Genomic DNA, 115,950 nt, shown 5'->3' on the forward strand with positions numbered 1-115,950 from the left:
CTGGAGATGTGGGTTAACTTCGAAAGTGGTGGGTTCTCTTTAGCCTTAATCCTCCCTAAATCTGTGTGAATTTCTAAAGATCAGAAATGTCTCTTGGGCAGTGATCATGGGCAAGTTGTAATATTGGTGGTAGTTAGCTGAGTGGCATTCAGTGCTTTGCATAACAGCACAGGACCAGATTCTGATCTGCTGTAAATCCAGAATAAAGCCAACAGCTTTACTGAAGTTACTCTGGTGTAACTCTGCTCCGAATCTGGCACTTCAGTCATGGCCAAGAAGAATTTACAACAGAAGTCAAATTATCAAAATTCCAGGTGTAAATGTTGCTGGCCTCGCATGGTTCTGTGGCTAGGATTTTTACTTTGGAGCAAGGGGTCTCAAACATTTTCATAGTGTGGGCCACCTCTTAAGGTAGTATAACCTAGTAGATAGGGCTCTGATCTGGGGACTCAGGAGATGTGGGTCCAATTTCTGGTTCAGTCGCTGGCCTGCTGGGTGATCTTGGGCAAATGATTACACTGCTGTGCCTCAGTTTCCCCATCAATTAAAAAAGGGGATAATGATATTGACCTCCTTGGAAAAGGACTTTGAGAACTAAAGATAAAAATGCTAAATTAGCAGTGTGTGTATTTATTTATTTATTATTAATGGAGTGTTCCATAAACCAATTTTCCTTCTCACATACTGTTGGATAACAGCCCTGTAGCAACCACAGCAATTGCATTAGTATTAGAGCTGATCAAAAACCCAAAAGTTTTCCCATGAGAAATTACAGCTGAAAAATCTACATGTCTGAAATTTTTCAATTGCAAAATTTGGGTTTCCTGTGGGAAACTTTGAACTTATTTGAAACCATCAGTTGTTTAATTTGGCTTAAAATATCATTTTGTTTGGTTCTTCAGTTAATCCCCCCCGCCCACCACCTCACCCTATCCCACCCCACCCCACCCCAGATTTTTGTTTTAAACCAACATTTTGACTTAAAATGTTTCAATTTTATTTTATTTTAAAACCAAAACATCCAAACAACACGACATTTTAAGTGTAAAGGAAATAACATTTTGGTTTGGAAATTTCCTGTGAGAGAACCAATGTTTTTGTCTGAATTGATACTGTCCAGGGGAAAACTTTGTTTTCCACACAATTGTTTTTTGCAGTGGGTAAACTTTCCACATGAAATACTAGAGAGATAAGGTGGGTGAGGTAATGTGTTTTATATCAGACCAGCTTCTGTTAGTGAGAGAGACAACTGTCGAGTTTACACAGAGACCTAAGGAAGAGCTGTGTGTGGATTGAAAGTTGGTCTCTCTCACCAACAGAAGTTGGTCCAATAAAAGATATGACATCACCCACCTCGTCTCTCTAGTATCCTGGGACTGACACGGCTGCATCAGGATGAAGAACGTCAACCGGTTTTATTTAATATTAGGAAAGATTAAGTGTGTGGGTAGCTGTCTTTAATACAGTGTGACAGCTGGAAAGGAAGAGAAGCTAGCACCACTCGGCCAGGCAGCTCTGCAGGCGCTCTGCGGCTCACTGGTGGTCCATATGCCACAGTTAGAGAGTCTCTGGTTTGGAGCCAGGGACAAGATAGTTTAAGGGGAGAGTGCTGGCCTGGTGGATTTCCCTGGCTCCTCCCCCTTCTTTCCCTCAAATCTCCCCTTCCTACAGCTTATAAATTGACTAAAAAATGTCCTTGATTTGGTTGCAATATTTTATTTCCCAGGTAGCTCCCCTGCTTCTTCCCCATGGGTAAGTCATACAAACACCCTCCCACCTTTCCTGTTCTCTCCCTGCAGGTATCTGCAGCTGCTGTCCCAGACTCGGATTTATACTTCTCTGGGATGATCTCTGGACCAGGCTTCTAGCTAGCAGCTGCTGGCTAGGGCAGGGGAGGAGCAAGTGGAGAGGAGGTAGGCGTGTGGTGCAGCAGGCTGAAGTGTGACTGGCAAGTCCAGGCGGGGGTAGTGAGGTTCTTGCTGGCTCAGAGCACTGCACCGAGAGCTGCTCTCTAGAGGTCATGCTGCTGTGAAAGAACATCCTCCTGCTGCAGCATGAGTGCCCGGGCTCCAGGGCAGATACTGCAGGGTAGGTGGGGGCTGCTGCTCTTGTGTCTGGGGAGGCTGTGGGGTGTAAGCTGGTTACTAATGGGTTTGTTGTTTGGTATCTAGGTGGCAGAGATCAGACAATCCTTTCTCTTGGACACTCACTCCTGCTGCTGGCGCAGCTTTACATAACATAAGAATGGCCATCTAGCCCAGTATTCTGCCTTCTGACAGTGGCTGGTGCCAAGTACTTCAGAGGGACTGTACAGAACACGGCAATTATCTAGTGATCCATCCCCTGTGGTCCAGTGTCAGCTTCTGGCAGGCAGAGGTTTGGAAGTGGGCAGAGATGAGTGTTGTGTACACAGTATTGTAGAACAAGGATTTCATGCCAGTGTGAGTTTAACTCTCTCTGTACTTAAATTTCTTTCTTTGCAGAGGGGTGGGTCTAGTGGGTGCTCAGTAGAACTAGCGAAGGGGGAATGGATGCAGGACTGGCTGTGGAGTGGAGTCCCTGAGTAATGGAGCTGTCTTCCTAAAGCTTCCCCAGCCTCTTTTATCTCTTTGCTACTAGACTGACAGACCTGGGAGCGGGTGTGGGGAATGGAGGCTCTGAGTCGGACAGTAAATTCTTCAGGACCGGACTCTTGCCTTGTTCTGTAAAGTGCCACGTTCACTTCTGGTGCTTTGTTAACAATGGTTATCAGGGGTTGGATCACTAAAACAGTTCTATTACTAAAACTGACAAGTATCTGGTGGCTGAAGCTGGCTCTGAACTGGTCACAAAATATTCACAGACCATGTCCTAGCCCAGCCCATGTATCTTGTGCGGTGGGGACTTGGAAAGCAAAGAATTTAAAATGTCAGACCCAATGCAGCAGGCATGCTATTGTATTCCTCCCAGGAAGGGGGCATTCAAATGGCTAGGTAGATTTGCTATGGGGATCGTGTTTCCTCTTCGTCACTCAAGAAGTTTATTTTAGTGTGTGTCTGTCTCCCACCCCAACCCCATTGGAACTACCTGGGTGTGATCCCACTGTTGAGAGCCATCTGAGCACACATAGGATCTTTCCCAGCTTCTTCAAGTTTTACTTTTTAATCAATGAGAAATAATTGTCTTTATTTAAAAACACCTACTGTATCTGTTTCACCCCCTTCTCTAATACTTCAGAATGCAAGGACATTTTTGGTGTTGGGGAAAACTTTGTTCATGTGGGATCAACTAACTGGCTAAGAACATAAGAGGTTACCACGGTAACAAGCTTATTCATTTCCTTTCTGGGGTATTTGAGAAATGTGCCCTTTTGACTTGTGTTTAACTTCCCCTACTCTAGTGCTTCTCTTCTCTCAGCCCTGCCCTGCAATCTGAGGGTTAATGTAAAAACAAGTGATAGGGCTCTTCACTGATTGTTTTGGCATTGCTCTTGATTGTGAGAATGAGATACATGTTGGAAGCCAGTGAAACCAATTAGTTCACCCGTTGCTGCTCTTGTTGATGTCAAATGCTTAGTGTGGTTTTGATGAATCCAATAGAAAAACGGTCTATGCTGCTTGAAAGAGAAGTGAGCTTTATGGTTAAACAACAAAACCAGCATGTGGGGAGAGGACTTTATTAACCATGTGTTAAATTAACAAATTATAAAGCACAGTTTGCAACGTAAGCATGTAGCTGACGCTGTATGTACAAAATATCATTGCAAAACTAGTGTGATACTTAATTGCATGCAGTTGTAGAATGGGCTATTTATGGGGCTAAACCCTGTCATGATCTATAGAATCACAGACCTTCTTATACAGGAGGCGTTTATTAAAGAAAGCAGCTAAAACTAAAGACCCAAACAGGCTTCCACAAAGCTTGAGTTCCCACTTTGTTGACCAACCACCACACTTTGGAACTCTGTCCAGCACACAGAGACATCTAGTGGCTGAATAATATACTGCAAATAGACATTGCATTTCAAGCCCTCTCCTCCATAAGTACAGGAAGCCCTGTCTGCAGTAGAATCCCTGTTGAGGAAGAGGGAGAGGAAGGATTTCAGGAGCTTGTGCAGGGACTGCAGAACCCAGCTCCCAAGGGGCTATCACCGAGGCTGACCATAGCTCCTCAGGGACGAGGCCAGTGTATCCAGTCCTCAGGCTGGAGTAGTGGCTACAGAGACGTTCCCATTCTGTTCGTGCTCTGAGGACTGTTGAGAAGATCTCTAGGCCAGGTGTTTGGGCTGGTGTCTGGAAACAAGATTTGCCCCTAAAATTAATTAACTAAAAAAAAAAAAAAGAATGCCATCCCCCACTCCTACACCCACCTGTGCACATGGACGTAGTGTTGCTCAGAGCCATATGGACTCAATTGTGAGTCTCAGCCGCTTACAGAGTAGGACCCTAACCGTCCTAAGGGTGGTGCCCAGAATATGTGCTGAGGGAGCCAAGGACACATTTGTTTAACTGATTCCAGAGGAAGCAAGTAATTACTTCAGAGCTACATGTTAACTCTGCAATAATGGGCTCTTCCTCTGAGGAAGGCATGTGCCTATGAAGGATGTATACTTTTGTGGGGTTATTTCTCAGTGACGGGAAATGTTTCCCAATGGGCTTTTATTAAAATGCTCGTATTTCGGCTCATTTCCCCCTCACATAGACCCTGTGCCCTAAGACAAGGATGTCAAGACAAGGTGAACAGGATGACCACACAGACGGCTCTCTTCAGTGGGAAAATGTTGCTAGTGCTGGGGACCTTGTCTATGTTATGCTGGCTTGTTTCCGTCCCTTAAAGAAAAGGTATATCTTCCTGTTGGGAGCAGATGACCAGCCTTTGTTTCCTCCTATCCGTGCAAGTTTAACATGTTTTTCTTCTTGCTAAAACCCATTGTAATGTCCAGTCGTATCCACTGTAAATACCTCGGACACCTTTTGAGGGGCTCAACGTACTTCACCTAAGTTATGATGACGATGACAATTTTTCATTATTTGTATTACAGTGCCTAAAGGGCCCAATCAGGGACCAAGGCCCCACTGTGCTAGGCACAGTCCACACATGTAATAACAAGAGGATCCTGGCCCCATAGAGCTTATAATCTTAGCATATGATAAGACACAGAGAGGCTACAACTAAATGGGGGTAAGGACAAGCTAACAGTGAAATGTTCATGCTTAATATAACTAGCAGCACTTGGAGCACACCACCAGCAGGCTCAGATTCCCCTGCTCTGATTTACGGGACAAGTGTGCTGGCCTCCGAGCTACTCTACATGTGCTTACCGATAGAATTCTAGAGTGAAACTGAGTTGCTCACATGAATCAGTTGTTTTTTCATTAGTTCATGTTATTTTTTCTTGAGCCTGTCAATCAGGACAGTGAGTAATCAGACACGTGCTCTTCAGTAATAATTATTTTAACAGAATCGGCAAGCCGCCAAGCTGCATTCTCTGTGTTTATATCAGGCTTATTAATCACATCAGCTGAAGCATTTGGTTCTGCCTACTGACGTTCCATGACTTTTCGCAATGCTTCCAGAGTTTGTGCTGTCCTGTAATTTGTTGCGAGGCGCCGAGGCCAGTTCTGCCTTCAGATACATGAGCACATCTCTCATTAACTCCAGCGGAAGCAGTGCCCAGGTAGCTTAAGTATGTGAGTCTGAGATGTTAGAATGGGCTTCTCCAAAGAAATTGCCCGCCTGCCTGCCTGAAAATTCTCTTGTGTGAAGAGAAACATGTTTCAGAGGATCAGTCTGATGACTAGATTAGGGCTAGGCCTCCCCGTAATGTGTTAGAACTTGTAAGAAGGTAGAAAAGGTACAGAAGGGGTTTCTTTGTTGGGGGACTGGGCATGCGCCAAGCTCTGCAAATACATCCCTATCCCTCAGTTCAAAGGAGGCCACCACAATCACATCTGAGCATTGTTCTTCCCTGCCAACTGTGGGGCCACTGCTGTCTACAGTGCCCTGGCAACATGACTCCAATGGAGTCGTGCTTTCAGGGTTTCTTTCGTTTACAGCAGCCCATGGTCCCATCCATTTGGGGACATTCCAATGGGAGGGGACGGTGGTTGCCGAAAGTTAACACAGCTTGCGGATGAAGGATGGTCTTGTGTTTAAGGCATTCAACTGAGTCTGGGAATCCATTCCCGTCTCTGCCACAGATTTCCTATGTGACTTTATGCAAGTCACTTAATTTATTTCAGCTTGCTATCTGTAAACAGGGTTAGTTGTACTTCCATAGCTCCCAGGGGTGTTGGGAGATTAATGTTTGTGAGGTGCTCAGCTCACTGCAGGGGCAGTATAAGTACTTTGATGGAATATTTTGCAGTGGAGTTCCTCCTGGGTGCCATGCTGTGGTCAAGGGAGGGAGGTGCCACTGAGATATCTGTCTGCCTCTCTCCTTATTCTTAAATCCATACATGGAGGAATGGTTCTAGGAGAATGATCTCCCAGTAACAGTTCTCTGGAAGTGCTTTGGGTCTAAGCCAGTCTAAGGTAGTGTCCTTTCTCTGCTTTCAATCATAAGGTGGGTGGGTGTGTGTGTGTGTGTGAGAGAGAGAGAGAGAGAGAGCCTCATGAATGTTGGTGAGGAGAAACGTAGGTGGATATTTTGTATATCACCACAAAAACTGTAAAATGTGCATTCCCAAATGCCATCCCCTGGGAATCTGTTTTACTGATCCCACTTGTTTAATATTAAAGATTTTAATATTGGGAAATGAGTAGTATGAAGGGTCAAGTTACTTAAACTTAAAATGTCAGAGCAAGTTGGTGGTAGATTGGAAATAGAACCCAGGAGTCCTAAAACTCAGTCCCTTGCTCTCACTACAGGACATGCTACCCTGATTAATTATTATGATATTGTATTCATTCGCTGACCTTATTTCTTACCCTTCCATAGCTAGTAATGGGTGAGAAATTTTGAAACTCCATTAAAAGTGTTCACATTAATTGATTTAATTGGTAAAGATTTTTTTGCACCTGCTGTGACCTTCTTCCCTTGATGAAATTGCAGGGGCTTGGTAACCTTTCTGAGACAAAGTACATAGCTGTATTGACAGAAAATGCTATTTCCAAGGTACATAATGAACTTGGACCAGGATTAGGGAATTGAAAGCAAGAGGTGAGAACAGACATTGAAAATGGAGTCAGACCAAAAACAAAGTGTTTCGAGCTCAGTGCGTTCCAACAGTTCATTTGCAGCTGTGTGACGTGACTGCAGTTGGGAAGCTTCCCACTGTAGAAGGCTTCAGAAGGGAGCATTTGACACTGAGCGCAGATTTTACTTTCCAAAACTGCATGAAAAATTGAAAGCAAGCAAAAACAGTGGTATCTCAAGAGTGTATAATGTAAGTGTTCAATTTTAATAGTGAAGATAGCAATTGACTCACGCAGCTATAATTCATAGTTTGTAGAAGCTTTTAATTGCAAACACAGTTTTGGTCAAAATAGCATTGACCCTGAATTTTGTTTTCACAGATCTCACTGCAGTGGAGTGTGATCAACCAGCAGTAAGTAACTTTCCCCCTCTAGATAACGCACTTGTTTATTACATAAATTTAAAAACAGTGGGGGGCAGGCAAGGAGGATAGTGCTAATTCAGTTCTTCCAAGATTAACTTTCTAAGAACCTTGCTGTACTTACTTGGGCTTTTTCCCTGCTCAGGACTGCACCTTAGCAAAAGTAATACCATTAAAGTCTTCTGATGTGCTTCAATTTATGGGTCCAATCCTCAACTGCGTGAAACACCTATTGGAAACAATGGGAATTCAGCACAAGTCAGAACGGCAGGATTCACCTGTGGATTCTTTGCAGAGAGATGTGTGTTAATAATTCCTAAGCTGGAATGTGTTATGAGGGGCGCTGGTAATTACAGTAGTCAGAAAACTAGCAAAACTTTACTAAAAAGTGAATAGAAAAAACACCCCTAAACCAAGGCCATCTTGATCCAAATTAGGGCATGTCTACACCGGCGGAGTTACAGCCCCACTCAGAGAGCGTTGAAGGGAAACCGCTGTTGTGTGTTCACACTGTCAGCTGCCCGCTCAATAGCATGTTCACAGTTGTGGCACTTGCAGCAGTATTTGGAGCGGTGCACTCTGGGCAGTTATCCCACAGAGCACCTCTTTCTCTTCTGCCGCTAAGAGTTGTGGGAAGGTGGAGGGGGTCGCGGGGCACACTGGCTCCTGTCCCAATGCCCCATGATGCATTGCTTCACATCCCCGCAATCCCTGTGCTTCTGTCTGCATTTGGAGCCCTCTTTCAAGGGTTTGTGTACTGCGTGGTCTGCCTCTTTGGGCTGCAGGAATGGATCCCGAATTGTTGACCAGTATGCTGTTCGCTCTGACCAACACGTCACGAGTGGCAGTGTAGTTATTCCTTTAACTACAAAGGCAAGAGGAGTGCGACATTGATCTCGCCACACGTACTAGCTAAGACACGAGATTGCTTGTGGCATTCAGGGAGGTGCTGACCACAGTGGAACGTCGCTTTTGGGCTCGGGAAACAAGCACTGAGTGGTGGGATCACATCGTGATGCACGTCTGGGATGACGAGCAGTGGCTGCAGAACTTTTGGATGAGAAAAGCAACATTTATGGGACTGTGTGATGAGCTCACCCCAGCCCTGCGGCACAAGGACACGAGCATGAGAGGTGCCCTGCTGTTGGAGAAGCATGTGACAATTGCACTGTGGAAGCTGGCTACTCCAGACTGCTACCAATCAGTCGCTAATCAGTTTGTAGTGGGAAAGTTGACCATTGGAGTTGTGTCGACGGAAGTCTGCAGGGCCATTAATCGCATCCTGCTCCGAAAGACAGTGACTCTGGGCCATTGTGGATGGCTTTTCACAAATGGGCTTTCCTAACTGTGTAGGGGTGATAGATAGCACGCATATTCCAATTCTGGCACCAGACCACCTAGCCACCAAGTACATTAATCGCCAGAGGTATTTCTCAATGGTTCTCCAGGCGCTTATGGGTCACCATGGGCATTTCACAGAAATTAACGCAGGCTGGTCCGGAAAGATGCAGGACGCACGCATCTTTTGGAACACTGGCCTGTTCTGGAAGCTGCAAGCAGGGACTTTTGTCCCAGACCAGAAGATCACCGTAGGGGAAGTCGAAATGCCTATTGTGATCCTGGGAGACCCCGCATACCCCTTAATGCCATGGCTTATGAAGCCGTACATGGGGCAACTTGATAGCAGCAAGGAGCTGTTCAACAACAGGCTGAGCAAGTGCAGAATGACTGTTGAGAGTGCTTTTTGCTGTTTAAAAGCCTGCTGGTGCTGCCTCAATGGGAAGCTGAACCTGGCTGATTACAATATTCCTATGCTTATAGTCGCGTGCTGTACGCTCCATAATATTTGTGAAGGGAAGGGTGAAAGCTTCACTCAGGGCTGGATCACAGAGGCTCAGCACCTGGAGGCTGAGTTTGAACAGCCAGAGACCAGGGCTATTAGAGGGGTGCAGCGCGGGGCCATAAGGATCAGGGATGCCTTGAGGCAGCAATTTGAAGCTGAAAGCCACTAATATTCTTTATGATGTTTGGGAGTGCAGTGCTTGTAATGCTAGGAAGTGATTGGTGCAGACGATGCAATATGTGGATTTAACATAATTGTATGTTGCTTTGCAGGGCTCTTTTTGCTTTCAATTAATAGAAAAAAGATTGCTTTTAAACCAACACAATTCTTTCATTAAAAGGCAACAACCAGAGGAGAGAGTCAAACCAAAAAACCCATTTGCACTGAGGGGGAAGGGAAGGTCCCAGGAGGAGGAGGGGTCGTGGGATGGCTAAAGATTTGTGTATGTCCGGGGATCATATCCAGCCTCCTTTGGAGTACAATGCAGCGGGTACTGTACTTCAGCAGGGCCAAACTGCACAGCGATGGGTGTTGAGTGCAGTGGGTACTGGGAGTCCGCAGTGCTGGACTGTGAGGGGGGAGGAGTGGAATGCCATGGGTATAGACTGGAACCAGGAGGTTGATAAGAGTGTGTTGGCAGTCTCTGCGGGGCACATGGGAAAGTGTTTTGCGACAGCGGCTGCAGGGGAAGGCGGGTGCAGAGCTGCTTGGTTTGAAGAGCTAGTAGTGCCTGGAGCATGTCTGCTTGGTGCTCCATAACCTTTAAGAGCCGCTCCGTGGCTTCGTTCTGGAGTGCCGCGTGCTCCTTTTGATCCCTCTTGTCACTGTCCCACCACTCCTTCAATTCCTGTTTCTGCATCATAACATCACACAGAAAGTCCTCCTTAGTTCTTCTTGGCTGTTTTCTAATTCTGCGCAGCCGTTCAGTCACCAACAACAAAGAATGAGCCTGGGCTCCCAGTGTCATCTCTGTGAAGTTTAAATGCAACATTTTACAGAAGCAGTATTGTTTGCAACACAGAGAACACTGATTCAGTGATTTAAATCAGAGCCAGTACTCTCACACCTCTCACTAACTGGCTGACCCCAGGCAAGGACACATGAGCCGCAAGACCCGCAAAATGGTGAGTAGCCGCAGGGTCAGGGTAGATCACTCTTCCCGGACTCTGCTGTACACTGGGAACATGGCTCTTGGGGAGTGCCAGCACTGTAGTCGGGGGCTGATAATCATTCCTGTCCCCACACTTTCCACAGGATGTGATCATTATGGAAGATATCTCGCTGCTGAGGGTGAGCAGGGAATCAAGGGAGGATCTTCTCCCAGCCTGCAGCTTCCACCCCGGCCCCTATGCAGCTCGCCTGTGTGCAGCAATGGTTCCCCCGCCCCCCGTGACATCACAGTGGCATGGGAAAGTTACTGTTAATGGGGCAAGAAACAAAGCAGCTCTGCCAAAGAACCTGCAGCAGTGGATTGCCCAGTGTCTCCAGGAGAGTTTCCTGGAGATCTGAGGGAGATTCCCGTGAAGTGAGAGAGTCAATCAACAGCCTGTTTTGCTGCTGAGACTAGGCATACGGTGGGAGACAAGCCTGCTTTCTGCAACCCTCCTGCCCCCAACAACTCACTTCAGCGATTCCCAAAATCAGATTCACTTACCAGGGGCCTCCTCTCCTGTTTGCACTTCACCACTCTGCGACAGCTGTGACTGGCTACCCTCCTCTGGGGTAGAAAAGAGCTCCTGGCTGCATGCATCTCTGGCCTCCAAGTCATCCTCTGCCTCTGGGTCCCCCTCCCGCTCCACATTCTCATCCAAGATTTCCTCCTCCTGGCTCAGTCCACTTTCGACTGGCACTTGAGCCACCGTGGAGGTGGGGTCACAACTGAGTATCGCGTCCAACTCTTTGTAGAACCGGCAGCTCGTGGGCACAGCACCAGAGTGGCGGTTTGCCTTCTCCGCCTTGTGGTAGGCGTTCCGCAGCGCCTTCACTTTGACCCTGAACTGCAATGTGTCCCAGTCATGGCCCCTTTCTGTCACGCATTGTGAAATCTGTCTGTAGGTATCATAATTCCTAGAGCTGGAGCGCAGCTGGGACTGCACAGCTTCCTCTCCCCAAATGCTGATGAGGTCCAGCAGCTCAGCATTGCACCTGGCAAGATGCGCTGAGACCACTGCACACAGCACCAAGCAAACAGGAAGGGGATTTTCAAAATGCCCAAGGAATTTACGGGGTGGGGATGACGGTTGGTCACCTGAGCGCAGGGCAGTAGAATTCAAACCGATGAGCAGAGAGGTGAGAACAGGCATTGTGGGACCTCCTGGAGTCCAGTCGCAGCGCTGTAATCCACCAGGGTGTCTACACCGGCATCGCAGTGGTGTAGCCCTGGCGCAGACAGCTCAACGCCTCTCGTTGGGGTGGGGTTTTTTTACAGCGCTGCAACTGCAGAGTTTCTGTGCACTAAGTGGCTTTGCAGTGTGTACACCTCAGCTCAGAAAAACGTAGACTGGACCTTAGAGTGCTGCTGTGCTTTGAGCATTCAGCTCATGAGCTGTAACAGGAATTGTGCAGAACTCAGCCTATACCCCTGGAATGGTAATGCCTTCTCTTTGCCATTATCTTCACTATAGTAGTTTCTTCCTCTTTTTAATCATAATGATATAATATTCACATTACAGGAGCAGCCAAAGGCCCCATCCATGACCCCATGGTGTTAGGTGCTGTATAAAGAGAGAGGTGTAGCCATGATTCCTGCTCGGAGCAGTTTTCTGCCTGCTATTGTGCCGGCCATACAATGTGAATTTCTTTGGTTTTATGGCATTTGACATTAGGCCAACTCTTAAAGGGTCAGCAAACTACTAAAGCATCAGGAAATAGAGAGACAGAGGGAATAACACAGTGCCAGCTGTGTTGTAAATTATCTGTTGGACAGGCTGCCAGACCCTCCTTTCCACTTGGAAAAAAAGTGGATTTAGTTATGCACAGTCACAAGTACAGCATAAAGAAAGATCTGGGTGCTTTTCGCATACGTTTTCTAATGCGTGGAGTGCCTAAAGCTTGCACAGGGCTCCCAGGATTAGGCCAATCATCCTGTGTCATGAGCCCAATTGCTAAAAATGGCTATTTCTCACATGGTCTGTTGGCAGAGGTGGTGAACTACAGGCTTCTGAGTTTGGAACTTCTACCTAGTGTGGAACAAGTCACCCCAAACATTCTACACAGTAGTATAATATATTGTACCAGTTCCACCATCTAAAGCTGGAAGATCCCTGTCCCTGTTTTTATGTAATTCTGTCCTCTGCCCAAACCTTTCTGTAATGTCATACACTAAAAAATCCCAGGGGTTTTGCTGTGTCTGCTGCAGAAGCCATTGTAGGACCCTGCAAGTCACTCCCCCAGATGCTAATTTTCAGTGTTTTTCTTGTGTTTTCTGGTTAGAAGCTGCCCCTTTTAAAATTCCCCTCGAAGGGGTTAATAATCTCTACAGCTTCTCTATCATGATGTTGGCTTCAAGTTAATCAGTGACAAGATCTTAAACTTCCACATAATGTAGGATCCATGCCTGTTTTTTTAAATTAGAATTATAGTCTGGAGGAGTTGCCCTGAGGAAGGGAAGTAATCTGGAGTCTCACATAGCATGGATCTCAATTGTTTCTTAAAGTGAAGGCTAGATTGACTGGCGAGCATGCCGTCTCCTGGTGACTTGCTCTTATTAACACTTTTTAGGGTGCTGCAAATTTCAGCATCAGTTTATTGGCCTCTTTCAGACCTGAGGGAAAACTGTGTGGCTCGAAAGCTGGTCCCTTCCACCCACAGAAGTTGGGCCAAGAAAAGATATTACCTCATCCACCTTTTCTCTCTCGCTGGCTTTTTAAGCATTTCTCTGTAAATCGCCTTCAATGTAATTAAATTTAGAGGTTGTTTTTTCCCCTCCTGATTCTGATTTACTTTGTTTACATTTAGCTATTGAATATAAGAGAATTTTCACTTTAGTTTGGAGTCTTTTCTCCCTGCCAGGTCCCTGTGGATTAGTCCGGTCTGCAGATACCTCAAAGGAACATTGATTTGTTTGTAAAAAAAAAAACAAAACAAAAAAAAAACACCACTGTTTCCACTAGAATTTGGAGAAGTTCCTGGAGCCGTTTCTGTTGGCCTCAGGGTCTGGAGAAGCTCGTTTTAGGGTAGACCTGGCCTTTTACATTTGTCTTCTAGGTGGCCATTCATTCAATGCTGCTTGTCAGTACTCTCCTAACATCCCCCACTGTCCAGCCCCTCCTGCTTTCATAAAATCCCAAATGGCAGGCCAGAGCATGGCCTGCCCCTGCATGGGTGCTCCGGGGAACAGGGCACAGGAAGCACGTGCCATGGTGTCAGCTGCTGTCACGCTCCTGGCAAGTTCTTGCCCCCATCTCTGCACCAGCCAGCAAAGTTAGCAAACCCTGGTGCAATCCTGTTAGGGTATAGCAGCGGCTGCACTGTCCCTGCACATCAGGAAGATACAGGGATATTTTCAATTTTTTCCTTCTACCCTGACATCTTAGTTTTTCACTGATGTAAAGATATTTTTCTAATGGTACCATTTTATTTTTTTAAATTTATTTTTCTTTTCTTAGGAACAAAAATCTTTAGTCCCCAAGTCAACGAGCAGGAGCTGGACACAAAGTCCTACTCCATCCTATTACCCCCCGCAATAGTAGATCTGGAACTGATATGGTAGTTCCCTTACAGATGTCCTCCATTTGTACTAAAGATACATTATAATTATAACGTATAATACCCAGCTATGACATAGCACTTTTCATGTGTAGATCTCAAAGCACATTACAAAGAAGGTTACTACCATTTTACAGATGGGAAATTGAGGCATAGAGAATGGACACGATAGGCCCACGGTCACTCAGCAGGTCAGTGGCAGAACTGGGAATAGAAATCCTGGTTTCTCAAATCACCATCATCTATTTGCTACACCACTTTGCCTCTTATATTATTTCACAAGTAGAGGTAGAAATGGTTTAAATTTTTTGAACAAGAATTTTCACTGAAGAATGTGGGGTCTTATTTAAACAAAATGTTGTGAAAAACTGTTGACTTTTTTGAGGTGTTTCTTTTTTGTGATTTTAGTGAAAAATATTGATTAAAAGTTGTGAATATTTTAATAAAAAGGAAAAAAAGACCTCATTGGAACCTTGTAAAATAGGAAAAATCTGAAATTTCAAATTTTTGGGAGATTTTTTTTTTTAATTCAACCAGCTCTAGATAGAAGGTGTTTTTCCCCCAGAGTTTTACTGAGCCTCCACGAGGCTGATTTGTACATTATAGGTTTTAGGTACTTAACCTTTCATAAAAAAACAGTTAAGAAGAAATCTTGGAGCTGGTTTAAGACTATCTTTTGGAAATGCCACCCATCTTGCTGAGGTAATATAAACCAGAATTCTTTGGAGTTGGTATGTGAAAAGGGAAGGAAAACTGCCTTGATCAGTCTTCTAATCATTTGCCTATTTTCAGCTATAATCAGGTTAGCACATACTTTAGTTACCCCTGTTTTATGTTACTCATCAGAGGTTAAAATGGGCAAGCTATATTTCACAGCTTTAAAAAGGCATAGAGTGTGACTACTCAGAGCTGAGAGTTGGGATTTTGCGCTGCCGGAAGCTGGGGCACACAACCGTTAGCATTTAGTCAGGAAATCCTAACTTGCTGGGGCTTGAGAGTGCAGGATTTTCTGCAGAGTGCTCTGTGCATCTTTGGTTACAGCAGTTCCCTTGATGGCTCTCCACCATTCTTGTCTCTGGATTGTTTGGAAAGCGCACATCAGGAAAGTAGTTCATTTGAAAGACTGCAGAGATTTCCTTCTTCACTTGATCCTTTCATGAAATTTTCACTTGGATATAGTTGTGGTTGACTTCCTCTGTGTAATCGAGAGGGGCAAGTTTATGGCTGTGGCATCTGTAAAACCACACACCACGTCCCTGCCAAGGCTGTCTGAAAATGTCTAATAGTGGGGAGACTGATTTATTCACTGAGTTCTTTGTTCCTTTACCCCTCTTCGCTCTAGCTACTGCGTCTCATGCATTTAATAATAATAGGAGCTGGCAGGGGTGGGAGAGCATAGCAGCCTGGTTTATCAAAGTTGCGGAAGCTCACAAATCCAGTCCTCCAGAGTGTAGGTTTGAGGCCAACATCCTTCATGTCTCTCTTCAATGACCCACTCCTTTATTTATATAGAATTAGGGTTTGTTCTTGATGGGCCTGATACAATGATGTCAACAGAGACTCCCACTGACTAGAGTGGGCTTTGGCTCAGGCCCCAAAAGGTCATTGTGAAATCTGAACCTACCAAGCCCTGAGTCTGGAAAGTGGGTTCTTCTTTTCTTGTACTGATCACCCATGCAGAACCCATCCATCCAGGCCATACAGGTGGAAATATTGGTCCCCCTGAGGTCAATGGAAATTTTGTCTATAGATTTTTATGTCAATGCATAGTCTCATTCCATTCTCTTTTCTGCCTTTTCAGTTGCCTTTGCTGCTGGTGGTCTTTGTCCATTTTGGTGTTATACAGTGTGATTGGATGGGAGAGGAAATACTCTGACTATTCTGCAGGTTTTATAGTCTGAGAGTCCAGAATCTGTATGTGCAGCTCCCATTGACTTCCAGGGATATGCCCGCACTTTGTGGAGAACTGGGAAACTCTTTTATGACTCAATTTCTCCTCTCCTTGCATGGTTACCTGCCGGGTGTGAAGGTTTTTTTTTTTTTCTTGAAATAAGACAGGGCATGCAGTCTCTGGGGGGGAAATCACTCTCTGTAAATGAACCATCAAGAATTAAAATCACTGGGTGATGGTAAGTAATGCAAATCCTTAGACATGGAAACGTGTCCCCAGAAGTACCACCCCTGGGGGAAGTTCCATATCTTGGGTTTGCCCAGGTTCAAGAGGCCCAGCAAACAAAGAACTGGGAATTGTATAAAGTGATAAACCCAGCAAGGGGTCATTCACTTGATGAAAGAACTGAAATGACAGAGTGGCCAAGAGGTTCGAGATCCTGCCGAAGGGGTTTGAAGGACTTTGAAACTCACCAGGAACTCCATGTAGAAGGTGGGTGATGCCTGGTAAAACAGGATGCACATAAGCTGTTCCTTGTTTTCAAGATGTGTTTTTTCTGTAATGCTGGTGTTCTGAATAAATGTTTTTGCTTTATGAAGGCTGGCTGCTCACTGGCTAACCCTGTCGTCGTCCCTGGGAGCGAACAGAATGGCAGGTACTAAACTGAAGTCAGACTTGCTAAGGTGATCACAGTGAGTTGCAGGAGGAAATAGCAGCCTTAAATCCCTGATCTGGAGGAAGAGGAATGCAGGGGGTGCACATTCCCCAAGCTGTCTTTTAGAGTTAGCAAGAAGCTGCCTATCATCTTAGCCAGCAAGGGAACAAAGATCTTGTGAGCCGTGAAACTCTATCTTGTCTGTCGACCTCTTAGAATACTGTTTCTTAAGGAAAGCATCTCAAGTCACTGGGACTGTTTGTGAGAGCTTGACCGAAGCTTGTTTTCAAAGGCAGCCTTTTGCTAATATTTGAATCTTCATTCCTGATGAAAGCTTGCAGAGGTGACTGGGAGCCAGCAGCCTAAGGTGCAGCCTCCTCATTAGCTCCCTCAGGTAAGATAATCAGGGGGATGCTGAGGTTCCACTTCATTCTCTTGTTGTTGTCTGGTATGATCTCATTGTCTTATGAAATCAGACCCTTTTGCATCCTAGCATAAGTCTACATTTTCTGTACCTCTTCGATCATAGACCTTTGTTAGTTTCCTTTTCTGCATTGGTTAGTTGTGGATAAGAAACTGGAAACGCCAAAAGAGAAGCCAATCTTATGTGTTAATGCATTTAATGTTCTAGGGATGAGGGGTTTTTTGGTTTTTTTCCCCTTTCTTCCAGTCGTGGTTTTACTTTCCTGGAAAGAAGACATGTTCCTGAGCTGCAAAATTTGGATCCATCAGACTCCTTTAATTTCAGGCATGTTTAAATGTGAGTCTGACCACAATGAATAAATGGTTTGCTCAGTGTCTGTTATGAAAATGCTTTGATCAGATGGACCTTTTCCAATTGGTGGGTCCAAAAATCAATTTAACCAGGATCTACAAGGGTGGGGATGAGTCAAAAATCAGAATTCCAGGTCGACAATCAGCATGTAGATTTGTGCTCTACGTGTTTCTTCTTTCTCTACTGGAAAGTGCTAAAAAACCTGGTGTGTTGGAATGAATTTTACAGTAAAAAGGATGCAAGAAGTGTTGGTAAAATCACCTATGCTTTACAGTCGTCGTTGTAGCCTGTTGATTACATGAGGCCCTGCCCAGAAACGCTTAGGCAATTCTTACTCAAGCTAAACTCTTTTATTGACTTCAGTGGTAGCTCTGTCTGTGCCCATGGGGGTTCTGAAAGGTATTGTGTTTAAGTTCGGAGCCATAGTTCCGTTAGAGCTGAGAATTCATTGACCATGCTATAGCTAAGAGGGACTTTAAGGGAACATCAGTGCTGCAGCTGGGTATGAGCCTCCCAGCCCAAGTAGACATACATGCACTAGCTAGTGCGCTAACAGTAACAATGTGGATGTTAGGCCGGGGGGCCAGCTGCCTGAGTACAAGCCTGCCCAGCCCACCGGCTCCATGTTCAGGTGGCAAGCCCGTGCATCTGGCCGCATTGCTATTTTTAGCGTGCTAGTTCGAGTAGAGCTAGTGCATGGTCTGTCTAGCTGGGCGGGGAGGCTGGGTCCCGGCTGCAGTGTGTTCATACTCAAAGAACCCACTTTTTTACCTGATTAAAACCACTTGCCGATTTTCACACTAGCACCTTATTTTGGATTTGTATAACCCGGCATGTACTGCTGCATCCTTTGAGACATCAGTAGCTGATTTTCTTCTCCACCGTATGCTGGGAGAATATGACAGGAGCCATGAACACCAGATCAGAAGTGGAGCTGGACTTTTTGCAAACTTGATCGATCACATATGTTTTTTTCCTTCATTTGCTCTCTGATGTATTAAGTACATTGTATAGACCTGTTGGTATGAATATACAAGGGCACTAAACACTGTAGGCTACTTTACCATGGCATTATCCTCGTGCTGATGCTGACCCCTCTGAAATCAATGGAAAGACTCTCACTGACTTCATTGGAAGTTTGATGAAGACTTAATGCCTATATTTTTTTAATTTTAATAACTCCCCTGCCCCCCCGCACCATGCTAGCTTGTAAAATTTCAGTTTAAAATACTCTATTTTTTGTGTTGCATTCAAGAATGTGTCTCCTTCCTGAATATATTTTTACATCCATGAGGTTTTTACTCAGCCAGGCTGTCATAGTGATCTGAACAGAGGTGGAAAAGCTGTTTGTTTCCAGAGGTATTGCAGTGAGGTTGATGTGACTCACAACAAGGAAACTAGGGCAAACCATGCTCTCTGTTCACACCTATGAAAACTAAGGGCTTGCCAACAAGCTAGTATATCAGCTCCTTCACTCCTGAGTGTACATGCTGTACTGGAGAAAGGGAAGGAGATGACAATTACTTGTAATTGGATTATTACTGCACTGATCTCTTCTCGTGTGTTTCTTCCCCCCCCCCCACCCCCGCCCCCACCAATATAGGGGCTTGCTGGGACATAGGAAGGGAATAGGTTTTTTCCAGCTGTAAGCAGGAGGGATGCTCCGATGCTCCTTTTTCAGTGCTACTGGTATGCTCAGTATGTTGAAACTGAACGTGACCATGCCACTTTCTCTTTGGTGCTCTTGCTAGCACCCTGGGGAAAACGGCGTGTTTAGAAGTAGCAGCACAATGGTGATCCTGGGGAGAGCAAGTGTGGACTAAGGAGGGAGAAAGATGCACACACAAAGACACACAATGGGAGTGAAGAGAGAGAGACACCCGATGGGACTGGAGGGGGAGGGGGACACGGGGACACACAGCGTGGGGAGGAAACCCACAAACGGGATGGCGGAATGGAATGACTGCTTAGTCAGGAAGGTATCCAAAGTAGTGGCTGATGATTCAGGTGTTGGTAGAACGGTTGTATCAATAAACACGTGGTCCTGTATATATTTTACGCTCTGATCAGCTACAGTGGGGTTTGTTTTTTGTTTCCTGGCTTATATCATCATCTTCATCCTTCATCATCCTCTATATAGTAGGTTTGATCAGAAAACAACCACAATAATGGGTTGTTTTTTTTTACAGATGAGCACAGTAGTGACCCGATAGCCTAGGATGCCCCTTCCAAGCTGCTTGGCTCAGCTGCAGCCTGCCTAAGAGCATGGGTACCATTTGCAGTAGTATTACTTACTGAAGGCCAAACCCTGAAGTTTCTCCTTAGTTCTAATCAGTCCTCCTCACTCAGGCAAACACCCCATTCATCTCAAACACAGAGGAAGCCAGCTGACTTTGCTTTCCCATTCACTGGTATATGAGGTTCAGCACACAGTTAATCAAATATTCCCTTCCCTTTGGGCTGACAAAGGTGCCTTAGAAAAAATGTTGTTCAGAATTCATTTACAGTGTTTCATCTGAAGCCTTAAACACTTACATTGCTTGAAGTGCTATAATTGGATTCTATTCTCTTCATCGAATTCCTGTAATTGTCGCCTGGGTAGTTCTGCCCCCACCATTCCCAGCATTTCACTGCAGTTACTGTCATGTAGCCAGGGCTGTAAAAACAGATTTTTGTATAAAACTTCCCCAGATCTTATCTATATCTAAACTATAATTCAGTAATTTAAATTGGGATTATCACCATGGTAAAAACCTAGATTAATTAAAATAAGAGTGATTCTCTCTCTCTATGTATGTATATAAAATATATATTTTAAAGTCAATTAAAAGTGGTCTTTTATAATGAGACACATAAGGCCACAACATTCAGACATGGAACTTTCCAAACTTCAAGGTTGTTCAAACCTGGTGTTTCAGTTCAGTCCATTCTGGTTCAGTCCATAACATTTGGATTAAAATACAAACTTTAATGAACGAGGCTGCTGACTGTACTGCAGTTTCAAAGTTATTCACTGCTGGATCAAAGTTGGAATAACACAATCCCTTCAAAAACAGAGTTTTATTAATGCCCGGGTTTGGAAACACCGTTGTTGAACAACAATAGCTGTCATTTTGTGCACTCTGCTTGTTTGGAAAGAGGAAAAGCAAAGAGAGCTGTGGTTCCTAAACATATGTAGTCAGATACATCACCAGAAATTATAACCCTTGACCTAAATACATGCAGAAGTAAAGAAAGTTCTGTCTGAAGAATTGAGGTTAACTTGCTCTGTGTAAATTGCTTCTGAATTGGCAACATGATGGAGAACCCAGGGCCAGTATTGTTTAGTTGTCCAGGGTCCCTAGAGAAAAGCTGGAAGGAGTAATGTTTTCAGCATTCTTTTTGTAGCTGGGTAGAAACTATATTCATCTGTAAAGGCAAATAATAATGGTCATGATCTATTTACATGCACAAATAACATAAATGTAGGAGCCTATCCAAATACAGCGTAGCAATAGAAATGCACCAAAAAAAGGGGGAGGGAGGGGAAACCCGGCACTGGGATTACTTTGGAATAAATGTAATAAACAGGGCACTGAAATATTTCGATTAGAACCGAAGGGCAGCATGCTCTCTCTGCTGTGTAAAATGACACAATGGGAAAACTAGGATTTAAGGCATCTCCCTAAACTCTTGTCTTTCCTTAGATTGATTCACATCTGCACTAATTGTTATCTGCGCAGTTCACATTTGTTTTTCTTTTGTTAGCCTGTTTCCCTTTCTCATTTTAAAGAATAGTTTATCCGCACACCCTGGAAGGGTGTTACTCATAAAGATCACAAGCTTTAGATCTAGCAAAAACATTGGCACGTTGACTAAAAAAACAATGCATGCTGAGGCTTTAAAACACAAGTGCCGCATTGCATTTGCACTGAGGCAGTAACTGCGTCTCTTGTTGTCCGTTGCCAGGGTTCTGCTAGATCTCAAAGTTTGCATTTCCATGGTCAACTGGCAAGTATATTTTAAAAGAATCTACGCATTTGAGAATAACTGCACTAGTATTTCAGTGTTCTTAATCCCCACTGTATTTCACTATGAAGGACAAAAATGTTAGGGCTTGGGTTTTTTGTTTTTGAGGGGGAATGTCAGATGGTTTCTATTTGTATTAGTTGTTGGTTAAAGATCAGGACTGGGAGAGACTTATTCACAGTGAGAGATTTATTCACAGCTCTGTCACTGTTCCTCTGTATGACCTTGGGCAAATCTCTTAACCTCTTTGTGCTTCGTCTTTTATCCGTAAAATAGATACAGCTACAAGTCTTTACTTCACAGGGATGTTGTGAGGCATGTAAAGCATGCTGAGATCTTCAGATGGGAAGCAAAAGAGAAATCCAAAGTATAATTGTTTATGATTATTCAGTGTATACAGAAGCACTCATCTGTCTTTATTTTTATTCTCAAGGTGATTTTACAATGGATGGAAGAGCAGACTCGTTGGTGATGACTGTGCATCTTCTTGCCACCTCTGGACATTCATTACTTTTGCAGCAAACTCTTGATCGGCTTCTGGGGTGGATCTGCCTGGATGTTCGACTCTTCCTTGTATCTGAACGTGTTACTCCAGTGAAGTATTATGAGAAATATCGCCGGAAAAGCTCTGGATTTCCTGGGATGTCCATTCTCCTTTTCCTGCATGAGGACTTTGGGGAAGAACGGATTTTTCGGGTCCATGATTTTTTCCAGCACCCTCCATGGCAGGATCACCACATGCAACATGCTAATGGGAAACTGTACCCTTATGCACCTGCTAGTCAGGAATTTTATGGTCTGGATGAGCATATGCCTGTATGGGGTTTGCGGCAAGTTCATTATGGCACTGAAATTCTGCGTGTGACCCTCTACTGTAGCTTTGATAACTATGATGATGCAGTCAGACTTTACGAGATGATTCTGCAGAAAGAAGCATCTATGCAGAAGAGTAACTTCTGTGTCTTTGTGCTGTATGCAACAGAAACCATTGCTGTTCAGCTCTGCTTGAAGCAGCTTCCTCCTGGGGTCTCTGTTGAACTGAAAGAATCTTCCGTGTTGCAATTCAAGGTGCACGAAATTGGGAAGCTGGTACCTCTTTTGCCTAATCCATGTATTCCTATCAGTAGCACCCGATGGCAAACTCAGGATTACGAAGGAAACAAAATCTTGCTTCAGGTATTGGGTTTTTTATGTGTTTTCTCTTTAATTCAATAGGTGACTTGCTAGCAAGGAAGAACACAGGGTCTGATTGGAAGATAGTTGTTTTACTATTATTTATTTCTTCTTTCAAATTTATAAAATATTTATAGCTGTCCATCCCATACTCTGGGTGCTTTCCCCATTAATAAAACCACACAAAGTAACATAAAAAGATTGCCAGATATTTTTGTAATATCTCCCCCTGGGCTGATACGACATTGCACAGTTAGACTGGATAAATGATCACCTGAAATGCAAGGCCTTTGCAGGCTGGTCTGTAGACAAAGTTTCACCCTCCGATCAAATTATTGTAAGTGCCTGAATTATTTCTTTATGATAAGGGTTTAGAGTGGAAAAGCTTTCAGAAGCTGATTTTTAGCTCTGCTATTGGGTGCCACCCGAGGAAGGGTATATTTGGGTGTATGGTATCCTTCAATTTTTGTGAATGTTTAGTTCAACTGAGCTGTGAAACTGTACTGCCTAGGCTGGAGTGAATAAATCATAGTGAATAAAGGCTTGTTTCCATGGGTAGGTTTTTTCATGTTAACTTTTGGTTTTTCGGCTTAAACTGACTTGAGTTCACATGGCACAATTCTTTTTAGAATAATCTTGTGTCCTTTTGCAAATTAGATAATCCATTTTGAAAGTGGATTTAGTTCATTTCAGGATGAATTAGTCTGGAAAATGGTTCAAGTGGACCTGTCTGTATTTTGGATGAACTTTTCCACCTCTGGCAGTCGTCCTACTGCTATCCCACACTGCATTGCTTTACATCTGATTTGATCTGTCTGCCTACTTATGTGCACTTTACTGGTCTGGAAGTTGGGAATTTGCATTCGCCTCCCCCTTGATATTTGCCAGGAAATCCACTTCAAACATATTGTCCCAAAAGTCCATTCTTGTTTGGCACGTTGTTCAGTATAGTTCTGTGATCCTTCAGGCCTTACATTACATCTCCTGCCTAGAGGTTACATATGATCCCAGCCCACAATGACACACAAACCTTTCATTTAGTACAATGGACCCCAAGGACACTTAATTCAGTAAGGTTTCTTCAAGGCTATGGCAGGCTAACATGCCTATCAGATATTGTGCATATCTGTCACAGGTAGCATCCCCATTGTACGGATGGGGAAATGGAGGCAGAAAGATTAAAAGCTTGATATGTCTGAGGGCATTGTGAGAAGCTGGAGATAAGCATTACACACCTAACAGGAAGCACCCCGCACTTGGTGTTATTGGGCAGTAAATGAGTCACCCAGAGCTAGAAATGAAAAAAATGAATTCAGTGGCTCTGATTCTCCACGCACTTTAAATCAGTTTAACTCCCTTGACTTTAATGAACTAAGTCCTGATTAGCACCAGTGTTAGGGAAAGAATCAGGCCCAATAGCTTTTATAGCTATTTGATGCAGGAACTTTCATTTAGTATATGGATGTATAGCACCTAACACAACGGGGCCTTGATCTGGTTGTAGGTTCTTGGCAATTATTACTATATTACAGCAATGCCAAGAGTTAACTTTAAAATGGCTTCATCTTCAAATGGTGGACAGGAGTAAGAGCTATGGGAACAGGCCCAGTATTTGTAACATGCTTTTGAATCAATCTACCTGAATATTTTAGAAATGTCAATTTTGGGGTTGAAAATTTTCCACAAAAAAGTTTGTTTTCCAACTAGTTTATAGATTTAATAGATTTTTTTGAAAATTCAAATTTTCAATGAAAACATATCAACTAAGTGTATTGCTGAACTATTATTCCTTTGGATCTAAATTACTCAGCATTTTCCATTTAAACATTTTTATGTCCACGTATTTTCATCCATTTTCTCATACTTCTGTGTACAGTATAATTTGGATTATTTCAATAATTTGTAGCAATCCTGTGTAGTTTTAATTTTCTCTGATTCTTTGGCAGAGGGATTTTGCCTTCATTTTTATTTTTTCTCTTTCTATTCCTTCTAGAGGTTATTTGGTACAATTCCTGCTAATCCATCTGCATGGCTAATTTCTACACTGATCTCTCACTGTTAATTCTCAATGCAGCTTTTGCTTTTAAGTGTTTGCACTTTTCATCCTGTCTCTCTGCAAATTAGGTGGCTACCCATTTGATGTAGGCAAGGGCTTCACTTTGACAGATGCATTTGAATTCCCTGGCAGGAGAGCGTTAGGATTTGTTTTTTAGCTGTGACTCATCCGCCTCCCGTCAAGGGAACTGGGAGCCAGTCTGAACTTGGGGTTTATGTTTTGTTTTGTTGCTTCAAGAAGCACATTGATATGCTGATAGTTTGGCATGAAGATCCTGATCCTGTGATCCGGGGACTCTCAGATCCCACGAGAGGTAATGGCAGTCGAGGGCTCTCAGCACCTCCCAGGATTGCATCCTTCATGCTGAAGAAAAGACAGTATCCCTGGTTTGTCAATTAAGAAAAGGAGCTAATCCTACTTACGTCACAAAGGTTCCATGTGATCCCTTGCTAATGACCAGTTAGCATTAGTTAGGGCATCTCCATGTTGAATGACTTTTTGGAAACCAATTTAATATTATTTAATAGTTTGTCTCTGTTAAGGGATCACCTTCCTGCTTTTCAGTCTGTCCTCCCTGTTGCAGAACTTATCTTGGATGGCGGTTGATCAATTACAAGTATAAAATGTCCTTGGCTTACTTGTCCACACTTACTAGTCCAGGGGTGGGCAAACTTTTTGGCCTTAGGTCCCCCACGGCCTTCTTTTCTCAACACTAAACGTGCCCAGTATTTTTAACCTTTCCACATAGATCAGCTTTTCTAAACCTTTTCTCTTTTTTGTTCCTCTCCTCGGAGTTCTCTCCAGTTTGTCCACATCTTTCCTGAAGTGTGGTGCCCAGAACTGGACACAATACTCCAGCTGAGGCCTGACTAGTACCATGCAGAATGGGACAATTACCTCCCGTATCTTCCATATGACCCTTCTATTATAATACACCCCAAAATGATAGTGGCCTTTTCTGCACCTACATCACACTGTTGGTTTGTATTCAATTTGTGATCCATTATAACTCCCAGTAGTACTGCAGTACAACTGTCTAGCCAGTCATTCTCTGTTATGTAGTTGTGCATTTGACTTTTTTCCTTCCTAAGTGTAGTACTTTGCACCTGCCTTTATTGAATTTCATCTTAAGAACATAAGAAATGCCATACTGGATCACACCAATGATCTATCTAGCCCAATATCCTGTCTCCAACAATGGCTAGTACCAGAGCTTCAAGGGGAGTGTACAGCACAGGGCAATTGGAGAAATCTACCCCTGTTTTCTCCTCCTGTCTTCTGGCAATCAAAGGTTTAGGACTGCCCCAAGAGTGGGGTTGCACCCCTGACCATCTTGGCTAGAAGCCATTGATGGTCCTTTCATCCATGAACTTATCTAGTTATTTTTTGAACCCAGTTATAGGTATGGCCAGCACAACATCCAATGGCAATGGGTTCCACAGGTTAATTGTGTGTTGTGTGAAAAAGTTACTTCCTCTTCTTCGTATTAAATCTGCTGCCTATAAATATTTTTTGTATTGTGGGAAAAGGTAAATAACACTTCTTTATTCACTTTTTCCACATCATTCATGACTTTTAGACCTGTATCCTATCCCCCCGACTTGTCAATTTTTTTTTGAAGCCAAGCACCCCTAATCTTTTTAGTCTCTCCTCTTATGGAAGCCATTCCATATGGAAGCCATTCCTTTATCATCTCTGCTGCCCTTCTCTGAACTTTTTCCAGTTCCGCTATGTCCTTTTTGAGATGGGGGGACCAGAACTGTGGGCACATCATGGATTTACAGAGAGATTATAATATTTACTGTCTTGCAGTCCATGGTTTGGGCATCTTCTTCACATTTGCATATCATGCTGTCCATTTGTGTAGTAGGAAATTGCATTGTGAGGTTCTGAGGCATTTCACTGTGATCCTTATCTTACATAGCCTGGCAAAGCCAGGTAGCCGATCTGTAGGATCCATAATGAGATCTTGATTCTTGACCTGGCTGTTTATCCACAGCCTCTGCCATTTGTCTTTTGGTGATGGTCCCAAGGTTTTGAGAGCTTTGGTCGTTAAGGGATTTCAGGATTTAAGGGCATCATCTTGGGGGCATATGGAGGTCTTCACAAAAAAGTTAGTCTGGATTTGTTATCACACAGTTGTATTCTCATATTATTGCAAACCACTGATAACTACTCAGAGTATGGTTTTTTAATTAGTTGTGCACCAACCTTATAGTAATTTAATCTAGATCACATTTCCTTAGTTTGCTTATGAGAATATCATGTGGGATTATGTCAAAAGCCTTATTATATCACATCTACAGCTTTTCCTTGATCCAATAGTCCAGTAACCCTGTCAAAGAAGGAAATTAGGTTGGTTTGGCATGATTTGTTCTTGAAAAATCCATGTTGGCTATTACTTATCACTCTATTATTCTGTTGGTGCTTACAAATTGATTGTTTAAAAATTTGTTCCAGCATCTTTCCATGTATCGACGGTAGGCTGAATGGTTTATAATTCTCTAGGTTCTCTTTGTTTCCTCTTTTAAAGATAGGTACTATGTTTGCCCTTCTCCAGTCCTCTGGGACCTCGCCCATCATCCATGAGCTCTTGAAGGTAATCGCTATTGATTCCAAGATTTCTTCAGCTAATTCCTTAAGTAGCATAGAATGAATTTAATCAGGGCCTGTCGACTAGAATACATCTAACCTATCTAAATATTCTTTAGCTTGTTCTTCCCATGTTCTGGCTTGTGTTCCTTCTCCCTTGTTAATATTAATTGTGTTAAGCATCTGGTTGCAAGTTACGTTTTTAGAGAAGACTGAAGCAAAAAAGGCATCAAACACCTCTGCCTTCATGATGTCATCCATTAGTAGCTCCCCTTCCCCGCTAAGTAGTTGACCTAGCCTTCCTTTCTTCTTTCTCTGATTCCTAATGTATTTATAGAACCCTTCTTATTTCCTTTCATGTCCCTTGCTAGGTGTAACTGTTTTTGTGCCTTAGCTTTCTGATTTTTGTCCCTACACGCTTGTGCTAGTCTTTTGAACTCATCCTTAGCAATTTGTCCATGTTTTCACTTTTTGTAGGATTCCCTTTTGATTTTCAGGTCATTAATGAGCTCCTCGTGGAGCCAAATTGGCCTCTTCCTATTCTTGCTATTTTTCCTTTGTGTCAGGATAGTTTGCTGTTGTGCCTTTAATATTGTCTCTTTGAGAAACTGCCACATCTCCTGAACAATTTTTCCCTTCTGTTCTTCCCCTCCCTACCTGTCAATTGTCTAAGATTGTTAAAGTCTGTTTTTTTAAGTCCATTGTCCTTATTCCGCTGCTCTCACTCCTTCCTTTCCTTAGAATCATGAAATCTATCATTTCATGGTCACTTTCCTCCAAGTTGTCTTCAACCTTCAGATTCACAACCAGTTTCTCCCTGTTAGTCAGAACCAAGCATAACGTGGCCACCCCCATGGTTACTACTTCCGCCTTCTGAAACAAGAAGTTGTTCCCAACGCACTCCAAGAACTCACTAGACACTTTGTGTTCTGAAGTATTACTTTTTCCAACAGATTTTAATCTTAAAACTCATATGAAAAATGTTATTTTAAAACAAATCAGACTGGATTTTTGGAATCTCTTAGAACTAAATCAACAAACTAATTTAACATTTGTATGAGACCATAAAATTCACTGCATGTGTGACTTAAAATAAGATTAGAAATGATGACTCTAATGGTACCACTGGATCTTTGTTTTTGTTTTGTTTTTCTTTATCAAAAGAGTGAAATTTGTGAACTGTGATTAGTTTCAAAGTAAAATGATAAATTTATGCATTGAAATGAATGTATTCATAAATTCTTTAGCATGGGTTTCCACATCCGAGTTGTGTAACTGCAGAAGATACTAATGGGACCCTTAATCATTAAGTTGTAGATGATTTCAGCATGATAGCTGCAGTTGAGGACACAGTAGTCACTTCCCTGCTGTTCAAGCAATGGTTTAATAGTGTTCTCATCAATCTTTCTTTAACAGGTGCAAGGCAACTCAAAACACACTGAAAAAAATGATGAACTTTCCAATCAGCACAATAATGCAGGTGAAGAAAAGATCCTACAGAATTCCACTCTAGCCCCTTTTCCCACAAAGTGGGTTAATTCAGAGCAGAAAAGCCGGAAGGTCAGAATGATGAAGTGTAAAATCAAATCAGAACACGGAATTATTTCTGGGAGTGTTAGCAGCACCCCACAGAGTAACGCCTGCTCTGCATTCCAGGCCAGCAGTCCAGCAGCTACTTCACAGTCTGATACCACGTCTTTCAATGTAAGTGCAGACACTACACTGAACACTTCCAGCCAAGAAATCCGGTTTCGAAGGCAAGAAGCAGAGACCAATGTTGACACAGGATTCACGGTAGTAAATTCTGAATGCACTCCATCTCCCCTTAGCAGGTTTTCAAGGGACTTGCAGGACAGCCTTCCTCAACCACAAGCACCAAATTATTCATTAGCTGCTGCTGGCTCCAGAATCAACTTGCCTTCTGAGGCTAGAACCCATCTGCCGTCATTTGCTGTCAAAAGAAATGAAGGCGCAGGACAGACAGCTTCAGACTTTCACTTGCGAATATCAAGAGCAAACTATGGGAATGGAAATGAAGAGGAGGAGGAATTCTTTATTTGACTCGAAACAAATGTGCCTGACAGACTGACTTTAAAACTGATAGCTAAATGCTTTATTCTGGAAACGGAGAGAAAGCAATCTGCATGCCGTTTAGCTCTGTGTTTAGACCTAGGCTACCTGCTCTGTGATGGAAAAAGACTTCAGTGGGGTTTTATTGCAATAGAGTGACTCATGTACAAAAATGCTAATGGGACGGAGGGCAAAACCACAAAAAATAATCATGTGCAGTTACACAGTGAGTTTGATTCTTTTCAATACAGAGCACCCAACAGCCTAATTGTGCAATGAATGGGAATAAGCTATGCGAGTCCTATTGCTGTTTGTAAATGTTAATCAGTAGCCTGTGACCCGTTCTGTCTTGTGTAGTTGCATTAGAGGGCTTTGGCATTGGGGAGGCAGTGGAATGCTGCACTGCGAGAAATAGCACTGCGGACACGGGAGGCGCTGCGCGAGTGCGTAGAGAGCTGTGCAGGGTACACAGAGTGCAGGTGTGTAGGGCGCTCTACTCACCTAAAACAGTGCCTCACCGTCTATTCTGCTATTTATATCTGTGCTAGCTGGGCGTGCAGTGCCTGTACCCTACATGCTGCCATACGTGTACATGTACCTTAGGTAGTGGCATGGTCACAAGGTGTGAGCAGGCTTGCAATGTTTTTCTCCTTCTAGGTGCCCTCTCGTTTCTCCCTCTGCCATCAGTCAGACTTGAAAACTGTGAATGTGATCATTCATATGCATTTAAATGAGACCAAATCACGCCCTCATACTGCTCCTTTTCAAATTTTTGAAGAAAACTATTTAAAATCAATCGTTTGACCTCTTTTTTTTTTTTTCCTCCCCATGAAGCACATTCCCCCTGCCCTCACAGTGCTCCATGGAATAAAGTTAGAAACAATATGCATGATCTTTATTAAACCTCTGTGCAATTATCAACATAGTGAAAATCCCAATTGAATTTTAAATGACAGGAGACCAACAGGAACCATTGGAGCTGAGAGAGCTACCAGAATGGTAAAAGCTAAACAGTCAGTAAGCCGTGCTCACCAAATGACAAATGAAGCCATTCATTTAAAAGAAATAAAATGTTTATTACCAAGATTGGATTTATTTAAAGTTTGCCTACTCAAGAACGGTTCCCTAGGCCTGAAAGGAGGAGAGTTAGAGGGGGCTTGACTGAGGGGTCAGAAATTACAAAGAGTATGGCAAAAATCTGATCATCCCTTTTTACTCTTGTCCAGAATATGAGGAACACATGGACCCTCACTGCCAAAAAAGGGTAAATTTGGAGTCATGACAAGGAGATGCTACTCTACACTGTGTCTGCTGAAAGTGTCTGCTCTGTCCTGGCTGATGGAATGTTTCATAACAGAGGATTAGGGCTTGACTAGGTTTACATTTGTCATGCTCTTGCCTACTCTGAGGAGGAGCAGACTAGGGAGGGGATGACCAGTGCTGCACCCCATTCATTTCAGATTTAGCCACATCACCATCCCTAGCCAGTGACTGGCCCACCTGAGACTTGTGAACTCAGGCAACCTGGTTTAAGCTTTGCACAGAGTATGCATTATACCAGAGTGCCTGAGGACCCAAGAATCCTGCAGCAGAATTAAGGTCCTGCTTACTGCTGAGTACCAGGGCTGTGCATATAACACTCCTGCTGCTACTGCACAAGGACATTGAGACGCTCACTGCAGCTTGCCTATTAGAAAGGGCTGGAAAATGTTATGATCATTAACAACATTTGCATCTATGCTAGCTAAAATAAGGAGAGTAAACACACTTTATGCTTCAGTGTGTGATCTTGATTACCCATGCAGGTCCAAAAGGGTTAATTTCTCCTTTGTGAACAGCCTAGCCTAATTAGCCAGGGGGGCGCAGTGGTTTGTTGGTGTTTTGGCTTGGGGCAGGCTAACTCCCACTTTCATTCCATCCACTTTCTCTTGAATAAATCTGCAAAAGGCTCCTGCTTAGACCTTGAAGTGTGGGTCTTCTCTGAAAAATAACTGTGGAATAGCACAGCATCCTCTCACTCAGCAGATCTGCTCTGCTCCTGTTGTCTCCGAATCCTATCTGTGTATTTCAGTGACACAAAACAAGCTGGGTCAGCTCATATCTTTGTTGCCTTTGCGTTGTTTCAGTAGGAGTTCTTTCTTTATGGGATTAAATTCCGGATTCTGAGCAGTGCTGAACACCCTCAGTGGCCATTCAAATGAAAGGGACCTGTGGGTTTTCAGGATCAGGCCCTAATACTGCCAAGATGGAATCAGATGAGTGAGAGCAACTGAGGCTGTTGTTCTCCAGCAGCAACTGTGTGTGTGCTGGGAGAACGAGTTCTGATGTGTAGAATGACACATGTTCCTAACATTATTTTCATCTGCTACATATTGTCATACCGTGCCAGGCTGTCCTGAAAACAGATTCTTATTTTCCTGTGTCCTGTGCAAAGGAAACCATACTGTGTGGCTTGACATGCAGAGTTATAGATCCGAGGTAGAACGTCCATTGCCAGAGATAACTGATCTTCCATTTTATACCTGTGCCATGATACACTTACTTTTTTAAAAGATGTTTCATCCTACAGTCTGTAGAAGTTTTAATCGTTTTCAATAAAACATAATAAGACATTTTACTGCATATAAGCTGATTATTAACAACAACATCGAGTGGTATAAATTTACCCAGCACTTCACAAACCCAGAGCAAGGTGATTTACCACCACTGGAGACATGCTAATATGAAGAAGCCAAACGAACACAGGACAAGGGACAACAGTTCAGGAAAGGATTGGTGGTGGTGAATTACTGGAGAGGAGAATGACGTAGGGGATGGATTCCTGGAATAAGAGGTTTTAAGAAGGGATTTAATGGCTTGTGCCCTAAAAATAGAAGTGTAGCTGTGATGGCATGAGTGCCGGCAGGGTTAGCCACCCAAGTATGTGTCTAGAGTCTGGAATGGGCTTGCACTTGGGGCCACTAACTTCTTCTGTCACTTGCATTGCTGTGCTTGCACTTCTATTTTGAGCACACTAGCTTGATCACCTTCCAGCTTCAGTGAAAACAGACCCTGAGTTGGGTGGAGCTAGTCCTAATTTGCCCTAAGAGAATCAGGCCTTGCGGGGAGTGGGGACAAAGGGTGCCTTATGGACAAAAAAGCCAATTCTCTAGCACATAGAAAAGAATGAATGATGGTTCAAATTTAACATAGGGAGGAGGCGACACTATGCTGGTGAGTGAGGTTTAAATGACTAGACAGGTAAGAGCAGTGAGGAGAGAACTGGGAGGCGCATAGAGACTGAATAATGAGATCTACACAGGCCCAAGATCACATAGGACCTTGATGCAGAGGGTTAGGAGCTATACTCTGATTTCTCTTCAGAGCAGTTTTTCCTAGTCGATAGAGCACTGGATTAGGACTCAGAATCCCTGGGTTCTATTTCCAGCTCTGCCACTGGTCTGCAGGGTGACCTTGGATAAAGTCACGTTCAGTCCCTGGGCCTCAGTTTCCCCTTCTGTAAAATGGGGACAATGATCCTAACCTCCTTTGTAAAGTGCTTTGAGTTACACTGATGAAAAGTGCTAGATAAGAGCTTGGTGCTGGTATAACTTAATGTATTGGTATTTATAAAAGATGATGTTCTGTTAAAAGGTGTCTCCTACAACACTCTCCCCACAAGTCAAAGTCACAGTCTTGTATCGCCATTTGAAACAACAAATAATAAACTTATTATGCCATTACAGGCTGCTAAATAGCTAAACCTCTTCACCCTTGAATGCTCCAAGCAATGGATAGAACAACTTCCATTTCCACAAGTACCTGGGAGCCAAGGTAGGCCTTGCAACATGTGCAGAAAGTAAATGTATCCAGTGTCTCAGTTCTCACTCACCACATGGAGGGCACGTTGGTGGTATGTCCAGAGCTCACAGTTATGCTCTGTTTACCAGGTTCATGAAAAGCAGAGAGTAATTTAGAGCAGTCCAGAGGCTGCTCTAACTGACAGCAGGGGCTGGGTAGGCTCCTGGTTGCCCCAAAATATGAATGCAGAGGTATCTAAAAGGCACTTCCATGGCCCCCACCACCCTGTTCCTATCCCAAATGCAGGAATAGAATCATACAGAATTGGGGCCAATATTTTCCCCCAGAAGAAAGAATTCACGATTTCAGCAACACACATGTAAAGGGAAAATTCCAGTGTCAAAATCTGAGTGACTAAATCTAATCACATATAAATGTAGTCTTCCTCTAGCATTGGTCCTATTCCCATCTATATGGGGTCAGTGCCTCATGTCTTCTATTCCAATTTGTCTTGAAGCAGTTGCTCAGAAATTCTGCAGCAAATACAATCCTTTTGTATGGTATCCATCTTTCTGCTTTTGGGTCTTCCAACCCTTTTCAGACCCTCCACTTCTAAGTTTAACACCCAGTTTCCTATATATTCTTCTGATCTTCTTTTAGATGTCCAAACCATCTAAGCCTGTATTCCCTCAGCTTTTCCATAATTAGTACCACCTTTGCACTTCCCCTAATTCATTTGTTCTAAACATGATCCATCTGTGTAACTCCAAACATCCATCTTAACATTTTCATTTCCACTGTATTCAAGACCTGTTCTTGTTTAATCACATATAAAAGTAAATAAAAAATTCAATGCATTTAAAAGAATAATTGACACTTAACAATGATCAAAGTGGCAGCTTGCTATTTTTCAGGCTGGATCTACTGCAAAGTATCCTTACAATGGTACTTTCCACTGAGACCATTCACAGCTATGGAGATAAGAGGGAGTGACAGGTATTCTAAGAATGGTTCTGAATGATCACATGCAATGGACACAGCAGTAAATAACCATTTCTATAACAAATCACTGCTCTTTTCCTTAGCCTTATTGCTCTATCTTTCTTGGAACTGAAGGTTCAAATCCCAGCAGGTTCATATCCTTTGTGCTTCAAGACAGATGAACAAGAATGTGAGCCTTCCTAACACGATCCCTTAACAAACAAGGCTATATCTGCCCAGTGAGGGCCTCTGTCCAGCCATTTTCTGTCAGAGTAGAGATTTGGCTCACGTTTCACAGCTGAAATGTCCTTCCTCTCTGTAGGATGCTGCATGCTCATTGGCCCATCACTCCCAGCCTGAAGCATTTCACTACTGCTGTTTGTGTTCACTAGTGCTGTGAAGTACTTGTGGGTCTTTCGGAACAAAATGCCCTCAATAAATGTTTGTATCCCAAGCTCCTGGAGTCTTTGATCAATGGTTCCAGTTAAAGGCTGTCTCCAGTATAAATGGGAATTGCTATTTCTTTTCAAAATGAGCAACAGTATCTTTAAAGTGATGTTCAAAGTGTCCTGAAGAGAGACACACAAGATAACGGCCCAATCCTGTTTCCATTGAAGTCCAAGGCAAAATTCTCGTGGACTTCAGTGGAAACAGAATTAGGGCCTTAGACCCTCTGAGCAAATTTAGGTTTAAAAAAAAATACTTCCATAGTAATCCCACAAGCAGATTAAGGTGAAACAGAGCAATGTTCAGTTCCTAAAGCAAGCACATGTACCTATCCAAACTCTGTGCCTAACATATTGTACAGAAATGGAAAAGCGATGGCTTGTTAGAGAAAACAATGTGATGGTCAGAGGTTGTCCCTGCACCCTCCTGGAGCCTTGTAGCCTTGTTTTGTGGATCCACACAGGTGGACTCCTGTCCCTACATGGAGCCCTGCCTAAGGGTTCACACACATTCATCACACTGCAAAACTGGGTCCAGAATCAGGAGATAATGCTTCAAAGCAGTTAGGAAGTTTTTCTGAGCTGTTCAGAGTGCTGGAGTTTTTGCCCAGGGTTTTAGGGTTAAACTGAAGGACACTAGGACCATGGCAGTTCCTTAGTTTGGTTCTTTAAATACCATGCAGCTTAGTATAAGACAAAATCAGCCATATGAGATCTGCTTGCCTTACATTCATATTTAATGGTATTACACTGAATAATTTAAACCTCTGGTTTTCTATCGCAAGTTAAATTCTGTAGCTCACTTTAAGTTTCACCTTGCTTGAATACTGGGCCACTTTGTCTCCAGTTTGCTAGTTTGTGTATCTCGCTGACTTCAGTGGAGTTATCTGAGGGGTGAGTTTGGGCTCCCACTGTATATTCTCTCTGCGTCTTCCAGTTCAGAGGCATGGGTTGTTTCCGGTGTGAGTTAGTCTGAGGTGCTAAATGTGAGCTCAGCACTGCACAAGGCATGGACTGAAGACTGTGCTTTCACCAAGGAGCTTCCAAAGACGATGGGGCAAAGCTGCAAGGCCAGCAATTTAACTGTAGTTATTTTGATCCCTTCTTGTGAACGTCACAAATGAATCTTTAGGATGGACTTCAATGTTGGAGGTTGATAGTGTGGCAAATCAGAAAGGGGGAGCATTGTATGAATAGTGGGTGTGTTGGGTAAAAAGAGAGAGGTGGGATGGGATTGGATGAGGTATACTACCTCTGTAGGTCTTCGAAAGGCCCCAGGCATGTTAGCCAGAATCACCCAGAGGTAGAGCTAAACTCCAGACAGGTCATGCCTTCTCAGCCAGGTCTGCAGAGTTATGGGAACAGACTGCCAAGGTGTGTCTAGAGAATAGATGTAGCTTATTAAACGCTGCAGCCCAGATGCCATACATAAAGGGGAACCAGAAGAAAGGAGTGACTTAGCAGTGGGCTTTGCCTGAGCAACCTGGTGAAGCTTGCTAGGGCCTTCTAGAGACCACACAAGTCATGTATCCCAGGACATTTGTGGGTGAAGTCGATAAAGAGTATCTAGGTTAGCACAGCTGGCTGAAGAGAAGAAAAGCTTTTATCCATTATCTTTTTACATAATATTTGTTCTAAAGTCTTAGTTATAGCGAAACAAGTAAGACTAAACATGCCTCCATAGAGAGCTGAATAATGATGCACAGTATTATGCCCAGAGGTGCTATGGGGATTACAACTGAGAATAAAAAGCAGGAGAGGAAGAAGTAAATCACTTCCTATGTTTATATAGAGCCTGAAATGATGCAGTTCCAGTCTGGTTGGCCCCTAGCCCCTTGCACTGTAGAAATGTTAAATAAGAAGGATCAGCAAAAGAAAAGTAGGTGAGAAATAGAGTGATAAGAAAAGAATACTGTACAATAAAGAATTGCTATAGAAGTAGGACAACTGCTATTACAGGCTTTTCGTTTTCAAAGCATTAGGCCAAATTCATTCCTGGTGTAATTTATTGGCTTCTTTGCATTCACATCAGAAATGAATTTGGCCCAAGGGACATGATTCTAACCTAACCCTGATTTTAGATTGAAATTGGGTCTAATTGCTGTGGAGTTACTCATCAATAATACTGTTAAGTTATATGTCTATAAATCGTGTCTTTATCTAGTGGTGCGGGATACTCTTCAATGTGATGCCATACTTTGTGCTATAGATCAAGCAACCCAGAATCCCCAGCAAACTATCTAGGCATATTGGGCCTGATTCAAGGCTTGCCTAGACTGCTACAAATCAGGAATTATGACACTGAAATTTCTGTATGTCCATTTATTTCTATTGCTACTTTCTTACAACACCGATGTTGGTGAGCTACAATGCATTAGTCTGCAGATGGGGTAGCCCTGGCACTACTTTGAGTAGAACAACCAGAAGTGTGAAAGTGAATGACGATGGTTTACAGAACAGCATGGACTTAGGCTACAGTCTGACTGGCTGAAGGGGTGCAAAGACATGTAATTAATTTCCCAACAAACGTACATTCAATGGGAGGGTTATAGTCAGTCTTCAGATTGCACTGCCCTTCACACAGTGTTGATGATGGAAGCAGGACTGTGACCCAGTGACTTAGGTGAAATGAATTTGGTTCTCTCAATCCAATTCTCTATAGGCAATTATCCACATTGTAACTGACAAACTTGTTAGCATTCTCAGCAGAGAGGCCCGGGATTGACTTGGCGTGGGGAATGAAATAGCCCTTGACCTCTACGGTTGGTCCCTTTAGATTAAGTCTGAGGAAATATCGGCAGTTTAGTGGTCAAGGTGCAGGGGCTAAATAGAAGATTCGAGTCTATAGAGCTTTCAATCAGGAGCTCTTTGTGAGCACTACATTCACAAATACGCTATCAAACATTTCCAAGACAAATAGATCAGATTTCAGTTTCACCAGACCAAAAAGAAATCTAATAGGAAGGACGAATTCATTCCCCAACCCAGGCCAATAGCAGTATAATCTCTGAGGGGAAAATGCTAGGACTATATTTTCTTTCTGTTATATCACATTAATCTGCATCTGCTCTCATCCACCCTGCCTATTGAGCAAATCACCCATTTAACTTTTTTAAATGCTCTTCTCATTTTGATGGCTTTTGTAATTACTAACTTTGTAGAACCATTCTTGCCAAGCCATGCTGGAACTAACTCAAAAGATTGCTTTAAATGATGCTTAAATAATTAATTGGCCAGCCCTGCTGAATACAAAAATGCTGCAATGGCTTCATTTAGCAGGAGACTCAACCAAACATTTTTAGCCTAAAATAAAAGGTTATTCTCTCATTTGCTCAAGTCAGATGGTGTCAGTAATGGGGAGGGGGCAATGTTGGAGATGAAAGAGCCTGTCAGTCTGAGAGAAGAGCAAAATAAAGGTGGCAGTTTGGAAAAGAGGGGAGTGCTCCGTGGATTCTACTTAATGCTGGATTCTACTTAAACGGGCACTATTGATGCTGTTGCTTTAATTCTTCTAGCCTCTGGCTACAGTAACAGTGCCTTTTGTCTAGCCTGAAAGTAGCAGAATAGTATTTTCTGAAGCTCAGGGGATGAGTTGCCAGGGAGAGAGAGAGAGAGAGCAGCGTTCCGTAGCATCCTAGATACAGAATATAAAAAGCACTGGGCTTAATGCCCAGCACATATTGGCCTTGGGCCCAGGAATAAGGTAGATACCGTGGGCTAAATTAACCCCTGGTGTAACTCCACTGAAGTTAAGTTCTGCCATGGATCACCGTGGCCTCTTATATTGAAAAAAACATTGGAATGGAGGCTTAGAAGACTTGGGTGGAGAAACAAATGCTGGATGAAGTTCCTCTGTAGGGACTAAGGCTCATGTCTCAACATTTTGGGTCAAATTCAGCTCTCATTTACACCTCTGTGAATCTGGAGTGACCTCAGTGAAGTTGGTCCAGATTTATACTGCTGAGGCTGACACAGGAGTTGGTCTTTCTACCTTGTCTTAGCATTGGCAGGATAGATGTCATCTGTGTATGTTTGTTGTTTGCTCCCTTCCTCATGTGCTGACACCCAAGACCCTTAGGACCTGGCTGCAGTTTGTGTGGTGTGCAGCTCATGGGAAATCCAGAAAAGAGGATTAGCAGAAAGACAGGAAGAAACCTGTCACTTTAGATGAGCCCAGACAAAGAGCACTGGGCAAATTTGTATTGCAACCAGCTGCAGTTTTTATCCTCATGATGATCAATAAACTGGCTTATGACATAAGATTCCTGTTGGCATTTTAGCATATGTTGCATTTAGACCCAATGGGTTATGTATTTAACTAGTATCATTAAATGCACTATTACAATTTCATTTAAATGCATTACATTGCTAGTAGAGTGCGAACTGGAAGACATGAACAACGGAGCCCTCAGTTTTATCCACAGGCAGGTACAGCATATGAGCTTCCCCATGTTGCTTTGACTCTGCCCTGACCTGCCTCTCCAGTGTAAGTCAAGTTTCATTTCTATTCAGTCCTTGGGCTTTGCTGAGTCTGGCAGACAATTTTTTTTGCTTTTATTACCAGTCTATTGTGACCAGTCCACATGTCAATTTACTTCATATGGGTCATTGAAGAGCCTTTCAGTCTCTGTTGAACTGGATCAAATTACTACTAGTGACCTAGATGTGAAAGGCTACACAGCCCATTACCAATCTTCTGTAGAATCTGGCTGACATTCACTTGATGAAATAGACAAGGTGTTATATTCCACTCTGGTGCAAAGTGACATCATTTACATTAGGGCCAAACTGGAGTGGCCAGGAAAGAAGCTGTTATGGAGTGGCTCATGACTGAGAGTGCCGACCTCAGGACAGACTGTCAAAAAGCAGACACCCCAAACAGGCGGTATGTTTTATAATTAGATTTCACCAACCCAGTAACAAAGGTGAACTTCCAAAGTACCACAGTAGTCTTATAATGGAGTCACAGACAGTCCTGTTAGATATTCCAGTCTATTTTGCCACCAGGGCAAGTTGGTCTATGTGATAAATGGTCACTTACACCAAAAATCACAAAATATTCAGGTTACTCCCAGTCCCAAGAGATCTGTCACTTATCCCAGATCAGTTTGTACTGTAGGTCTCACACCAAAGCCAGCGCTGGTAACCAATCCTTTAACTAACTAAAGGTTTATTAAGTCGGAAAAAGAAATGAGTTATTTACAGGTTAAAGCAGGCAATGTATACACACAAGTGATTTTAGTCTATGGTTTCAAAAGGTGACAGATATAAGCACTGGATGTCTTTTCAGTGCTAACCCATGCCAAGAAGCATGGGGATCTCCAGGAGTATGTTGAGGACCCCCTACCCCTCAGAATCCAGACAGAATAAAAGGGAGTTTGTTTCTCCTTGTCAGGGATTTTTATCCCAAAACTGCTGGGATGAATTCACGTGAAAATCTCTCCTGCCTGGAGGGAGTTAGGAATACAATCAACAAAGTCTCTGCCCTCTGATGCTACACAATATGTCATTTGCCTTGGGTGCCAGACAAGCACTTTACCTCAGTCAATGCTTCTTTTCCTGTTTGTTGAGTTACACAATTAGAGAGGTTTACAGTGCGAACACTCGATATAACTTTATATCATGGGCTACCAAGGTTATAAGTGGGATTAATACATGCAGCATCCTACAAGCGTTTTATAAAGTCTAAGCACATTCTTATCAACTTATCTAACATCTATTTTGATGATGCCAACTCACAGGTAAGCCAGACTAGTTTCCAGCTATACATTTTTAAGTGTTCAGTAAGGCCTTTGCATGAGCTGGCACCTGGTCTGTCAGCATTACAGTGTGTAGGGAGATGGTGAAATGTAGGTGGCACCATAATTATGAAGTGCTTTGGAAGTGAAGAGAACCTTGAATTTAATGTGGAATAAAATGGGAAATGGGTGCAGAGAGTCAACAATGAGTGAGACAGACTTGACTCTCTGGAAAGGAAGGAGATATTGTAGCTGTGATTTGGAAGTGTGGGGCGGGTGGGGGAGAAGAAGTGGAGGTTGCAATCATCAGGACTGAAAATCACCATAGTATGGCTTAAGGTTTTGGCAACAGGGTTGGAGAGAAAGGGATGAATCTGGAAAATGTAGAAGAAATGACCCTGCAAGAGCCTGGATGTAAGAGAAGGAAAGAGAAGAAGGAAAGGCGATATCGGGTAGTGAGTTTGCAAACTTGAAAGGGTGGGGCCAAGGATGACAGAATGAGGGGAAAGGAGAAGGTCTAGGGTAAAGAGAAGCTGGATTTAACCTATGTTAAGTCTGAGACAAAGGTGAGTTATTTAGCAGCCTGTTCTGCAGTGGGCTGAGGTGAAAAGAGATGCAGAAGTGGATGGCAGGAAAGAAGCCAGGGGATGAACTGTAGCATTGGGAATCACCAGGGGACATCTGAAATTATGGGAGTGGATGAGAAGGCAGGGAGAAGAGGAGGTGACTAAGGACAGAGCTCTGGGGCACTTCAGCCAGAATGGAGAAGGAGTGATGAAAGGTAAGAGAAGAACCAGCAAAACACTCATTGGCACCTCGCCTTCTAAAACACTGTGTGAAAGTTACATTACATGAGACCAACCTTGCTTTTATTTGTTACTTGGCCTTTAAGATGTTATCTACATTGCAAATGAGCCTTTTATTCATCTCCCCTGCCTTCTTCTGTTCCTGGTCCCAGAGAGAAGAATCCCCTGTTCATAGAATCATAGACTTTAAGGTCAGAAGGGACCATTATGATTGTCTAGTCTGACCTCCTGCACAACGCAGGCCACAGAATCTCACCCACCCACTCTTGTAACAAACCCCTAACCTATGTCTGAGCTATGGAAGTCCTCAAATTATGGTTTGAAGACTTCAAGATGCAGATAATCCTCCAGCAAGTGACCCGTGCCCCACGCTGCAGAGGAAGGCAAAAACCCCCCAAGGTCTCTGCCAATCTGCCCTGGAGGAAAATTCCTTCCCGACCCCAAATATGGCGATCAGCTAAACCCTGAGCATGTGGGCAAGACTCACCAGCCAGACACCCAGGAAAGAATTCTCTGCTGTAACTCAGATCCCACCACATCTAACATCCCATCACAGGCCATTGGGCCTATTTACCATGAATATTTAAAGATCAATTAATCGCCAATTGCCAAAATTAGGCTATCCCATCGTACCAGCCCCCCCATAAACTTATCAGGCTTAGTCTTGAAGCCAGATATGTCTTTTGCCCCTTGGAAGGCTGTTCCAGAACTTCACTCCTCTGATGGTTAGAAACCTTCATCTAATTTCAAGTCTCAACTTCCTGGTGGCCAGTTTATATCCATTTGTTCTTGTGTCCACATTGGTACTGAGCTTAAATAATTCCTCTCCCTCTCCGGTATTTATCCCTCTGATATATTTATAAAGAGCAATCATATCTCCCCTCAGCCTTCTTTTGGTTAGGCTAAACAAGCCAAGCTCTTTGAGTCTCCTTTCATAAAACAGGTTTTCCATTCCTTGAATTATCCTAGTAGCCCTTCTCTGTACCTGTTCCAGTTTGAATTAATCCTTCTTAAACATGGGAGACCAGAACTGCACACAATATTCCAGATGAGGTCTCACCAGTGCCTTGTATAATGGTACTAACACCTCCTTATCTCTACTGGAAATACCTCCTGATGCATCCCAAGACCGCATTAGCTTTTTTCACAGCCATATCACATTGGCGGCTCATAATTATCCTGTGATCAACCAATATTCTGAGGTCTTTCTCCTCTTCTGTTACTTCCAAGTGATGCGTCCCCAGCTTATAACTACAATTCTTGTTGTTTATCCCTAAATGCATGACCTTGCACTTTTCACTATTAAATTTCATCCTATTACTATTACTCCAGTTTACAAGGCCATCCAGATCTTCCTGTATGATATCCCAGTCCTTCTCTGTATTGGCAATACCTCCCAGCTTTGTGTCATCTGCAAACTGTATTAGCACATTCCCACTTTTTGTGCCAAGGTCAGTAATAAAAAGATTAAATAAGATTGGTCCCAAAACCGATCCCTGAGGAACTCCACTGGTAACCTCCCTGCAGCCTGACAGTTCACCTTTCAGTGTGACCCATTGTAGTCTCCCCTTTAACCAGTTCCTTATCCACCTTTCAATTTTCATGTTGATCCCCATCTGAAGACAGATTTGCTGGAAAGAGAAGACACACAGTGAACTAGAACAATAATCCACAGCCTTGCAGTGACCTAGGAGGCAATTTAGAGGATTGGTAACCAGCACTCAGAGTCCCCAAAAGCTCCATAACTAATTGAGAATTAAGGATGAGCTCACCTGCCCTACAGGATGCTTGCAGCTAGCTGGATAAATATGTATTTGTACAGCATAAGCCTGAAAGTCAAGATTCTAAAGCAGACGCAGAGCAAGAGATGGTCTTGTGTCATTCGGTTAATATATTCTTCTACACCAAGAGCAATGGATAATAGAAGAAAGTATGAAGGACACATGGTATGCTGCCTACACCAGATGTTCCCTGTGCAGATTATTATTGTATTGTTGCTTTATTACTTGTATTATGGTAATGGCTCCAATCAGGAATACAGGCCTCATTGTGCAAGGACCAGTAAAAATAGATCACAAAAGATGGTGCCTGCTGCCAAGGAGCTTGCACTCTCAGTTTAGGCTATGTTTCTTTGTGTTGCAGAGCTTGCATCCCAGTTGCTCATGCAATGGGTAAGGAATGTGACTTGTCTCAAAAGAAAAGGGAGAGTTCCTGCACTGTTTGGTACTTGTAACGTCACATAACATCAGAACAACACAGGTGGAGCTGTCAGAGGCAGGCTCAGGTCCCAAGAATATGTTGTGCTATATGTATGTTTGTTTCTAAATGTTAGGTCATTGCTGTGGAGAAGACAATATACTCACACCTTGCTGGAAAAGTCAGAGATCTGATCTGATCTAACCTATCATAGCATTGTGTGCGTGTGTATGGAAAAAGGGAAGGCGTTGGCTATCATTATTATTAGATGGCTGGCTTTTCCAGCATGGTACCACAACTATTCATCCTATCACTAATGCACCAGCTCCATCTTGTGACCAGAAATGGCAGCATTTTCAGAGCATTTCAAGTCAGTTTTGTGACCTAGTTTTCTCTCATGGGGGGTTGATAATAACTGCACTTTAGGGTTTCTCTTAAACTTGCTTGTTTTTTTCAAAGAGCGTAACATTCAGCAACAAGCATAGGAGTGAGAATGGAATTGTGGCAGGAGAGCACTTAAATGCTAATGGTCTCGCCTGAAAGGTCTATGGTGGACGGCAAGCAGGGAGCCCCTTTCTGTCTCTTCTATCTGGCCTGTATCTCTACAGGCAAGGGAAATGCTGAGAAATCTTCTTCTCTGTATGCAACACCTCTCATCTCTTTCAATTGACATGTTATCTGCCATCTTGCTGCCCAATCCACGCACTTGATTAGGTCCTTGGGGAGTCTCTCAGATGCCTCTTTAGTTATTTCTGTCTCCAGTTTGGGCTTTCAGCCCTCACCTTCATCCACACTAAATTCACCCTAAAAGTAAGGAAATAATAAAGAATTTAATAACAAAAGGAGACCAATTTACCCTTAATTCATGCATTTTCGCTGCTAAGAAACCATCCAGGCATTAAAGAGGATTGTCATGTAGAGGCTAGGAAAAAATGCCGTCCTTCCTCAGCAGATTTTTACCTTTTCCTGTCGTCTCAGATACGGAGCCCATGCAATGTAATATGCTGTTTCTAATTCTATCCGCTAGGGGTGTGGCTGAGTGTGCGCGCGCGCACGCGCACACACGGTTAGAAGATACGGAGCTGCAACGTCTAAAACACTGACGCTTTGCTAAAAACCCTGGAGCCGCAGCACTTTTTCTACCAGTTACAACAAAAATCATTAATTATGTTCAAACCAACTAGCAGTAACATCCTTGCAAAACAGTCCAGGGGTTTAAAAGAAGGGCCTGCTCCTGTTAGAAGCGATAAGAGCCACAGACCCCTTCTGCTGGGGTTCCAAGTTCCCTTCCTCCCCATTTAGGTAAATGAGTTTTCCTAATTAGCATCCCACAGCCTCGAGCCTCAGAGCTGGCTTAGCCCTGGAGTCAGCATTCCAGTGTGCACATCACAAACTGCATAGAAAGGATGAGACCCAACATCTTTGACTCATGGATAAACTGAGGGAGAAAAATCTGTGGAGCTCTAGATTGTCTGGGAGTTTGGCTTGTGACTAAATGGGTCTCCTCCCAAAGATTTCTCCAAGGGAATTATGGAGCTAAATGCATATTTGACTGGTTCAGAATTTGATAAAATACACACAGGAACCGTGTAGATTACAGCCATGTGTTGTTTTGTTTACTGCACAAGAATGAGAGCTCTCCTAACCATTAGGGGAGAGCCAGCCCTAATAATTACCCAGTCTCCTGTTGGACAGGACAATCTTCATTGGTTGTCTTTCCCTAAAGTACACAATATCTGGGACCGGGACTGGAATGCCTTTAAAGAGACAATAACTCTTGGAACTGAAGGGTCTTCTAGTAGTAATATTACCAAACCTTCATTAAGAAGTCAAACCCTTGTGATGAAATCATGAGGGTTGGCCATGCTGTATTGGATGGGATGCTAGAAGAAAGGTCCATTAAATCAAACAAGTGGGCTGATTATCCAGCTTCTTTATACACATGATAGCCATAGTTGCCTTCTGAAAGTCTGAGACAAAGACTGAACAAAGAAGCTGTGACTGGGGTCCCAGTGGGGGCCAGCTGAGGTTACCCAATTAGGGTGAACTGCAAAGAATGGGGCAGACAAACCCCAAAGTTGGTGGATAATTCAATACATAGATCTACCAAGCTAGCATAAAACAGCTTCTTTATTACCTCACTGGTTGTCCGGAAACCAACAACACTTAAAGCAACCCAGCCTCAGGTATCCAAGTCAAATATGATGAAGATTTCTGAAAATCTTATTTCATCATATAAAAGAAAAGGTTCTACCAATCCCAAAGGATCAAACACTTTACCTCCCTGGTTATTGAATACTCCAGATCTTACCCAAATACATGCATACAGCCAATTCTTATTAACTAAACTAAAATTTATTAAAAAATGAGAGGGAGAGTATGATGAAAAGATCAGTATACATACAGACATGAGTTTGATTCTTGAGGTTTAGATACATAGCAGAGATGGTGAGCGTTGTAGTTGCAAAGAGTTCTTTTAGAATTTAATTCATAGGTTATACTCCAATGTCCAATATCATATCCAGGATGTACCAGCATAACTGGGATCTCATCTTGCTACTCAAACTTCCCCTGATGAAGCTTAAGCAGATCTGAGATAAGAAGGATCAGGACCCAAGGACCTTTCATATAATTTCAGGTCTTCTTTGAAAAGTTGGAGTCTCTCCGAGAACAATAGGCCTTTATTTCCTAAGCATAGTCATTAATTATTCACAGACTAACATAAGGCAATTTATCCATCAGGCAGTCTATCACCAGTACTTAGCTTTACGAATTAACATAAGTCAATCACCTATTCCTTCACCATTCGCAGGGAGGGATTACCCAATAGGCAGACTAAGCACATGCTTAGGGCACCAGCAAAGCAGGGGGCATTAAAAAAAAGTTGTTGTTTTTTTTTTTAAAAATCATATTTGATATTTCAAAAAAAGCATCGAAGTAGTCATCCTGGGAAAAATCAGAACTTTGTTAGACTTCCTTACACTCCACTACACACTCTTCCCCCATTTTTCTGTTCTCTTTTTATTACTTATCCCCACCTAAACCAGGGGGGCGTCCTCGAACTAATGTGAGGAAATCAGATCCTGTCATGTATTGCAATAAATTTATGTTTTATTATTGATATATTCTTCTGAGTTATACGTACTTGTATCATACTTATTCAAGACAATATGTGATGAACTCATTGGTCTAATGAGTGATAAAGTTCGTTCAGCTATTGTGGATGAAATAAGAAACTGAAGTACCCAGCAGTAATCTGTCGACTCTACACCTGATCTTTCACATATTGATCAATTGATTATTGTACTAAGATATGTGTCTCTCACAGATGGAAAACCAGTTGAACGATTTATAACATTCCTCAATTTGAAAAGCCACACTGGCGAAGAAATGGAAAATCAAGTACTGCATTATCGGTGCCAAGTTTGCAAAATAGATTTCTCAAAATGCAGAAGTCAGTCTTATGACAATGCTGCCAACATGTCAGGGCATTTTCAAGGAATGCAGAAGAAGCTTTTAGAACAGAACAAATATGCCATATTCATACCATGTGCTGCACACTCTCTCATTCTTGTTGGCTGCAGTACTGTTGATTGTTCTCTGGTGGCAGTAAGTTTTTTCTCAACAGTCCAGTAACTTTATACATTTTTCTCAGCCTCAACACACCGATGGGCAGTTCTTAAAACATATTTGGGCCATGATCGTGTGTTGAAATCTTTCTAATACTTGCTGGGAGGCACATGCAGTGGCAACAAGTGTAATTCTGGAGTCCTACTCAAAGATTGTGGATGCATAAGAAAGTATAGCTGAAGACCAATCACAAAAGGGAGAAACTATACGAGAGGCAGAAAACATTGCAAACAAGATGCAAGAACTAGAGTTTTGTATTCATGTTGACCATGTGGAATGAAATTTTACAACTCTTTTACCACACAAGTCAAGCTCTCTAAGAAAAAGAATTGGATTTGAAAATATGTGCAGGCCTCTGTCAATCATTAGCAGAACACTTACACACTTTGAGGAATGATTTTGAAAGATTTGAAGACATATCAAAAGATATCTTGCCTGATACTAACTGCAAAGAAGCCCAGTCCCGCAAGCGAATCAGGAAAAGACAAGCAAATGATAGCAGTGCAACAGAAACAGCATTGAATCCTAGAGACAAATTTCGCGTATCTACTTACTATACTATAATTGATATACATGAAGCTCATATGAAGAGGAGAGGTGACGTGTACAAAGAAGTATCAAGTAGATTTTCTTTTCTAAACGATATGGACTTATCTGATGAACAATATTCACAAGGTTCCCAAAAGCTAGTTGACTCATACCCTGTTGACTTGAACATGAATCTCTGTGGAGAAGTACGGCAGTTCCACTGTTATACATGTGCAAAGTTTAATGAAACAGGAAAAATGAAATTCAGTCACATTGATCTTCATGATACGATACTGCAAGACGGAATCTAATGTGCATTTCTAAATGTAGAGATTGCACTACGTATTTTTCTAACATTGATGATTACTAACTGCTCCACAGAACGCTCTTTTTCTCAGCTGAAAAGAATAAAAAACCCTCAGAGAACAGCAATGTGTCAGGACTGACTTGATTCACTTTCCCCATTGTGTATGGAAGCGGACATGCTACTTCGAGTCAGCTTCAATGAATTTACCCAGAATTTTGAAACCAGAAAATCTAGAAAGAAGCTATTTTAATTTCAGCATACATGTAAGTTTTTTGTGTCATTTCAAAAAATAAAATTTTATTTTAAGGTATAGTATTGTTTTTATTTTGAAATACATATGGGGGGGGCACCATAATCTTTTCAGTGCTTAGAGTCTCTAAAGGTCTTAATCCGGCCGTGACCATTCGCTGTACATTTCAAAGAGATGAATAGGGAGATATCCTGTGTTTACAATTCATTTAAATGCTAGGATGTTCTTTTGATCTCTCAATTATCAGAATACAGCATAGACAGGGACTGTTGATTACATTGTTGACCCTATCATATATATATATATGGAAATACACAAACATTATCTCCCCACATGTCTTTAAGGGTTGAATTTGAGTCATTTATTTTGCAGGATGTTTAACCCTTTCTGGCCATGCATCACAGGAGCTTGTTATACAAATACTGTTGATGGGAAAATGCTAATGTTTTAATTAAAGATGTGGGACTAGATTTCCAAAAAAGCTCAGCAACATTGTGAGGCTCAGTCTGGCTTTGCATGAAGTCAGCGTTCTGGTGGTCCAGATATTTGAAAGAGCTCAACACATAGACTTTTTGAAAACCTGGCCATTTATTGTGTTGCTTAACCAGTTCTGGGTTGTCTTGAAAATCTGACCCACTGTCTCCTTTCTTTTAAAATAACTAAACTTCCCTGGGCTATAATGTCAGGCTCCAAACACAGATGTGGACATTCAGAAATGAAATGACTAATTTGCATTAGCTCATAAGTGTCCAATGCAGTGTAGCTGTAGCCATGTCAGTCCCAGAATATTTGAGAGACAAGGTGGGTGAGGTAATGTCTTTTCTTGGACCAACTTCTGTTGATGCCCCCCTTGCCCTCCAGGCATCCCCTCTGGGCGAGAGAGACAAGCTTTCTAGCTCTAGCTCTCTGTGGCTTGAAATCTAGTTTCTCACCAACAGAAGTTGGTCCAAGAAAAGATATTACCTCACCCACCTTGTCTCTAAGTGTACAAAGCATTTGTAGTATTAAATATAAACACCTGTTCCCTCAGCCCCATCATCTTTAACCTCGCCATGGAGCCGTTGCTGCGAGTGATCTCCAATGGCACAGATGGCTTCAACCTCCACGGTGAGAGGGTGAGCGTCCTGGCTTACGCGGATGACCTGGTCCTGACCACAGACGACCCAGAGAACCTCCAACATATGCTAGATGCCACCAGTCGAGCTGCCGATTGGATGGGGCTCCGCTTCAATGCAAAGAAGTGCGCAACTCTTCACATCGACGGCAGCAAAAGGGACTCGGTGCAGATGACAGGGTTCCAGATCCAGGGCGAGCCCGTCATCCCCCTGGCAGAGGGGCAGGCGTACCAGCACCTTGGCAAGCCAACGGGTTTCCGTGTCCGGCAGACACCCGAGGACACCATCCAGGAGATCTTGCCAAGATCGACGTCTCCCTGCTAGCACCGTGGCAGAAGATAAACGCCCTGAACACCTTCCTGATCCCCCGCATCTCGTTCGTCCTAAGGGGATCCGCCGTGGCGAAGGTACCCCTCAACAACGCAGACAAGATCGTCCGGCAGCTGGTGAAGAAGTGGCTGTTCCTTCCCCAGAGAGCCAGCGACGAGCTAGTCTATGTCGCTCGCAGGCATAGCGGTGCCAATGTCCCCCGCATGGGTGACCTGTGTGACATCGTGGTGATCACCCACTCTTTCCGCCTGCTAACATGTCCTGACGCCATGGTAAGGAACATCGCAGCAAACGCCCTCCATGACGCAACAAAGAAGCGGATCAGCAGAGCTCCCTCCAACCAAGACACCACCAGCTTCCCGAGCGGTTCCCTGGATGGCGAATTCGGACGGGACGGGCGTGACATCACTTCACTGTGGTCTCGTGCTCGCAATGCTACTCCCCTGGGGAAGCGCATCGGCTGCCGCTGGGAGTGGTGCGAGGAGCGCCAGGAGCTGGGAGTCCTGGTGCCGTAGATCAGGTCTGACGACAACACCATCATCACCCCGAGCACCAGGGGCCTGCTGGTGAGGACCCTGAAGGCAGCCATCCACTCACTGTACATGGAAACCCTGAAGCATAAACCGGACCAGGGTAAAGCCTTTGAACTGACCAGCAAGTGGGACGCCAGCAACCACTTCCTCATTGGGGGCGGCTTCGCCCATTTTGCCAACTGGCGGTTCATCCACCGTGCCTGGCTCAACTGCGTCCTGCTCAACGGCGCCGTCCGCCATGGGAACCAAGACGAGCATTGCAGGAAGTGCGGCTACTCCAACGAGACCCTGCCCCATGTCCAGTGCAGCTGCAAGCCCCACTCCAGAGCCATCCCACAACACCATCCAAAACCCCCTGGTGAAAGCCATCGCACCGCGCCTGGGGGAGGTCGCCGTGAACTGCGCCATCCCTGGTACTGACAGCCAGTTGCGACCTGACGTCGTCGTCACCTACAAGGCCCAGAAAAAGATCATCCTCGTCTATGTCACGGTCTCCTTTGAGAACAGGACCCCGGCCTTCCACAAAGCCCGAGCTCATAAGCTGGAAGAATACGCCCCCCTGGCCGACACCTTGAGAGCCAAGGGCTACGAGGTGCAGATGGATGCCCTGATCGTCGGAGCCCTGGCGCTTGGGACCCCTGCAACGAGCATGTGCTGCGGACCTGTGGGATCAGTCGACACTACGCACAGCTCATGCGGTGCCTCATGGTCTCGGACACCATCCGATGGTCCAGGGACATCTACATCCAACACATCACTGGTCACCGACAGTACCAGGAGGCGTGAGCCGGTACGACATCGTGCATCCACTATGGGAAAGGGACCGAGAGACTTTTTCCATTGGACCACATGAACTGGAACCATAAACCCACTGAACATTAAATCCCACCAAATGAGGTTAAATCCATCCTTATCACTGTATCCACTCATTATACTCCACACCTGAACATAGCCATTGTATGGACAACATATTGCCATATCTCAATGTCTGTACTTTGACCCGTTAAACGTTTACCCCCAGTCGGGGAGATTGCAGATTATGTATTCCTTAGGCCAGCCATTCCTAAACCAAATTTTGCACCCTTTGATAATCTGTACCTTATTCCCTGATAACCAGAAACTTCTACGCTTAAACTCTGTACCGGTTTCTTTTTACTTCAACATCATCTTAATAAAATTATTAAATATAAACACCTCTCCCACTACACCCCACTACCTAATGTATTTTAGGGGCCTGGATTCTTCAGTTGGGCTGTTATTGACTTGCTCATGTCAGGTCAATGCCTGGCAACAGGATCTGAGGTGATCAAGGAGTGGTGTGAAAGCATAGTGCCTCCCAGGTTGTTGAGGCTGCTACCTAATGCATGACATCCTATACCCAGTAACAACTTCAGAGTATGAGATAATTTACCCAGTGCTCTAAGGAGTCAGTGAACCAGTCAGGAGTCAAACAGCAGGAGCCCCAGCACAGGACACTAGGAGAGAGTTTACTGGTGAAAGCGACTGTGACAGTTTTGGGAGTGTATCTGTGTCACTATTTATGATTATAACCTTCAGTGTGGATTAGAATTTCCATTCTGTGGCAAAAACCCAGACTGTCTGGGGAACTGAAACAGGGCTTTCTAGGAGTCATCAACATTGGATAGCTCTGACTTGGTGGGACAGTGGGAGATACCAACAGAACCATTAGCTGTTAGCAGTCCTCTCTGCCCAGCAGCCCATGGGGAAAAGGTACATGTTGGAGAATGGACTATCCCAGTACAAGAAGAGAAGCAGAAAAAGGTGACAAACTTTTTAAAATGACATGTTGTCAAGCAAAGAGGGCCAGGCCCTTGCCAGAACCAGACTCAGCAGGAGGAGAGGTGAGGGGGACAAAAGGAGCTGTTCCCCTCTCCCGCCCCCCCCAAGGACAATGACCAGAACACAAAGTCTCTCAGGAGTGGGAAGGACTCTGAGGGAGGGAATGGTGTTCAGGAATTTGTTGTTTTCCATAGATCTGTAACTGTTCTGTGCTCTCTAACAGTTCAGTGTGTGTGTGTGTAAGATGTGTGCATTTCTTTAACTATCTTGGTGTGTAACTAGAGAGCCCAAGAGCTCACCCAGCCAGCTGAATACTGCAGGAAATGGATTGGGGCTTGGGAGAGTCAAGGCTCTGGCTCCACAGTCTAGATGGCTGGACTGCCAGTAGGATGTCAGACAGTAGGGTGCCTGAGTGATCCAGAGCGAGAACCAGTCATCAGTCCCTACTCAGACCCAAGGAGCTTAGGAGCTCATGGGATTCAGCAGTTGGATCCCTTTACAACAAACTGGTGTCCATCCAGAGCGTGGGCCTGGATGAGGGTATGACACAGACAAAAGCTGAAACAAAGCGATCATTCATGAAGCAAATAAACCTAATCAATCCATCCATCAGCGCTCTCCATCTCCCCGCCAGCCATTCTCCCAGAGGGCCCGAGACTGTGACTCTGTTGGTCTCACTGGGACATGTTTACACAATTAACATTTACTTGAGCTCTGATCTCTTTCAGGGCATTTTTGGCAGACATATGGCTGGAAGGTGCAGTCAGTAGCAAGGAAACAGTCTTATACAACCTCAGGAATTTAATCCCACTGGTCGCAGCAGACTGGGTGCATCTCCTGAACATGCAGCCCAGCACAGTATAGAGCTGGGTGAACTTTTTCAGACTTGAACCTGGGTCTCCTACATGCTAGGTGACTGCACTAACCACTGGGCTACAGAGCATATGGGGGCCGGGGGAAGGAGGTCCTGCCACCCCCACCTCCTCCTGTTTGCTTCTAATGAAATTGTAGTTAAAATGCCCCAAATCTAAACAAAACATTGTTAAACCCCAAACTTTTTTTTCATTTTTGTTTCACCAAGAAAAATGAAACATTGTTTGTTTTGGGTGAACCCCAAAGGGGTTTTTTTGCTTTGTTTTGTGCAGCCAGTGAACTGGAAAAGTCAGGTTTTTTGCACAGCTCCAATCCTATGGTGTAACAGCAAGATCCCAGCCCCCACCTGGGTTGTCCTTCCACCACGCGTTTTTTGGCCATACGGTCCTGATCCAAATGCCACTGAAGTCAGTGGGATGCTGCATATTGATTTCAGAAGACTTTGGCTCAAACAGCTTGATCCTGCCCCTACTGAAGTCAGTGCCATTATTGCCATTAACTTCAATGTGTCCAGAATCAGGCCCTGACTAGATAATGACCCGAAGGGCATCCTCTGTGGTTCCCACAAACCCAGCCACAGTGAAGGTGTGGAGCAATGAGGCACTTCAGAAATGGAGGCATGTGAGGAACAGGAGCAGGCTCCTCAGGCCGCAGCAAGCAGTTCACGTCAGCTCTTCTCAGGAGTTAAACTGGGGCTTGCTGTCTGAGCAGTGAGTCTCTCTCAGCAGGCCAGGCAAACCTCCATGGACTGGCAGTCAGGGGAAAGCATAGCAGGCAGTTTGTGCTGTGGAACCCATCCTAGGCTTTTCCTTCCCTTCACTCCCCTTCCTGTGGGGAGAAAGCAGTGGCAGCAGGACGAACAGCATGAGCTGAGGGGCCACAAAGAGTTTGGACCCCCTGCTCCACACCTGGCCTGAGAAGGGGCAGAGTGGAATGATGAGCTCCTGGAGCTGCCACCCCCAGCCTGGTAAGGTAGGAGAGTAGGACCCTGCTGTGTGCCTCCCACCCTCTGGTCTGGGAGAGGGAGGTGAAGAACCCCAGGAGGAGCAGAGATGAGGCTGGGGGCCTGAACTGAGGCAAGGGGAACAGAACTGAGGAGTGGGGGATGGGGAGTGGAGAACAGGATTAATTGCTTGGCAGGGGATGGGCAGATGTGGGAGATGAGAGCCCCTGTAGCAAGGGCCAGAATCCCCTTTCCCAATAAATGTGGGAGAGTGGGCAACACTGACTGTCAAACATATGCTGGGGATGAGCATGGGGAGTTCAGAAATCACTGACAGACCCTGTGACGCTGGCAGACCAAGGTGTCCTACTCATGAACACTGACTAATGCATAGCTGGAAACCAGGCTGGCTTACCTGTACGTTAGTATAGTTACAATAGATATTCATGTTAGAAGAATGTGTTTAGTGTTTAGACTTTATGGAATGCTTGCAGGATGCTACTTATAATATCTGTGTCCCACGCTATAATGTAATACTCAAGTGTTTGCTCCATAACTGAAGCTATGTAAATCACCAAACAGGAAAAAAAAAAACTTCACCATATGCAAAATTCTGGGTTCCTACCAAAGGGGTCATCTCCTTCCCATCAGGAAGGACTATTGAATCCAAATGGGCCATTGTGGAACAAAGATTTTGTCAATTTCTGCCCTCTCCCATCCATGACAAGGTAACATGGAAGTGCTTGTATCATCAGCTTGGATGCTAGTGAGGTGGGGATAAAAATCCCTGTCCAGGAGGAATTAGGGTCTCTATTCTGTCTGAACTCTGAGGGGCAAAGATTCCTAAACATAAGCAAGAGCTCCCCAAGCTGCTTGGCTTGGGTTAGCCCTAAAGGAGACACAGTTCTGCTTATCATAGAAGCTGTTATTACCTTTTGAACTTAAGACACTATCTCATTTGTGTATGTTTATCTACTTTACCCTTGTAAATAGCGCTCATTTCTTTTTCCTAGTCAATAAACGTTTAGTTAGTTTATTGCAGGATTGGCTACAAATATTGTCTTTGGTTTGAGATCTGAATACATATGACCTGGGGTAAGTGACTGGCCCTTTGGGACTGAGAGTAACCTTAATATTGTTGTGAGTTTTGGCATAAGGAACCATCTGTCACTAAGTCCAGCTTGCCTGGGTGGCAAATAGACTGGAATGCCCAAGGGGACTGTGTGTGACTCCATGGTGAGACTGTTACAGTGCTTTAGGAGTTCACACTTGTTAGAAGGCTAGTGAAATATAATTCTAATACATACAACCAGTTTGGGGTTTTTGCTCTGCTTCTTGACAGTTTGCCTGGAGGTTGGCACTCATGGTTGTGAGCCCCTCAAGACAGCATGACAGACCCCAAAAGCACAATATATTTTTTAAAAAGATTGTGATTTTTTGGCCCAATCTCATGATTTTTGGGACATCTGATTTATGATTTTTAATACCTTGAGGTTGGCAATACTGAGAACTAAAATATGTACGTGCTGTGTGTGTTGACATGAAGACCAATGTGAAGTCATTGCTTTTTAAAAGGGTACAGGATAGTGCTTCGAGCCCAGGGATCTCACTAAATACTAATGATATAATTTTAAAAAACACTCATTACTGATTTTCTTGACTATTTTGCCTGTTTGTACAGAGATTTCACTAATGCTGTTTTATAAATCTGGGGGCCCAGTTTTCCTCCTGAGCATGGGAGAATCCTGCAAATATAGCACAGCTGTGTTATGGTGCATGGAAGCTCAGAGCGCTGTACAGTTTTCTGGTGAATCCTGAGTAACTTTTACAGAACGCCATTCATATAAAATCTGGATGGCACTAAAATGTTCTGAAGCAATACTCAACAGCACATACAGAATAGTTTATAACTCAGTAAGTAGTCAAATCGCTCCACCAACTAAGAACGGCCATGCATCACCACCCACAGAATCGAGAAAGAGCTATCAATCTGTCAATCCTTTCCGTGTCCGGGCTGAGTGAGGTTTCCCGTGTTGAGTCAAATTACGAGACTCTGGCATGCTACTCAGTATGTAGCGTAAGCCATTGACCACTAGGGGGAAGCAACCCTATTGTGCAACTGTGAACTCCGAAGTGTAAATTTGGCTTTTCAGTATTTGTTTCATTATCGCTGTAGGAAAATGGAGATTTCAATAAACAGGGCTATTCATTTAATCTTACTTGTTTTCTCTTGTCCTCCAATGGCCCATCTAGCTCGTATGTTAGGGATGTCAGGGGACCGTCCTTTCTCTCAGAGGTATGTCTACACTGCAGCTGGGAGGTGTCATTTCCAGCTGCAGGAGATATACACACACAGCTTTGATCGAGCTAGTGTGCTAATTGCAGTGTGGTCATGGTGCTGGTGGTGGGATGGACTAGCCACCTGAGTATGTACCTAAGATGGGACCGTATTCTGGCAGCTAGCCTGAGCTGCTGCCTGCCCCACCACTACACAGCTATTTTTAGTGCAGTGCTCAATCAAAACTAGAACACATGTGTCTACCTGAGCTGGAAATTACAGCTGTAGTGTAAACATAGCCAGAGTTTCTGGGTGAAAACTTAGTCTCTCTATTTCACTCATTAAGACCCTGATCCAGCAAGGTACTTAAGCACATGCCTACCTTGAAGCATGTGAATAGTCTCAGTGACTTCAGAGGGACTACTCACACTTACAGATAGGCATGTGCTTAAGAACTTTGGTAGATGGGAGGCCTCAGTGATGAGATCTTTGAGACTCCTGGTTAGGCAATACAATGGCATATCTAAATTTAAGGAAGTGCTGTCACCCTGCCTTCAATAGGAAACCAGGTAGATGCAGGGATCCATTTGTGTTCAGCTAAGCTCTATAAATACTATATATTTTCAAGGGTTCATATCAGTCACAAAACTCTCTGTTGGTCACTGATTTATTAATTTGCCATATGTTGTGATTATATAGGTTATTGTTGGCTAAACACAGTCCAGCTGGTTCTATTTATTCAAATCCTCTTTTTAATCAATAATTTGCTCAACTTAAAAATATAAATTAACAAGAGGTGAATTTTATATCGGTGCAGTCAGACACTTTACAATACAGCTAATTTTGTATTCTAGGAAGTGGTAGCATGCCGACTCACCTTTCCCTCCCAAGAGGTATTCAGTACCTGTATGCAGCCTATCTTTTCAGAAGTGACTAGTGATATTGTATTTCAGTTATTGAGTGTCCAACTTTTGAGATACTTGAAAGGGGCCTGATTTTCAGAAAGTGCTCATCACCTTTAAATATCTCAAGCTGGGTCCAAATTACCAGTGACTTTTAACTAGGGGATTCCAATATCTCCCCTTAGATCTCGTCATTCCCCTCCTCCTCCCTTACAAACACGGTTAATCTCTAAGGTGCCACAAGTACTCCTTTTCTTTTTGCGAATACAGACTAACACGGCTGCTACTCTGAAATCTGTAGACTATAAAGCCCAATTTCCCCAAGGAAGGAGGTGGCCCATTTAGCCACGTAGAAGGTTCCATGAGGCAGATTTGGTTGATCAGCTTCATCCAGTCTTAAAATTCCATTGCACAACATTTTAAATGGGGAAACTGAAGGCTAAAGGACTTGGGTGAGGTCAAAAAGCAAGTGGGTGCTCGGGTGGTCCAAACCCAGATCTCCTATTCCTGATCCTGTGGCTTAACCAGTAGACTCTGCTGCTTCCCCTGAATTTCTGTAGAATATTCTCTACCTAGTCTTCTAGCAGGCATCTCCAGAACATGAAATTCTTTCCTTAATTCTTGCTTGCATTGGCTGCAATGCCATCCTGATTTTTAATTCTCACAATTTGAAAATGGATTTGACAGCTTTCCATCTTCTCTGGAGCACTTGCATTAACATTCCAGTTCAGAATTCCAGCTCTAGTGCTAGTTATGGTACAGGTCTCATTTCCACAAGCTTGTGTTAATGTTCTTTAAAAGTCCCAAAGGCTTTCTTTTCCCTCATCACCCTAATTCAGGAGCTGGCAGTCTGGTTATGCTGGGAGATAATTAGGTATATAAATTTGCTCTAGCAGACATGATAGCAGCAGCTTCCTCATCTCAAAGGAGTAACAAAAATTGTGGCAGCCTAAGTTTTTAATCACATCCTAACATCAGTAAATGCCTTGCCCAGAGTAGGTTTGACAGGAAGGAAGAGGGCTTTTCTAGCTATATGTATTTATAAAGAATCTATCACTCTGGCATCTGATCACTGTGCAAGGTTTAAAAATATCCTGACAGCTACAGGGTGGAAGGAAAATACTTCTGGTCTAATACTAACCTCACTCTGTTCTACAGCTGTGATTGAGCATATTGAAATGGAGGGGGAAAATGTCCCCTGCTGCCCCCCTGTCCCTTTTTTGTCTTTCATGCATTCTCTCCTAGCCCAGTTTGGATTCTTGGTTGCTTAAGAGTCTGGCATGTAGGTAGTCTTCATTTGACCAGCAGAGGGAGCTATGTCCTTGTGTTCCATCTCTAAAATGACAAGAGGGTTACCTACCCCATCAGATGTATGAGACACACACAGCCCTTGTCATTACATAGGAGCACGCTGCCCATGTGAGCGATGCTTTGCTACCTCACCACTTGGCTGCTGGAGTCCTTTCCAGACAATCAAATTACTTCTTTCTACACCATCTGTGTCACAATGGATCTCTTCAGCCACATTAGCAGTGACATCACTTTAACGAACAATGGTGAATTATGCGTAGTGACCGTTGAGGTGTAAAAGGAATGAGAAATTAGTTCCCCAGGCTGCTACTGAACACTCTGTTCTGGGGGCAGGGAGCATCTTATGCCTCTTCTCCTTTCTACACTCTGACCTGGCCAAAGCACACGCTAGTATTCAGAGGAAGCTGCATCCAGCTATCATTGCACAAAGGGAATGTATTGAGCATATGGGTGAGTGTAGAGCTGGGAGTTAGCATCTGGCAATGAGGAATTCTAAAGGATCCCTCACATCCTTCCAGAAGAACTGGCATAAAGTAGCTGTAAACAGCCAGGACCCGCCATCCGTGTGAGGGAATATCCCTGGCAGATGCAGAACTGACATAACTAACTCTATATCCTGCCCCTCCCCACCAACACAGAGTGCATAACAGTGTCCTGTGGATGTTCAGAGAGTGAGTGGGTTAGGGCAGCCCTTGGGGCTGCACTAATCTGTTTCAGAGGCCTAAGTGGTCCCTAGCAGCCCAGGCTTGGAGAAGCACAAGTTGCCCTGGCTTGGACCTTGTACTGGGACCAAGCTCAGAACCCCTGGAGGGCTCAGTTCCCTCTTCTGTCTCCAGTTGGTGCCTCTTTTCTCAGGCTGGCTGCACTCTTGTTTTTTCCTAGTGCTTACGCTGCACCAAAAGCCTAATCTGGATTGAAGAGGCCAAAGTTCTCTGGTTGAGGCTCCACGCAGCTCTGATTCAACCCGTTCCCTGATGTAATTGCACAACGTAAAATGGCATTTAGTCACCTTGCCAGAGCTATGGACCAATCCTATGCAATAGACTGGCACTTCACTGAACAACCCCAAGAGCAGTCTGTTAGTAAGAGGATGGGGGCTTGACATAAGATGTTGTCATCTTTACAGCACATAAAACCAAACGAAGACAAATCTTATCAGGTTATCTTACTTGCATCTTAGCTTTCTGTTCCAACATCACCATTCCCCTATTCTGTGCCCTGCTCTCTGCCCTGTCACTCCATGCGTAGTAATAGTTATTGCACTTTTCAACATATTAACCATTGTGACAAAGTTCTTCCTCTGCCTTGGTGGGTCCTCTGTTTATTGACAGATTTGCTTGCCTCAGAGATTCACAGCAGCCCTCAGTTTGGCCACTTTTGCTAGTGGCTCAAACCTGCCATTCACTCAGCTAACCTCGTCACTGGCCAGCATGGGGAAAGGGGGGAGAACAATCTCTGCGGTCTCTGTGGACCCACCTAGTGGATCAGGGTACAGGCCAGGGACCTCCGCCTCTGGTGGGACCCACAGTCTAGGTCAACTCCTCTTGTATCAAATAGGGAGTTGCGGGGATAGGGGGAACCCGGGCCAACCCTCTACTAAAGGTTCCAGCCCAGAGCCCTGTGGATCGCAGTGTTTCCTGTATCTACAGTGTTTCCTGTAACAGCTGCGTGACAGCTACACCTCCCTGGGCTACTTCCCCATGGCCTCCTCCCAACACCTTCTTTGTCCTCACAGCAGGACCTTCCTCCTGATGACACTTGTAGTCCTCAGTCCTCCAGCAGTACGTCTTCTCACTCTCAGCTTCTTGCGCGCCTCTTGCTCTAAGCTCCTCGCACACACCTCACTAACTGAAGTAAGGTCCTTTTTAAACCAGGTGCCCTGATTAGCCTGCCTGTCCTAATTGATTCTAGCAGCTTCTTAATTGGCTCCCGGTGTCCTAATTAGCCTGTCTGCCATAATTGGTTCCAGCAACTTCCTGATTGATCTGGAACAGCCCATTATCTTACTCAGGGGAAAGGGACTTGCTTAATCTGGGGCTAATGTATCTACCTTCTCTCACTCTCCTGTAGCCATCTGGCCTGACCCTGTCACACCATATAAAAGGAGACCTAGCTTGACAAGCACGAAATGTTAGTGTACAGACAGAGAGGCGTGTGTGTGTACAATGAAGCCTTTTAATAGCCACCAAAGGGATCTTTTCCTGGCCAATGTACTGCAATTAGCGCTGATGAACATCCACAACCACTGAGATTTGACTGGCTGTTAGCAAAGGAACAATCTGTACTGGTGACACATCCATGAAAAAAAAATGTATCAACTGTGCTTCCTCCTTTCTTTCTCAGATATGGTCACCTCATTTGCTGTTAGAAATCACAAAGCTGAAAGAGCTATGCTATTTGCATATATCTAATATCCACAATTCTGCTGGTTGTTAATGGAGCAACTGACTCGGGCTCCAAACCTGTACATGATGGCATGCAGGAGATCACTGCATGCACAGTGAAGCTGCTTTAACTTCAGTGGGGCTCTGTGCTGCTGCAGCAATCCATCTACATGCTACATATTTAAGGCCCTTTATTTTTCTTTTTAATTCTATTTAAGATTTCCTGGGCATTTTTAATGTCAGCATTAGTCAGAGCCAGGAAAGCAAAGCAGCTACTGTTTATTATTTCTTTGTGTTTAGGAAGTGCCCAAAGGTCCACATCAGGATCAGGGCCCTCTATGCTAGCTAGTATATAAACACATAGGTTGACATGGTCTGGCCCAAAGGGCTTAAAATCTAATTTAAAGCAAGATTGATAAAAGTCAATGGATGCACTGCAGACTGGATGAAATCAATAGATCCATTCGTAGGACCTAGCACTCATACTTCATTCTTGGCATCAATATCTATAGCTCAACCTTATCATTTATACTTTTTCAATTCCACTCTTGCTGCACACAACTTCATTTCCCGTCTCTGGCAGTACACAGCGATTCTTTGGCTGAACACACTGAAACTTATAATTAAGCATTTGTCTAGTCTTGTGGGTTGATCTATCATGTAGATGTGAACAAATAGGTTTATTCATCTTGCTTACTGCAGTTGAAAACTCAAATTCAGAAAAAAGTACCAACATTAAAAATGGTATGAAAGTAACACAAGGTATCTCCTGTCTCATTTTTGGCCATCATGTCAGATTGGAGAGGCATGAGTGGTACAATACTAGACATCCTTCTTCATCTGAAAAAGGTTAGCCTTGTTTAGCAAAAGTTTCTAGGCTCTCTAGGCATTGATGTTTCTTAGCCTGACATACTCTTCACCAATACACAAAGGCTAGGATTGTCAAAGGATCCGACAGGAGGCAGGCACCCAAAACCCAATGAAGCTGGACATCTAACTCAGTCAGACTGCTTTGAATATTCCAGTTAAGTTTGTTTGGGTTTCTTTGTTACAGGAAGTGAAATTGCAACATTTGTTTATTTTCTGGCTACTTTAAAGTGAGCTTTAGAGCTCTACTTAGCTTTAGAACTGCCACATTTTTGACCTGAAAACAAATCTGCATATTTATTGTTGTTCAAGGATTGCTGAGTCAAACTGGTGGTATTTGTTCAAAAGCAAACAAAAGGGATTATATTCAGGAAAACTCCTAAAACGTTCTTTCCCCGGCACTACTTATAATGTAATGGTCGTTTTAACAATTCTGTCCAAATGAAATAAACTAATCTTCTTGGCCACTCCTCAGATTGCGAGTTCTGTTTTACAGCCTGGTACTGAATATAAAAACTAGAGATAGTTTTGTTGTATTCCTTTTCTCACCCCATGTGTTGTATTGCCATTTTAGATTGGAAATGCTTGAAGGCAGGGACCATGTGTTTGATTTCTCTTGCAGTAGTGACCAAAGGCCTTGGTTTCAGAACAGGGTTCCCATTGTATTAGGTGCAATTCAATCACAATAATTGGGCGAACCCTCGGGCGGGGAGACATGAATTCTAGAGCAGTCGGCGAGCATTACAAAATGTAGCATTCCCAGGGTCTGTTTTAGTGCCCAGTAAAGTCAGCAGGAGCCTTTTCATTGACTTCAATAGGCATCGAATCAAGACCTGCATGTAGAATGTATGTAATTCTATCATCAAACTGGCTGTTAAGGATGTAAGGTAATTTTTTCAAATGTGCCAGTGACTTAGGAGCCTAGGATTTCAGTGGGAGTTAGGCACCTAATCTGCTTAGATGCTTTTAAAAATCCTACTATCTGAATCTTTAGGTGCCTAAATACTTTTAAAATCTGGCCTAAAGTCACTTTGAAAATTGGACTTTGGCTCCAAAGTCACTTAAGTGCTTTTGAAAATGCTACCCATGAGCTCCTTGGGATAGGGACTCTTTCTTCAGCTGTTTTGTACATTGCCAAGCACACTGTCAGGGCACTCTAATGATCATAATGGACTATAAGGATGGAGATTTTCCAGAAGGCTTAGCATTCGCCCAACTCTGCTCCCAGTCAAGCCAATAGGTTTTTTACTATAGACTTTAATAGGTTTAGTCCAGTGCTGAATGCTTGTGAAAATTCCATGTTTAGTCTTCTTCCCATGCCCCATTTCTCTTCTTTCCCCAGCTGTCCTTACTGATTTATTTTAAATCCTTTTATTTTAACTCCTGCCTTTTCTGGTGTAGCTTTTGGAAAGTTCACTCTAAATAAATAGTTTATAATTATTCATAATCATTAAGTAACTAGCTGCCAAAGCTGAATCAATCAGTCTTGCGACTATGTGGTAAAAGCCTAAAAGGTCTAAAAACTATCTTACTACATGCCTTGTTATGGGAGCCCTAGTGTTTATATAGAAACTTTGCCTTATGTAGTTTTCCTGACTTTCCAAATCACTTTCTCAGAGAAGACCTTTTTTTGGTCTGAATCTGATAATAAACACTGATAATAATCACTGATCTGATAATAAACACTGTTCCATATGGGCACGTCATTGTTTTGAACCCATAAATAAATCCCTAATGTTCCGTTTCTTCCTGTTTTATTGTGTTGCAATTGCTTCTACATTACCCAGCACCTCGGGTTTTTTCTGTCATGCCCTGTTTCACACGGTGGGTTGGCACGGTCTTGCACTGTCCTTGCATGTGATATATGATGTGTACGTTTTATTAAACAGGAAATATCTTTCGATAACTCTAGTTCAAAGAGATTAAATTGGCTGTGCAATGTGTCAGAATCACTAGTACAGTCACATCTGTACCAGATGCTGTTCTCTTTATTGCATCTTTTGTATTTGGTACCATGTTTTGTGGGAGGAGAGACTGCTTGTGCTCAGCACTGTTGATAAACAGCCTCTTTATTTATCTGCCTAACTGTGGACTTAAGGGTCAGATCTTTAGCCTCCCCCACCCCCTTTATTGTTGGCAGGGCCGGCTCCAGGCACCAGTGTTCCAAGCAGGGGCTTGGGGCAGCAGTATGACAGGGGCGGCTGCTTTTCCACCGCGGCGGCAATTCGGCGGCAGCTTCTCTCTTTTGCCGGCCATGGCGGCAGTTTTTTTCACTGCTTGGGGTGGCAAAAACTGTAGAGCCGGCCCTGATTGTTGGTAATCTTGGCCTTAACACCCAGCATCATGGTTCCAACTTTTCTGATGTCAATTTGCAGCACTTTAAGAAATACTGCAAGATTATTGTGGGCTGGAAGCCCATCTGAACCTAAAACAAGGCAGAATTGCTAGGGGTGCTATGAGGTATTGTCTACCCTTTATTATGAGAGATGGACTGTTAGAATCAGAGTTTCCGGGAGGACTGGGAAACATGGTGCTGTGAGAATCTAGCAGAAGTTGAGTCAGTATCGCCCAAATATGCCTATGAACTACTTACTGTGATTGTGCCAGTAAAGACTCTCCCTTTCCGTCTGTGCATGATCCTAACAAAGCCTGTCTCTGTAGAATCCGGCTGGGGGAGTACAACATAAACAAAGTGAAGCAAGAGTGAACTGTAACCAACAGGCAGCATATGGTAGCTGTGAAAAATTAGCAGGTCCTTGGAATCCTATTTAGGGGTGGGAGCTCCTTAGTTACTGTAATGACACCATCTCATTCTGATAAGTGTTGAAAATTTCCAGACAGCGAGTGTCACTGGAAGGCCTTGTAATTCTGAATGTTTTCTTAAAGGGCGGTCTACACAAGCATAACTTCTGTGGGCTGTGAATTACACAGAAAGCAATGTTGCAATGAAAGTCCCACACGTTTAGAAAAAGTCTGATTTTTTTAACATATTGCAGTTGTAAAGTATTGTACCAGCTGACTGACTGTTAGAAATTTTTTCTTTCAATTATTTGATTTATGATAACTTGTCCAAAACCCACTTTAAATTGCAAGAATTTACATTCCACCCAACTGAGTCATGCACTTACTATTTTGTGGTTAACGAGGTAACATTTAAGAGTCTAACTGAAACCATAAAAGCAAGGAAAGTCTTTGAGTTAAGCCTGAAACTCTATCCCTGACCCACCCAGTCACATCTCGGTGTGGAAGCTTGCCTGCTAGAACTCTGCAGTACCTGGGTATTGTAGGGATCCAACTCTAACCCTTAACATGATTGTATTTGCTGGTTTAATTCAGTCCCTTATTGCTTCAGTGTAACTTTGAGATTTGACTAATTGTTTTGGGTTTTGTGGTGGGCCAAATTCTGCTGTGTTACACAGGGATAAATCTGGAAATGTTCCAGCAAATCAATGAAATTTGTGCCTATCGGATTGAGAGGAGAAACTGTTCCCAAGCTATTGATATAGGAAAGTGGACGGAGGATGAAAATGCTTATTTAACATGATGTGAAAACCACAGTTACATCACTGGGGGTGGATAGAGCCTTATAACTTCAGCACTGGAAACACAGGCCTCTATCAGCTAAGCTACAGGAGAATGTCCTTTATTTAATGAGTAGCAGGCTATGATGGGGACAGCCTCTAGAGGTGATACTGACACACTTGCTGAGCCAATGTATTATAATAACATGGGATTGGACTTGCCCTCTGGATGCTTTGTTTGAGTCTTTACTTTAGTTCTAATAATGGCTGATGAGCTATGTGCACAATTACAAAAACTGTTAGTTCGGATTTAATTTGTAATGCGCAATCATTGCACATAATGTGGCTATTTTAGAGCTGCTGTAGTGTATATTTAATATTTATCTGTTTAATTTACTTCACATACAAACACAACAGCGGTTTCATACCCATAATACATTCTTATGAATAGTATGCTGTGTATTTTTATTATTGTGTATTAATAGTACATTGTGTAGTACTGACAGTGACAACATGAAAGTAGATACATATGTGCAACATCTACGTTTACATTCTTAAATGGCCAATTTTTAAAGTCAAAGCAAGTAGTCCCCTTTGCAGACTAACCACTTACAAAAAGTAATCTTAAGGTAACTGCTAGTACAGAGTAGCTTTGGGAGGAGCGGGCCCTCATTAAAAGTTGCTCTGAGACGTAGAACGCTGAGATTGGAGTGAATTTCCCATTTCCACCGTGGTGGTAAGAGGAGCAGCTGTAGCTTGTGTCAAAGCCAAACACAGTGCCATGCTTTGGCTCCAAGGTGGCTGTATCGTATTTCCCATTGGAAAGCATGTGGGAGGACTCCAGTAAACAGTGCTGGTGTAACCCACACCAGGTGACACTCTCCACTAGGGTGGCTGGGCTGAGTATAAAGGTTGATGAACCTCCTACAGCCTTGAGGAACAGTGTCTTTTGGCATAGGCAGTAGATGTTCATGGTTTCAGATCCAGAAGTCCTGGTTTCAGTATCCCAGGTCCAGAAGTCCCAGGCTGCCAATGACCCAGCCATAGGTGTTGTCTTACAAGTGGTGGCCTGTCTTTATGTGGCTCAGCCAACACTAGAGGGGTACAGAGCCCCATGCTGAGTTGGTGTGGGGTACGTAGACTACCATATTTGAGTTGCGGTTTTGAGTTGTGATTAAGCAGTCTTTTCTAAAACTAAAAAAGAGGTGTTAATTATAATGCAGTTCAACTGGAATCTCTTAATGAGAGCACATGTACTAAAACAATGCAGTGAAATGCAAGCTACCCCTCCTGCATTTATGTTAGAGGGAGGCCAATGGATTTCTGGAAACTATAGGGTAGATGACAATCTTAGCTCTTCCCCTTGCATGTCGCTTCCAGAATTGTACATTGTAGGAGCAAATCTTATTTAATATGAAGAAGATATCCTATCCCTCTGGGCATAATGTGGAGAGAATTTTTTATCTGCAGTGGTGGATCTCCTTCAAGAAATGGACACATGTAAATAGTCCATATTAATTTTTGACTGGTATCAGCAATATTATTGATGAAGGTTTCGTGACTCCTACATTGAGACTTGCAGTAGGGAATGGTCCTTCAGTGGGTTCATTGCTTTTTCTCAGAGAAAATGTTAATGAGAACAATTCCTCACTTAGCACACTCTTGAGGGTCCTTCTCGTCATTGCAACGGTGTCATTTTTTTGTGAGACATTTTTATTTGCTGTGTGCCACATTTATGTGCTCTGTCACCAAAATGCATTTTGGATCTACATTTCATTTTCATCAGCCCCAGATGCTGATGGAGGGGGCAGGGACAAGACCCAGGGGAAGAGGATTTGTAAAGGCAATCTGGCGGAAACACAATTCAGCTAAGATAGAAAAGATGCTGACAGACCTGGTACTGGACTGTGTTTAGGTGAATAAATTGTGTGGGAGGGGTCATGATGGCTTCTTCTGTTGAGCAATATAATTTAAAGTATTGCAGTTTTATTGAATCAGTCACTGCATCTGGATTCTCAGATAGCAACTATGGCATATTGTGCAGGGGGGTTCATTTAATAGGAGATTATGATGCTGGGACTGCTCCACTAATGAGTGCAGCCCCACCATATTGACCCATATCTTCATAACTACAACACTGGATTACACCAATAAGGTCTGCTTGAGGCCGCCCTAGGAAAGGACATTGCAGCTTCAGCTAGTCCAGAACGGAGCAGCAAAATTCTTGGGATGAGAGAAGCTTTTACAAGCATATAACTCATGCGCTGCACAGGCTGCCTGTTTATTTCTGGGTTGAGGTGTTGATTATGTTCTATAAAGTCCTAATTGCTCTGGAATCATGTTATCTAAGATCTCCCTGATTCTCATGAACAGTATCCACTGGGTCACTTTCAGTGCTAGTTAATCTGTTCACAGCAGGGTATTCTCGGTGAAGGGCCCACAAAGCTGATAACTGTTCCTGTCAGTCGTCCATCAGACCAAGAGCTGTTGCTTCTTAGTTGTTTTCTGGGTTGTACCATTTTTCTTTCCTACTTTATGCCAGTTCATAAGAACAGCCATACTGGGTCAGACCAATGGTCCAGCTAGCCCGGTATTATGTCTTCCGACAGTGGCCAATGCCAGGTGCTTCAGAGGGAATGAACAGAACAGGGAATCATCAAGTGATCCATCCCCTGTCACCTATTCCCAGCTTCTGGCCTACAGATGCTAGGGACACTTCAAAGTTCAGAACTTTTATTTAAAGATGGGGGTTGATTACCCTCCAGCTTTTAGATTTATTGCACAGTGAAAGAGTGCTTTAAAATTATTATATTCTGTTTACTTATTACACATATATATGCACACTAATGCGTATGTATAGGCATGTCTGTGTATTTAGATATATGCAGTATACATACACACACAGGTTAATGGTATTACATTAGATTCAGCCTTTCCTTTAAAAGGCTAATTCATTCATCTAATGTGGAGTTGGAAAGTTGCCTCATCTTGTTGTTAGGCAATGGGACGCCCTGGCTTAACCCAAAGGGACAATAGTTTTAACCTTCGTTACGCAGTTGGGGGGGGGGGGAGGAAGTGTGAGTTGTGCTAGAGGAATTTAATGCCTTAAAACCCAGATTGTGTCTAGGTTTGTAGCTCAAAGACGGATCATCTGGTCTTGCAGTATTGCATAGCATATACCAGATCACAGCAGCTCCTGGGACACCATACAAACGATACAAACTTGCTTATAGTGTCACAGTAGCAATTGTCTGGTTATGGCTGAGAAGGCGCTTTCGTTTCAAGCCCATGTCTTCAGAGGCGTCCAACTTTTTGAGAAAATTACCCTGTGAGGTGAAATTTCTCATGCTTATTCTTAACTTAATGATGTGTGGTGGGTTTGGTTTTTGGAAGTTGGCTGAAAATCAATTCATCTGCATTAAGAAATTCAGTCAATCTGAAATGGTTTAGATGTGTTCTTTGTAACCTCATACTTTATAGACATTTCAGTGGCACACAATAGCATCAGAGCAGACATTAATGAATTAAACCTGACAACACCCCCATGAAGTGGGAAAGTATTAATCCCATTCTACAGAGAGGGAAACTAAGGTACAGAGAGATTATACAGCATGTCCCACATCTCACAGAGAATCTGTGAAGACCTGTAATAAAAACCTGACCTTCTGTCTCTTAATCTTGTTCCTTAAGTATAATACCATCTTTCTTCCATATGCTTACTAGTTTAGTTAGTAAAGGGTAATAATTGATACCACAGAGGACAGCCTTGATAAATGGATCTCTTTCTCTTCGCAGGTCTAGTAGATATTGTCATGAAGCATATGATCTGATTCAACATTACTTCCTGCGCTGACATAATTTTACATCTAAATGGATTTCCAAAATTATAAAGCACACATTTAATGTTTTTTAAAAAAATCTCACACTGCTACCTAGGCACATACTGAATACTCAGGCCATTATATATCTTCAGCATCTGCACTCAAGGCCCCCTTCTCACTCCCTCCTGTTTTAGTCTTCCCTTTGTAAGTCACCTCTACATTTTGGTTGTAAGCACTGTGTGGCGATGGCACTCTTTAATTTTGTAATGTAAAGTTCCTAGCACGTTTGAGGTGCTGTAGAAATAAGAGATGATAACAAAGTAGGCCTGAATAGAAAGCAAGCTAGGATGGCATGTCAGAATAATGAGGGGAGAGGATGGGCCGCAGATGTCATGTTAATAGCAATGTAAAGAAGGAGATGAGGGCTAATAATGCCTTGCTGGGGTAAGAATAATGGTTGGTTTAATTCATCCTTCTTCCATACAAAGTAGAAATGAAGTCATATGAGAATTCTTCAAAAGCATCCTTTGGAGAAATTGCAGCTGACACAATCCATGCATCTGAAGAAGTGGGGTTTTTTACCCACGAAAGCTCATGCCCAAATAAATCTGTTAGTCTTTAAGGTGCCACCGGACTCCCTGTCACAATCAATAGTATACTTCAGAAGGATGGAAGTGGCGTGGTTGAAAGCAATCCATGAACAGCTCATATACTCATTCCTCATGTCTCTACACATAACTGGGGGAGATGTTCCCTGCTGCACTCCTGTCTTTGCAGGTGCTTGTTATCACAGACTGATAAAGGCTTCTCTGGATAATGGTTGTACTTCGGTAGCAAGATTGATCATGCTTGAAAACCAAGTCCTCGCACATCCTACATCACAGCTGTGAATTAACTTCATTCAAGAATTCCTCTAACCCACAGTCTGTTACATGCATATTTCAGTAACTCAAATGTTAGTTGGGTGTATTTTAAAATATCTTCATCTTACCTCTTCTCCCAAATGAGATCACATTAGTAGTGTAAGCAGGGTCAGAATGCGCTCTACCCTGACATCTGGTGGTGAGCTGTAGAAAAGGACTTCAGGGGCTGATCTTGTTTGCCTGGGCACACCCACACTGCCTACCATGATGGACTGCTTGCCCAAATGGTCACTTTGGCTGCTGTGGGAGCCCCAGTCTCTTTGTTATTGGGGCAGGAGTAATAAAGGGTTGTTATCGTGGTTATGTGAATCAAGGACAGTAGAACTGTACTTGGTATGTTATGATGGAGGGACTGACCCTCAACTAAGTAGCACTTGCTAGGCAAGGGACATGGGTTCCAAAACCCAGTGAATTGAGAGAGGCTGGGGACAGGTATGTATACCTGGTAGTGTGGGCCCCTTCTGAGGGCCCTAAACACTACTTTGACCTCTCCACTGTGTAATAACAGAGCTAATTTTGGCTCCATTAGGAGTCTTGTTACATGCTGCAGACCTGAAATTGCTGATACCTAGGTCTAGCATTAGACCTACTTTGGGCTAGTGGTGCACCAGCACTGAGGCTCATCTACTACCAGCTAAAAATCATTGAGAGCTGAAGTTACTGAGAGCTGAGATCACTGAGAGCTGTGTTAAGTGGGGGTGGATGGGGGCTGAAGACAAGTTGGTGAGCGGACAGCAGGACGGCTAGAGCGGAGAGCAGAGCAGATAGCCGGGTGGCTGGCAGAGAGGAGCAGACAGCAGGACAGCTGGCAGAGAGGTGCAGTTGGCGGTGAAGACTGCAGCAGAACTCCATTGAGAGGTGTGGCACTTGGTCGTCAACCCGAGCAGTGGAGCATGTAAGATGCACCCCATACCTCCCTCCACTTCCACCCAGGCTGGGAGGTAAACTCTGCAGATGAACTTCTGAACTCTGGGGGGCTGCACTGACAAAGGACAGAAACTGTGTGTGTCGTGGGGGGTGACTATTGGGTTGCTGGACTTAAGGCCCTGAGGGGAAAAGGACACTGCCAAACTTACTTGTGGGTGGGTCTTTTGCTCATGGTTGGTGTTATGAATCCTGTTTGTGGTGTTTCCCCAACATAATGCTGCATTGTTTCCTTCCTTTATTAACAGGCTTTTGCTACACTCAGACTCTGTGCTTGTGAGAGGGGAAGTATTGCCGCTTAGAGGTGCCCAAGGGGGTGGTATGTAATTGTCCCAGGTCACTGGGTGGGGGCTTGAGCCGGTTTTGCATTGTGTTATTTGAAACGGAACCCCTAGATACGGAACCTGGCCCTTGTTGCTGCCAACTCTGACGGGCAGACGAGTTACAGAAGTATCAAGATATACAAGATGACACAAGTTCCAGACTGACAGACCTGCTGATTACCTGATTCTACATTCATACGCAACACAGTGGAAGCCTGCATGCAGAACAGACCATTCACATCATTCTGTAAGCAAGGAGTTATGATGATCACCAGCTTCTTCTTTGTGAGTGGAAAATAATGCAAGAAGCAGATCCAGCACACAGTGTGTGCTTCCAGAAGCTTAAGAAATATCGTAATGGCTTCCAAAACCCATGTGCCCCTTGTGCAGCCGTGCGCTGTTTTGCTGATTTTGCAAAGGCATCATGTTGGCGAGTTTCATTTGCTTTGTGCAATATTATGCACTGGGGAATCCAGATTAGACATTACAATTTTTTTTATAGCTATTAACCTCTTTGTTGCTGGTTCTCCATTGCACTTCTTGTGTTGCTGTCATTCCACCACATCCTGAGTTCAGCAGAATACCAGAGTATACCTGATACTTTTGGCAGAAGCAGCAGCTGTTTTATCTAGGAATATGACAGCTGGTTCCCAACTTCATACAGAAAACATAGGAAGGTGCTCTGGTCTGAATTTTATATTTTTATCATGTCAATACCTGATTCAATTTTAAAGAGGCATAGTTTGTGCCACCATAATACAAACACAGGGGTACTTCCAGCATACTACTTGCTGTAGTAGCTTGTTAGTTGTGCATGTGATTATTTGAATTAAGTCCCCTTCAGTGATAGCTGAAGACTGTAAATCACTGTAATGTATTAGTTAGCTGTAATCTATTTAAGGACTTTTAACTTCTCCATATCAGTTTTGTGTTTGTTTGCTACACTGGGAACTGAGGCACCCTTGTTTTTCAAGATTCTGCTTGTATGCCATATCACTTTCTCCCATCCTATATCTGGATCCTCTGTTTAGAACAGGGTTGGGCAAACTACGTCCCGGGGGCCACATCTGGCCCTCCAGAGGTATTAATCTGGCCCTCAAGCTCCCACCAGGGAGCGGGGTTGGGGGCTTGCCCCACTCCACGTGGCCCTTGGAAGCAGCAGCATGTCTCACCTCTGGCTCCTACACATAGAGGAAGCCAGGGGACTCCGCATGCTGCCCCTGCCCCAATCACCACCCCTGCAGCTCCCATTGGCCAGGAACCACAGCCAATGGGAGCTGCAGGAGTGGCGCCTGTGGACGGGACAGCGCACAGAGCTGCCTGGTCGCACCTCCATGTAGGAGCTGGAGGGGTGATGTGCTGATGCTTCTGGGAGCTGCTTGAGGTAAGCGCCCCCCAGAGCCTGCACCCCTGACTCCCTCCCATAGCCCAAGCCCTGATCCCCCTCCTGCCCTCTGAACCCCTCAGTCCCAGCCCGGAGCATGCTCTTGCATCCCCAACTCCTCATGCTCAGCCTCCCCTGCACCCCAACCCCCAATTTTGTGAGCATTCATGGCCTTCCAGACCCAGATGTGGCCCTCGAGCCAAAAATTTTGCCCTACCCCTGGTTTAGAATATAAGCTCTTTAGAAGAAGAATTGTCTCTAAGCACAGAGCTTGATGTGGGATCTAGGTGTAATACTACTCATAATTCAGCTTATGGCAAGGAACTGTGTGGTTTTCTCAACCTTCTTCTTACTTGTATAATGTTAAGCCTAATATAGTTAAAATAGTTTCTGTATCTCTTTAATTGTCTTCCATGTTCCTTCCTAGTTTGAAATAACTTTGTCTTGATGGAACAAATTCAGTAACGCCGGAGTTGTAGTTGGCCTAATGTCTTTAAAAAACTTCCCCTTTGGTCTTTGCTGCAGTGCTGCTTCCCATGGTGTTTGTTCTCAAGTAATGTAGCTGGAACGACGCCATCCATGGAGTCTCTAATTGAAAGCATGTGACCACAATTTTAAACCTGTGATGTGATTGCTCCTTTCAAGCCCTGCTGTCAGTCATGTGGAAGGTGAAATGTTTGTGTAAGGTAAATAAATATTCTGTTTCATTAGTCAGCATTTACAGGAGAGGGGGTGGTATTGCCCACTGTAGCAAAAAGGGGTTGCTCAGAGCTGCCAGCTTCTTGCAACAGCTGCAATGCACAGTTATAATGATATGTAGCAATGTGGTATTAGGACACTCTAACCATTCAGCATGGGCTAGCCTACAAACCATCCTATTCTTGATAAATATATTCACTATTTATGTTCCTAATATTAATTTGGGGATAGTACATACAGGCAGCTCATGGTTGGTGTTCTCCAAGAACAAGAAATCTTGTGGGATTATTCAAAGGATTGGGCATGTGCCAGAGAGTGGAATGATGTAGACAGTAACGTTTTAGAGCCAAATGAAGCAGTTCCATAACAACTTCCCATCCAAACACTTTGAGATGTTACTTTGATCTATGAACAGATTTGAAGAAATGGAAATTGACAGCAGATTGTAAGCTTTTCAGGGCAGGGCTGTCTTTGTTATATTTGTACAGTGCCTAGCACAATGGGGACCTGGCCTCTAGGTGCTACTGCAACGCATATAATAATAATAATTATAGCAGAAATTAATACTGAAATACTATCTTCTAATCGTAAGGGATGGTAAACTGCCCACTACTTGCTCTATCTGCTCTAATACGTTTATTTTAAAAATATCATGGAGAAAAGCCTGGTTTGGCTGGGCAAGGTCATCTTATATTGTACAACCTCACTGAATCATACCTACTGAATCAGACCTACACGGACCCAATGCTGAGTTTTAATGCAGGGTTTTTACTGAAGTGAGCAAAGGGGTGTGTGTGTGTGTGTATTTATAACAAAGAGAAATGGGCATGTCCCTTTGTAAAACCCTGAAATGACTCGTCCGATCTCCCACCAAAACAGAAATGCTACCTGGAATACACGCACATCATTATCCTCAAGCCTCTCTCTTTCTGTTTTACTTGCTAAGTGGCTTTGTCTGAGTGAACACACAGATGAGAGGGAGTCAAGACTAGAGCTGGGACCATGAGTCATGGTGAATAACTTGATGAATTTATCCCTTTTTGTATTCATTAATCATCTGAGATTAGATTTTCATTTCTTATTAACTTGTTTATGAGAACATATTTCAGACTATGGGTTGTTGACTATGGCCCTGGTTCAGGAAAGCACATGTTTTTCCCATTCAGGCAAGCACTTATGTGCATGCTTGATTTTAAGCATGTGTGTAGTTCTATTATCTATACTGGGACTGTTCACATACTTACAGTTAACACAATGAATATGTCTTTGCAGGATCAGGGTTTAACCATTCATTTTTACTATGCCATCAATTATTCAATATTGTGGTGTTTGGTTACCTAAGTCACAGGGTGAGAATTTTAAAATGGCAAGCTTTTAAAAACAGAAGGACGGACTTGTCTGCATAAACACTTCAGGCCTGATACCAATACCACTTTTCATTTGAAATAACCCCTTTTCCCAACCCTCCCCAAAGATGATTTCAAGATTTAGAACCATATATCCTAGATGGTGACTTATAAACTGTTGTTGTTCATTATTTGTATTTCTGTCATGCTAGGAGCACCAGGTTTCCATTGTGCAAGGCACTGTACAAATACAGAACACAAAGAAAGTCCCTGCCCCAAAGAGTAAAATAGCAGAAAGCGCCAAAAGAAGAAGAATACTGTTAACTTGCCAATGATCTCTGTGAGAAAGTGTTATGACAGGTTTGTGGTTCATTTATTTGACTTTCCCTTCCATTAGTCATAGACTTACTGACATTATTCACAGGGTTTTGGCTTGTAGAAATGTGAGGCTAAAGTTTTCAAAACTACATGCCTAAAACAAGACATAGGTATTAAGAATGGCTGGATTTCAGAGGTGCTGACCAACTCTACAGCCCAATGAAGTCAGATTTGAAAATGCTGGACTAAATTATTCATACAAACTTAAGTCCTGTGTGTATGACAATTACAACCAAGATAAGGAGTCCAATTCCAACATGATGTTCCATAGTATGTTTGTAACAGGCTTCCCCCAAATCGTCTTAATTGCATGGTAATAAGCAGGGCTGTCGGGAGTGGGAAAAACAAAAGGGGTACTTTGCTCCAGGCTCCCAAAATGATGGAGGGGCAGCAAAGCCAAATTAGAGTGTGAGGAGTTGAGATGGTGCATGGGGTTCCAATACCACTCAGGTTTGATATGGGGAGTGACTCACCAACCCTGACCCGGCCCTGATCCCACCATCACTGCCACTGGCATCATCGCACCGGTCCTGAGTTGACCCAGCAAGCTGAGAGCCTGGAACTTAGGGACACGTGGGAGTGGGGAGGGCAGCAACCCCACAGCCTTGGTTCTCTCTGACCCCAACCCCTCTCCTTTTCTTACACTTTCATCTCCGGGTTACATTTTTTGGAAAGGTAGAGGGCCTAAGTTTCAGATTTTGCCCTGGGCCTTCAAAAATCTTTGGCTCTTTCATAGTATATAACTATAATGCTTCTATATTAAAGATAACAGAATTTCACACACTTTGATTACGTCTGGAACCAGCATCATGTTGGCAGTAAATTTTTTGGAAAATATCTGTTGTATATTATTTGTGGCTCTTCTCTTTGTAGGCCATTGGGAAAGAAAACTGATGGAAACAATAAATGAAGCCAGTAAATAGACTTGTGTACAGTGAACTTAAAATTCCCTGTTTTATAAAAAATAACAATTACACAGGGCCAACATCATTAATGTTCATCTCAGTGTACTTCTGTTGACACTGACGATGACCAGATGTTCAGTGAAATCCTATTAACCTCTGTTTCACAACTTCCAATGCTTCCTGTGTTCGGGCCAATTCCAAAGCCCATTGAAATCAATGGAAGTCTTCCATTGACTTCAGTGGACTTTGGATCAGGCCTTTAGACATTTTCAAAAGAATGAAAGTTGTTCAAAAAAATACTGGAAACGCAGTCTCAACCAGATTTCACCATGCTGTGAGAACTGTACATTGGTGGGCTTTGCAATATGCATTAAATCACACATTCATGGTAATGTGTAGGCGGAATCTAGATAAGTGGACAGATCATCAGAATTAAAATGGCGCAGGAAAAAGCTTGGCTCCTACAACTTATTTTACATCTTGAAAATCCTTTTTCCTCACCCTCCTGAAAGAAATTTTAATAGAGAGCACAGGGGAGGTCTGTATTCAGCATCAGTGACTTTGCATGAAAACGGATAGAAAATTAATGTAGGTCATTCAAATTCTTTCCCACATGTTATAACTAAAAAACTTTTCACTTGATGATTTGCTTCAGCTTTTAATCACTAATCTTTGTACCTCCATTCAGCCACCTGGTGATGGAACTGCAGTGGAATGTGACACATATAGCATTAAAAGGCAGCACAGAATAAAAGAAGACTAGATATTTCAAAGCATTTTGTTGTTCATATTGCATGTGCGGTACATGTTAAGAAGCAAGTGTTAAGAAAGGTGATGCACTCACTGAAAATCACTATTTGAGTTAACGCTAACAAGACCATTCTGTTCCCTTTGGTTCTATGAAAAGCAGAGTAGGTACCCCAAGGCAGATTCTCTGTCCTGTTTTGCTCCCTTGCCCCCATGACTATGACTGGGTCATTTTTGTTTGTTTTTCTTTTGTTATGTAGATGAGGACCAGCACAAATAAAATTAGTGAGGCCCCTGAGGTAAGCCAAGAAAAGATATAGCAGGTGAATAAATAGCTGTCCATCAGAGAAAATTAGGAGGGGAAATGAATCATGAACTTGTCAATGATTCAACATTTTTGTCTAAGAAAATAAACAGTTTATTGCCAGCCTGAACAAACTACTACTTGTTCAGTATGGACTAGTTCCAAGCCAATGATGAGGGCATGTCTGGTACCAAATTGTTATAAGAAATCCTACATTCAAGCCCTTTTTTTGGACTGCTTACTCATCTTCTGAGAACAGAAATAAAAGTAAATATTTTGTATCTTTTTTGCAAGATTTGACAGAACAGGGTAAAGCAGAAACATTGAGGGCTGCACCAATACCTTGGGAATATCTACACTAGCACTTTTGTTGGTGTAACGTATGTCACTTAGCAACATCCCTCTGAGCGACATAAGTTACACTGACAGAAGCACCGGTGTGGACAGTGCTTTGATGGTGGAAGACGCTCTCTCGTCAGCATAGCTACCACCACTCGTTGGAGGTGGTTTAATTATGTCGACGGGAGAGCTCTCTGCTGTCAGCATCGAGCAGCTACACAAGTGATCTTACAGCCGTGCAGCTGCATTGGTACAGCTATGCTGCTGTCAACTCGCTAATGTAGACATGGCCTTTATAAATCTGAATTTTAGATGGATTAGTAATATGGCTTGCTGTTCAATACTGGCAGTGCGTCTGGGGACTGCATTTAACCTGTTGGCAAAGTCTGGGTGATCCTTTGAAGTTTTATTCCTAATTAAGGGCTCAATTGTGCTTTTTAGGAACAGCCTGTTGTAAGGGGCAGTGCAGAGCCATAGTGCCCCTGAGGGAGAACCAGTTCCTCATTAATTGTGCTGTGGGGAGTAACATGATTGAATCACAGAGCTCAGGCCAGAAGGGACAACCAAATCATTTTGTCTCACCTCCTGTATGTCTCAGCCCTCAGGAGACTAAACTGTTGTTTGCAGAGAATAAGAGGGACTCCGAAGAGAATCAATGCCTGAGGGCCTTGCAGAGGCAGGGAACGTATGTAGTGAGATATAGCCAGATGATCCTTGCAAGTGACCTGCACCTCATGCTGCAGATGAAGGTAACCCTTCCTCCCCCACCACCAAGGTCATCCCCCTGTTTCTCCCCTTTTACTGCTGCCCTCCTGCACAACTGACTATCCCTGTTGGCTGGTTCAGAGAGGGAGGGATCCCCTGCTCCCCACCACTGTTTGTCAAGTTGTTTCTGGATGGAGGGGGTGTTATTATGAGAACATGTTCAGATGGAGCAATTCAGTACCAGTCCCTGCGCAAGGGCTGTGATGCTGGGCAGTCTGTGCACAGACTATGTTAAGGGGAGGAAATAGTCCTTATTTTCCTCCAAAATGCACCCCACTGCATGACCACATAAAACCTGGTAACAATTTAGGACCTAAACCTTCCAGTGGTTTTCTTCGAAAATTAAGTATCTGCATTGCCGCAATAGTTGCAAAAATAGGGAAAGTTAGTGCTTTATCGTCAGACTTGATTTCAGTGGAGGTTCATACTGATGGTGCTTTTATACCCCAAAGTTCTTAATGGAGCTGCCCTGTGTACCATAAAAAGCCACCATGTCCTTTGTTCAGCTGTTTAAAACAAGTTGATTTGGACGCAGTTATTGGATAAAGGAGACTGTTGGTGTTTAAAATTTCAGAGTGATTGATCATGTCTTAGAAGGAGGCAGATGGTACCATTATGAATTCCAGATCATTTGTTTTGTGCAGCTCCAGGGAGTACTTTTGTTTTATTGATCGGGGGATGGGGCTCTTAATTTTTCTTTTCTTCTCTTTTTTGAATCAATGTGGGATTTAAAATGAAACCCTTCTGGCACATAAACAGTAACTCTCTATATTAGCTATGTTTACAGTAAACTGGTTTTGACTCTCTTTAGGGACCTGGGCCAGGATTTAAAAACCCTTATTCAAACACCCCTGACCTCTGGGAAAGCTTGGAGTGAGATCAAACGTGGCTTGCACTCATCCAGTTGGTGTTCCCCCGACAAAGTTAAACTGAGGCCTTTCTCCGCACCACCTCCCATCAAACTTGACAGGGTAGTTTTCTAAAGCCTATACATATCTGGGCCTTGTCTCATTCCTGGATTCATAGCACCAGAAGCTAGGTTCAGGCCTTTTTCCAGGGCTCCCAAGCTACTTTTTGACTGGCTTTACCCAGGAAAGGCACAATTATAGAACCCTGGCCCTGTGTTGTAGTAAAGTTGTGCTACCATGTTGGAATATGTGGGGACAGTAAAGGTGAATCCTGTTCCAAGGATTACATGGTAGGGCAATGCACAGTTTGCACCCTCTAGTTCCAGGCCTTCAGTCTCTAGAATATCTCATAGGAACAGTAGCTGTAACTTGTTTTCTGTATTTCTCTAAATATTCCTGTTGCATTAATGAGTCTACTAGTCATTACGTCTGTAAGTTCAGTGCTGATCAACTTTCACATGTTTAACTGCTCTATTAACATCTCTTGGTTGATAAGCACAAGAATAAATTTTTCTCTTTTGGAAAATAAAATCATTTGTTTTGTTTTGTTTTTAAATAATTTCCAGTTACGTGACTGAAAACCTTGGCTAGGCTCAGTTAAATCTGAATTCTAAACAGCTTTTAGTGTTAGTGCTGCTTGCTCCTCTGAAAACTGACGTGTATGTTTTCAATCCGTAATATTGGATCAGAAACAGGAAAAGGCTGCAGTTTCACATTCCCCTTGTGTTTTAACAACAACTTCGAGAGAGAGGAAGGATAAGAAATATCTCCTCTTTAATGTGTTGGTTTTAGTTCATAAACTGCATATCATGCATACAGTGAAGGCATTTGTTAGGTTTTTCAGATGCAGTTTCCGGGCTTTTCAGAGGGATGTACAGCTTTAGCTTATGTCAGTTGGAATCTGTGTCTCTTTGCAAAGGCTAATGTTGTGTCACCCTTACTCAAAGCGTAGTCCCAATCTGTCAAAATATCAGCTTCATGTCTTTCTGTACTGTCTGGCCTGACTTTTGCAATTAGTTAAGGGTTGTTGTAGGTTTAAAATGTTGCTTGCTTTGACAGTATCCAAAATCCCTTATGGCGAAGATGTCTGTTTATTGTTACAGCACCATCTAACCACAACATGAAAAAAAGTCCCTGTAGAAATGAGAATTTTAGCAATGCAGATTTTGTTGAAGAAACCCTGGTGCTGGCTCTGAAGCCTTTGAATACAACTGAAACTGTTAAATTAGGTTATTTTTCTCTGTAAAGCCTGCCTTACAATTCTCATCACATTCTCAGCCTTTGTGGTAATAAGACAGAGAAAAGGAAGAGCATGGACAATAAGGAGAAAGGAAGTACAAATATTGAGTGGAGTAGTAGTCAGGTTGGTGTTATAGACTGTTAGTGAAAGGATTACAATTAATCTGGCTAGAAAACTGAAGGGGGACATGAGGGAAATGTCTGAAAAGCATGAATACTGGATTCTGGGCAATAAAATGGAGGAACTGGAACTACTGGTGCAGGAGGCCAAACTGGATATTATAGGGATTACAGAAACCTAGTGGAATAGCCCTCATGACTGGGATACAAATACTGAAGGGTATTTGTGGTTTAGGACAGATCGGAATATAGGTAAAGGTGATGGGGTAGTTAATGTACAAGAAATAAGAAGTGACGGTATGGACAAAACAGAATCTGTCTGGGTCAAAATCGCTTTGGGGAAGGATTGTACCAGGCTCTATTAGGATAGTGTTAGGGGTCTGCTATAGACCCCCCAGGGTCAATCTTGGATATGGATACAGATCTCTTTAATATTATTAGAGAAAGAGAAATATTATTGGGAATTGTGTCATAAAGGGAGACTTTAACTTAACTTTAACGGGTATAAATTGGAGGACAAATGCCACTAATTACTGGTAGGCCTAGTTATTCCTAGACATGATAGATGACACTTCTCTTCATCAAATTGTCACTGAGCCAACAAGAGTGATACAATTTTAAACTTGGTTTTGATAAGTAGTGAGGACATCACAGAAGATTGGTTATAAATAACCTTGGCTCATGTGATCATGAGTTGATTCAGTTTAAATTAAATAGAAGGATAATTAAAACCAAGTAATCAGTTGTAGTTTTTTATTTCAAAGGGGAAGACTTTGCGAAATTAAGGGATTTCATTAAAGAAGTCCAGTAGGTTGAAGAGGTCAAGTACTTAAACGTGGAAGGAAACTTGGAATTTCTTCAAGTCAACTACACAAAAACTGTCAGAAATTTGCATCCCAAGCACGGGGGGAAAAATCTGTAGAGAAATGCTCCAGACCAGCTTGATAAATAACCATCTCAAAAAGGTAATTAGGAGTAAGCAGAGACCCAACAGAGAATGGGAAAAGAGATTGATCAGCGAAGAAAGCTGTATCTTGGAGGTTAGAAAATGTAGGATTAAAGTTAGAATTTCTAAAAGTCAAGCCAAATTTGCTTTTGCCAAGGAAATTAAAATAAATAATAATAAATAATAAATAATAATAAATAATAAGAGGTTTTTTGATATATATATAAAAGGAAGGATGAGGTTGTGTCATTACAGTGTGAATGGAAAGGAGATTAAAGGTAATATAGACATGGCCTAAAAATTAAATGAATATTTTCCCTCAGTTTTCAATAAGGATGATAATGTGGAATTTGAAGGCAGGGTGGCTGATAATGTGGTCATTTCCATTTCCATTTTCATACACTCATCTGAGGTAGAAGAAAAACTTTTAAGAGCTTAGTGCACTCAAATCAGAGGGACCTGATAGTTTCTATCATACAATACTGAAAAACTGGCACATGAGATTGCTAGTCTGGTAGCAAGGATTTTTTTTAAAAAAACTATCTCTTCGGGGGGTAGTACTACGTGACTGGACAATAGCTGATGTTGTCATACCTATATTTAAAAAATGAGAAAAAAGTGATCCAGGCAACTCCAGACCTGTTAGTCTGGCTTCAATAGTATTCAAGGTTTTAGAACAAACTGTGAAGGAAAGAATAATTAAATCCATAGAGCTAACTAGTAAAGGGGATATAATGCAACATAAGTTTACTAACATGCCCGACTAATCTGATTTCCTTCTTTGAGAAAAGAACTGATTTTTTTAGATACGGGAAGTGCAGTGGATCTAATCTACTTGACTTCAGTAAAGCATTTGACACAAATACCGCATGGAAAATTATTAATTCAATTAGGGAAGATTGGGATCAGTACAAGCATTGTAATGGAACTGCTTAAAGGGTTATGGTGAAAGGTGAATTATTGGACTGGAGGGAGGTTACTAGTGGAGTTCCTCAAGGATCAGTTTTTGAGCAACTCTTATTCAATATTTTTATTAATGATTATGGCACAATATCAAATGAAATCTGTTGTTGACAAAGTTGAGGGCATTGTCAATGCAGAGGAGGATCGGAATGTGATACCGGAAGATGTCGACGACCTGAAAGACTGGAGTGACAAAGGTCAGGCTTGACAAAGCCCTGGCTGGGATGATTTAGTTGGGGATTGGTCCTGCTTTGAGCAGGCAGTTGGACTGAGGTCCCTTCCTGAGGTCCCTTCCAACACTGATATTCTATGATTCTATGACAGAAATGGGATGAAATTTAATAATACAAAGTTATGAACGTTGTAACGGGTTGGATCACAGAAACCCAGAGGCACCAACTTCTCCTGGCACTGGTGGGTGATCGACCCCATGGCCCTGCCCCAACACCACCCCTGCCCCACCCCCATTCCAACCCGTTCCCCAAAGTCCCCATCCCAACTCCATCCCCTCCCTGCCCCGTTGGACTCCTTCCCCAAATCCCTGCCCTGGCCCTGCCTCCTCCCCTGAGCGCACTGCGTTCCCGCTCCTCCCCCCACCCCGCTCCACAGCTTGTTACGCTGTGAAACATGAGCGCTGGGAGGAGATGTGGGGACATGGTGCACTCAGGGGAGGAGGCAGAGGAGGGGTGGAGGTGAGCTGGGGTAGGGGGATGGGGTGGGGAGCTTGGCTGCCGGTGGGTGTAGAGCACTCACCAATTCTTCCTTGTGGGTGCTCCAGCCCCGGAGCACCCATGGAGTTGGGGCCTATGCAGAAACCCCCTTGGGACTGCCAACTGATGTGCTGAGACTACCTCTGAGCCTATTTTCCCTGGCAGCTTGGGACTTCAGTGCCCTGCCTGATTTGAGCCAGACACGCTTGCCTGCTACAAACACAGACCCAGGTCTGAACTACATGCCCCAAAAGCTGCAGGCTAAACTGAAAACAGCTTAAGAAAGTGCTCCTGTCTCCAGCACTCAGATGCCCAGCTCCCAGTGGGGTCCAAACCCCAAATAAATCTGTTTTACCTTGTATAAAGCTTATACAGGATAAACTCATAAATTGTTCACCCTCTAACTGATTGCCATATGTGGGATTGGGAAATAATTTCCCCCCAGGTCAGATTGGCAGGGACCCTGGTGTGGGGGGAGGGTTTGCCTTCCTCTGCAGCAAGTGGCTGTGGGTCACTTGCCAGGATTATCTGCATATATCTCCCTTCATCAATTCCCTGCCATTGCAGGGGCCATGGACATTAGTACACCTCAGTCTCTCCTGTCCTCTCCCCATTGCAAATAAGTCTCATCTACTATGCACAGTAATACTTGGGTCTAATTTTGGTGATTGGGTGTAGTGTGCAGGGCCTGGGTGATGGTGGTGGCCTGTGATACTCTGGAGGTCAGACTAGATGATCGAGTGCTCCCTTCTGGCCTTAAACCCTGTGACTTCTATTTATGCTGATAAGCAGTTATAATGCAATAGATTTTCCTAACTTAGTTCTCCGGGGAGAAGTCCTGGCTCTGTTGAAATCAATGGGAGGCTTGCCACTGAAATTGAGTTTAGTTGCTGAAATGTTTTGTGGTTGCAGAGGATCGTATGACAATTAAGGTCAGCCAATGGTAATCCAACAACTCAGTTTCTGTGCCACTCCCAATATTTAAACTCCTGCTGATAGCCTAATGATACTTCCCAGGATGATCTTTACCAAGCTGCTGCTGCACCCTTGGTAGCTCTCACTCCACCTCCTCAACTCCCCCCCCCCCTTCCCGTTTCCTGTCCTCTCAGACTCCCAACAGCCAGTGCTCCCAGTTCTAATAATTACAAGCAGCAACTAAACACCACAATGACACAGTCAGAAACATAACCCAGCTCTCTTGGTTCCCTTTGTCAGCTGACCAGGACGAGGGTGGTCTAGCCCAGTTGTGGGAGCAGGCATCAGTCTGATGCCAAAGCTAAGGGTCAAACCGGAAGGCAGGAACCAGATACCAGAGTTGAGGGTCAAGCTGGAATCTGTAATCAGGAGCCAGAGTCAAAGGGCAAACCAGAGGTCAGGAACTGGAGTGAGCAGGGTATCAGGCAAGGAAAGATTCAAGGCAAGGGCAGGACAGAGGCAAGGCACAAGCAGCAGGACAAGGTAACACAGGAGCAGGCACAATGGTAGGCATGAGTGTTGCAAAGCCAGCTAGCTGCTCCTGGTGCTGGCTGAAGAGCCAGGCTGCTTTCCCAATGACTTTCCACTTTTTGTCCCCCTCCATCTCTTTCACTTTCCTTCTGTACAATTTTGGTACATTTCTGATGATTACAGCTTTAGCTATGACCCTGAATGAGTTGCTGTGCAGTAGCACAAACTGAATTACCAAAGTCTGGGGGGTTTCCCCCCCCTCCCCCACTTGAATAAAGGCAAAACTTCAAATCTGCTCAGAAGTGTTAGAAATTGGTACCTCCAACAAAGCAAAAGAGCAGTAAATGCTAATTCCCTGGTCTCTCTCTCCTCCAGAGTACAGACAGACACTAAGTGCATTCTGAAAGGTTCATTTACATTAATTTCTCTAGATGGACAATAGTCCATAAGTGGTAGGCTGAATACTTTCATATTTCTCAGAACTATTGTTTTCAAAAGCTGACTCCCTATGTTAGCTCTAAAGCCAAAACTTATTTTTTAGCAATACATTTTTATCTCTTTTCCTGGATCTGGAAACTGAAGTAGGGTGGAGTGTAACTGGAAAGCTGAACCACGGGCCACAATTAATGTGATGACCGGCATTTCGCTGTGCATATTAAGGACTGCTGCGGGCTGGAAAGTTTGCCAAGGCTGAGAGTACTGATTTTACTGCTTAGCTGAATGGACATCACGCTGCTTCCTAATTAGAACCTCGTGGTCTGTTTTGTCAAGAAAATACCAAAGTATCAAAAAATCTGCAGGAGCAGATACATCATAATGTTTCCAACACACTTTTCATTCCAACAAAAATATTATTTTGTCATGAAGACAACTTTCAAAATAGCTTGTTTATTAACTGACACAAATGTTCCATTAGCGATTGCTGTGCAACTGTTAAGATATAGATTTAGAGGGAGTGGGGAGAATTGATAACCCATATACAGAGAATGGTGGCATTTCTGCTCTGCTAACTTCGTTGCAAACTAGATACATTTATTAAGAACATTAAATAATTTAGATTCTTGCTAGTGCAGCTAGACTTAGAGTAATGTCAGTAGGTCCTGTAAGAAAACACTATAATCCATTCACTAAAGCCTCTCTCTGTTTCTCCCCCTCTTTCTGCTTCACTGTTGAGCTTTCTTCTAGAATCTTACACGTTCCCCCTCCCTCCCATTACACTTTTTAAGAGTATGCTATCTCCACATCTTTCCCTCCCTTCCTCCTTTTAGTTTGTTAAACAAACAAGAATCAACATTCAACAATAAATTATAGAACTTAATGAGTTGCCAACACCACCACCCATCCAAATTTGGTTGTCTTCTGGCCTGGAGGGCAGGAGGTTTTTCTTCTGTTGATTTTTCTTGGATTATCCCAAATCCCTGTTCCATAGGTTTATGACATTTCTCAGCAGGATTATTACCTTAATAAGGTCATGGTGTGCTTAGTACTGCTTCTATGGTCACATGAGAATCCAGTTGGGTTTGAAACCTACCCGTTTCTTCCGTAGTGAGCACCCTGATCTATCTTGATCAAATAGGAGTGTAAGGTACTGTCTATGTCTAGTGACAACAGCTGGTGTTATCCACTATTTTTCTCCATCTAGTTTTCTTAGGATTGGGTCCCCTGGATTAAACTTGGGCAAGCTTTGGCTGCATTCTGCCATCGAGGAGTCCTCAGCAGCTATAGAGCCTCTATGCCAGAGTACATTGTGATCCACAGCTGGGAGATGACCTTTTGGTGATTGTCACCAGTTGTGGAGTTTAAAGCAGTCCAAAGGCTGATATGATCTCCTCTGTGGCCAGCACAAGACCAACCAGAGGATCAGGGTTTCTCTCCTCTGTGGTGGGGAAACTTTTTTCCTCCTACATATTTCATTGCATCTCTTTAGGTCTGCACCAGATATGGACATGCCTATTTTTTTACATTGCTGAACTGACAGGTCCCTGCTATGTACTCTGTTGCACCATTCTTCACTGTCTCATCATCACTTCCTGCACTTTAGAACCTTCTGAGCTCAACTGTGCATTGTCTGCCTGGGGCTTCTCCTTTAGCAGGGCATTTTCTGCCTGTTTCTAGTCCTCCTCAAGACCCATCTCCGTGTTTGCAGTTCAGGCACTAACTTTTTTTGCCATCCTCTCCTTTCCGCCCTCTTCCCCCGCTCCCCCTGATGAGAGTGGCAGGTGGGGCCTCAGGGGAAGAAGCCAAGCAGGAGCAGGGCCTTGAGGCAGAGCATGGGCAGAGCGGGGGGTAGGGCCATGGTCTGGGCACCAAAGCCCACAAAAGATTAATCCGGCCCTGCCAGTGCGGAGCACCCCTTATTTTTTTCGGTGGGTGGTTAAGCCCTCGAGTACCCACAGAGTTGGCACCTGTGGGGTTAGGAGATTAATTGCAGTGGTCCCACTAATGAAAGAGGCTGTAACACACACTCCTTGACTTTACAGCTGGTATAGGTTTTGAATGGACCCAACCAATTTACTTGTCTAACTAAGCTAGTAGAAAAAACACTAGCTATGACAAGAGAACAGGTTTCCACAAGGCAGTAATGGGGCTTCGCTATAATCAATTAATTGTATTTTGCACTTTTCCCCCAAATTGATGTTTAAAAAAAAAAATTCCTGCACACAGCCATGCTTGTCTACCCTGGAGAATGGAGAAGGAAAATATCTCTTTGGTCCTGGCTTTTGTTCTCTCTAATTTTCTATGGATGTAGATGCTAACTACAAAAACAGAGAGGTTTTTAGAGAATGTTAACAGTTGATCTCATAGCCAGCCTGCTGTAAGGCTTTAAGGCAGTGTGGCTTAGTGGATAGGACTCACATTCAAGAGGCCTGGGTTCTAGCCAGTGCTCCCACTGTCCTGCTGGGAGACCGTGGCAAAGGTGCCTCAGTTTCCCCATATATAAATTGGGGATAATGATGCTTAACTCTTACATAAAATGCGTTGAGATCTACGAATGAAAAGTACAATATAAAAGGTAGGCGGTATTCTAATTAAACTGCATCTTCTGTGTAGGTCCTTAAGGCAACTTGATCCAACACAAACGTACACAGTAAACTTTGATTTGTGTTGTGATAACTGATATGTGACAGGAAGTAAGAGGCACTAACTTCACTATCCAAGTGCTGTGAAGTTTCGCCTTGGATCACCATGCGACAGATACTCAGCAATATTTCTTCTGATGCTGAACACTTTTGACATGAAATACCTGGTCATAAGATAACAGAAAGATATGCAGGAAATGACTAACCCATTCTGGGATGGGCCAGCATAAATGGAGGTAACGGAGTGCCCCGAATCTATTTTTAGTCTTGTCTTGTCTTCCTTGGAGAAACTGGCATTTCCAGTTGTGTATGGAAATACCTGGTGTCCATTAATAGTTTGAAACTTTCATTGCACTTCACTTGGACACAGATGAGAAGGAAACTTTCTTGCAGTACTGGTTCCTCTGACTTTTACAAACACATGTTAATATGAAGATAAGAATTGGCATAATTCTCTTAGCTTGCAGCATGGATGTAGCCTATGGGTATGATTCCCCTGCTTGGGTAGATATACTCTCACCAGCTCTCAGAGCTAGTGTGAGTATAAATAGTTATGTAGCTGTGGTATCATGGCTAGCAGAGGCATGGCGTAGCCATATTTAGTGCATACCCACCTGTTAGAAATTGTAGTAATGGGGAAAACAAATAGAATGACTTATCCAGGCTGAATGTCATGTTTGCCGGTTTCTGAATCTAGCTGATTTTGATCATTCTAATTGTATATCTCAAACCATAGCAGAAGCCTCTTGAATAAACTTTAGAGTTTACTATAGATGACATACACATATCCATTTGATCCTTTTAAAATGCTGACCAGTGGCAGACAAGTACAATGAAAATGATAACTTCCTTGTTCTTTGTGGTGTCTATTCTATGCAATGCACAGTCCTCCTGCATTTTCTGTTGCAGAAGCATTTCCAGTGATCTGGTCTGTGAAGTGTTGTAAATGCATAGACGCCGACTTCATGGGTGCTCCGGGGCTGGAGCACTCATGGGGAAAAAATTAGTGGGTGCTCTGCACCCACTGGCAGCCAAGCTCCCCTCACCTCCCGTCCCACCTCTTCCTCCCCGCTCCTCCGCCTACCTCCCAGAACTTCCCGCCCAGCCGCAGCCAAACGGGAGGGAGTATGGGGGAGTGGGAACGTTGCGCGCTCAGGGGAAGAGGCGGGACTGGGGCGGGGATTTGGGGAAGGGGTTGGAATGAGGGATGGCCTCATGGAAGGGGTGCAGTGAGAGTGGGGCTAGGGGTAAAGGGGGGGTCGAGCACCCACGGAAAAGAGGGGAAGTTGGCACCTGTGTGTAAATGTATCTGATTTCATTCTCACCCTCTTCTCCGCACACATAACTAGCAAGAAAAAGGAGCCAGATCCTCAACTGGTGTAAATTGGTGCAGCTCCATTGAAGTCATTACACTTCAGCTGAAAATTTGGTCCACATTTCCTGTTACAGGCAGTGATTTGAATAAATCAGACTTGTACAGAATATGGTTTCTACCAGCGCAATGAATCAAACAAGTATAGTCTCTGTTTTCTCCTTGCAGTAATGTCATCACTGCTTATGTTTGACATGAACTTTATCTTAATGTATTTCAACTCTCAACTCTGTGCATGTGCCTGTTCAGTTTTTAAATCCTTTCCAGTAAGGAGTAAGTCAATTAAACTGTCTTCCTAAAACTTCACAGGAGTGAAGGCTTAAGAGCAATGCCCCAGAAAACAGATCACAACAGGAAACCTATTAAAAGATACATCACTGGTTTGGCTTTGTCCTCCAAAGGCAAAGAAATTCAGGGTTAAATGTGTCTGATCCTAAATTGTATGTGTTGTGTTTTCATATTGCTGGGGCTCTCAAAATATTCTTTCAAAAGAATGAGGTGGTGTGGAATATCTGCCTGGCTTCTGATTGCATTGGTTTGTTTTAGCTTTGTATAGTATATAGTAAATATATAAATAAATATGTAAATAAATATAGTAAGATCTTTCCGAGAAGTGGAAAATTAACAGCCCCTCATATTGTGATCAATGTTTTCCCAAAGCATGATAGTGATTTTAAACCATTCAAATAGTTAAACCCAGCGTCACATGAGGTTACTCAAATGATCTTTACTAAACCCAGTGGGATCTCACTTAAATTGGTTACCCTACTGAAGTCAATGGGGTTATAATGGCATAAAACTTTTGTAAGCCAGAGAAAAATTGACAACAAAATTGCATGACAAAACAGTGCAGTACTGACACATGGCTATAAAATTACAGTTCATATGTTAGCCTATCAAGACATTTAAGACAATAGCTATTGTCCTTCCTCTAGAAAAGTCCTTTATATACATCTTCATAGTAAAAAAAAAAATCCATTTTATCCTGAATATTGTACATTTTTAAATCACAATGGCATGTCTGTAGCCCCCAAATAAACAGATGTGTAGTTTACACCTGGTCATAAGGCTAACAAGAGAGACTTGTGATTTATGGTAGGCACTATTTACCTGTTCTCCTAATACAAGAACAAGGGGGCACGCAATAAATACTTTCATTTTCATGAATCATTTTTGTTCGTGTGTTCCAGCCCAGTGAATCTACCTAACTAGCAAGAGGGCCGCTCTCAAGGCCTGAGGGACTGGGTCCAGAAATGAAGCCTGACAGCATGTGGCCTGCAAGCTACAAAATAATGATTGATAGCAGGACCGGTGTCTCCATATGCTGAGTTTTCCACCATAATCTCCAGAATTGGGGGTCAAAGAGTTTAGGTTCTTCTATGCTGACTCATCTGTCTCCTTATCTTCCCACCTTGTCCTCCAAAATTGTGTGTGTTGCTGTTCAGAATGTAGTTTCCAAATTCACACTTAGGGTGGGCATCTTTGGTGGGGAGGGGTGTTGTGGCTCAGATGGTGCCTCTCCTCCCCTCCACCATGTGGCCTTGCCGGAAAACTGAGGAGAGGAACCAGCCACAGGCTCCAGCCTCTAGGGACAGAATCAGCAAAGCAGGTGTGTTTTATGTAAAATGGGGCCCAATCTGAGTCACTTCTCCTCCTCCCAGTGAGCTGGGGCACTGGGATCCACTGCTGCCTCTCCCGCCTTGTAGCCCTGGGGAAGAACTGCAGAGAAGAGCCAGCCAGGGACTCCATGTGATAGGAGCAGCTGAGCAGGGACTTCGTCGACCTTTGGCCACCCCAGTCATTACTGTAAAATGTTCTTTGACAGTCTCTGCCTGTGCTAATTGGCTGTTTGAGCCAACTATCCACCTCCCTCACAGTCTCTTCACCTCAGCTTCACACCACACCTGCCCCTCCTTCCTTACTTCTCCCTAGCCCTGTCCCCTTACCCTGCCTTCCCTTCCCTTTTCTTTTCATTTAGCCAACCCCCTCCTAAGTAAATCACCCCCTCCAAACATAAAAAAAGTGGCACTAACATGCAGTTTGCCACCATCACATTGTTCACTCTGCTGATGTGTTCTGCCCCTTCTCCCACCTTGTATCTGTCTTGTTGGTTGAGACGGTAAGCTCCTTGGGACAGGGACCAGTTACCACTCTGTGTTTGTACAGCACCTAGCGCACTGGAGCCCCATTCTTGATTGGCCCTTGGGCACTACCAGAATAAACAGGGCTAATAATAGTAATAAGAACTCCAACAATGACACAGAAATGGATGAAAGGTTTTCTTAAAGTCTCGCACATGTCTTACTCATTTCAACCATAGAGATATGAGTCAGCTCTGTGTTTTTGGGGAACCAGCATGCAGTATCTAGCCTGTCTGACTCATGAAAGACACCTCCCCACCACCAGTCTCTGCTTGAATCAAAACCGATTAGAGAAAAAGCTTGCAGAGAGCAGTGAAGGGCGTTGGGAGACACACCTAAACCCCTCCTGACAAGGGTGACAAGATTAAGACATCTGCATTAGCATACAGAACGGAAAACAGAGACAACTCCCCTAGCCTTATCTGCATGAAAGATGGGACAGGGAGACATCTCAATTTGCATACAAAATGGAGAACAGAGAACCGCACTGAACTCTGGGATCAGAAAAGCAGGGATGCACTGCATCATGGGAATCTCTGCTCCAGATGTTAATGAACCTGTGCCTGCACACACCCAGCTCAGCAATTATCAGACCAATTCAAATCCTTGATTGATATCCAAAATACTGAAACAGCCTAGTTGCATTGTGAGCTCCCTGGAAGAAAACACCACCCAGAGCCAAGAGTGATCAGCTCCTATTGTCTAGCCTAAAGAAAACCCTTGAGTCATCAGTTAACCTATAAACAAATCTAGTGTTCTCCCTTGAACCATTGGTATTTTCTCTACAAAAATCCCTACTCACTCTCCAGTCAGTGTTCTGATGCTTGGATCCAAACTATGCATCAGTTCCACTGGGACTCCATCGTCTCCTGACTGATCGTGCTGGGGGCTCTGCCTGTCTCCGGCCCTCAAGACCCTGAGCTACCACCATCACCTGGGAACCCTGACCAGTTCAAGCCTCCTGGAGTGGGTGAGATCACCCTCTTTCTCTCTCTCTCTGTTTTCCTTTCTACCTCAGGTATTAACCTTTAATAATGTATGTTATGTTGGTTTAGGCTCTCCTTGTGTAGTTATCACTATTATTCAATAAATAACTTTTATGGTTAAGCTGGTTGCTTCTCTCTCTCTCTCTCTCTCTCTCTCTGCACTTTACTCTTTTGTTGTTTAGCTGCCCCCATTTACTCTGCATCAATGCTTCTTTTACCTAAGCTAAAGATCCCTGTAGTGCCCCAAAATACTATGGGGTTTGCTCATCAAGTGCGTTACTATCAGTACAAGTGTAACGTGAAAGTGGGATAGGGACGTGTTAAACCTGTGGCACATAAGGGGTGGGCAGCTGAAAGTGCTGCTTTGGCCTAGCCTATTGAGCCCAGGGGCACATGAGGGTGACAGCTTGAAAGTGCTGCTTAACCCAACCCATTGAGTACAGGGCCAGATAAGGGGACCAGCTTGAGAGTGCTGATTGACCCGGTCCGCTCAGACTTGCTCTGTTTGTGTGTGTTTTCATCTAGTTCCAGGGCTGAAGGAACCCAGTCCTGGGGAACCTAGGTCCTGTAGGAGAGCTTCATTGGGAGGGGACTTGCAGAAGGAAGGAGAAGAGCTCCATATGAACACACAAGTGACATAAACAGTACATTAATAAAATTACTGAATCCCCTTCCCCCCCCCCCCCCGAAGAGTAACCCTAATAAATGAGCATACCCCAAAGTAACGGGCACATCTGGTAACAAATTCCATTTAAAAGAGATGATTACAAAGTGGTTTCTAACATAACTAATTCATATTATATAGGGGGACCAGCCATCATAGCCAGGTCTTGGAATTAAGGGCAGGGGGCCAGCAGGGCTGGCCACAACCCCAGATGGCATCGCTGTGACCACTTGCTAATGGCATCCTTCCTTTACTCGGAGGTTTGATTTTAATCCATCCCAGTGCTTCTAACACATGCTGGGATTGGCCAGTGGATTGCACTGGGCAGAAGCCGGCCTTCCCGTGCTCTGTACTCCTGTCTCTGCAAAAATTTACTGCACGTTTTGTAGGAGGCTTGACAGTTGCCCTATACTGTAGTTTGGGTGGGGCTGCAGGCCTTGATCACTCCATAGGATAACAGGATGCTTGGGATGTGAGCATCAGATGGAGGGGGACATCAATGGGAGCTCAGAGTGGCTGTTGCCTTTCCCCCATCACTATTGCCAGGGCAGGTGCCTGTAGGGCTTAAGATTGCCTGAAGTTAAAGGTTTAATAAAGTTGCAGCCATTTGGTCATAAGATTCCAAATTTGTTTCTCTCATCAGCACCCTGCTATTAGCAAGAATTTACTGATAAATGAATGAAACAGAAGTGGACTTCACTACACATAAAATACAATATGGTTCCAAACTGGAAATGTAAGAGCCAGCATTTTCTCTTTTCTTTTCTTTTCAGGCATGGATGGTTCGTAGGCACTTCACTTGCCCGTGCAGTACAGAAGGCCAGTGAGGATATAGCAGGAATATTTCTAGCACAGTCTAACAGAATTTTCATCTATCAAGAATCAAGGGATATCAGTGACATTCTGCCAGCTGCTTATCCTGAAGGTAATTCTGAAATACAATTTTTCTGCAATGTTGATTTTATTATAACCTCAATCTTGGCAGTTTGGAAATTACTTAATTTGATATACATATTACATTCCCCCCATCCTCCAAAGCCACCCCCTCCCCCAATTTTTATTATTTATTAGTATGTTATGCTAATGGAGTAACTGATCGTAGTAGAAGGCTGTTATCTTCTGTGTGTACCTGGCCCTGGAGGGGGATAGAGACACACACTTTGTCAGTGGGTTTTTACAGATATTTGCTATATAGCAAGTGAATGTTGATAGTCAGGAAGAGTGGGTTCAACTCCAGGTTCAGTAGAGGAGTGTGCTCTAGTGATTGCAGGCTCTTCAGCCCTTCCCCCCAACTTCTCCCTGTCCCTTTCTGTTCCCACCTCCTGTCCACTGCTCCTGCCCCTGTACATCCCTCTGTCCATAGATATTCTCCTCCACTCCTCCCCTACTCCTCTTCTTCCCTCCCTCCCTCCCTTTGATTCTGCCCCTGCTTATGATTTCCCATTGCTGGTTGCTATCCTTCTCTCCTCCTCCCAGCTCCTTGCCCTAACCCCCTTCACCTCCTAATACATATTCTGCCTGTCCCAGAACACCCCCTGCATCTCTTTCCCATCCACCAATCCTCTGCATTCAAATCAGGCTGCCTCCTTTCTTCCATGCTGCCTGGGAGACAGCAGCTGGAAAAAGGACAGTACAGGAGAATCTTCCTTCTCTCAATTTGGGTGCCTGGTGCCAAAGGAGCAATTTCAGGAAAAGTCCTGCTCAGGCCTTGCAGCCCTGGGCTGGAGCATGCCCAGTCTCTCTGTGGGGATGGTGCATGCACATTCTGGTTGGCAGGTAGGAGCTGTGAGGGATTTAACATCCTCAGTGCAGATGGAATCTTCAGAGAATTTAGCTGCCAAATTCTTTCACGTCTCTACTTGTGTGAACTGACATATTTCAGAGCCGTATCAGTTGGCCAAATTTGAGCAAATTTTCACAGGAACAACAAATTATCCCTTATTCCAGGTCAATGCCCTTGCCACATTTTTAGCCCTTGTTCTAAAGCTTAGGGGTGTTAGAGCATCTCAATGAAACTGTTGTCCGAATTTTTTAACATGGGCAAAACAATATATTTTCCTCTCTCTTGTTCTTGGAAATAACTGAACCATTTTCGCTGAAACTTTCCAGAAAGATTCAGCCAGAGGTGGAGACCTGGAATGGAAAATATCAGCCTGAATGGTTTAAGTTTTGCAAAGTTATAAGCAATTGAAAATAGGGTCTTAAAATGGAAAGTGTTGGGCAACCTTAACTATAGGTGTTGCTACCTCTGCTGCCTATCTCGTGTTATGCTAATGGAAACTTGTGAGGCCCGAATCTGCCTCCCATAGGACTACTTGCATACTGAAATACTACCTGATGTGAGCAAAAGGGATAGAATCTGACCCATTGTCAGCAGCACTCTAGTCTGACTGTCTGGAATTTGAATTAAGTCTAATTTTGCTGGAGACACATTGACGTTTCCCTTTCTAATACTTACTTTTGGGGGCAAATAAACATTTAGCAAGTGGTATGCTGAGTATGTTTAGTCCTTTGAAAAATATTCTTTCATACCAACCTTGACAGGAAATAGGTCAACAGAAAATTAATAAATTACACTTGCAAAAATGCGTAAAGAGCTGTGGACGTGTACAAATGTAACCATCATACATAAGATCTTCCTACACATTCAAAGATAGAAAATATATGTTTTAGTTAAATGAAGCTTCCCAGTTGTTTACATGTACACCCAGATTGCTACACAGCAATGACTGTTTCATGTAACTTGGAATAGTATGTGAGGAATGCGTGCTTATAGCTAAAATAGCCAAATCCTCAAATAGTTTTATGTGCTAACTGCAGGTTGAACCACAGATAGAACAGCATGCTCCTTTCTAGATTAGATCCTTCCAAAGGAGTGAGTTTGTTCCAGTGTTTGTTAATGGAACCTTTTAAATGAGGATTAATATAGCTAAAATTGACAAATCCTTGTTCAAAGACATTAAGTGCCGGGTACCCTTCAGAAAATCAAAATCTGCAGCTTATGTTAATATGGTATTTGTAAAAGTCATCACCATGGTTTCAAAGTTAGAAGCCCACTAAATTCCTAAAACTTCAGTCATTAAAAAGTCAGACTCACAAACATGCAATTCTTGTTCTTTTTCTCTGCTTTTCTAAATAATAGAAAATAAAGGTCTCCAGGGAGATACAATTTTAGTAACAGCAATTTAACAATTTTTTTAACTGCTTTGAGTATGGAAGTGCTGAAATGTCAGTAAATATCGGCTTCTCCAAAAAAAAAAAAAAAAAAAAATTCATTGAAGTCTGATCTACACTAAACATTCAAATACCAGCTCTCTAAGGATAAGCAAAGAAAATGGTTTAAGATAAAAATATTGGGGTAGCTGTGATGGTGACATACTTTTAAAAATTGGTTTTACACATCAGTTCTTAGTCATCAAGACTCTGAGCTGACAGCTTTCAAACTGCGGATAGCTGAAGACAACTCTCTCGGCTCCTACCTATTTTGAAAATTCTGCTCCTATATCCCAGTGTCACATTCATGCTTCATTGTGTCTGCCAGACATTTCCCCCATTTTCAAGATTTCCATGTTTGTCTAAAAATAGCTGTCGGTAATGCCTTGGTATTTGGGTCATAGAATGCTCAAATTTATTAAATGCTCATAAATATTTTAAGGGATGACGGAGAGATCACTTTAAGTCACTATTGCATTTGTAGTCAAGAAAATTACTATGTAAAAATGTGCCTTCTTTATGTGCCCACAGATCTGCTTCCTGTGTACATTCAGCCTCATTTGCTTACGTTACTGACAAATATAGTTACAAGTCCTGATTCAGGAAAGCACTTATGCATATGCTTAAAAGCCATTGAAAACAATGTGATTTAAGTGCATGTTTAAAGTTAAACTCATACTTAAGTGTGTCCCTAAATCAGACCCTTATTGCTTATTACTAATGTTAGTTCTGCAGGACCAGAGCAGCTACTAAGGGATGAGTTGAATACTATCTGACTCATGTATCGGCAACATAATTGTTATCTAAGGGCTTGTCTTCACAGAGCAGCAATACACATGAGCGGGGTTTTACAAATCACACCCTGCAATGTGTTGGACATTAATTGGTCTGTGTAGACCCTGCTAGCGTGCACTAAAAATTCCCTGGTGCAGTATTAAAGCACAATAAGGAACTTTTAATGCACACTAGCAGGATTTATGTAAACCAATTCATGTACAACTTTTGAGTTGGCTTCAGAAATCATACGCCCATAGTGCTCATTGCTGCTCCTTGTAGACAAGCCCTAAGTTTCTGTCACAGAAAGTTCCCAAGTGGTGATGATTTGTAAGCCAGAAAAAACAAGTGGTACTCAACGTTTGATCCCAGGATGAGTTTCTTTCTATTTGAGAAATGAGCAAGTATGGTCTGGAATCAATGAGAGGCAAAGATGAAAGCCCACGCTGGCACGCTGAAGTCCCTTTGCAAAGTATAATCATGCTTTTAAAACTTTGAGTGGTTTCTTGTTTGTTTCATTCTATTTCATCCTCTTTTCCCAGCTGTCCTCCAGTAAGTTTCTCCTCTCTCCTCTTTGGATAAATGCCTACGCTCATGCTGTTTGACAGTGACATGACTAAATTCTGCCCACTCTTCATGATCAATCTGTAAACGTTTGGTTGAACTTTGCCTGTAACATCCCACAAGCAGGAGAAAATTTTGGGATGTTTAAAAATGTAACTAGCTAGGGCAAAGAGAACAAAATTACATTCTTGAAGAATCTGAACTGCAGACTTCCAGGTGTCTTTGCCAGAATGACACCTCAAGGACCATAAAATTATTGAATCTTGGCATGCTAAATATAACAGAAAGCTGTGGAATGAGATGCCTTGATCACCTGGCAAAGGTCACAGTTACAAAGATTAATCCCCATGCCACGTGACACGGGTTAGAATCTTTTGTAACTCTGACTCACATCAGGAGGCCAAGAAATAAAGTTCAGTCTGTTATCAGCATGCCTGAGTATCGTACCTTTATTTTTTTTAAAATGGTTTTAACTTTTTTCCTCTTTTGGGATCTTATGTATGTTTTAGATTTCTAAAAAATCTTCCTGTCTGTAAATTTAAGCATGTGCATAAGTGTTTGCAGGAGTGTCTGTAAGAAAACACCCTTGTTTGGGGCGGGAATGGGGACTTCTCACAACTATAAGCTCAGAAATCCTTTCCATATCAGTCATATGTTACCAGACACACTTTCTCCATTTCCCTCCAACCCTGTCAAGGGAAAAAACCTAAACTTTAGTTATTTTATTACACTTCAGGTTATATAGGGATGGGATTAAACTTGTAGGCAACTTGTTTTACATATAACTTTAAGTATGATGGTCTTGCTTTAAAAACTTTCAAATATGTAAGCAGATAGCCTTTTTATATATTCTGGCGTAAAATCAAAACAACGTGTATTGTGTATATATGGCACTGTTTATATTTCTGTGTCCAGTGCAAATTCCTGTACAGTTTGACAGTCATAATGAAAAATATTAGATTTTTTTTGCTTGATTTAAAGGTGAATCACAAAGCAAAAAAGGAGTTTGGGAAAGAACTCTGCCATGGTATCGGGCTGCTCTCCCACCTTCCCTGGGTTTTGAGAGCACCTCAATAATATAGTTAGTAGCTGGAGAGAGGCCTCCTGTAGCATTGCAGTGATAGGAGCAAGAGCTCTCATATTCAGGCAAAGTTAACAGATTTCACCCATTGTCTGGAGCAATTTGGCAGCTGGTGGCACCTCGATACATAAGATTTGCTTCGCACATTAAAATGAGTGTGCATGACAGCAATGACTTTAATATCTGCCATAGTTCACACCAGTCTTTGACTCTTTTTATTAAAAGAAAATGAAAGGGGGAAAAAAACACTTACAATCATATTAACATCAGCGGTGATTATGAATATGTACAATCTAAGTTTCTTTTAAAACAAATACTTATATGTAACATGCTTGCTGATGGTGTCTCCCAGAGCTGTGCTAAAATATGAATTGTATGGAGTTATCTTGTTAGTATGCAGAGAGGAATAAAATGAGCTTGCAGTTTAAAAGCTTCCCACAGGGATACTGCTTTGCAATTTGAATTTTGTGGGCAGCACTACATTTATAAAGATTTTTCCGGTTAGTATGGGGGAGAGGTTTGTGCATGTACGTTCAAAAGTTCTTTCAAAATCACTCCTGTAGTGTAACGCTTATAAAGCTATGATCACCCTACACGACGAAATGTCACAAAATGATAGGCCCCTGGTATACAATAAAACAGTACTGTTCTGCAAAGGTTTAACTTAAAAATAGCCCAAGTAGTTTTAATGAAATGCAACAGTGTGTCCATTTAGGCCTCAATCCTTCAACTGACAGAGCATAGACAGCCCATACTGAAGTGAGTGGGGCTCTGCCTGGCTGGAGCTGTGTGCCAGCATGTTCAGTTGCAGAACTGGGTCCCTCTATTTGTAAATCCTTGCTAAGCATTTTTAAATACAACTCAGTTGGCCAGATCCCCCATTGCGGTAAAATGGTGTTGCTCCATTGACTTAAGTGAAGCTATAACAATATGCTCCAGCTGAGCATCTGGCCTACTCTATTTGTTCTTTTTAGTCAGCAATAGCAAAAGACTTAGGTAGTCAATACAGGTCACTTTTCCCACAGAGACACCTGAATGGCTTCATGTCAAGAGACTCTTCAGTTTTCCTTTGAAATAAGTATCTGGGCATATAAACAGATTGCTGTTTATTGTAAGTTTCCTTTTCATCATGGAACTCCATTCGCCTGGGTTAAGTAGCAACAGTTCATAGTAGTTCAATCCAATCTCTTCAGAGAAAGAGCAGGAGCTTGCAGTGGATGGACACTATCACAATTTTCTCTGTACTTGAATTGTTTAAATTATGTGTTAAATAACTTGATCTGTATTCAGCAGAATTCATATGTCAAAGCCAAATTAGTTCAGGATAATAAGAAATATATAAATGCAAATAAAATTTAGGAAGCATTTTTCTTTCTTGCAAGTTGACACTTTGCCCTAGTTCGTAATAAACTGAGCAATTTATTCCAGTTAATTAATCTGTATAATATTGTCAATAGGGACAGAAAATAGTTTTGTCCAGTGAAGCGATGATCAGACAAAATATTTAACAATGCGTAAGTTTATTTCCAAACTGGTGAATGCCACGTGCCCTTATTACCAATTAAGTAGGTATAATTGTATTAAGAAATATGACTCTGCAAAGACATGGTAAAGAATCAGTTGTCCAGTCCATAAGAGGTCACTTCCTGCATAAAATCCTAGCTTATTCAAAATTTTACATCCAAACAAATAAATAAAAGGGAAATGCTTACAGAAGCATGATTTATAAAGAACTGTAAGGGAAAGGAGGGAAAGTCGTTAAATGTTCCCATTTCACCAAGTCATTTGTTTCATTGCCAAAACACAAAAATACTAAGTTGCCTAAACCAGTTTCTCTCACCCTCTAAATCAATTCAGTAAGTAGGGCAGAAAAACAATCTGAATGTTAGTGTCCTTAAAATAGCGAGCACTGAAGATTTATTTTTCACTGAAAATGATCAAATGTTCAATATGTACTGGGAAACTTAATTTGAAATATGTAGATGCAACCTGGAAGCTGAACATTCTAAGTCACAGAGCAATTTCTATAGCAGTTGGAACCTAATTGCATTATATGATACTATGGAACATTTCTAAGGAAATGGCTCTAATCTTACTCCTGGTTTTTTCTGTCCCTTCATATTAAACTGTTTTCAGGGACCCACCATAATGCTGGCTGTTTATGCTGTAAAACTTTCCCTAGAATGGGATATAGCCATGTGTGATGGGGCACATCAACCTCACGCTGGCGAAGCAGGGGTTAAGGAACAGTTCTTGGCCCAAGAGGCCACACCCCCTCACCCCTGCTGGGCGTGCTCCCAATAGAGGGATCATTCAAAAGGGAGCAGCTCAGCTCAGTTCAGTCTGGGCTGACTGAGGAGAAGAATGGTTGTGTGTAACAGCCTCCTTCCAGGAAGCTGCTGGGACTCCAAGCCGAGCCTCCTAGCTGCATCACAGGAAGCCAGCTGGCCATGGGAGCTGTTGCCAGCAAAGGAGCTGCCGGAGACAAAGCAGAAAGGACACAAGAGACACCCCACGTCTAACCCTGGAGACGACCCCAGAGTGAAAAGGACAAGGATATGAAGCGACGCAGGGAATGTGCTTGTGGGTATTGGGACCTGATCCCTATGTCAGGGTACCATGTTTCGAAGAGCCCTGGATCAGAATCTGGTGGAGTAGGGTGGGTCCAGGTTCCCCTACCTTCCCCATTCTTGCCTCTAGGTGACTCTACCTCTGATAGTGCCACTAGGCCCCTTTGAACTCTCTCCAGCAGGCATTACAGCCCAGAGTATTGCCATTAGGTGATACTGCCGGCCGAGGACACCTAGAGAACCCCCGACACCACCGTGCCATCGATGACCATACTCCCAGTAATGCACAATGTTTTAGTACCTCATCACAAGAAACAGTCATTTTTTCTTCATGAATTGGCATTAATCCAAAATAGACCTTGGACACTATCTACTATTGCATTTTGGAGTTAAAAAAGCTTATATGAATAACCATTTTGGGGAAAAAATACACACCAACAATTTACTTGACCTTTCTCTCTGTGGTTCACATAGCTGGCTGAAGCAGTGTTCTGTGGTCTCTTTAACATTACACACTGGGCATTTCATTGGGGCCAAAGCCAGCTATTTACAGCAGGGCTGAGTGTTTGAGACATGAAAGAAAGAAAAGTTTATATGTGGTAATTTTGCTATATTCCCTTCTTAATCTGAGTATTGAGAAATTCAAAACACCCTCTACAAGTTACTGGAATTTAGTATGTTACTTTTTTTGCAAATCATTTATCAAACTGCTAATAAATATTTGATTTTTTTAAAATATACTTTAAAAAAGAAACTACACTTTTTTTACACTGCTGACTGGTAGAAAGTTTCCCTGTGCTTCTCCAATATAGTTTTGCATCCTTGTAGATACTTTTTCTGTCAGCACAGTCTACCTTGCTATTTCCTACATTATTCTCAGCTGGCTTCCAGGTTTCTTTTTCTTGGAGTTCAATGACTTTCTATTTATTTGAATGGAAGATAGAGTAGAGACAAGGTGGGTGAGGTAATATCCTTTATTGGACATTCTTCTTGAAGAAGAGCTCTATGTAAACTCGAAAGCTTGTCTCTCTCTCACCAACAGAAGTTGGGTCCAATAAAAGATATTACTTCACTCACCTTGTCTCTCCAATATCCTGTGACCAACCTGGCTACAAAAACATTGCATACAAATGAAAGAGAGTTAGTTTTCAGCTAAGTCCTGGTCTTTGGAGTCATGAGGAAATTATTGGGTTGAAATATTGTTTCAGGGACATAGTTTTGCTAAGGAAGCCCTTACTGAATCATTAGAATACTAGAATGCCCATGGGCTCCTTTTTCTACAGGTTTTCTTTTTTTCTGGTGCCAGTGTCTTCAGCCAATGGAGTGAAAGCACTTCAGGCCCTAGGGGCTTGATCCTCTCTCACCTGGTTTTGGGTGATCATTGAAGGTTATGGACCAAGTCAAGATCCGCCCCCTCCTTCATATCCATTCTGGAGAGATCTTACCACTTTATAGAATGGCTTGGATATCAAAGTCTAGCAACTACCTGAACAAGAATATACACTAGACTATCCATACATTGCAATCAGAAGAGACCAAATGTGAGATTTTTCAAAGGTACATTAACTTCAAAAATCTCCATTTGTGCCTTTGGATATCTCACCTATAGTCTCTTCTGATAGTAATTTAATGTTCAAGCCTCTATGTGAACCATGCCTCTTTATTGTCTGACCTCTAGTCACTTGCTCTAGCTGTCCACTGTATCGTTTAATTTTTTCTACAGTGCCCAAATCACTGGATGGGCACTTCGTGAACATAACTGAATGCGACTTGGCAGACTTCAGTTCCATTGTTGCAGCGTGACACGTGTTAGACCACAGGATGTTCCTCTTCACTATTTTAATATATTTGTCCAGCATAAAGATCAGGTTTGCTCTTTGTTGTTCATGTTTTGCATTGAGAATGTCCAGTTCTCTGCCTCCTTAAGGATTATGAAATGCCTCTTTAAACATATATTTTAAATGAGATACTTTTGCTTGAAGATTGCAGTTAGAAAGATGGTATCATCATCCCAATTGGCTGCTTGAAACCTACATGTTGTGGTTCTCCCCCCCACACACACACTTTGCCCCCTCCCCCCCCCCCCCCCAAGTTACAGCCTCTGGCTAAAGATTACTCTTTGACAGTAGCTTCTGTGAATCACTTTGGAGAAAAGAACTGCTCACCTATCATTTATTTTTCTGAAGGTATAAATTGTAATTGATTCCGTACCTACTCACTTTCTGTGAAGAATCAGAGATACTTATGCCTGTCCCTTAATGCTGACAAACTGTAGGGGCTGCTACACTCTTTCAGCAGGATCACAATGTACCTCTTTCAGGTGTTTGAGGAAAGAGTGACCATTAGCCCAAATTGTAAAGAGGGTACTTGAGGTTTGGTCAGTCATCTGCTGGGAGTATAGGCCCAAGGATGTGGCTCTGTATAAGCTATGGGCCTAATCCAAAGCCCATAGAAATCAATAGGAAAACTCCCACTGACCTCACTATGCTTTGGATCAGGTCCTAAATCCTTATTGGACAATTAAAGCTAAGCCATTTTCTCTCTCAGCAGGAAGTGTCTACCTTTACCCAGTTTTTAATATCTTCACCACACGAAGCTTTCTTTTTGTCAACTCTTAAAGTATCACCATCCACAGACATCTATTATGAAAGGCTTCTAGACTTTTTTTAAAAAAATCTACAGTTGTCAAAATGGGAGTAGACACAGGGAGCTCAATAATAAGGTATTTTCTGTTTAATCAGTTTATTTGCCTTTACATTTTTGTGAGGCTATGTCTTCATTTTTAAAAGTGGAAAATCTGGGGGTGGTTCTTTCCTTTCCCCTTGAAATTCCTGGGTCTAGTTAAATCCACAAAAATGAGGGCAAAACTGCTTAATACCACTAAATGCTGTCTTCTTCACCTAACCATAGCTAAATATAACTATTCTCTGATTTTGGGAAACTGCCTCTTAAAATATTCATTAGATTTAAAATACACCTAGTTTATTGCAAAATCAGTGTTCTTATAGCGTGATTTTTAAGACCTTAAGCACAGTAAGTTTCTTGGAGTGCTCAGGCTAAGAGAATTCAGTTAGCTATACATGAGCTATTGCAGTCTGTGTCATACATGAGTACTATGGCATACATCCCCCTCACACCGTGCTTTGTGAAGCCTGAGTGGGAGCAAAATTCTTAATTCAAACACTCCTTTTGCAAGGTGTGTAAAACACACTCCCGTGCAGTGGGGGACAGCATGATGCCAAAGCTTCACTCATTTTGTATCTCCAATGCTCATATTTTACTTTGTCCTTGAATTCATTAACCCCAAATTCAGTTTGTCAAAATGCCTGCCATGCATTTTGCAATATCTCCTCGCTTGTTGTAACAGTTACTTCTCTAATTCTGTGCTGTTTCTCTCCACCCTTGCATGGTGTGAAGGAAAAACTCCTTAATACAGTCTAAAACAAATGCTCACAAGAAACAGCTTCCTAGGTTCTTTTAAAGCCCAGGGAATTGTTATTTTACTTGTAAATTAAGATAAATTAAATTATTTGTAACTGATGCAAACAGCTCTGAAAAAATGCAATAAAAGCCCTAAATGTAATAGTTTGGAAACTTCTTTTAAGATGCACTAATCTGGTGATAAGTGTCTTAGAAAAAGCTAAGACAGAATGAATATTAATTCTCATTAACTCATACTTAATTTGTAAATTTACTATTAACAAACGCTCATCTAACTTAGCCAAACAACTATTGTATGCTTTTTTCATAAATCCAAGTGAGCATTTCATACTGCTCAGAAATTGGCAACAGTTCCATTCTTTTTCATTTCCACTTCAGACTGATTCATAGCTTTCTCTGGCCTTTTTCTTCAACACAAATTCATTCAACCTTTGTAAAGAGTTAATTGTGTTAATTGGTCCCCTGAAAGGCTATAACCCGTAAACATGCTTGATGTAAAATTCATTCTAGAATTATTCACTCACTTTAAGTTGAATAAAACAAATGTTAAAATTCCAAATTCATTACTTAAGGCAATTGTTTGTTATCCCTGGGCTGTGAAAATTGTGTCTCGCCACAAGCTTTTCAATCATCTTGACCACAAAGAGAAGATTTGACACAGGATGACATTGGGCCAGACAGATTAATACCAACACTCTTGGTTTCTTGAGCACAGGCTGTAAGATGTTTGTTTAAGAGAAGCTGGCACCTGCCCTCCTTCAAGAAGGCAACCTCAGTCTCCATTAGCACTCAGCCCAGTGCTCTCCCATTGGCCTTCACCAGCCAAGAAGACATGGGTTCAAAGCACAGGTTCTGGAATGAAGTTCCTCCAACTTCAGAGAGCAGCATCGGTGCCTGAAATTCAAGTAGAGATGATGCAGCGGTTGTCTCCTCAGTACAGCATACTGTTTCCACAGAAGCAGAAAATTCAATCTGGAATCTGAGTGATTGTCTCTGAAAAATAACCAACAATTTCCGTAGAAAGGAAGTGCTTGAATCAGTCACAAATTGAAGAAAGCAAAGTATGTCTAACTTATCCACAACTCAGATTAAAACTGGGGATTGAGTTTTCATGGATGCTGTGGTTGTGGCAAAGAACTGCTGTAGCAGAAGTATTCAAAAAATCTTCCTTCTCTCTTCATTTGTCACAAATCATTTATAAACCAAGATAACTTGTGGCAACAGCCAGGGAAAAGGGCACTTATGGGCCATATCATCAATAGCAATGGACAATAAACTGTTATAAAATTCTACTAATTGAGTGGTCTGTCCTGGGAACAGAATTCTCCCCCAGATGCCTCTGGAAACACTGTATTAATTTCCCAGGACAAAACATCAAAACAGTCCCTTTGCCTTAACCGAAAGTGTGTGTCCCAGTTTCAAATCAAAGGAGGTAATAGTTATCTCACTTCCAGTCACTAGACCAAGAGTGGGGCCAGCACTAAGGCTTGAGCCAACAACTAACCACGATAGCACAAGGGCTGTATGGTGACCATGAAATCTGATTGGATTCAGAAAGCACATCATGAATGTTTGTCACCAGGCACAGTTAGCACTGGTAATTCTAACACCACCATGATGAGGAATTCCTGTAGCTCACAGGAGGACTCCAAAGTGCAGTGAGGCAAATAGGAATGATCACAGCACACCATCTTATCACTATCCTCGAAAATGCAGGGGCTTTATCTCTTATTAAATTGTGAATTGTTGTTACCTTACTGATAACCAACCTCACATTTATAAGTAAGAAATGAAAGCTAGTGTGCTGTTCATGTGACATCCAACCATCCTGAGAGAAATTAGCAGCTGAAAGGATTCATGATTCCCCAGTGCAGCCCAAAATATTTCATATAAATTCTGCAATTGCACACCAGCCTCATGCTAAGAAGTGAAAGAACAGTACCAAGTGCTTTGGCACATGAGCTAATATACAACACTATTAAAGTAGTTAAGTAGATAAACTTATAAATTGGCAGTGTGTGTTCTCGATTGATTTAAATACCATACAACTGAACCTACAAAAGTGAAAATCTAACTTTCCTGATGCAATTGATCGATACTAAACAGGGTTATATTCAGGGCCACATTCATGTTAACAGCACGCTCTAATTTCTATGGCTTTATGCAGAAAAGGTTATTTAAGCAGGAAAAAAAGCTTGCTCATTTGAAAACAAAAACAACCCAAAATCCTCAAACATTAGTTCTGCAGAAGGGATGCAAAATCCAGTTGGGCCACTGTGGTGTTGATGTATTATATTCAAACAGAAAAGTTTTATCCCAACCACGTATTTGCTGGAGGATAGGAGGAATAGTTTGACAATCTTCTCTTTTATGCCAATGGAATAAATCTGATGCCTTCTAGAGTAACATGAGAGCAAGCCTGACCACCAAGAAAAGCTTTGTTCTGCATCTAGGACAAAAGAAAATGTATACATGTATTACCTTTACAATATAAGGTTGTTTTGGTCTCATTTCATGAGTTTAATTTCTCATATCATCAATTGTATACATTTTTTGTAGACGGTACTTATAAAATGGGTAAAGCTTTCAGCAGTAAAATGTGGGTTCTGCATTTCCCTCAGTTTTTCATATGCAAATGCTTAGCTGATCTAAAGACTCTTGGAAGTTTGTCTAATGAGGTCTTGTGTTTTGAACAAAGAAGTGCCCTGTTCAGAAGACTGAAAGCAAGAATTCTTGTCTTAGAAATAATAATGCTAGTGTCAAGGTATGCAACGGAAACTTGCTTCTGTTAGCTCTGATGTACATTCTGAATGTGTGTGTGTAGACTTGCACCATCAAAACTGACCTTTTGGTTTGTGGCAGGCATCAGTAGGTGACTGTTGCTTCTGATCTGCGAATTAACATGGTGAGGTAGTCTTATAAACACAACTGGGCAAAGGAAAGTGTTCTCTCCTGGGTTTATGAAAAGGAAATCTTGCAACTGTTGACTATAGCTAACATGGTAAAAGTTTCTGGTTAATAGGGAATTTACTTTCCTTGACAAACTGTAAAAGGGTGGAACCTGGAATTAGTCTCCTTATGTTTTTTCCAGAATTACTTCTTAGCGTGCTTGTAAAAGATGTCCCTTTCAGAAGACAGTCCCAGTTATTGCCTTAATGCAGAGACTGTAATTTCTTTGTCCAGTGCCTCATTCAAGAATGACGCCATTGATTCAAGATGCCACCTCAGTCCACACACACTTTACACGGTTGCTCTGTGAACCCATTGCACCATGTGCATTAAACAAGATAGTGAGAATAATAAAAGGCTTAGAGGTGAAAATTCTTGAATGGAATATCTCTGGCAGCAGAGATTGTGTTCAAATAACTTAGTTGTTTTTGAGCCACTGCAAGTGGCTGTTCATCCCTTTCAACAGACACTCGGGTACTATGGTGATGAGCATAGTATAAATGCCTAGATATAGGGCTTTGCCGCTAGTGCACTAATAGTACCAAGGAGTAATGGTGCATTTTTAGTGTTTCCTTTTGCAGTTTTTGCTGTCAGCCCACAATGCCTTAGAAGTTTGAGAACTCGTATCAGTAAATGGGAGTTAAGCCTCCAGCTCCTATTAATTGATCTCCTAACTGTCCTTTGATGTACTGTTCCAAAGCTCGCCATTAATAAGTGTAACATTATTCATTCATACACTGATGGTGTGTTCCAGGCTGTATTGAGAGATAAAGACAGAGTCCCTGCCCTGAGAATCCTGTTATCTAAATAGACAATATAATGCAAATATTTTTTCATACCTTTGGGGGTTTTTTACATTAGTTTATTTATAACAACAATAAAAAATGGTGGCTCAACACTTTCAAACTTGGATGCCCAAATTTAGGCATCCAATGTGTGATCAGCACCTCTGGATATTGTGTAGTTGGCTGAGCCACCACGGTATAAGTGTGGGGGAAGGGAAGCCTGGTTACCTCTCCTTGTGAGTAAAGCATGTTAGTTAATGGATGGAATTGGGGTTCCTTTTAAATACAGGTTCCCCTGTGTCTCAGAGAGTACCAGGGAAGACAGCATTGAGGAAGGAGCGGTGGTCTCTTGCCAGAGAGTGACTCTGGGAGGCAGAATCTGTTTGAAGTGAGGTAGGGGTTGTTAGAGGCTCGAACTTTCACTGTTAATGCATTGGAGGGATTCTCAGGATTTGTCTCAGACTGGAGAACTGGTCTGTACGCTAGTCATTACTGTAGAATCATAGAATCATAGAATATCAGGGTTGGAAGGGACCTCAGGAGGTCATCTAGTCCAACCCCCTGCTCAAAGCAATCAACATGTTGGTTTCAAGAAAATACTCCATTTCCATTTCCTGTATCCTACCATTTCTGCAGTGGGTATGTCCCCCCTGTCATTCCACTACAGGCAGTGTTCCACAGCCACCATCCACCAATCTCCGTGTGATGGGATCTGCTGGCCCTTAGATTTCAGGGAGGAAAATCCAACCGGCAGAAAGCATTCTGCCCTGGAAATAAAATCGGTTACTCCTGTTCCTACAGCAGGGATGCATTCAGGCCCTGCAGGGGATAAGAAGTTAGGCTTCCTGGGCTGGCAGGTAGCCCTTGTTATCTTGTCTGTTAACTTAGTGGTCTATATCTAATCTGTTAGTCTCTAAAGTGCCACAAGTACTCCTCCTTTTTATATCTAATCTGTTCGCCTCCCCTGGGAAGAGGCATCACAAGCAAACCATAGAGCCTACAAGAAGGACTCTCAGTGGCTAGCTGGACCTTTCTGTAGGATTGATTATTTGTCGTTTTCTACTGTAACATTTTAACTGCGAAAGAAACTGACCTGGGGTCCTAAGTAAAGAGGCCCTGTTGTCTTTGTTTTATTAATGGCCAAGTCAATAGTGCATCCCAGGAAAGGTGGAGACTTTGCTGCCAACCAGACCCCAGAGTCTTTATGGCAGGGATAGGTGACTCATGGGAGGGACACAAAGGGGGGCACCAGCTAAAGGGGGCATATGACCCACCACGTGACCTCCCCACGTGAATCCTCCCTGCCCTACCCCAGCCTGTGGCCCTGCACTCTCCCTGTCCCCTGCCCATCCCACGTTACCGGTGACGGGTGGAGGGCTTTGTCTTTCCGCTGCACGGGATACAGACTTCTGAGCCGCAGGGCTCTCCAGAACCGCAGTGGTGAAAGGAGCAGAATGTGGAGCCATTGGGCGGCCCCTTGCCAGCAGCTCCTCCGGCGTGGCTGTCCTGCCACCAACCCTGCCTCCAGCCCTTCCATGCAGCTGTGTCTCCTGGAGTCTGTGCAGCCCTGCCGGAGGACAGGGCTGGGGCGGTACCGGTACAGCCGCGTTGGAATTGCTGGGAGCAGCGGCCCCATGCTGGCAGCTCCTCCGGCTTGGCTGTACCGCCCCCACCCCTACCCTCCAGTGGGGCTCTATACAGACCCCAGGAGACGCAGTTGCGTGGAAGGGCTGGAGGCAGTGCAGCCACGCCGGAGGAGAAGCCGGCCTGGGGATGCTGGGTGGCCCCACGTTCTGCTCCTTTCGCCACTGCAGTTCCCTGCTGATGAATGTGCCCTCTCCAGGCATCTGGGGAGGGACCCTGTGACCCTTTTTGCCACTCCCACTCATTGCCTCTTCCAGGCGGCATTACACTTCCCCTCCCACAATGAAAACCAGGTTTGTTACAGGATGGGGCAGGGGGTGGGCAAGCAGCATTCACCCCTCTTTTTGTACAGTGTGTTGTCTAACCCTAGCAGGCTGTGACTTTGGCTAGTGCAGATAAGGCCTTCTGATAATGAGCCTAGTTCTAGCCAGCACATTCAGTACCTCACTTAGGATCCACAACTTAAAAAATCGCTTGTTAAGATATTCAGTTTCTAAACAAAGGTAGGTTAAGCAGGCTCAATAACATACTATCCCACTGAGACCTATTACATATCAAGCATATCTAAAATTGCTGTAACAATAAATAGTGAATGGCTTGGTGCCATTCTTTCTACCCCATCCTTTTAAACTGATTAATAGGCACATTCATACATTTATTGCTAAGAGGCCAAATTCATTAGTTTCTATGGAAACGTCTAAGAATGTACATTTTTATTATTATTTTATTTTCTTTCTCAGATGAATTCTTTTTTTCAGGTATTTTTCTTACAGGAATTTAAATACACTGGGAAAATTTTTCTGATGTAGTCCTACATAATATATTTAGTTATGCAGATAGTAGGTGATTTAGATTCAATCCTATGCTACAGTAAAATAGCTTATAATGTTTACAAATGTTGCTTTTGAGACAAACTTTAAGAGACAGGTCCAGGAAATAGATCTTATTACAATACACTAAAAACAAACAGTGGAAACAAGTTTTATATCTGGGCACTAGAATTCTCCCACATGACAGGGTCCATATGCCATGGCTTTGGCTTTGAAGTAAGCTGAAGTCATAACTGCTACAAACCAGCCAATGATTTTTACCTCTGCATCCCCACACTTTTTTGGTTCATAGGCATGGGGAAAAAAGTAGTGTCTATGGGTCAAATTTCCTGTCTGTGTAGATGGTCAAAACTCAGTGAACTGTGCCCATTCATAACAGCAGAGAATTTGCCCCTATAGATAGCACTGGCATATGCATTAAAAAGACAGAGAAGTTAAGTCCTTTTTAGCCACAGAACTAGTTCAGCATTGACATCATTAGTACAAACTTCTCCTTATTGTCCATGCAGTGGAGTGGTGTCACCTCATTACAATAGGTAGGGAGTACCAAGAGTGAGAATGCATTCATACTCCAGCCTAAGTGAGGGGCACATGTCCCATCATCCCTCAGATATCCTACCTCCCCCTCCAGTTTCATAGTTTATTGTTAACTCTGAATCCTAATGACTGTAGACAAAGACCAGATTTTCAAGTAATTTAGCTGCTCAATTTGATGAAATGCTTTTCACATGGATATACCACAATTATATGTGAAACTCAAAGATTTGCACTTGCAAATAGGGCAATAAAGGACAGAGATAACACTGGTAGTAAAATTGCCCTGAGTCATCTTTTCCCCACTGAGTTATGCTGACAGTAACTGTAATAATGAAAGTTTATTTATTACATAAAACCCATTTTCTACACTCTTATCCTATCTTTCTTTGGCATAAACTGCTTGGCAGTTTCTCTTTAACTACAAAACCCCAAGGAATGATATTAAATTGGGATGAGAAATTAACATGCAGAAAGAATATCAGAGATTTAAATGGGTTTACTTCTAAAAGAACCTAGAGAATGTATTTCCTCCAAGCATGCGTAAAGAGAACCAAATGAAACCAGATACACTTTGAAAGAACATAGTTAGTTATTGCTATTTTTGCCTTTTCATTGGCTTTGGCTTTTAGTTTAAAGCTGTGTCACATAATCAACAAAATGATTTTCTCACAGCTGTAATGGAAACACTTGCTGCTATTAGACAAGGACGTGTTAATCAGGGTGAGAAAGATTACATTCATTCAAGCTCTGCTTGGTTTCTGTGGTCATTGTTAGAGATTGGTGCTTTCAATTTATGAAAATCTACAACTCAGTAAACATCATTATATTCAAACTATCAGTGTTTCCATACATTTGAGTTGATAGAAAAAAGTGGCAGACAGTGACTAAAAGGGTTGTTGATGTATATGTATATGTGAAATCATTACCCATATTAAAAGTGACAAGAAGTGGAACACACATTATGTGCCCAGATACAAAGCTATAGTACAAGTAGGCCTGAATTATTGGCACCACTGATTTCTGTGAAACTAATTTAGAGGAACATAAAAGATCCAGTATCAGCTCTACGACATCTGCAAATGCAGCCAGTTGGTAGTTTGTTGTGTTTTTTCTCATTACTTATCTGGTATGCTATATAATCCAAGGGCTAAATTCTCTGCTGATGTTCCCAGAATCATAGAAATGTAGGGCTGGAAGGGACATTGAGAGGTCGGGAAGTCTAGTGCTCTGCAGTGAGGGAGCACAAAGTAAGCCTAAACCATCCCTGCCAGGTGTTCATCTAACATGTTTTTAAAAGTCTCCAATGATGGGGATTCCACAACCTGCCTTGGAAGCCTGTTCCAGAGTTTAAATACCCTTATAGTTGGAAAGGTTTTCCTCATATCTAACCTCAATCTCCCTTGCTGCAGATTAAACCCATTACTTCTTGTCCTACTTCAATGGACACGGAGAACAAATTAGTGACTATTCTCTTTATAACAGCCCTTAACATATTTGAAAACGGTTATCAGGTCCCCCCCTTAGCCTTCTTTTCTCAAGACTAAACATGCCCAGTTTTTTAAATCTTTCCACATAGGTCAGGTTTTCGAAACCTTTTATTATTTTTTTTTTGTTCTGTTCTGGACTTTCCAATTTGTCCACATTTTTTCTGAAGTATGGCACCCAGAATTAGACACAATACTTCAGGTGAGGCCTCCCCAGTGTCAAATAGAGTAGGACAGTTACCTCCCATGTTTTACGTACAACATACCTATTAGTTCACCCCAGAATGATATTAGCCTTTTTTTGGAACTGCGTCACATTCTTGACTCATATTCAGTTAGTGAACCACTGTAACCCCCTGATCCTTTTCATCAGTACTACCACCTAGCTAGTTATTCTCCATTTTGTAGTTTGTACATTTGATTTTTCTTTCCTAAAAGTAATACTTTGCACTTCTCTTTATTGAATTTCATCTTGTTGATTTTAAACCAATGCTACAATTTGTCAAGGTCATTTTGAATTCTAACATTGGCCTTCAAAGTGCTTGCAACCCCTCCCTGCTTGGTGTCATCTGCAAGGTTTATAAGCATATTGGCCATTCCATTATCCAAGTTGTTAATGAAAATATTGAACTGTAGTGGACCCAGGACTGACCCCTGAGAGACCCCAGTAGGTACACCCTCTCAAATTGAAAGAGAACCCTTGATAATTACTCTTTGAGTATGGTCTTTCAATTAGTTGTGCACCCACCTTATAGTAATTTCATCTAAACCATATTTCTCTAGTTTGCTTATGAGTATGTCATGTGGGACTTTGTCAAAAGCCTTACTAAAATCAAGATTTGGTTAATGGTGATCAGATACTCAGTTAATATTGCATTCTTTCCCTCTTGTTGTTAATATCGTGTTGAGTACCTGGTCACCATTAACCTTTTTAGTGAAGACTGAAGCAAAATAGGCATCAAATACCTCTGCCTTCATGATGTCATCCATTATTAGCTCTCCTTCCTCGTTAAGGAGTGGACCTACACCATGGGTGAAAGTAACTCCACACACTTACCAGTACGGGGTCGGGGCCGCCTCCGGCCCCCAGAAGAGGCAGGGCTTCGGGTGGAAGGGGCGGAGCTGGGGGTCAGCATCCCTTCCAGGCCATCTGGCCCATGCCGCCTGGGGCTCCAGTGGTGATTTAAAAGGGCCCGGTGCTCCAGATGCCGCTGCTGCAGTAGCGGCAGCAGTGTCTGGAGCCCTGGGCCCTTTTAAATAGGTGGTCCCAGGGCAGCTGCTCCCTTTGCCCCTCACCCCCACCCATCAGCGGCCGAAGGGGTGCAAAAGGGGCAGGGATGTTAAAGCGCTGCAGGGTTCTTTTGCCTGCTGGTAGGGCAGCCAATGTGGGGTCGCAGCAACGTTAAAGCGCTGCCACAGTAAAGGGCTGTCCTTAAGGGCCGCCGACGGGGGAGGCAAAAGGGGCAGGGACATTAAAGTGCTGTCGTGGCAGCACTTTAATGTGGGCTGTGTACGGGCCGGTACGGGTTCTTACCGGCCTGTACCGGCTCACTTTCACCCCGACCTACACTTTCCTTCTTCTTTCTCTTGCTCCTAATGTATTTAAAACACTTCTTCTTGCTGCCTTTTATGTCCTTTGCTAGGTGTAACTCATTTTGTGCCTTAGTTTTTCTGATTTTATTCCCTACTTGCTTGTGCTATTCAAATATTCAAAACTGCTGGAATGAATATTATAGACATCACTGGGCCAAACGCTGCCTAGATTTCAGAAAATGATCATGAAATGACAAACGTTTAATATCCATTAAATAACAGAGGTCAGTGCTCACACTCTCCTGCATGGCTAGTTACAGGGAGAAGCAAGTTCCAAAGCTAAAAATCCCTTCCCCGAGAATTGTTTGCTGCCAGCCCCCTCCACTCTATAAATAAGGGCTGTTAACTTGGTGCCATAGATTGTCTCAGATGTAGAGGCACCATGCAGGCTGAGGCAGACCGGTCTCTCAGATGGCTGAGCTCCAAACCCTTTTCCATTTTTATGTTACAGCATTGAACATTTAGTCTGTTAAAATATTATTAATTACACTTAATTAGATTCCTCCACCTTCACCTGTGTAACTATTTATTCTGAGATTTGTCCCATTAGCATGAGTAAGGGGGAGAAAAGCCGGGAGAATCAGACCCTAAAGAAAATCTCCATTGTTTTACACAATAGTCTAAAATAACTGATTAGAAAGAAGGGCATGTTGCTAAATTTAAGATATACATTTTTGGCTTTTGGTGAAAAACTAATAATCGGAAAGGCAATTGCCATCTTGGTACTTGGCAAAGTGAAACAGTTGCCATTGCAATACGCTGCAAAGCAGAAGTATGTCAAAGTTGTAAAGTTCTCTGTTGTAAAGTTGTAAAGTTCTCTGTTTTTTAAAAAAATGAAGGTTTCATCTCGTACTTTTCATGCATTTGAAGGGAACTGCATTCACTTCCCAATCCAGGCTTAATTCTGCACTATGCAGATATAAAAAAAGTGACAAATATTTCTAAATATGGCTTTGCAAATTCATTTTTTATCAAAGCACGCACCTAGAAAATCCTGGTTGGAGCTTCTGGGCAGTGAAATAATTAATTTTATTAATGTAAGAAGTAAAAAAAGTAATTTTTTTCAGTTTTCCTTTAAATGCAAATGAATGGCAGTTAAGAGTTTGTGCCTAAAGTGCTGAAATAAATAGGTACTCAGTGAGACGGTGAAAGGTTCTGATGTGAAAAATCACACCTGCATCTATTTTTTTGCACCCAATTTGCTTTGTATTTGAGACTTATACAGACTCCTGAGCTCTGTCTCTGCTCTGCCACTCACCAGCTCGCGGTGATACATCTGCTTTTGCTAGCTCCATAAAACCCTCATTGTTTCAAATGAGGCATTACTATGCTCTGATAACATTCTGCTTCAGCTCATTCACTAAACCCATCTTGATTAGAGGATAATATACACCTTTGGGGGAGTGGCCTTTGGCAGTGGATAGGTTGTGTAAGTTCTTGTCTGCCTTTTAGAAGAGGGCTAAGTGAAATACAGTAGCATTGCTAAAAATAATTAAGGAGATGTGGGAAGAGAGGATTCACAATGGGCAGATGCCTCTGCATGTAAGCTCAGAACTTCTATACTGTAGGTACCATTTTGGTTAGAAAAATGAATAGCTCACAGCATCTGTGGCAAGCATGTGCTTTAAGTGGAAGGTGGTCAAACTCCTACTACTCCACTCCGGTCTAGAAATGTTCAGCATTGGCCTAACTCTGCGCCCCTTAGCTTATGTGGGAGCAAATTTAGACAATGCTGAGCACTTTTGAAAACCCTGCCCTAAACAGCTGCATGCCTCACTTTCCCATCTGGAAAATGGGAGTAATATTCCTTTCTCCTACCCTTTGCTGACTGTAAGCTCCTTGGGGCAGGTACTATCTTTTACTATGTGCATGTAGAGTGACCCACACAGCGAAGCCCTGATTTTTAGTTGGGGGCTCTAGACAATATAATAATAAACTGACCCCAGTTGGCATTACAGGAGTTCTGCACATAGGCTGTAGTCATGCAAGTATTCCCATTGTCCTGAAAATGTATCTCTTATAATGTGGAGGGTGAGTTTATATAAGGGGACTGTTGCCCCCTTACTAACATTCAGTGGGGGTGTTTTAGTTGCTAGCTCCCAGTACTAAAAAGGGGGAAGGGTCGATGGGGAATCAGGACCCTGAGACTGACAGCCCCCAGAAACAATGGGGAGAGGCCAATGCTCCAGGTCAGCCTGAATGACAGGGCGGGCAGGCTAATCAGG

The 115,950-nt window shown here is 42.9% G+C and overlaps 1 protein-coding gene and 1 long non-coding RNA gene across 4 annotated transcripts; both read left to right on the forward strand.

Moving 5' to 3' along the window:
• Positions 1-1,928: 1,928 nt before the first annotated feature.
• On the forward strand, positions 1,929-30,491 carry FAM124B (family with sequence similarity 124 member B). Of its 3 annotated transcripts, XM_027820657.3 has the most exons (5): positions 1,929-2,088; positions 7,498-7,529; positions 16,579-17,028; positions 21,851-22,593; positions 28,655-30,491. In XM_027820657.3, the coding sequence occupies exons 4-5, from the start codon at positions 21,862-21,864 to the stop codon at positions 29,297-29,299; spliced, it is 1,377 nt and encodes a 458-aa protein (XP_027676458.1). In that variant the 5' UTR covers positions 1,929-2,088; positions 7,498-7,529; positions 16,579-17,028; positions 21,851-21,861; the 3' UTR covers positions 29,300-30,491. The 3 variants fall into 3 exon arrangements, with proteins under 3 accessions (XP_027676458.1, XP_043378728.1, XP_007058242.3); XM_043522793.1 differs by lacking the exons at positions 1,929-2,088; positions 7,498-7,529 and adding an exon at positions 14,610-16,471; XM_007058180.4 differs by lacking the exons at positions 1,929-2,088; positions 7,498-7,529; positions 16,579-17,028 and adding an exon at positions 21,206-21,399.
• An 869-nt stretch (positions 30,492-31,360) lies between these two features.
• Positions 31,361-61,040, forward strand: LOC122461755. The gene is made up of 7 exons (XR_006283912.1): positions 31,361-31,370; positions 40,696-40,705; positions 54,021-54,023; positions 55,480-55,601; positions 58,590-58,594; positions 59,236-59,241; positions 61,030-61,040. It is a non-coding gene; the product is annotated as an uncharacterized LOC122461755 (long non-coding RNA).
• Positions 61,041-115,950: the final 54,910 nt, after the last annotated feature.

This window comes from Chelonia mydas, chromosome 9, assembly GCF_015237465.2.
Source record: "Chelonia mydas isolate rCheMyd1 chromosome 9, rCheMyd1.pri.v2, whole genome shotgun sequence".
Classification (NCBI taxonomy): Eukaryota; Metazoa; Chordata; order Testudines; family Cheloniidae; genus Chelonia; species Chelonia mydas.

Excerpts from the sequence above, each read along its gene's own strand:
- FAM124B (XM_027820657.3), top strand. The coding sequence starts at position 21,862 with ATGGATGGAAGAGCAGACTCGTTGGTGATGACTGTGCATCTTCTTGCC. Across the intron at positions 22,594-28,654 it reads GAAACAAAATCTTGCTTCAG|GTGCAAGGCAACTCAAAACA; the intron begins GTATTGGGTTTT and ends TTTCTTTAACAG.